General features: G+C 45.5%; 9 protein-coding genes and 1 pseudogene across 9 annotated transcripts; 3 read left to right on the top strand and 7 right to left on the bottom strand.

Annotated features, from left to right (window-relative positions):
• Positions 1–4,727: 4,727 nt before the first annotated feature.
• On the top strand, positions 4,728–14,343 carry LOC118836382 (sialic acid-binding Ig-like lectin 13). The gene is made up of 7 exons (XM_036743693.1): positions 4,728–4,797; positions 5,646–6,017; positions 6,553–6,837; positions 7,541–7,831; positions 8,740–8,842; positions 10,299–10,392; positions 14,155–14,343. The coding sequence occupies exons 1-7, from the start codon at positions 4,728–4,730 to the stop codon at positions 14,341–14,343; spliced, it is 1,404 nt and encodes a 467-aa protein (XP_036599588.1).
• A 5,264-nt stretch (positions 14,344–19,607) lies between these two features.
• LOC118838281 lies at positions 19,608–20,321 on the bottom strand (annotated as a pseudogene).
• Positions 20,322–43,794: 23,473 nt separating this feature from the next.
• On the top strand, positions 43,795–50,252 carry LOC118838280 (myeloid cell surface antigen CD33-like). The gene is made up of 6 exons (XM_036745531.1): positions 43,795–43,840; positions 43,986–44,357; positions 44,804–45,088; positions 45,816–45,921; positions 46,654–46,741; positions 49,864–50,252. Exons 1-6 carry the CDS (start codon positions 43,795–43,797, stop codon positions 50,050–50,052), a joined length of 1,086 nt encoding a protein of 361 aa, XP_036601426.1. The 3' UTR covers positions 50,053–50,252.
• Positions 50,253–53,553: 3,301 nt separating this feature from the next.
• IGLON5 (IgLON family member 5) lies at positions 53,554–74,482 on the top strand. Its single transcript, XM_036743692.1, has 10 exons — positions 53,554–53,623; positions 58,431–58,489; positions 58,759–59,005; positions 66,393–66,471; positions 66,678–66,910; positions 68,217–68,336; positions 72,368–72,502; positions 72,752–72,872; positions 73,289–73,443; positions 74,095–74,482. Exons 1-10 carry the CDS (start codon positions 53,554–53,556, stop codon positions 74,184–74,186), a joined length of 1,311 nt encoding a protein of 436 aa, XP_036599587.1. The 3' UTR covers positions 74,187–74,482.
• A 1,136-nt stretch (positions 74,483–75,618) lies between these two features.
• On the bottom strand, positions 75,619–82,467 carry VSIG10L (V-set and immunoglobulin domain containing 10 like). Its single transcript, XM_036743491.1, has 10 exons — positions 82,416–82,467; positions 81,311–81,889; positions 80,493–80,786; positions 79,942–80,226; positions 79,459–79,713; positions 78,512–78,790; positions 78,018–78,317; positions 77,777–77,890; positions 76,878–77,020; positions 75,619–76,206 (listed from the first exon to the last, which is right to left on the bottom strand). The coding sequence occupies exons 1-10, from the start codon at positions 82,465–82,467 to the stop codon at positions 76,129–76,131; spliced, it is 2,379 nt and encodes a 792-aa protein (XP_036599386.1). The 3' UTR covers positions 75,619–76,128.
• Positions 82,468–82,985: 518 nt separating this feature from the next.
• On the bottom strand, positions 82,986–86,838 carry ETFB (electron transfer flavoprotein subunit beta). The gene is made up of 6 exons (XM_036743489.1): positions 86,554–86,838; positions 85,764–85,922; positions 85,514–85,672; positions 85,008–85,070; positions 84,470–84,628; positions 82,986–83,205 (listed from the first exon to the last, which is right to left on the bottom strand). Exons 1-6 carry the CDS (start codon positions 86,608–86,610, stop codon positions 83,035–83,037), a joined length of 768 nt encoding a protein of 255 aa, XP_036599384.1. The 5' UTR covers positions 86,611–86,838; the 3' UTR covers positions 82,986–83,034.
• A 91-nt stretch (positions 86,839–86,929) lies between these two features.
• On the bottom strand, positions 86,930–89,306 carry CLDND2 (claudin domain containing 2). The gene is made up of 4 exons (XM_036743490.1): positions 89,138–89,306; positions 88,630–88,782; positions 87,948–88,067; positions 86,930–87,481 (listed from the first exon to the last, which is right to left on the bottom strand). The coding sequence occupies exons 1-4, from the start codon at positions 89,304–89,306 to the stop codon at positions 87,408–87,410; spliced, it is 516 nt and encodes a 171-aa protein (XP_036599385.1). The 3' UTR covers positions 86,930–87,407.
• A 1,186-nt stretch (positions 89,307–90,492) lies between these two features.
• On the bottom strand, positions 90,493–97,119 carry NKG7 (natural killer cell granule protein 7). The gene is made up of 6 exons (XM_036743488.1): positions 96,965–97,119; positions 96,589–96,726; positions 91,263–95,539; positions 91,040–91,186; positions 90,814–90,948; positions 90,493–90,567 (listed from the first exon to the last, which is right to left on the bottom strand). The coding sequence occupies exons 3-6, from the start codon at positions 91,414–91,416 to the stop codon at positions 90,503–90,505; spliced, it is 501 nt and encodes a 166-aa protein (XP_036599383.1). The 5' UTR covers positions 91,417–95,539; positions 96,589–96,726; positions 96,965–97,119; the 3' UTR covers positions 90,493–90,502.
• A 12,223-nt stretch (positions 97,120–109,342) lies between these two features.
• LIM2 (lens intrinsic membrane protein 2) lies at positions 109,343–116,422 on the bottom strand. Its single transcript, XM_036742614.1, has 4 exons — positions 116,248–116,422; positions 110,218–110,367; positions 109,533–109,667; positions 109,343–109,404 (listed from the first exon to the last, which is right to left on the bottom strand). The coding sequence occupies exons 1-4, from the start codon at positions 116,420–116,422 to the stop codon at positions 109,343–109,345; spliced, it is 522 nt and encodes a 173-aa protein (XP_036598509.1).
• A 1,862-nt stretch (positions 116,423–118,284) lies between these two features.
• C2H19orf84 (chromosome 2 C19orf84 homolog) lies at positions 118,285–119,740 on the bottom strand. The gene is made up of 2 exons (XM_036743402.1): positions 119,706–119,740; positions 118,285–119,119 (listed from the first exon to the last, which is right to left on the bottom strand). Exons 1-2 carry the CDS (start codon positions 119,738–119,740, stop codon positions 118,285–118,287), a joined length of 870 nt encoding a protein of 289 aa, XP_036599297.1.
• Between the last annotated feature and the right edge of the window lie 20,365 nt (positions 119,741–140,105).

Raw genomic sequence — 140,105 nt, 5'->3', positions numbered from 1 at the left:
AGCTAAGTCAGCCTGTTCAGTTCTAACTATCATGATGGGGGCCATTAGCAGCCATTAGCAGCTGTAACTGCTCTCTCTCTCTCTCTCTCTCTCTCTCTCTCTCTCTCTCTCTCTGCATTTTCGATGACATAACTTCCTTTTCTTGTCACGAAGCTCCTCCCACCACATGTGACTTAGGCTTCCTGTGCTGTTAGCAGGTCACATGGCCTATGAACGGGTGGGAAAGATCTTCAAACCCAAATTGCTACTACTTTGGCCCCAAGATCTTTCATATATATTATATAGGGTAAGGGAAATTCTGGGATAACTGGTGTCAACAGAACTTTATCCAGCAATATAACAAGGATAACACAAGATAAGCACATAAAACAATGTCATCATTCCCCCCTCAAATGAATGGGGCTGAAAATCTTGGGGTAAGGGGTGAAGGTTTCATTCTCCAAAGCCTCTGCCTGCTAAAATTGGACATAGAGCTCTCCCTGTCCCGAGAGATAAAGAGTCTTATTCAAGAGGTCAATTCTTTAGCAAGCTGGCATCTGGAACTCAGTTTACACCAGGCCCAGGGATGACCCATCACAGTTGTAGACAGGTCCAGAGGTGATATCCGAACACATCAGAGGGTGACATCTGGCTTAAGCAATCAGGCATCAGCAGATGTATGGTACTAAGACTGCAAGAAACAAGTCTCACAAAGAAATTTAATAGACAAAAATCCAAAATGAAACAGAGACTATCATAGCCTCATTCATGATAGAAAATATGAGACAAAGATACAGTTTCATAACAATTTTCTCCTGGGTAGACCACTGTTACAGTACTGTCTTTCCCATGTGCTATGATTTCTGCAGCCTTTGGAACATCATCCTCACAGTCCAATACTCAATATTTTGGATCTTATGTGTTTGCTGTTTTCTAATTTTCAGATCTGGGGTCATCATTCTGACTAGATGTGTACTTCCTCCTAGGGGTCTGTTATTCAAATCATGCAAAGCAGTGAACAAATTATCCTTCCAATGTTGATATGAATCATTAGAACTTAACTTTCTTTTTTATTAATTAAGATTTTCATTTTTAGTTTACAACACTCAGTTCTGCATGCTTTTGAGTTCCAGATTTTCTTCCCCCCTGCCCCCACTCCCTCCCCACACTACCTCCCCCAGATGGCATGGAATCCGATATATCTTCTACATACAACTTCGCATGGGAGAACATACTGTTACTTTCCCTCATGATACCAGACAGAGGTAAGCAGCCCAGGGCCTGGGGTCAGAGGGACAGAGCAGGGGTGTTCACGGACACGTCCCTCATTATTTATATTTCCCTCCCTTTAGAACAGAAACTCCTTGAAGGCAGAAGTCCTTATTTGGCTTTTTCTTTCATTTTTTTCTTTCTTCTCATCCTTAATATTTAGCACAGACCCGGCACTGAGAAGACACTCAGTAAGTATTTGGTGACTTACTGACTGAATGAAGTAGCCTTATTGGACCCTTACAACAACACGCAGCTAAAAGCTGGGTACGAAGGCCTGGTCTGCTATGAAAATGGACCCGGGAGTCAGTTCCATTGTCCAGCCAGCTTCAGATGTGGCTTCACCAAGAGTCTCAGGGGTTCCCTTCAGTCCATGCCCCTTTCTGGGGTAATTACCATACTGCCTCCTGGTTCCAGCATCAGGGTGACATTCTGCATTCTCATCTCCAAATACATCACATCTCAAACTTCACCTTTGCAGTCAGCTCGGTGGTGTAGGGGGCCTGGAGTCAGGAACACCTGAGTTCAAATGCAGCTTCAGATACTTCTTAGATCTGTGAGCCTGGGAAAGTGCTTTAACCACTTCTGCCTCAGTTTCTTCATCTGTCAAAGAGGAATAATAATAATAATAATACCTACCACCTAGGGTTGTTATGAGCATCAGGATTTGTAAAGGACACAGCACAATTCCTGGCACACAGTAGGTTCTATAAAAATACCTTTTCACACCCCCCCACTTTCACCTTCACTCTTCAACCCAAGGACCCCTCCTATTCCAAGCTCACAGAAATGGGGGAAGCTAGGTGGCATAGTGAGTACAGCTCCAGCCCTGGAGTCAGGAGGACCTGAATTCAAATCTGGCCTCAGACACTGGGCATACACTTTTGGGGGGGGGGTCTTTTTTGGAGGGGGGAAGGCAGGGCAATTGGGATTAAGTGACTTGCCTAAGGTCACACAGCTAGTAAGTGTATCAAGGCAGACTAGATGTCTGCAACCTGGCTGCAGCCAGGCTTGAGCAGAATTACCTGAGAGACCATCCAGTCTCCTCTTGAAGACCTCCAGAAATGGGAAAGACAGAAGTGAGGAAGGATGAGCTGGAGGGGGCCTTAAAACTGAGAACACAATATGTCCCACCCAGAGGTACTTTTAGATCATAGAATAAAGACTGAGCATCAGCAGGGATGTAGCAAAGGGAATGGGAATGTTGAAATCCTTATGAAAACCCTGAGCACTTGCTGCTGGAACAGAATGAAATCCTAGAGCACAGAGTACCCAAGCTCAGGGGTAAAAATCTCTGAGTCTCTGTAGACACTCTTCACCTCAAAGACCCCAGGGAAGCAAGGTCCCTGGGGGCACCCTCCTTCACCTGTGCTGGGCTCTTGCTCAGAGAAAGGGGAGGACCAGGTACAATCTGCCTCCATCTCTTTCCATCCAAGAAGCCCCAACAGATTCCCAAACCAGAAGATACCCACACTGAGTATTCAGTGCTCAAATTCAAATATAGATACTGGAGTTAGGAGGGTGGGGACCACTTGGGATTAGGGAGAATCTGGAGTGCTGCTTTGAGAAAGAAGATACTGTCAGGATGAATGTATCAGCAGAAATGTATTGATCTTAGTCACTGTGCTGGGGAGTGGGGGGGTGGGCAGTGAGAAAGAGAGAGAGGACATTGCCAGGAGCTTCCATGGTGATTAGAAATACAAAATGAACTAGAGAATACACAGCATAGAAGTCAAAGGTGGAAGGCTCTGGGATCTGGTTCAGATACATACTGAACTCTCTCTCTCTCTCTCTCTCTCTCTCTCTCTCTCTCTCTCTCTCTTCGTGTGTGTGTGTGTGTGTGTGTGTGTGTGTGTCTGTGTCTGTGTCTGTGTCTGTGTGTTTTCTCTCCCTCCCTCTTTCTCTGTCTCTATCTGTCCCTGTCTATCTCCCCCCCCCAACTCTATCTTTCTCCTCTCTCTCTCTCTCTCTCTCTCTCTCCCTCTCTCTCTCTCTGTATGTGTGTCTTCTCTCCCTCCCTCTTTCTCTCTTTGTCTCTCTCTGTCTCTATCTCTCCCTATCTCTCTCTCTCTCTCTCCCTCTCTCTCTCTCTCCCTCTCTCTCTCTCCCTCTCTCTCTCCCTCCCCCCCCCCCTCTCTCTCCCCTCCCTTTCAGATGCCCATAGCACATTCTGTTCTCAATATTGTGGGTTTGTTCTTTGGTCTTTTGTTTTCAGAGAGGACCGATGACATCACGGCTGGTATCTTGACTTGCCTGTGAATTGGATTTAGGTATAACAGGGCAGGACAAAATCATCATCCTCACTCTCTCCTCCAGAGTCATCACAATCCAGTGACAGGACAAGAGTCAGAATGGCTGACGGTGGCCCGAGACACAGTGGATGACCTTGGCATCTTAGATGTCTGACCAAGCTCTAAGATCCACAGCACCTGCTTCAGCTGCCATCATGGCCCTTGGAACAAATTGTTTTCATCTGCCCATTCTGTGAGGAAAAGTCTTCACACAGAGACAACTGTCCATCCCCCTCACTCACTGAAACATTTGCAGCCTGTCAGTTACCTTCAAACTGATTTAGCCCATCTGCTGAGACAGTTTGGCAAGGTATGGGCACTGTGCAAGCTACAGTTTCTTGGAGCCACAGGTGAGCATTGGGTGAAAGGTGGTCACCAAAGCAGCCCTGAGCAGGGATCAGCAAACCCTTCCCCCAGAGGTGCTGATCCTTCTGAAACACCCCAAACACTCTCTTCTCAATACACAATAACTCATTGGAAATGTAAGACCAGAGCTGAGGAAGAGAGGGCCTGGTAGCACATAAAGAACAGAGAATCATCGGCACAGACATAAATATCAAGTCTATGGGAACTGATGAGATTAGCCACTAAGCCCATGTGGAGAGACGACAAGGACCAAGGTCACAGGGACAGTTGCCAGATCCCCATGGTGAGTGAGCACAATCTGGATGAAAATCCAACAAAAGCAGCTGAGAAAGAACAGTCAGACACGTAGGAGGTAGGAGCAGAACCAGGAGAAAACAGTGTCTCAGTGAGAACCTGAAGGGAAAACTGCCCAGGAGTGAGAAAGAGAGAGAAAATGAAAGCTTTAAGGTGAAGGTGCATTCAGTAGTTGTGGAGCAGGCATTCCAGAGAGCCCAGCAGAAGCAGCAGGGAGATATGGAGCAGGATATTGTGGGAGGGAAAGAGGAGAGTTGAGGGCAATGGGAGTGAGAGAGCGGGCAGCTGGGGGTGGACAACACAGTTTGTATTTCAGCAGTGGAGATCAGCGTTATTGACATGGGCAGATAATGAGGGGGTGGGAATAAAGGAATTCCTGAAGAAAGAGTCAGGATAGAGCAGCAGTGGTTAGAGAGGTCTGTGGAGGGAGGCAGGTGTTTAGACTGGTCAAGATCCTCCTTGGAGGTCCAGCCTCATGACATTTGATAGTAGAGTGTCCTGGGAGGTCCAGGATGCCCATCTCCCAACATGCAGGAGCCAGTGGAGGTCTGTACAGGCCACGAGAGCACAGTGAGGAGGCAGCAGGAGGCAGCAGAAGGTGGTCCTGATCCCAAGGTCTAACCCTGAGTCCACCATCCCCAGGGCCTGAGCTTCACCCACATTAGAGGCCAAGAGGGAGCTGGTAATGGTGTAGTGTTAGGGGACAGGAAAGGTGCAGTGAGGTATTGGGTGAGGATGAGAGACGGGAATTATAGATAGGAATGGAGAGACCATGGAGTCACAAAGGGATCCTCTTTCCACTTTGTGGTTCCTCAGGCCCCAGCTCCTCTTGCGGAAGGAAGGCCTAGGTCAACAGGTCACTGAGAAGAAGCAGCCAGGGGAGGAGGAAGTGCTGTGGACTCTCCTCCCCTACTGCCATCCCACCCCCACCTCCATCGACCAGGTCATGTTCCTTTTCCCACATACCTGACTTCTCATCATCAGGCCAGGCATTCACAGCAAGGTTCAGGAGAAGGGAAGAGCTGAGGGGACCAGGCTCAGTCATCTGAGATTCTCCTGTCCATTCCACCCCATCTTTTTTTGCCCCTTTTTCCCACTTCACAGTCTCCTTCCTCCCAGGAGGCTGTGTTATCAAGGCTGAATTGACTTGGAAAGGGTTGTGGTCTCTCATCAGCCCTGGATCTCACCATGGACCTCCTCTTTCTGCTCCTGCCCTTGTTCTGGGGTGGTAAGTGGGGTCAGAACCAGAGCTGGGGGTGCCTGGAGGAGGTAGAAAGGGTGTGGACAAGGGTGTGGGATTTAGTCCTAGAAGGGCTGGAGAACAGGATTCAAAACATGGGAAGACATTGGGTTGAGTCTCTCTCTCTCTCTCTCTCTCTCTCTCTCTCTTTCTCTCTCTCTCTCTCTTTTCTCTTCTCTCTGTCTGTCTCTCTCTCTCCCCTACAGAGTCCCTTTCTCAACAGCATCCAGAGTTTGAGATTCATATCCAAGAGACAGTGACTGTGCAGCAGGGCCTATGTGTCTCCATCCCCTGCTCTTTCCATTACCCCCCAAAATACACTAATAACAACACAACCTATGGATACTGGTTCTACGGGACAGACAATACAACACCAGTGGCCACCAACAACCCCCAGAGGAAAGTCCATCCCTCGGCCCAGGGCCGATTCCACCTCGTTGGCAACCTACAGAAGGACAACTGCTCCCTGATCATTACTGGGGTACAGAAGCTGGATCACAGGAAGTACTGGTTCCGGGTGGAGAAGGGAAATCTGAAATACAGTTACTCCCATAAAAAGGTGTCTGTCCAGGTGGAAGGTGAGGAAGGTGTCCCAGGTAGTGTCTGGGAGTGATGGGAAGCCCAGGGGAGGAATGAGAGTCAGGGCAGGATATGGTGGTGATACGTGAGGGATAGTCACAAGGCTCTTGGCAGGAAGGATACACTCTAGACCTTTCTCTAAAGAAACAAGACCCCAGACAGGGGAGCACTTCAGGGCCTCTTGATGACAGCAGATGCCCGGGGAGAAGGGACAGGGCTGCAAATATTCATGGCAGGCATCATTAGTGAGGGATAGCCACATTGGTGAGGTAGGAGGGAGGGCCCTGAGGCTTTCAGCTGAGAGGACACACAGTGAGGTCCTCTGCTGGAGGAATCAGGAACCCTAGGTGAGGCGAGAGACCCAGGCCCTGGGGATAGAGGGGGATTCCAGAAGATGGAGAGTCAGGGCATAGGAGGGGACACCCAGGAAAGACTTGTGTCATCAAAGGCAAAATCTCAAGGCCATCACCTGAGGGTACACATTATGGGGACCCCTCCCTTTGCCACCTGGTTCATTCAACTCTTCTCTCCCAGATCTGACACAGAAGCCAGAGATCTCCATTCCAGACATTCTGGTGTCTGGGTGCCAAGTGACCCTGAACTGTATAGCTCCGGGAAGCTGTAGAGAGGGGATGCCCCCCAACTTCCTCTGGACTGGCTCTGCTCTCTCCTCCCAGGGATTTGTTTCCAAGGATCTTAACTCCTCCAAACTCCTCTTCACCCCCAAAGCACAGGACCATGGCACTAACCTCACTTGTCAGGTGACCTTCCCAGAGACCAAAGTGACCACAGAGACAACTGTCCAGCTCAGGGTTGCCTGTGAGTATGTGGAGGGAGTGAGCCCAATGCTCCAGTGTCCCAGAGGAAGGAGGGGTACAGGAGAAATGTCATGTCCAGGGATATGTCCTTGGCTCCTGAGACAATGGGGACAGGTAGAAGCTACGGAGGCCAATCCTTGCATCTCCCCTGTTTCTGTCCTGGGTTGAATCTGCCAATGTCATCCCATCTCTGAGGATGGAGTTTGGAACTACAGCCTAGAGCCAAGCACATCCTTCCTTAGAACAGGAACCTCAGAGTTTCCCAGAGACATGGGACAGAGAAGTTTGCAGGAGGTAGGTATAGATAGAAGGGGGTTCTGGAATAAAGAAGAGACAGGACCATCAGTCCTATTTTCTGTTCTTCCTCCAAGCCCAGAATTCAGGGAAAACTTCTCATCCCTCCTACTCCTAGAAGATAAGTCCTTCCACTCAGGCCATGGGATGAATAGCAGCCCCTGGTCACACAGGAGCAAGACCTGAACTCCCTCAACCATTGGGTACTGAGACCCTGGGCCTAGAACTGCCCTCCTGTGGGGGGAGGCCATTGCAGAACCCACCTCCCAAACATAGCACTCAATAATCCTCGAATGTCACTCTGAACCTCCTGGTGTCCTATTAGTGGGAACAGGTGGGACACGGCCCCTGGGGCCCTGCAGGTGGCAGAGAGGACACTGCTCTGATTCACCTTCGCTCCCTTCCTGCAGACCACCCAAGGATGCTTGGCCCCTCTTGCTCATGGGCAGAGGAGAGGTCACTCTGTACTTGCTCTGTCCAGGGAGACCTGGCTCCACCCTCCTTGCACTGGTGGGTGGGAGAGAGTATTGTGCATGAGAACGACAGTGACAACAAGCTCCTTGTGGTCCAAAACACCTCCAGGACCTGGACCAACAGCAGTCTGATCCTGGCCAAGAGGCTGGACCCTGGCCTTGGCATTCGCTGTGAAGGGAGGAGCCCCCATGGGACCCACAGTGTCAGTGTCCTGCTCCTGGTACCAGGTGAAGGCAGTGGGGCCCCTGGATGGAAGGGAAGAGAATTGTGAGGGGCTGAGTACAGGGGAAGCCAGAGGAGAGAAAGAGGAGGAGGACAGAAGGTCTTAAAGACACAAGATATGGCACCCAGTCACACGTAGTATTTGTGAGATTCTGGGTAGGCTGCTAACCCCATCTTTACTCAGCTGCTTCATCTGCAGAGAAAATCCAAGGGAGGAAAGAGGGAAGGGAGGAAGGAGTGAAGGGAGGGAGGTAGGAAGGAAGGAAGGAAGGAATTAAGGGAGGGAGGAGGGAGGATGAAAAGAGCATCTAAATAATGCAGTGGATAAAATATGGGCCTGGAATCAGGATGTCCTGATTTCAAGTGAGCAGATCATTAACTTCTGCCTGTCTCAGTTTCCTCGACTGTAAAATGGGAATAATGCTAGCCACCCTGCCCCCAGAGTTGCTGTTTGTATTAAATGAGATATCTGTGAGGCACCTGACAAGGTACCTGGAACACAGCAGGTGTTTAACAAATGCTTATTTGCTTCTTCCCTTTCCAACTGACCTCACTTGTCAAGGCTGCTGGGTCTAGAGATCCCATTCATCCCCAAATACAAAGTTTCACAAAGGAGACAAGTCAACATCACTGTGCAGCATTCTTATCAGTTCCCACTCACAGTCCAGGCCCAGCTCCAAATGATTAGCAAAGGATAGAACTGAAGTTAAAATTCTGTATTTTACTAATTGTCTGGGGGAAAGTCAGGCTTATACAGCCCACCTTGCTGTATTATTCTGGGGAGCCCTTGGGAAAGCAGGAATCACCTACAGGGGAGACCCTTGTTCCTGGGATCCCAAGAGCAAGGGGAGGGGAGGAAAGCGGAGAAGGATGGAGGAGAAAATGGCTCCTCTCAGGCTGCATCTCTCCTCAGGTAAAGCCTCTTCCAGTCCCTGGAAGTTCTTGGAATGGATTACGGGAGCCTTGTGTGGAAGCATCATTACTGCCCTGCTCTTCCCATGCCTGGCAGTCTGCTTGTGAGTTTCCAGATTAGAGCCATGAACGCAGGACCCTGGAAGATGGAATGTGGAGTAGAGCCCAAAATATTATAAGCAGAGTGGGTAGGAGGAGCACCTTAGAATACAGAATGCTAGCAATGGGAAGGGTCATAGGGTCATAGAATGTTAGAGCTAGAAGGTACTTTTGAAAAAGGAATGTCAGAGCTGGGAGATTCTTCAGAATATGGAATGTCAGAGCTGGAAGGGTCTTTAGAACATGGAATGTCAGAGCTCGGAGGGTCTTTAGAACATGGAATGTCAGAGCTGGGAGGGCCTTTAGAAGATCCAAGATTAGATATAAAACATAATCAGGGTGCTAGGGGCCCCTTCCGCCCGACTCCAAGTTTGGTTGTTCCACGCTGCTCAGGCTGGGCTCTGCTCCACTCCATTCCCAGCTCCCAGCTCCGTGTGGGATAGACCTCACCCAGAGACCATCCAGGCTGTCCTGGGCTGGAGCCCTGCTTCCCTCTGCTGTTCTGTGGGTTCTGCCGTTCTAGAATTGGTTCAGAGCCATTTTTTATAGGTTTTTGGAGGGACTCGATACGGAGCTCACACTAGTCCCTGCTTACCAGCTGCCATCTTGGCTCCGCCCCCCCGCCATCTTGGCTCCGCCCCCCAAGATTAGATATAAAACATGCAGTATTAGAGCCAGGAGAGAATTTAGAATATGGAATATCAGAGTTGAAATGCTACTTGGACCAGGGGATCCTAAATATCTTAGATGTTGTGGTCATGAACTAGAGAAGCAGCTGAGATTCCCCTGGGGAACTGTGGGAAAGCATCTGTAGACAGAATAAGAAAGGAACAACAGAAGCCTTACAGGTGGGAGAAATTTAGATAGACTGGAGGCTTAGGATGATGTGTCTAGCAACAGAAAGGTAGAATTGGATGTTTTACCTAAAGGAGATGCTTTGCCCATAGGCAGTGCCTTTACATGAACAAATAACTCTTAAGACTTCACTGTAACAGGGCTGGTTATTCTCAAGATTACCGGGATATGAAGGTGGCCAGAGGTCAAAACTTGTAGGCAACTAGGTAGAAAAGAGGGAAGAACACTGGAGTTGGAAACAGGAGAAGTCATCTTCATCAGGAAAATTCATCTTTGTGGTTCAAAACTGGTCTCAGACACTTCCTAGCTGTGTGAACCTGGGCAAGTCACTTCACCCTGTTTGCCTCGGTTTCCTCATTTGTAAAATAAGCCGGAGAAGGAAATGGCAAACCACAACAGAGGTCATAACACACCAAATGTGTAATGTTACCTAGAAGGGAGATGAGAAAATAATGAATAAAGTTTAAAAATTAAAGAAAATAGTGAATAAAAAGCCGAAGTGGGATGATAATTTAAAACATGAAAGATATAATGTGGTAGTTGAAAAAGACTTTAAAACTCATTCACGGCAGGACTCATAACCAAGCATGGCTTTCCTTGTTTCAGAATAAAGATGTTTAAGAGAAAGCTTTCAAAGAGGGACTTGGAGGCAGCAGCCTCTGGGACAAGAGCTGCACATGTCTCCACTGTCAACCCACTGGTGAGTCACTGAGTTATCCTGACCCACATCCCTCAGTGTCTATCACTTTCCTGGAAGCTATTGAGATATAGCATATTAGGGTGATACAACTCTTCTTCACTCTTATTCCTACAGAGAGTTTCTAGGAAAACTGAGAACATAAAATCTCTGAACTTGGGATCTAGTTGGGGATAAGACACCCCAACATCAGCTCAACGATGTAAGAATGCATATAATATTAGATGTATTGAGGATGAGTGGGATATAAAACCAACCCTATCTCATCCCTGGAGAGTTTATATGCAGAGACTGATGGCCACATGTGTATATCACAGTCCAGTTTTGAAAGAGGGAATAGATGTGGATTGATGGAAAAGGAATAGCTGGTCAAAGATGTGAAGGTGGGTCCTAAGTGGATGGATTTGTCTGAGGCAAGTTCTTTCCATCCTATTCAATTCACTAAACATTTATTGAGCACCATTACATACCTGGCAAGTGGTCCTCCAGCTCCTAAGTAAAGACCCCTACTAAGGGTGAACTGACTGCCTCCCAGGGCACCACCTTCCACATTGGACAGCACCTTCCACATTGTACAGCACCTTCCACATTGGACAGCTCTAACGGTCAGGAAGGACTCCACGAAATCCAGGCTGTATTGACCCCTATGTCTTTCCCCTCATTACTCTTGATTCTGAGCTCCAGAGTCCCCTCCAAAACTAGTCTACACCCTTCCCCACATGACAGTCCTTGAACATCATTATCGTGTCTCAATCCCACAGCAGCCTTCTCTCACTCTAAGCTAAACATGCCCAGTTCCCTCACCGAGTCTTCATAGGAAATCACCCCAAGGCCCAGTCCCCACCATGCCCTCCAGCTTAGCAATGTACTAAGTAAAACTAAACTGGACACAATAGCAGATATGTGGTCTGACCAGGGCCATGTGAGGAGAGACGATCACTTCACTTTGTCTGAAAGGGAGGCTTCTATTAATGCAGTCCAAGATACATCAGCTTTGTGGCTGCTGCATTCTTGCTGCTGATTCATGTTGCAATTGCAGCCTTCCAAGATGCCCTGTCTTTTATAAGACACACTGCTTACCATGGAAAAGTTAGGATTCAAGAACAAGTTCTCTGACTCCAAGTCCATCATTCTTCCCATTACAGCAGCCCAGGGAGCAAGAAAAGTGGTCTAGTGTGAAATGTGGCCAGAAAGGTACTATAGAATCAGATTGTGAAGAACCTTGAATGCCAATAGAATGAATTTATTCCAGGGTGGGGGTGGAGATTACATGAGCAGACAATGGAGAGCTAGAGGGAACCTAGAAATCTTCTAGTCCATGCCAATCGCTTTACAGATGAGGAAAATCAGACCCAAATAAGAAAAGCTATTTGCCCAAGGTAGTAAGTGTCAGAGCTTAGATGGGAACCCAGGTCTTCAGATTAAAAAGATGGTGTTGTTTGCTCTGTACCACCCTGCATGGGAGATTGAAAGAGCCAGTCATAGAGTCAGTAAATCATGAGATTCAAAGGTGAAACCCACCTTAAAGACCACCAAGACCAGGGGCTCTTCCCCTTTCTCTTATGTCACAGACCCATTGGGCAGTCAGTCTGGTAAAGCCTATGGGCCCCTTCTCAGAAGAACATTTTTAAATGCATAAAATATGTAGGAGTACAAAACACACCAATTATATTGAAAACCAGTTGTCCGTATGTTAAAAAAATTATAGACTCAACATTAAGAAACCTCAGTCTAGGCCAGCTTTTTCCATTTGCAGATGAGGAAACCAAGTTCAGAATAGTAAAATACAATAAGTCTAAAGTCACGCCTGGTGTCAGTAAGCCCAGCTGGAGTTTGGAGCCATAACATCTGACTCCAAGTCCGCTATACTCATTGACTGAGGAAGTGGGCCAGTTATTTACTCATTTATTCAACTAGCCTTTATTCAGTGTCCAACGTATGCCCAATACACTGCCAAGAAGACAATTCCCTACCCCAAGAAGCAACAAAGTCCAAAATCATAAAAATGAGCAAGCAATGAGGCATAGGTTTGACTCCGATGAAGCTAGACTCTTGGGTAATCCCACGCAGCAGTGTGGGGCCAGCTCCTGGGAACCGGTGGGCAAATTTGAAGTGGGACCATTTATACCTCAGAAATCGGCAAGTATGACAAATTGGAATTTGATTTATGATTGTGTTAATTGTCTGGACTTAAGATAGTAATAGAGGGGCAGCTAGGTGGCATACTGAGTAGAGCACTGGCCCTGGAGTCAGGAGGACCTGAGTTCAAATCCAACCTCAGACACTTGACACACTTACTAACTGCGTGACCTTGGGTGAGTCACTTAATGCCAATTGACCTGCCTTCCCTCCTCCAAAAACAAGATAGTAATGCAGAAATTTTAATAATGCAGATTAGAATTTAGAGTCTACCCTCCCTCTGCCTCTCCTCTTTCCCTGAAGAGCTGGTTGTTAAACATTTACCAGCACCTCCCTTTCTCCATTGTCTACCCAGCCTTAGGTTTTGTCTCATCAGAGGTCTTGAGAGTTACCTTTGGTCTCTAATCCTCCCTGAGGAAATGGCTGTGTTATCATAGTGCTAGTGGCTCAGTGGATAGGGCACTGGGCCTGGAGTCAGGAAGCCCTGAATTCAAATCCAGCCTCAGATACTTACTAGCTGTGTGACCCTGGGAAAGTAAATTAACCCTGCATGCCTCAGTTTCCTCAAATATAAAATTGGACATAATGATAGCACTGACCTCATGGTGTATGGCATGTAAACGCTTACTCACAGGGCAGCTAGGTGATCCAGTTGATAGAGCTCTGGCCCTGGAGTCAGAAGCACCTGAGTTCATATCCAGGCATGAGTATTTATTAGCTGTGTGATCCTGGGTAAGTCACTTATGGAAGGAAGGAAGGAAGGAAGGAAGGAAGGAAGGAAGGAAGGAAGGAAGGAAGGAAGGAAGGAAGCTTGTTCCCTTTCTTCCTAGCTTCCTTCCTAGCTTATTCCCTTTCTTCCTCTTCACTTCCCCTACTGCCTGGTTCCTGATTAAGAGTCAGACTCCAACCTTGAGCTTTGCCATATGCAAACAAGCCACATCTTAGCCTTCACTTCTTCCAACCCAAGAAATCTCCCTATGGGAGGCTCATAGAAACTCATATGTAAGAGATCTCAGAGGGAACTCGGTTCCAACCAGGCCTGAGCAGAATTCCCCCAAAGCAAAATCTTCCAGTCTCCTCTCAAAGACCTCCTGTAATGAGAAAGATAGAAGTAAGGAAGGCAGACCTAGAATGGACCTTAAAACCTAGAACTGAAGGTTTTGCCTCTAGAAGGACACTTAGAACATAGAATGTCTTAGAACATAGAATGTAGAATATCAGAGAAGGAGGTCCCATACAACATAGAATGTGGCACATTAGCATTGAAATACATCTTAGAATGTTGAACACATAATGTCAAAACTTCAAGGACTCTTAGAAAATAGAACACAGATATTAGAGCCGAAATGGACCTTAGGACGGAGGACTTAGAGTGCCCCCAAAAAGATGAAATCTCGGAACACAGAGGACCTGGTGTCAGAACTAAGGAGTCATGTAGAAGATAGAATGGGGAATGGAAGAACTGGAAAGGTCCTTGAAACCTAGACTGTCAGTGGAGAAAGGTAACAAAAATAGAGAATGGCAGAATTGGGAAGGCCCTTAGAGACCACTTTGTTTTTTCCCCTTCTGAATTCCTGTAGATACTCTCCACCTCAAAGACCCCATAGATCTTTTTATGTCTGATAGGCTGAACCTGAGAATTCTGGGAAGCAAGGCCCCTCAGAGCACCCTCCCTCACCTGTGCTGGGCTCTTGCTCACAGGAAGAAGAGGACCAAGTACAATATGCCTCCATCTCTTTCCAAGCCCAGAAGCCCCAAGAGATTCCCAAGCCTGAAGACACTCACACTGAGTATTCGGAGCTCAAGTTCCAATAAGAGACGAGAGCAAGGAGGGTGGGGACTACTTGGGATTAGGGAGAATCTGGAGCACTGCTTGGAGAGAGAAGATTCTGTCAGGATGAATCCATCAACAGAAATATATTGATCTTAGTCACTGTGGGGGAAACAGAAATGGGATGGGGCATTGTCTGGTGAAAGCTTATATGGTGATTAGATGAACAAGATTTAATGAGAGACCCAAAGCATAGAAGTCAGAGCCAGAAGTCTCTGGCTATAGGTCACACACACAGCCAACCCTATACTCTCTTCTGAATTCCAGTCCCACATGATCAACTTCCTGATGGGCATCTCCACTTGAATGCCCCTCAAGACTTCCAATTCAGCTTGTTGAATCAGAACTCATTATATTCCCCCTTCTCCTAAACTTCCCTAGTTCTCTTAAGGGCAGCACCAACTAGGTCCCAAACCTTAGCATTATCAATGACTCCGCTTTTCTCTCCCCTCGCCCGCATCCAATAAGGTGCTAAGTCTGGCTATCTACCCTACTCGACTCAAGTCTGGCCCCTTCTCTCCATTCACACGCAGCCTCTAGCCTCATTCAGTCTCTCATCCATTGATACTTGGACTATATAGCACCCTACTTGGTCTCTACCCTCCCTCTGCCTCTCTTCCAACCCACCACTACCAAATTGCGTCTGAAAAAAATGGATCTGCTTTGTCACTCCACTACCCAAAACTCTTCAGTGACTCCCTATCACTACTAGAAAAAAAATCTTCACTCTGATTTTGAATGTCTGCCAATCTGGTCTCCCCTAAACTTTCCAGTCTTGTTTCATGTCATCCTAATTCATGCCCTTCTCATTCCAGACAAATGGGCCTGATGGCTCTTCTCCTACCTCTTTGCTTTTGTATAAGTGGTCCCATCTATCAGGAACACCATCCTGCTTCACTTTCATCACAAAGAATCAAGCTTCCTTCAGAGCACAGCTCAGGGGACATATCCTACATGAGACACTTCCTGAGGCCCCTCATCCCAGTTATTGGCATTTTCTGCCTCCAGTAATTATTTTGTGTTGTTTTGTACACATCTTTTGCTTACTTGCATTGTGATATCTACCAAATAAAATATAACCTCTCTGAGGGCAGGGACTCCCTCATTGTTGTGTTTATTGCCTCAACACATAGGACATGCTTAGTACACATTTGTAGAATTAAATTCTATTGAATAGCATTTAGAGCTGGAGAAATCCTTAAAGATCACCTAAGATACTTTAGAGGAACAAGGATAAAGGGCCACAGACCCCTTCCCACCAAGGCTTCCATGGATGGACTTCAAAGGGTTCATGAATTTGAGTGGGAAAAATTATATATTTCCATAAAATCAGTTTCCTTAGTAATCATACATCTTGTATTTTAATTCTGAAGAGTCCATAGACTTCCCCAGACTGCCTGCCAAAGGAATTCATCACACATAAAAACACATACAAAGGTGAAGAACTCCTGATCTAGTCCAATTCTTTCATTTTATTGATGAAGAAACTAAGGCCCAGAGAGATCAAGTCATTTTCATGGAGTCACACAGCTACTGAGTGGCAGAGCTAGGAGTCAGATCCCATTATGCTGACTCCAAACCCACTGCTTTTGTCAAGTACCATGCTACCATTCACAAATGTCTGTAACCCTTCCACGTTGGCTTTCAGGCAACAGACCATGGTAACTTAGAGGTCTCTGTGGACAAATGTTTTAAATGGGACAGATTTAGAGCATAGAATGCCAGAGTAGAAATAGAATTTAGCACCTTGAACTGAGGAAAGCAGAGATGGGGAGGTCCAGAGCTGGAGCAGAATACCAGAAGTGTCCCTGGGAAAAGGCTGCAGCCTGTGGGCTTCATGAGAACTTTTATCCACAGAGAAGAGAAAAAGGATGAGATCTTTGATGAAAGAAGAGGTATTTCCTCTGGGGAACGTGGCCAAATGAGTAAAGTGAGCTTTTACAACCTGCTGGGTTGGTTGATCTCAGTAGTACCAAGCAGGTATCATCATAGCCAAAACATGGAACAACTGAGCTAGGAGGGGCCTTAGAACAGGGAATGTCAGAGAGGGGAGGGCCCTTAGAAAAGGGAATGTCAGAGCTGAGAGGGCCCTTAGAACAGACAATGTCAGAGATGGGAAGGAAATTTGCAATACTGGCCATAAAATGCAATAGTAAAAAGAAATTTTAAAAATAATCTGTAACTAGAACTCAAAAAAGGGCTTTCCTTGTGTTAGAATGAAGATTCCTGGGAGGCTATTGAGCTGACCATCCAACAATCCATATCAATGTGTTGGAAACCATAGAAATATAGATAATTGAAAAGACAGAACTCTTCTCATCTATGCTCCTTTGTGGACCTTTTAAGCTGATGGGAGAAAAATTAATTCCTGATCTTAGAAAGTCTTTGGTCTACACCAAGATAAGTTCCAAATGGATAAATGATCTAAGCACAGAAGGTCACACCATAAGCAAATTAAAGGAACAAGGTGGAAATTATCCTCTGGATCTATACATAAGAACTCTCATTCCTATGGTCTCACAAAAATAAAGTAGAAAATCTTGATTATATAAAAATTTTAAAGTTTCATATAAACAAAATTAATTTAGTAAAAAATCAGAATGGAAACAGGTAACTGGGGAAAATCTTTGCAATAAGTTACTCTGATAAAGGTCTCATATCCAGGATATATAAAGAGCTAATTCAAAGTTTTTTAATTTTTTTAATTTGGATTTCCAAATTCTCTCTCTCCCTCTAGCCCCTCACCCACCTATTGAGAAGGCAAGCAATATGATACCCATTATACATGTGAAATCATGCAAAATATATTTCCATATTTGCTATGTGGGGGGGGAAAGCAAGAAAAATAAAGAAAGTGGGGGAAAATATGCTTCAATCTGCACTCAGACTTCATCAGTTCTCTCCTTGTAGGTGGATGGCATTTTTTCATTCGGAATTGTCATGGAACACTGTTGCTCAGAGTATCTAAGTCTTTCATAGTTTATCATCACTATAATATTTCTGTTACTGTGTACGATGGTCTCCTGGTTCTGTTCATTTCATTTTGCATCAGTTCATATAAGTCTTCCCAGTTTTTTCTCCAACCATCCTTCTTATCATTTCTTAAAGCACAATAATATTTCTTCCCAATCGTATACCATAGCTTGTTCAGCCATTCCCCAATTGATGGGCATCCCCTTGATTTGCAATTCTTTGCCACCACAAAAAGAGCTGCTAGAAATAGTTTGGGGTGCTAGGTGGGTGCAAGGAATAGAGTACCAGGCCTGGAGTCAGGAAAACCTGAGTTCAAATCCAGCCTCAGAAAACTACTAGCTGTGTGACCCTTGGGAAGTCATTTATCCTATTTACCTCAGTTTCCTCATCTGTAAAGTGAGCCAGAGAAGGAAATGGCAAAGCATTACAGTATCTTTGCCAAGAAAACCCCAACTGGGGTTGTGAAGAATCAGACATGACTGAAAAATGACTGAACAAATAAATAGTTTTGTATATATGGGTCCTTTTCCTTTTTCTTCGATTTCTTTGGGATAGAGACACACTGGTAACATTGCTGGGTCAAAGGGTATAAACAGTTTTATAGCCTTTTTTTGGGCATGGTTCCAAATTGTTCTCCAGAACAATTTGACCAGCTCACAGTTCCACCAACAGTACATTAGTATACCTATTTTCCACATTCTCTCTAGCATTTGAAATTTTCCTTTTCTGTCATGTTAGTCAATCTGATAGGTGTGAGGTAGTACCTTAGGGTTCTTTTAATTTGCATTTCTCTACTGATGTAGAGCATTTTCATATGATCATTGGTAGCTTTTATTCCTCTGAAAACTGCCTGTTCATATCCTTTGGCAATTTGTCAGTTGGGGAATGGATCTCATTTTTATAAATTTGATTCAGTTCCTTATATATTTGAGAAATGAGGCCTTCATCAGAGAAACTTGCTGTAAACATTTTTTCCAGTTTTGTAGTTTTCTTATAATTTTTGCTGCATTTGTTTTGCTTATTAATTTTTTTAATTTTGTGTAACCATTACCTGTCGGCGGCCGAACGGGATGTGCCCCACTTTGGCACCCCGTGCTCCCCGACTACCGCCTACCACTCACCCTGCCCTCGGGTCTTCGGATGTCTCCGGCTCCTCTCGGGGGATGCGAGAGGAGAAATCACCAGGCAGTACACCGGACTCGGACAAGCAGCTTTATTGCAGTGGCGTACCAGAAGTCCCACAAATCCCACTGACCCTCTCTGGGGAGCGCCTTATATTGGGTGTTTCGGGTTGGCTCCTCCCCAGTTCCTCCCCGAGGGTGGAGCTCCTCCAGTAAGAGCCGCCCCGGTACTGACGTGGTGGAAGCCACACAGGCACCGCCCCGTCAGCAGGTCCAGACTCCCTGGCATCTCACTACCCTCTGGGGGGGGCCCAGGTCCAGAGCGCCCCCAACAATTACCCATTTTACCTTCTATGATCCCTTCTATCTCTCATTTCACTATAAATTTTTCTCTTATCAATAAATCTGACAAAGTTTTCCATGCTCCCTCAATTTGCTTATGATATTACTCATTTTTTCCATATTTCACTTTTATATTAGCTTCTTTTGGGCAGGTAGTACACTTGGAAATAATATTGCACCAGGCATAAAAAGTAAGACTTCTGCCATGGGACATTTTGTGTTCAAAATACAACATAAATATTTCTAGTCTGACATTTCCATGGCTACAGATATTTGGTTGCTTGATTTATATGCATAGAAAAAACCGTTGCCCTAGCTAGAAAAAGCAGGACTTAGCAAGTACTTTAAACTGATTGGAGCAGGGCTTCCTTTCATACCCCAACACTGTTTATTGGCCTGGAAACTAGGTCCCTCATCAAGTTTTGATTTTCTCAAAGGTGTCAGAAGAACCTGCTCATTCTTCGGTTTCCAGTATTTTTAGCCTTGTAGTTGCATTAGCAACCATTTGAACAGTAATAATTTTAGCATTGTAATAGAAGTTCTGTTAACAGGCAGATTGTAGACCATAATGATTTTTAGAATTCTTTTTATTAAAAAAATATCTTGAGAAATTTGAACAGGCACATGCATACTCAGTGTGAATGGGACAAAAGAGGAGGAGGGGAGAGGGGAGAAGTTTTGATAAGCACAAATTTCTTTTCCAGTCCTCACATCCTTTAAATAAATACAGATTTTTTAAGCCCACTGGGGTGTTTTTTTTTTAACCTTTCGTCTGTGAGCCAGTGTCCACCAGTTTCTCCTGAGGTCATGTGTCAGTCATCTGTCTTGCGGGCCAAGCGACAAAAAGTCCAGTTGTGCTCCACTGTGTTCTCGTTGGCCCGCTTGCTCATGTGATGCAATGTTGTGGATCATGAAGCCTTGCTTTGTAATGTACTCCATGAAATGGATGGGCAGAGAGACTTCTTGGTGGTCATCGCAAGGACGAAACGTGAAGGACACTTGGCAGTCCCTGTTGTACATCATGTGCATGTTCCACTTGGTGAAGTAGTTGGAGATGCCCTCCAGCACAGGGTAGACCTTGGTGGTGATGGTCAGCTGCGTGATGGTGATGATCGCGCCACAGGGTTGGAATACTTGGGAGCTTCGGAGTGCTGGACAGCTCGACGACCTCTGCAAAAGTATATATGGGATACAGGGCCTTCGGGTCGTTGAGCCACTGAATCAAGGGCTCAATCTGGTACAAGTCAGCTTCTTTCCGAATCAGATCAAACTCCTTAAAGTCCAAAGGCAAAGTCAGTTCTGAAGTCTTTAAGAAGTTAAGGACGTATCGGAAAAGGGGTTGGTCTCGACCAATGAAAAAGTTGCCCTGAGAGGCTCTGCTGTGGGGAAGCCCCCCGCCCAAACGTGGCTCACAGCATGGAGTCGGGGCACCTCGGCGGCGTGGTTAGGGAGGTCGTGTACAAGGGACCCCCGACATTTAGTGGGACTGAATCAGTCATCATATAGGCCCAGTCTCCATTATCCATCTTCTCTGATACTTGGTCTCTGCACTTCCAAGTTTCACTGAGGGGTCAGTAATAATATCACTAGCGCAGTCGGAGCCGGACCGGGCCGCGGCGTGAGGGGGACCGGGCCGGGCCGGGCCGGGAACACAGCGCCGCCGCTCCCAGAGCTGCTGCAGAGCGAGCGCCATGGTATCACTCTTTATGTCTAAAACATGCACCCATTTTGAGCTTATCTTGCTATACGGTCTGAGATATGGTCTATATACTTATATATAGTTGGTCTATACCTAGTTTCTATCAGACCGTTATCCAGTTTTTCCAGCAATTTTTGCTGAATAATGAGTTCTTGTCCCCAAAGCTTGGATCTTTGGGTTAATCAAACATTGGGTTACTGGGGTAATTCACTTCTGCAAATTGTGTACTTTGTCTATTCCACTGGGCCATCATTCTACTTCTTAGCTAGTCCTAGGTTGTTTTGAAGATTACTGCTTTGTAATATAGTTTGAAATTTGTTACTGTTAGGCCTCCTTCCTTCACTTTTTTATTTCATTGACTCCCTCGATATTCTTGACATTTTGCTCTCCCAGATGAATTATGTTTTTATTTTTTCTAGCTCTCTAAAATGATTTTTGGTCGTTTGATTTGTACCGCATTGAGTAAGCAATTTAGGTAGAATTGTAATTTTTGTTTTATTAGCCCAGCTTATTCATGAGCAATTGATATCGCTTCAATTGTTTAGATCCATCTTTATTTGGAGAAAAGTGTTTTGTAATTGTGTTCATATTGTTTCTATGTATTTCTTGGCAAGTTGACTCCCAAATATTTACTGTCTACAGTTATTTTAAGTGGAATTTCTCTTTCTATCTCTTCCTGCTGGGTTTTGTTGGTAATATATGGAAATGCTGATGATTTATGTGGGTTTATTTTATAGACTGCAACTTTGCTGAAGTTATTGTTTCAACTAGCTTTTTAGTTTACATTCCCAGGTTCTTTAAATATATCTTTTTATCATGTGCAAAAAGTGGTGCTTTTGCTTTCTTGTTGCATATGCTTAATCTTTCAATTTATTGTTCTTTTCTTATTGCTGTAGCTAGCATTTCTAGTACAATACTGAATAATAGTGTTCATAGTTGACATCTTTCCAAATAGTGTATGTAATATTGAATTAGTTTTTCTTCAAGTGTTTGGTAGTATTTGCTTCTACATCCATCACATCCTGGGGACCTTTTCTTAAGGAGCTCATAAAAAACTTATGGCTTGTTGAATTTCTTTTTCTAAGACAGCCATTTAAGTGTTCTATTTCCATTTTTATTAATCTGGGTAATTTATGTTTTGTATCTATTCATCCATCTTATTTAGATTGTCTATTTTATTGGTATAAAGTTGGGCAAAATAGCTCCTAATATTTGCTTTAATTTCACCTTCATTGATAGCACATTTACTCTTTTCATTTTTGAGACTGGTAATTTGATTTTCTTCTTTTTTAACCAAGTTAGCCAATGATTTATCTATTGTACTAGGTTTTTTTTTCATAAAACTAACTCCTAGCTTTATTAATAAGTTTCAATGGTTTTTTTACTTTCACTTTATTAATCTCTCCTTTGATTTTCAGGATTTCTAATTTGACACTTACTTAAGAATTTTAAATATTTTTCTAGATTTTTAAAAAAATGTGTGTGTCAAACTTGTTGGTCTGTTCTTTCTTTTGTTGATATAAGCATTTAAACATATAAATTTTCCCCTAACTGCTGCTTTGGCTACATCTCATTTTAGTATATTGTCTCATTATTGTCATTATCCTTAAGAAATTAGTGATTGTTCCTATGATTTATTCTTTGACCCACTCATTCTTTAGGATTAGATTATTTTGTTTCCAATTAATTTTTTATCTTAGCTTCCAAGGCCCTTTAATTCAATGTAATTTCTATTGCATTATGGTCCAAAAAGGATGATTTAATATTTTTTGCTTTTCTGCATTTGTTTGTGAGTTTTTTATGCCCTAATACATGGTTAATTTTTGTGAAGTTACCATGTACAGCTGATAAAAAGGTATGTTCCTTTCTATCTCCATTCAGTTTTACCCAGAGGTCTATCATGCCTAATTTTCCTAAAATTCTATTCATCTTCTGAGCTTCTTTCTTTTTCATTTTATGGTTAGATTTATCTAGATCTTTTTGTCTGTCTTTTTTATTAAAATTGCATTCTTTTTTAATTTTTTAGATTTTTTTTTATTTTTGGTTTACAAGACTCAGCTCCACAAGATTTACCTAGGTCTTAAAGGAGGTAAATTGAGGTTCCCTCACTAGTATAAGTTTATTATCTATTCTCTCCTGTAATTCATTTAACTTTTCCTTTAAGAATTTAGATGCTATGTCATTTGGTACATATGTATTTAGTATTTATATTACTTCATTGTCTATAGTACCATTTAGCAAGGTATGGTTTCCCTGATTATCTCTTTTAATTGGCTCTACTTTTACTTTTGCTTTGTCTGAGATCAGGATTGCTACCCCTGACTTTTTTACTTCAGTGGAAGCATAATAGATTTTGCCCCAGACCCTTATTTTAACTTTGTGTATGTCTTTCTATTTCAAGTGTGTTTCTTCTAAACAATATATTGTTATTGTTGGATTTGGGTTTCTAACCCATTCTACTATCCACTTCCATTTTATGAGTGAGTTCATCCCATTCCCATTCACAGTTATGATATATTTCCCACTATCCTATTTTCTTCTGTTTATCCCTTCTCTCTCGCCTCCTCTTTTTACCCTGTTCCTCCTCAAAAGTCTGTTTTTTCTTCTGACCACTGCCTTTCTTAATCTGCCCTTTCTCTTATCACCCCACCCCAACCCTGTCTTAGCTTCTTCCCCTTCTACTTTTCTGTTGGGTAAGATGGGGATTACTACACCCAACTAAGTGTGTGTGTGTGTATATATACATTTTACTTCTCTGAACCAATTCAGATGAAATTGAGGTTCTAGTATTGCCTGATTCCTCCCTCCAATTTTTCCCTCCATTGTAAAAGCTCTTACTTGTATTTCTCTTTTATGTGAGATAATTTGCCCCATTCTTCCTCTCCCTCTCCCCTTCTCCCACTACATTCCTCTTTCTCATCTTTCCATTTTTATTTTAAGATCACATCAACAAGAAAAGCTTACACTCATACCCTTTGTTTAAGTAGACTCCTTCTAACAGACCTAATGATAATGAAGTTCTTCAGGTTTACATGTATTACCTTCCCATTTGGGAATATAAACTGTTTCACTTTATTAAGTTCCTCATGATTTCTCAGTCACATTTGTGTTTTTACCTCTGTCTTGATTCTTGTGTTTAAATGTCAAAATTTCTGTTCAGTTCTGGTCTTTTTATTAGGAAGTTCTTCAGGGTTACATGTATCATCTTCCCATTTGGGAATATAAACTGTTTAACCTTATTAAGTTCTTCATGATTTCTCAGTCACATTTGTGTTTTTATCCCTCTCCTGAATCTTGTGTTTAAATGTCAAAGTTTCTATTCAGCTCTGGTCTTTTCATCAGGAAGGCTTTCAAGTCCTCTATTTAATTAAATATATATTTTCCCCTGAAGGTTGACACTTGACTTTTCTGTAATCCTAGTTTTTGCCTTCCATTATATATTCCAAGCACTCTTCTCCTTTGTTGTAGTAACTGCTAGATCTTGAGTGATCTTGGCTTTAGCTCCACAGTATTAGAATGGTTTCTTTCTGTTTGATTTCAGCATTTGCTTCTCCACTTGGGAACTCTGAAATTTGGTTATGATATTCCTAGAAGTTTTCATTTTGGAAGTCTCTTTCAAAAAGAGTTAGGTGGATTGTTTTAGTATCTGTTTTGCCTTCTGATTCTAAGATCTCTGGGTAGTTTTCCTTTATAATTTCTTGAAATATAATTTCAGATAGTCTGATAATTCTTAAAGTATCTCTCCTCAATCTAATTTCCAGGTTAGATTTTTTCTGATGAGATATTGCACATATTCTTCTGTTTTTTATCCTTTTACTTTATTGTAGTGTTCTTGATGTCTTTATGAAGTCATTAACTTCCACCTGACCAATTTTAATTTTTAAGGAATTATTTTCTTCAATGAGGTTTTGTACTCCTTTTACCATTTGGAAAATTCTGTTTTTAAGGGCTTATTTTCTTCAGTGTTTTTATGCTTATGTTTTAGCAATCTACTAATTCTCTTTTCATAGTTTTCTTTCATTGCTCTCACTTTTCCCCAATTTTTCCTCCACCACTCTTATTTGATTTTTAAATTTATTTGTGGCTCTTTTTTAGTTGTTCTAGAGAGTCTTCTTAGTCTTGTAACCAACCTGCATTTTTTTTTCTTTGAGTCGTTGCTTGTAGATATTTTCACATAGTTGTCTTCTTCTGAGTTATGTCTGTGAGGCTCTGCTCACCTCTGGAGGAAGAGGGGTCACTGATCTAAGCTTCAGGGTTTTTTTCTTCCTTGCTGTTTCATAGATAGTTCTGGAGGTCTGTAAATTTTCAATGCTTCCAAGATGATATGGTATGGAGATGAACACTTGTGGTGGAGAAGGAACAGGGGCCCTAGTTTCTTGTCACAATTTTAGAGTGAGAGGAGTGCTATCACTTGTGGTCACAAGGGAGCTGGAGCCTTTCCTAGGTAGGGACTACAACACAGACTAGGAAAGTAGTCACCACAAGCATTCATCTCCACCCTGCAACAGAAACCCAGAACTAGGCAACAGAAAATAGAGTTTCCAAACAGCATCCATTCCTGCCTTCAGTGTACATATGGGGGTCCTCTGAAATCTCATTCTGACCAGAAGTGCTATCCCTCTGCCATCTCTGAGTGGTGAGACCTCTCCATATTGCTGCTGCTATTGCTGTCACAGCAGCATTAATGAAGACCCACAGTTGGTGGGCCTCCACACTCCCAGCCAGTCAATTTCACAGACCTCTCCTTCCACCCTCCAAAGTTGTCTTGGGTTGGAAAAATATCTCACCCTGACCTTTTTATGGGTTATTCCACCCCAGGATTCCATCTGAGATAGTATTTTAAAGTTGTTTGGAGGGAAATGTTGAGATAGTTCTGCTGGGACTTTCCTTGTACTCCACCATCTTGGCTCCCAACCATGAATTCAAAATTTTAAGAATATTAACCATGCCCCCAACAGATGAAGGGCCAGATTATTATGGACAGTCAGCTTTTAAAGGAAGAAATTCAAACCATCACTAACTATATAAAAAGGTTCTCTAAAGCATTAATAATTAGAGAAATTGAAATTAATGCAACTTGGAGATTCTACTTCACACCCATTGGACTGGCAATGAGGACAAAAGAGGAAAATGACAAATGTTGGAGGAGGTATGGTAAAAAAAAGTTTCACTAGAGGAGTCTTGGTGGCTCTGTAAATTCTGAAAAGCAATTTAGAATTCTACCCAGAAAGTAACCAACTCCCCTGGGCCTTTGACCCAGCTATACCACTATGAATCCTATATTCCAAAGAAATAAAAAAAAAACATAAAAAGTGAGCTATATATATGAAAATATTCACAGCAAATCTTTTCCTAGTAGCCAAAACTGAAAAGTAAGGGTGTAATCTCCTGATAGGGAATGGCTAAACAAATTGTGATAAACAAATATAACAGAATATTGTTGTCATAAGAAATTATGAAATGATGACAAATTCAGGTAGAACTGGAAAGACCTTTTTGAAATCATCAAAAGAAAGTGTGTAGAATTAGAACAATTAGTACAGTGGTAACAACAGAGATAATGAAATAGAGGGGGAGAGAGAGAGAGAGAGAGATGGAACATGGGCACCATGGGGATTTGTTTTGCCAGATTATACAGCTATATGTTGAGATATTAAGTTTTCAAGTTTTCTTTTTAAATTTAATTTAATTTCCTTTTAATTTCCTCAGTGTGGAAAGGGGTAGTTGGAAAGATAGATTAATAAAAACAAAAACAAAAGATATTTGTGTTAATATGCATGCAAGTCTCTCTTTGCCCACGATAGGATGTAAGGACTCAGATCCTACCAATTATTCCAATTGTAAGGATGCAAGATCTGTTCTGCCCTGATTATGTCAATTGTAGGGTGGCAGACCCCCCAAGACAAATGCAAAGATAGCAAAGAAAGAAGGGCAGTCCAGACCAGTGTGAGAACATATGTAAATTTATTAGGATTTACTGGGCTAGTTGGGAGAATTTCCTCACAAGACTAGTCCTTTTTGCCAGGAGGACTGATCCTTGCCTCTCCATATGAGCCTTAGGCCAGGTCAGATATTACATAGAAATGGAACAAAGAAAGTGTAGTGCCAAGGATAGCCCAGGGTCACATCCAAGTTCTTCTGTTGCTGTTTACATTCATTCAAGGTAGTTTATATTAACAGTGGAGTCATAGGTCATGTTCTCACACTCTGGCTCCCACATAAATAGGAAAGGAATTCCCTTCCATCTGGCCACAGGCATTGGACCCAAGAGTTCTGTTCCCAGACATGGCCAGAGGCTCATGGATCTATGAGACATGATAGGAATGGAATTCTCTGTCACTGAAGCACAGGGTTTGAACTCTCAGCCTTTGGTCCCCTTGGTGAAGGCAGGAAGTCCAACCTTTGAAGATGTACCAACCTTGGTCAGCTATTTATAAATTTCAGAAGGTAGGATTCCTCTATCGCTGAAGCATGAGGTTCAAGCCTTTGCTTTCTTCAGGAAAAACAGAGGGGGCTTGTGAGGCTGCCTATCCTGTGCAGAAAACAATGTTACCTTTAGTCATTATGAGGTAAGGGGAGATACTGGTGGCTTAGCTCAGCTCTTTCCCTTTCCAGCTGGTTCAGTTAGATTCTAACAGGAAATGAAGACTCTAAGGGCATTACCGTAGGCTTTATTAGCAGTTCATTGATACTTACCACTACCAGAGGTCAATGGTGGATATAAATAAGGTCTACAGGTTCACAGAATTAGCAGAAAAACCCATAAGAAGGAATATGGAAGGGGAGAGAGAGAGAATAGTGGGGGAGGGGGAGTGTTTCATTCAAGGAATTAGGTAATACCTGTGGGAAGGAAGAGCTGATCTCCAGGCATCAACTGAAGGTAGGAAACCACCATGCCATCAAGGGACTGGCATTGATTGTGCCATTGACTAGAGATTTGAGTGAATTTTTTATAGAGCCATTCAAGGATACTCTCTCCCTCTCTGCACAGTGGTTTAGTCAGGCAATATCTCCCAGTGCAGGATAAGCAGAAGCCCTTCCAATGTTCTGACCTTCATCATCTTAGGTGGAGAGTCTCTCTCCCAGTACAGCTCTTCCAATGTACTGATCCTGGGCATCTCAGACAAGGGGCCTGTCTGCCAGTGCAGGGAAAGTGAAGGCTTGCCCAATATTTTGACTTTGGCTGTTTCAAGTGGTGGGGCCTATCTCCCAGGTGAAGGGTAAGTGAAATCCAACCCAGTGTTCTAAACTTGGTCATCTTAGTCTCTTGGCCTTATGCCAAGAAACAGGGCAGGAGAAGATCTTTTATCAAGCTACTTAGTCAAGGAGGGGCAAGCATGAGGTGTAGGGGGTAGAGTATTCAGCAAACCAGCCAGTAAGTTTCCATAGAAAATTAAAACTATTTCACATATCAGTTACAGAATTCACCTCATGTCACAAAACACCTATTTCCACTACAATATTTATGTGCCACATGATAGACTATATTTATTTCAATAAAAAATGTATTGTTGTGCATTGGTGTTGAGGTACTAAACCACACTGCCAAAGAGGGATGGTGAAAATACCCTGTACCATCTTGTCACTTAATGGACTGCCTTGATTAGCTAGTGCTGCTATTGGGAAGGAATGAGGAGTATTAATTTTTCAATTGTGTGAAGAGCACAGGATTTAAAGTAGACACCATTTTAATTTTTAAATAATTGTATTATTAAGACACATGCTGAGCAAGAAAAGGGAAAAAAGAATGGAATGGAAGGGAAGGGAAGGGAAGGGAAGGGAAGGGAAGGGAAGGGAAGGGAAGGGAAGGGAAGGGAAGGGAAGGGAAGGGAAGGGAAGGGAAGGGAAGGGAAGGGAAGGGAAGGGAAGGGAAGGGCAGAGGAGGAGAGGGGAGGGGAGGAGAGGGGAAGGGAGGGGAGGGAAGGGAAGGGAAGGGCAGAGGAGGAGAGGGGAGGGGAGGAGAGGGGAAGGGAGGGGAGGGAAGGGGAGGGGAGGAGAGGGGAAGGGAGGGGAGGGGAGGGGAGGGGAGGGAAAGGGAAGGGAAGGTTTCTAAAAGCTACTTAAGACTGACTCTATTTTGAATTGATAATCTAGGGGCAAAGCACACTGGTAATGGCTCGAGTTGATGGCACTAGAAAATCACCGCTAACTCCTTAGTTGTATGCTCAGAACCCTGAGGGAAAGACATGGCCAAAATCTGAGGATCTGACTCATCAGAAGGAAAGGAAGTTGGGATCAGGATCTTCCATACTTGCATAGACTATACCTACAAGGCATGAACATGTTTTGAAGATATCAAAATGCTACACAAATGTGAGTTGCAGCCATTATCATAAAGGGAAGAGGGCAAAGCTTTGAGAGGAGGATTGAGAACCTCATGGATGGACATGAACTGACTAAGAGCATCATTGGTGAAGTAGTGGACAATAAGGATGTGTCAGAAAGCAAAGATGGTAGATCAGATCAAGTTAGAGGAGGGCTGGGGCAATGAGAGCTCATGGAGTCAACGAAGGAGGAAGTGCTGGTCGCTTTTGCATGTCATCCCTCAGCCCAGCTTCCTTCAGCCGCATGCCTGACTTCTTCACCTTGGGTTAGTTTTTTCTCTGCAGTGCACGGGAAGGGAAAGGTTAGTGGGACCAAGATTGCTGGAAAACCCTCTCTCAGCTCCTTCCCACACCTTTTGTTTCTATTGGTCTCTTCTCCTCTGCATGGGTTCCTTCCTCCCAGGCAGCTGTATGACCAGGTCTGAGGCAAACCCACGAGACAGCTCTCTCATGACCCCTGGATTTCACAATGAACTTATGATTGCTACTGTTGTCTCTGCTCTGGAAGGGGAAGGGGGCCAGAGCCAAAGCTAAGGGTGCCCCCCTCTCTCCCCCCTCTCTCTTATCTCTTTCTCTCCCTCTATTTTCTGTCTCTATTTTCTTCTGTGTCTCTGTTTGTCTCTGTCTGTCTCCATCTCTCTCCCCCACCCTTTTCCATAGGGTCTCTTCTTCAAAATGCAGAGTATGTGATTCGCGTCCAGGGGACAGTGACCAGATTGGGGGGGCATCTGTCTCTATTCCATGCTCCTTCTGCTACCCCCAACAAAACAGATATAGCACACATCCTGAGATAAACTGGTGGCTACCAGTAATCCCCAAAGGAATATCCAATCCTGGGCCCAGATAGGTCCTCCTCATTGGGGATCTGCAGATGCATACCTGCTCCCTGAGTAATGTTGGTGGCCAGAAATAAGATGATGGGAATTATGGATTTAGTGTGGAAAAGGAAATCTAAAATACAGTTACTCTTATAAAATGTTATCTGTCCATGCGGAAAGTGAGAGTTCTGCTCCAGGGAAATGTTTGGAAGTGATGGGAAGCCTTTGGTAAGGGCCAGGATGAGAGCCAGAGAAGGGGATGCTGGGGAATTTTGAAGGACAGTCTCAGAGTTCTTGTCTGGGAAGATTCATTTTAGTCTTTTCTGTAAAGAAACATGACTTTAAGCAAGGATGAGAACCTCAGAGACCTTAAACAGCAGTGGATATCAGAGCTAGGAGTGTTCATGAGAGACATCAAGGGACAGTGAGGTAGGAGGGAGAGCCCTGAGACTATCAGCTGAGTAAACACACTGTGGGTCCTCTGCTCGAGGAAACAGGGCCCTTAGGTGGGATGAGAGACCCAGGCCCTGGGAATGGCTGGGGATTCCAAAGGATAAAGAGTTAGGGGATGGGAGGGGATGCCAAGGAAAAGACTTCTTGTGACTTCCAAAGAAAAGCCCCAAGGCCATCAGCTGAGGGTGCACACTGTTGGGACCCCTCCCCTTGCTACTTGGTTCATTCAACTTTTCTCTGACACAGAAACCAGAGATCCCTATTCCAGACGTTCTGGAATCTGGGTGCCAAATGACCCTGACCTGTATAGCTCCTGGAGCCTGTAGAGAAGGGATGCCCCTCAACTTCCTCTGGACTGGCTCTGCTCTCTCCTCCCAGGGATTTGTCTCCCAAGATCTTAAATCCTCACATATCCTGCTCACCCCCAATGTGCATAACCATGGCACTAATCTCACCTGTCAGGCGACATTCCCAGAGTCCAGAGTGGTCCAGAGATAACTGTCCAGCTCAGGGCTGCCTGTAAGTGTGGGGAGGGAGTGAGCATGATGCCCAGGTGTCCCAGAGGGAGGAAGGCTGGAGAGAAAGAGCCCAGATGAGACACGCCAAGTGTCTGACTCTTGAAATAGGGAGGGAGAGATGGGGCCCTATGGGGAGATGATTATTGGACTCCCCGTTTTCTTAGAGACAGATAGGTAGCACAGTGAATAAAGTGGTGGACCTGGAGGCAGAGAGATCTGAATTCAGATCTGACCTCAGAGAGTCCTAGCTGTGCTTACCCTAAGCAAAGTCCCTTCACCCCTGTTCCAGTTTTCTCAAATGCAACATAAGGATAATAATAACACGGATCTCTGAGGGCTTTGTGAGGGTTAAATGAGGTATTTGTAAAGCACTTAGCAGAGTACCTGGCACATAGCAGGAACTTAATAAATGCTCACACTCTTCATTCCCTATCTTGGCTTCTGAAACTGAGAGGCCTAATCTCATCTGATCCTTGAGGATGGCACCAAAGACCCAGCCTAGAGTCAGCCATGTTTTTCCATTGAGGTGCTCCTCAGAGGATGAGCATCCATTTTACCCAAAGAAATGGGAGAAGTCATTTGGCAGAAGTCAGGTGTTGGGAGAGGGGGAGAAATTACAGGGTTCTGTGGTGAAAGACAGACAAGGTCATCGCCACTATCTTCTCTCTATATGTCTCTATCTCTCTGTCTCTCTGAGTCTGTCTCTGTCTCTCTGAATTTGTCTTGGCCTGCCTCTGGCTCTCTCTGGCTCTGTCTGTCTGTCTCTGTATCTGTCTCTCTCTGTCTCTATCTCTGTCTCTCTCTCTCTCTGTGTGTCTCTCTCTGTCTCTATCTCTGTCTCTCTCTCTCTCTGTGTCTCTCTCTGTCTCTGTCTCTCTGTCTCTCTCTCTCTGTCTCTCTCTCTCTCTCTGTCTCCTCCATATCTAATCTATTTCCAAGACCTGTCCATTTTACCTTGCTAACATCTCTCACACACACCCCCTTTTCTCCTCTGATTCTTCCCCCACCCTGTAGCACCCCCTACTCACCTCACATCTGGACTGTTTCAATAGCCTGTTCGTGGGTCTCCGTGCCTCTAATCTTTCCCCATTGCAGCTCATCCTCCACTCAGCTATCAAAGCTATTCTCCTAAAGCACAGTTCTGACCATATCACCTCCTACTCAGTAAACTCCAGTTCCTCCCTGTCATCTCCAGGATCAAATACAAACTCCTCTGGTGTTCAAAGCCCTTCATTACCTTCTCCCACCTCTTCCCCTATTCTACCCCCCACACCATTCCCACCATCTTATACCTTAGAGCACCCCAAGATCTACCCCCACACATGCACGTCCATACTATGTGATACAATGAAACCAGACTCTTTGTAGCTCCTCACAGATGGCATTCCATCCCCCAACCAGGGGCATAGTCATTGCCAATGCCTGGAATGCTCTCTCTCTCCTCCTCTCCACCTCCTGGTTTCTCTGGCTTCCTTCTAGCTCCAGCTGAAAGGTTTCTACAGGAAACCTTCCCAACCCTTCTAAAATCCAGTTCCTTTCCTCTGCTGATTAGTACCCACTTATCTTGTCTGTAGCTTGTACATAGATGTTGAGATGTTGTCTGCTCTCAGACTGGGATCTCCTTGAGGGTAGGCATTGTCATTTGCCTTTCTTTGTATCCCCAGTGCTTAGTCCACTACCTGGCACAGAGTAGGAGCTTAATAAATGCTCTTTGACTGGTTAACCAAAATTGCACTAAGACTATTGGGACATACTATGTAGGGTAACTGAAAAAACATCATGGAAAAATCAACCTGAGCCAAGTCATTAAAAATGATGGTTGTTTAATTTCCAAGGTAAAGCAAGGCTTCAGAGGAATAATGAGAGAAAAACATCTTCCCCTACTCTTCTGAAGGCAGAAGTGACCCACAGCTGTGAAACAGTGACTATATCGCCAGGTTTTCTCAATGAATTGATTGATTTTAAAGATATTTTTTGCTCTACCACATCTTTTTTCTGCATGCCCACCCCACCAAAAAATCCATTGTTCTAAGGAATCATTCTGGGAGGAGAAGTGATACAAGGGAAATTGAACCAAGATAAAAACAAAAGATATCAATAAAATGTATTTTTCAAAGAAATGTGATTTACTGTCATCATCATAAAGATATAAGACTTGGGGCTCTAGGAATGCCAAGCAGAGCCAAGAAGGAAGATTGAGGTTCTCACCAAAGGACAGGAATTGATTAGTGGGGACACATGAGCAAGAGGGAGTAACAGGCACATATCAAGGGGAGAAAGATGGTGCAGTTGGCTATTAAGGGAATCAGGGCTGAGGAATGGAGAGTTCATGGGAGTCAGAGAAGGACCCTCTTGTCTAGTGTTGAGACCCTCAAGCTCCAATTTCCCCCAGGGAAGGAGTCCCTAGGTCAATGGTCATTGAGCACAAGGAACTAGACAAGGAGGAAGTGCTGATCACTTCCTTCTCTGACTTCTGTCCTCCATGCTGTCTTCTATTTCTACATCTGACTTCCTTCCTATTAGGCTGGGAAGTTCTCTTTGGGGCCCCTACTCTGAGGCCTATCAGAAAGGAAGAATAGATACAATCAGGTTGGCTGATTTTCTGAGAATCCTTATCTCTTTTATTTCCTCACCTTCCTGCTCCTGTATCTCTCTTCTGTTCTCAATAGGCTCCTTTCTCACTGAGGGCCATGTGGATTGCCCTGTGGTCACCCCAAGGACAGTTCTGCTCTCCCCTGATCCCACTGATCTTACCATGGGCCTGAAGCTATGGTTCCTGCTGCTGTTTCTGCTTTGGGGTGGAGGGGAGGGTAAGTAGGGCCAGAGCCAGAGCTGTGGATGACTGGAGAGGAGTAGCATGGTCCGGGTCATAAATTGGCCATGGAAGGTCTAGAGGCTAAGAACAGAGAGGCATGGAGTATCTAGGGGCATCTGGGAAGAAGGAATTAGGGCAGATGGCTTCTAGAAACCCGAACAGCTCTAAATCTTTGATCTTATGAACTTATGACCCCTCTCTAAAACTAGGTTCTTCCACACTATCAATTCTAGTATTATTGTTATCACATTCATTTCTGCCAAAGTTGATTCTTCACAGGGTTCACTTATGCTTCTTAAGGACAACCAGGGGCATAGCTAGTCCTCCTGCCAGTCAATGGCTAGCCACTCTACACATCCATCAATTTGAGGAAATCCCTAAAAGGAACAAAGTTGGATAAACACTTCTTTTACACTGACCCAACCAAGTCCAAATGGATGAAGCCTTTTCATTTTTTTTTCCTTTTTTCCTTTTTCCTTTTTTTACCTTTCATAATCAGCAACAATGATGTCACTTTGTATACAAGCAGCTCAAGGTTTCATGCATTTTACCAATGATGAATGCCACCACTCAGAGACTGTAAGGAACCATACTTGAACACCTTGTCATCTTTATTTCCTGCCCCTTACATTCTGTAATCTCATTCAGGGCTTGGGAGGACCCCATTGACCACAGTATTCTTTACTTAAATCCCAACTACATGCTTACTGCTTCCTTTCAGGATAACTATGTCATAGTCCAATTGGATGACTATTTCTGGATTCTCAAAGGAGAAAGACAGCTCTTCAGTAGCCACTGTGGGGATCATAATAGAGAGTGAAATATGCCAAGGTTTTAAAATATTGTTGTGCGGTAACATCCCTCTGGAGTTAGGGGAAATGAATCCATAGCAGACACGAAAGGAGGGTCTGTGCTGAGCCATGAAGGAAATTAAGGATTCTAAAAGACGGGTCTGAGGAAAGCATGCATTCTAGACTTGGGAGACAACTACTTCAAAAGCATAGGGATGGAGACAGAGAGCTCTTTATGACGAAGAGCCACAAGGCCAGTTGAGCTTGTTGGCAAAGTGAGCAGAGGGCAGTAAGGTGCAATAGGACTAGAAAGGTTGGCTGGGGCTAGGTTGTGTTGTTGTTCATTAGTTTCAGTCAAATCTGACTCTTTATGACCCCATTTGGGGTTTTCTTGGCAGAGATATGGGAGGGATTTGCCATTTCTCTCTCCAGCTCATTTTACAGATGAGGAAACTGAAGCAAACAGAGTTAAGTGACTTGCCCAGGGTCATATGGCTAGTAAGTGTCTGAGACTGGATTTGAACTCAAGAAGATGTCTTTCTGCCTCCAGGTCCAATGTTCTATCCACTGCATCTCCTAGATATCCCAGATTGCTCAAGGCTTTAAATGTCAAACAAAGGAATTTGTATTTGATTCTTGAGGTAATAGGCAGCATCTAGAGTCTAGTTAGTGGGGAAGGGACACTCTCCTACTAAGTTAGACCAGTAATTAAAGGAAAACTATTTTTTTTTCACTCAGCAGCACCCCCAGGGGGTTTATTTCTCCCTGTAACAGACGCCCATGGGTGGCAGCCCCAGCTTGGAGCATGCTGTGCAGTTAAGAGATCTCTAAGCACCTTAGAGGATGGAGATTGGGGAAGGGGGATGGGGGGGGACGCCAAAAAGGCAAAAGGAAAACTATTTAAGGAGCTTTGTGGAGGATGGATTACCAATGATCTCATGGGCTTTTTCTCAGTCCTCATCCTCTCTGACTACTCTGCAGCATCTGATCCCATTAATCACCTTCTCCTTCTGGAGACGCTCTCCTCTCTGGGTGTTGTGAGCCTGGTCTTTCCTGTTTCTCCTCCAATCTTTCTGGCCAGATCTCCCTTAATCTCCTCTGAAACTCAATATGTCCAAAACAGAACTCTTGATTTTCCTCCACAAATCCTCCATGTTCTGAACCTCCCGGCTGCTGCCAAGGGCACCACCATTCTCCAGTCACACAGGTTCTCCACCGTAATGTCATCCTCCATTCCTCAATTTCACTCACCCCACATGACCAATCAGTTGCCAAATTTATACTTTCTCTGCAATAATCTCTCCCAAACAAATTTTCACTCATCTCCATTCACAGCTACTGATCTAATTCAAGCCTTTATCCCTTTCACCTGGATCATTGCAAAGCCTTATCCTTGGTCTTCCTGACTCAAGTCCCTTTGCCCTCCAATCTAGCTTTCCCATAGTTGCCGGTGATTTTCCTAAGGGGCAGTTTTGACCATGTCACCTCCTCTACTCAATAAACTCTAATGATTCCCTATTATCTCCAAACAAAATCCTTTGTTTGACAGTTAAAAGATTTCCCAACTTGGCTCCTTTTTCTTCTCCAGTCTTTCATATTCTACTCCCCTCCACGCACTCTATGATTTAGACACACTGGCCTCCTTGCTGACCCTCAGAGCAGGACAATCCATTTCCCATTTTCATGCTCTTCACTAGCTGCCCCCTTTCCTGCCAAGCTCTCCCTCCTCTATTCTGACTGTTGGAATCTCTGGCTTCCTTCAGACTCCTCTCAAATTCCACATTCTATAGGGTGGATGCCTTTGCCAATCTCTACAGCTGCCAGAGCCTAACCCATTAATTACTTTATGTCTACTCTGTATATAACTTCTACAGACCTAGTTACATGTTGTCTCCCCTAGTAGAATGTAAGGTCCCTGAGGGTAGGGGCTCTCTTTTTCCTTTGTATCCTAGATGCTTATCAAGAAGTAAGCCCTGAATAAGTGCTTGTTGCTTGATTGGTTAAGTGTAGGGAGACCGGTTAGTAGGCTATTACAAAAGTCTAGGGTAAAGTGATGAGACCTTGGGCTGGGATGGTGGTTGTGTGATCTTATCTTTTCCTGGAATAAAAAGGCAATAAACTTGCAGAGACAGGCAGCCAGGATGGAGAAGAGCCTCCAGTCTATTCCATAAAAGGACTACTGAGACTAGAAAAAAGATTGGTTATGGGGGATAGGATTAGGGGAGGAAATTTGATGGCTGTCTCCAAAGATTTGCAAGACTATTATGTAGAAGAGGGTTTACATTTCTAAGATAAGACTGAGTCTGTTTGGCCTCATAAGACAGACCTACAGCAAGAGGGTAGAAGGTTGAGGGTGGAGGAAAGAAAAGAGAATTGCAAAGAAGGAAATTTGGGTAAGGGAAAAACATGTTTTTTCCAGGGCAATCAGGGTCAAGTGACTTGCCCAGGGTCACACAGCTAGTAAGTGTCTGAGGCTAGATTCAAACTCAGGTTCTCCTGACTTCAGGGCCAGTGTTCTATCTATTGAGCCACCTAGCTGCCCCTGAAAAAAACTTCTAATGAATAGATCTGTCCCAAAGTGGAATGGGTTGCCTTTGGATGACACAGGTTCTCTCCCTCAATGGAGGTCTTTAAAAAGACACATGGCCCCATCTCTGGTATGTTGTTGTGGGGGGATCCTTATCAAGAATGGATTGGCCAACTCATTTCTCAAATATATAGGGGACTGTGACAAATTTGTAAAAAAAAAATATGAGCCATTCCCCAATTAATAAATTGTCAAAGGATATGAACAGGCAGTTTTCAGAAGAAGAGATCAAAGCTATCAAGAAAAAATTATCAAAATCACTATCAAGCAGAGAAATATAAATTAAAACAACTCTGAGGTACCACCTCACACCTATGAGATTGGCTAATATGACTAAAAGGAACAATAACAAATGTTGGAGAAGATGTGGAAAAATTGGGACATGAATATACTCTGCGAACTACTCTAACCTTTCTGAAGAACAATTGGGAACTGTGCCCAAAAGACTATAAAACTATTCATACCCTTTAACCAAGCAATATCACAACTAAGTCTGTATCTCAAAGAGATCAGAGGAAAGGGAAAAGGACCTATTCGTACAAAAATATTTATAGCTGTTCTTTTTGTTGTGACTAAGAAATCAAAGGCATGCTCATCAGTTGGGGGATGGCTAAGCAAATTGCAGTATATGATTATGATGAAGTACTACTGAAATGAGGAGCAGGATAGTTTCAGGGGAAAAAAAAAAGGAAGACTCATATCAACTGATGTAAAGTGAAATGAGCAGAACCAGAACATTGTACATAATAACAACAATAAGGATGATCAACTGTGAATGACTTACCTTCTCTGATTAAGACAATGATTCAAGATAATTCCAAAGGACCATGATGAAAAATGCTATCCCCCTCCAGAAAGAGAACTGATGAACTCTGATGCAGATTGAAGACATTTCTAAACTTTAATTTTCCTTAGTTTTGTGTGTTTGTGTGGCTAGTATTTTGCATTACTTCACATGTATAATCAGTATCATATTGCTTGTTTTCTCAAAAGATGAGAGAGGGGAGGGAGGGGAAAATTTCCAACTCAATTTTTTAAAAATTTTTTTAAATGTTAGAAAAAAATTATATGTAATTGGGAAATAGTTAATGAAATAAACAAAAATATATTTTTAAAAAATGGGTTGACCAAGATGGTTGCTGAGGTTTCTTCCAACTTCAACATTCTATGATTCTGTAAGACAATCTAGTCTTGTGGTTGCCAACCTGTTTGGCCCAGGACTTCCCATGGCTGGGTTTGTAAATTACAACTGACTCATCTTGGGGCAGCTAGGTGGTGCAGTGGATAGTGTTCCAGAACTAGAGTAAGGAACTCATTTTTGTAGTTCAAACCTGGTCTCGGATGAAATAATAGCTGTATGACCCTGGGCAAGCCACTTAACCCTATTTGCCTCAGTTTTCTCATCTGTAAAATGAGCTGAAAAAGGAAATGGCAAACCACTTCCATATTTTTGCCAAGAAAACTCCGAATAGGATCAGAAGAGTCTGACGTGACTGAAAGACAACTAAACAACAGCATCTGGTTAAATCCCTGGCTATGATAAATAAACAAAACAACTGTTAAACTGAATAAAAAGGCCAGCTCACATACATGTCTTACTATGTTTCCACATACATGCATACTTTCTTCACTAATCAAGTCAAACTCATTTAAAGACATTTCTGGACCAATGTCCCTTATTGCCATCTTATCTTTTCTCAATGGGCAACAATTATGTGAGTCTCTGTGGGGAAAAAATTGAAAATTTAAATGGGGTAGAAACTTTAATCTGTTCCTGATGCCTTGTTTTCCAGAAAACAAAACAGAATACCATAAAGAAAAGTCAAGAAGCATTTATTAAGCACCTACTCTTTGCCAGGCAGTATGCTCGTGGCTGGGGAGACCAAAAAAAAAAAATAAGAAGGGGGAAAAGGAAAAAAATCCCTGTTTTCAAGTAGCTCAAAACCTAATGGTGAAGATAATATGTGATCAACAAGGCAGATACAGGTTAAACTGGAGATAATATCAGAAAGAAGGCCCTGGATTTAAGGAGGACTGAGACTTTTTTCCATTGGTGAGACTGAGGCTTATCTGCACTGATTTCCCACTCACAGACATTCTAGCACCAGTGGGGTCTGGGCTACATGGTGCCTACACTGGGCACAAATGGAAGGACAAGAGGGATCAAAAGCCAACTGAAAGAGTTTCTAAAATCATTGAGCTCATCATTTCTTATAGCACAGTAGTCCATCACAATCATATACCACAACTTGTTCAGCCATTCCCCAATTCATGGGCATCCCTGCAATTTCCAGTTCTATGCCACTCACAAAGAGAGCTGCTATAAACATTTTAGAACATACAGGTAATTTTCCTTTTTTCCCCAATTATCTTTGGAAATAGAACAAGTAGTAGTATTGATGGGTCAAAAGTTATAGATAGTTTAATGTCTTTGGGCATAATTCCAGAGTGCTCTCCAAAATGGTTGGATCAGCTCGTAATTCCACCAACAATGAATTAGTGTCCTATTTTTTCCACATCCCCTCCAACATTTGTCACTTTCCCTTCTATCATTTTAGCCAATTTGGTTGTGTAAAATGATATCTCAAGGTTGTCTTAATTTGCATTTCTCTAATCAATAATGATTTAGAGCATTTTTTCATATGATTACAAATTGTTTTGATTTCTTCATTGGAAAGCTACCTGTTCATATTCTTTGACCATTTACCATTTGGGGAATGACTTGTATTCTTACAGATTTGACAAAGTTCTTTATATATATTAAATATGAGACCTTTATCTGATAAAAGATTTTAAAAATTTTCCCCAATTTTCCATTTTCCTTCTGATCTTGGCTACATTGTTTTATTTGTACAAAAACCTTTTAATTTAATGTAATCAAAATTATCCATTTGACATCTAATTTTGCTCTTATTTATTCATAAATTCTTCACCTCTTCATAAATCTCAAGTGTTCTTCTAATTTTCTTGTAAAATCTCTTCTTATATCTTATATCATGACCTAGAGGCCATGTATCAATTTTGACCTTCTCTTGGTAAATGGTATAATGGCTTGGTAAATTAGTTTGGGTAAAATTATCATTTTTATTATAATTGCCTTGCCTACCCATGAACAATTAATATTTCTCCAATTATTTAAATCTGATTTTATTTGTATAAAAATTTTCTTTAAACAATTTTGTTTATGTAGTTCCTGGATTTGTTTTAGCAGGCATACTCTCAGGAATTTTATACTGCCTAGAATTATTTTAAATAGGGTGTTTTTATTATTTCTTCTTGCAGAGTTTTGTTGTGACATATGATGATTTATGTGGATTTACTTTATATCCTGCTACTTTGCTAAAATTATTGTTTCAATTAACTTTTAGTTGACTCTTTGGGATTTTCCAAGATATCACCATATCTTTTTTTATTGATTTTACCAAAAAAATTGATCCTTTCCCTTCTTTGCTTTTTTCAGGAAAATAATCCTTTGTGTTTTTTTTAAATTAATTTATTTATTTTTAGTTTTCAACATTTACTTACATAAAATTTGAGTTCCAAAATTTCTCCCCATCCCTCCCCTACTCCACCTCAAGATGGCATGTAAATTGATACAAGCTCAACATATATATTCATATTAAACCTATTTTCACATTAATCAGAACTAAAAGAATTAGAAACAATGGGAGAAACCATGAGAAAGAAGAAAGAGGGGAAGAGAGAGAGCGAACAATATGCTTTGATCTGCATTCAGACTCCACAATTCTTCCTCTGGATGTGGACAGAATTTTCCATCATCAGTCTTTTGGGGTTGTCTTAGCTCATTGCATTGCTAAGAAGAAATAAATCTATCAAAGTTAGCCATCGCATAATGTGGCTGTTAGTATATACAACGTGCTCCTGGTTCTACTCGCTTCACTCAGCTTCAGTTCATATAAGTCTTTCCAGGTTTTTCTGAAGTCTGCCTGCTCATCATTTCTTTTTTTATATAAGTTAATTTATTTATTTTTAGTTTTCAACATTCACTTTCATAAGTTTTAAATTTTCTCCCCCTCCTTCCTCTCCCCCCTCCCCAAGATGGCATGCAATCTGATATAAGCTCTACATATACATTCCTATTAAACACATTTTCACATTAGTCATGTTGTAAAGAAGAATTAGAATGAATGGAAGGAACCATAAGAAGAAAACAAAACAAAACAAAACAAAACAAAAAAGAAGAAGAAGATGTCTGCTTTGTTCTGCATTTAGACTCCATAGTTCTTTCTTTGGTTGTGGATAGCATTTTCCATCATGAGTCTTTTGGAATTGTTTTAGGTCCTTGCTTTGCTGAGAAGGGTTAAGTTTGTCAAAGTCAGTCATCGAACACTGTGGCTGTTACTCTGTACGAAGTTCTCCTGGTTCTGCTCATTTCACTCTGCATCAGTTCATATAAGTCTTTCCAGGTTTTTCTGAAGTCTACCTGTTCATCATTTTTTTTATAGCACAATAGTATTCCATTACATTCATATACCACAACTCATTCAGCCATTCCCCAATGGATGGGCATCAATTTCCAGTTCTTGGCCACCACAAAAAGAGCTGCTATAAATATTTTTGTACATGTGGATCCTTTTCCCATTTGTATGATCTCTTTGGGATATAGCCTTAGAAGTGGTATTGCTGGGTCAAAGGGGATGCGAATTTTTATAGCCTTTTGGGCATAGTTCCAAATTGCTCTCCAGAATGGTTGGATCAGTTCACAACTCTACCAACAATGCATTACTGTTCCAATTTCCCCAAATCTTCTCCAACATTTGTCATTTTCCTGTTTTGTCATGCTAGCCAATCTGATAGGTGTGATGTGGTACCTCAGAGTTGTTTTGATTTGCATTTCTCTAATCAATAGTGATTCAGAGCATTTTTTCATATGACTATAGATAGCTTTAATTTCTTCCTCTGAAAACTGCCTGTTCATATCCTTTCACCATTTATCAGTTGGGGAATGATTGGTATTCCTAGATATTTGATTCAGTTCTCTATGTATTTTAGAAATGAGGCCTTTATCAGAGACACTGGTTGCAGAAAATTTTTTCCTAGTTTTCTGCTTCCCTCCTAATCTTGGTTGGCTATGTTTATGCAAAAACTTTTCAATTTTATATAATCAAAATTGTCCATTTTCCATTTCATAATGTTCTCTATCTCTTGTTTGGTCACAAATTCCTCCATTCTCCATAAATCTGACAGATAAACTATTCCTTGCTTCCCTAATTTGCTTATGGTATCTGCCTTTATATCTAAATCATGTACCCATTTGGATTTTATTTTGGTATACGGTGTCAGATGTTGGTCTGTGCCCAGTTTCTGCCATACTATTTCCCAGCAGCTTTTGTCAAATAGTGAGTTCTTATCCCAGAAGGTGGGATAAGCAGATTACTATAGTCATTGACTACTGTGTCTTGTGTACCTAACCTATTCCCCTGATTTACCCCTCTTAGCCAGTACAAATTAGTTTTGCTAATTGTTGCTTTATAATACAATTTAAGTTCTGGTATGGCTCGGACATCTTCCCTAGCACTTTCTTTTCATTAAGTCCCTTGATATTCTGGATCTTTTGTTCTTCCAGATGAATTTTGTTATTATTGTTTCTAGCTCTATAAAATATTTTTTGGTAGTTTGATTGGTATGGTTGCTCATCACTTCTTACAGCAAAATAGTATTCCATTACACTTATATACCACAACTTGTTCAGCCATTCCCCAACTGATGGACATCCCCTCAATTTCTAATTCATAGCCACCACAAAAGGAACTGCTTTCCCATTTGTATGATCTCTTTGGGGTACAGACGTAGAAGTGGTTACTGCTGCATCAAAGGCTATGCACAGTTTTATAGCCCTTTGGGCATAGTTCCAAATTATTCTCCAGAATGGTTAGATCAGTTCACAATTTCACCAACAATGCATTAGTGTTCCAATTTTCCCACATCTTCTCCAGCATTTATCATTTTCCTGTTTTGTCATGTTAGCCAATCTGATAGGTGTGATGGGGTACCTCAGAGTAGTTTTGATTTGCAACAATCCCTTGTTCTAAGAGGTGGCTCTGGAAAGGGAAAGAAGAGGGATACAGAAGGAAATTGAGCTAATATAAAAATAAAAGCTACCCAATATAATTTTTAAAGAAATGGGAATTACTGTCATGATCATAAAAAGACAATAATGAGGTTTTAGGGACATAGAGGAGGGCCCAAGAAGGACTGAGACCCTCACTGAAAGAGATTGAGTAGTGGGAACATGCCAGAGGAAAGGGAGTCAGCAAAAAAGACATATGGGGAGGAATCAGGATGGTGCAGTTAGGTATCAAAGAGCAGCTAGGTGGTACATGATAGAATGCTGGGTGTGGAGTCAGGAGGACCTGAATTCAAATCCAGCCTCAGACATTTACTAACTGTGTGACCCTGGGCAAGTCACCTAACCCTGTTTACCTCAGTTTCCTGATCTGTACAGTGAGATGAAGAAGGAAATAGTAAACCACTCCAGCATCTTTACCAAGAAAACTCCAAATGGGGTCATGGAGAGTCAGACATGACTGAAAAAATAACTGAACAAGTTAGGTAACAGGACTGGAGCAATGTAGAACCCATGGGGGTAGTGAGGGGCCTCTTGTCCTTTGATGAGAAACGAGTCTTTTGACCTATCATCCATCCGCTGAGCACAAGGAACCAGAGAAGGAGGAAGTGCTGGTCACTGCCCTCCCCCACCTCCATCCCTCAGGCCAAGTTCCATTTCCACAGATCTGACTTCCCTCCTAGTAGGCTGGTCGTTTCCTCTGGGGCCCCTGCTCTGAGGATGAGCAGAAGGGAAAAGCTGGTAGAACTAAACTCCCTGATGTTCTCAGAAGCCCCTTCTCCTTTCCTCTGGTTCTAATGTGCCTCTTCCCCTCCTCTTGGCATTCGTCCTCCCAGAAGGCTGTATGAATTGGTCTGAGGCTGCCCCCTAGGTAGCTCTGGTCTCCCCTGATCCCCTCATCTCACCATGGAACTCCTCCTCCTGCTGCTGCTGCTGCTCCAGTTCGGGGAAGGTAAGTGGGAACAGAACCAAAATGGAGGGTTCCTGGAGAGAGGTGAGAGAGTCTGGGGGATAAATTGGCTGTGGAAGGTCTAGAGGTGAGATTGGATCAAGAAAACAAAGGAGGCCTTGGGCTGGGTCTTCCTCTTTTCCCACAGGGTCCTTTTCTCAACAGAAGCAAGAGTTTGGGATTCATATCCAGAAGAGAGTGACCGTGCAGGAGTGGCTGTGTGTCTCCATCCCCTGTTCTTTCTACTATCCTCCAAAATACAAGAATAATGACACAGGCCATGGATACTGGTACCACAGAGAATTCTTAAACACACCCGTGGCCACCAATGACCCCCAAAAGGCTGTCGAGTCCTGGGCGAAGGGCCGGTTCTACTTTATTGGGAACCCCCAAATGGATGACTGCTCCCTGAGAATTACCGGGGCCAAGAAACGTGATCAGGGGGTTTATGAGTTCCGTATAGAAAAGGGAAACCTGACCTACAGTTACACAAATGACAGAGTGTTCATCCAGGTAGAAAGTGAGTCCCTGTCCCAGGGAATTGTTTGGGGGTGATGAAAAGACCAGGACAGGAAACAGCTGGGAAGCCAGGGAAGGACATGCTGGTGATACATGAGGGATGATCTCAAGGACATTAGCTGGAAGGACACACAGAAACATGACCCTAGGCAAGGATGAGCACTTCAGAATCTGGGCATCAAGGACAGAGGTAGGGAGGGGGTCTTCATAGGTGTATCAAAGGGACAGACACACTAGTGAGGGGGCCTCTCCTTGAAGTACTAAAACACTAGGCTGAGTATGATATGCAGTCACTGGGGATGGAGAGCTAAGAGTCAGGGAATAAAAGGAAAAAGTCAGGGAAAGGACATGCTAGTGACAAAATCGATCACCCCAAGCCATAACCCGGTTATACACTTTGGGGTGACCCCTCTTCCTTCCATCTAATGCACTACCTCTCTCCTGTAGATCTGACCCAGAAGCCAGAGATCCACATGCCAGAGATCTTGGAACCCAGCCAAATGGTGACCTTGACCTGTGTGGCTCCTGGAGCCTGTAGAAATGAGACACCCATCACTTTCTTCTGGAATGGGACTGCTCTCTCTTCCCAGAGACTGGCCTCACCAAATACCAGTTTCTCCAAACTCCTGTTCACCCCCCAGCCACAGGATGATGGCACTAATCTTACCTGTTGGGTGACATTCCCAAAAGCCACAGTGAGCACAGGGAGAACTGTCCAGCTCAGGGTTGCTGGTGAGTTTGTAGAGAGGGGCTGACTACATGCTTGGCTTGCTCAGGGGAAGGAAAGTTAAAAGGGAAGGCTAGAATCAGTGACACTGGGTTTTTGGGTCCTGAGACTATGGAGAGCTGAACCTCTGAGAAGGTCATTCCTTAGAGATCCCCCATTTGTGTTCCGGGTGCTGATATTGAAGGTCCCAGTCTCATTCAACCGCTGGACTGCAGCACTAATCTCACCTGTCAGGTCGAGTCAATTTGTAGTTGTTAAGGGCCTACTTTGTGCAAATGAGATACAAAAACAAGCAAAAAAAGTCCCTGTCTTCAAGGAGCTGACAGTATGAAGGGAGAGACAACATTCTAACCACTATGTATAAACAAGATATATATTGGATAAATGGGAGATAATCAATTAGGTAAAAGTGAAAACATTGAGAAGGCCTGAGAAAGGCTTCCTGTAGAAGAGGGGATTTTTACTGGGACTTGAAGGAAGCCAGGGAAATCAGTGGGTGGAAATGAGGAGGAAGTGAGTTCCAAACACGGCAGACACCCATTGAAAATGCCCAGAGTGGAGAGATGGGATGTCTGGTTCAGGGAACAGCAATCACTGAATCGAGTGCTTGGTGGAGAGTAAGGTGCAAGAAGACACTCTAGATGAAGTATCATTATTCCTGGGGCCATGGGACAGGGGGAGGGGGAGCAGGACAAGAGAGTCTAACTCCTTCTAGACTGTGTATATCCTCAGATAGAGGCCCACCAAGTTCCAGTCTCTTTTTGGAAACAGTGATGCAAGGAGCCCTGGTTGTATTCATCTTGGTTGCTGTGCTCTTCATTTGCCTGGTGATTTGCCTGTGAGTTTTCAGCTTAGAAACCTGAGTGAGATATCTGAGAATATGGAATATAGAGTATCAGAGGGTGGGATTTAGAATGGGGAAGGTCAGAGTTGGGAGGGCCCTCAGAACAGGGAATGTCAGAGCTGGGAGGGGCCTTGGAGTAGGCAATGTCAGAGTTGGGAGGGACCTTGGAGTAGGGAATGTCAGAATTGGGAGGTGTCTAAGAACAGGAATATCATAGCTAATAGTAACCTTAGGACACAGAATATAAGAGCTAGGAAAGTCCTTAGAATGGAAAAATATTAAAGCTGGGAGAGACTTAAGGACATGGACTGTTTGAGCTTAGAAGAAAGGAAGAAAAAAGAATTTATTAGGTGCTTACTATGTGACAGGCACTGCACTAAGTGCTTTACAAATATTATCTCATCTGATCCTTCTAACAATGGCAATGGGGGAGTAGGTGCTATTACTATTATCCCATTTTACAATTGAGGAAACTAAGGCAGGCAGAAGTTACATGACTCATATAGGGAACACAGTGAGGAAGTATCTGAAGTTGGATTTGGACTCAGGTCTTTCTGACTCCAAGCCTTGTGTTCTGTCCTCTGTAGCCCTGAGTGGCCTCATATGGAGCAGTGAACATAGATGATAGAAAGTCAGATGTGTAAAGAAACTTAGAAGGTCACAGCTGTAAGGGATGTTAAATGTCATGTAAAATGTTCACAAGCAAACATGGCTGTCCTTTCTCAGTGTGAAAATGATGAGGAGAAAACAGCCAGAGGGAGACGCGGGGGCCTCAGTGTCCAGCACCAACCAGCTCTCTAATGGAATCCCACTGGTGAGTTACCTGAGACTCTTGACTCCCATCCCTCAATCAACATCACCTTACAGAACACTGGACAAATAGAAAGGATTGGGAAGAAGGAATTCTCATCCCCATCCACACCAACATGGTGGGCTTCCAGGATGGTGGGGATTATAAACTTCCCAACATTGAATAGTTTAGTCAGGCTGACAAGATAGCACACTCCAACCATTGCCCAGCAATGTACAAATGGTCATGATGCAGACATATTGATGATTAGCTCCACTAAGCTGACCCTAACTCATCCCTGGAGTTTTTATATGCAGGGGAAATTCCTCCTATGTGGACTCAGGTTGGAAAGGACACAGAGCATCTGGCTTGGTAGAGAAGCTATAGTTTGTGAAAGATGGGAAATGGATCCTGAGTGATTGACTTTGCCTGGGGCAAAGACTCATTTTCATTCATCAAATATTTATTAACAAATGGGCAAAGCTCTTTGGCCCAGTGCTAGAAGCGATGCAAAGTTTAGATAAACCTTGATACCTGCGCTCATGATGCTTACAGTCTAATGGGGTGGGGAGGGAGAAGTAATATAACTATGTATATCAAATACTACTTTGAAACATATGGACATGGGGCTCTGTGAGATGGGAGGGTAAAGATGAAAAAGGCACACCAACCAGTGTGCTTATGAAAGATTCCCAGAGAATTGGCATTAGAGTGAGCTTAAAAATGGAATAGAAATTCATCAGATGGAGGCCAGGATGAGGAGAATGGAGGAAGTGAGGAGAAGAGAGACAAAGAACAATCTGGGAACAAGCTGAAGAGGCAAAGAGGATGGGCTACGTACTAGGGATAGCAAGTCATGAAGTCTGGCTGGAGTTTAGAGTACTTTGAGGAGAATAGTGGGATTTGGAGCTGGAAAGATAGGATGGTGCTAGACTGTAGATGACTGGAACTCCAGACTAACAAATCTGAACTTCACTGGAAAGACAATAAGGAGCTACTGAAGATTTTCCTCAGCAAGGGAGTGACATGCTCAAGTCTATGTATAAGGGAAGATTATCATGGTAACCTGGGTTGGAGGGAGGAGAGAGAGCCCAGGCTAAAAAAATCTGTTAGACATAAGCAATAGTTAACAGAATTATAAACCCTGAGGTATAACAGAGACTTCAGTGGCCATATAGTTCAACTGGAGTCTTCAGTATAAGGCATCCTAAAATTCTTGGTGCATTTCCAAGCTGTTAAAGCTAACTTTGTATAACACACCCTACAAGTGGTCTTCCGTCCTTTGCTCGAACACACCAGTGAGGGGACACCCACTTCCTGAAGGAGTCCATTGAACTTTTAGATAGCTTTAATTGTTAGGATGAATTTCCCAACATTGGGTTTCAATTGGCATCTTTGCAACCTCTATTCATTCCTCCTGGTTCTGCCCTCTAGGGATAATCTGTCTTTCTATATGACAGTTTTTTCTAAAACCTGAACACAGCTCTCATGCCCAAGTTACCCAGTGTTTCCAATCCTTTTCCACAAGCTAAGCATACCCTCTTCCTTCAACCCATCCTCACATGACAGGACTGTCAAGAACTGTCACCAAAGTGGTTGTCTTTCATCCAGCAATGCTCTATTCCTTGTCGATGTGTTTCCTAAACTGCAGTGCCCAGAAGTAAACATGAGGTATAGTCAAACCCAATCACTGTAACAAGGAACTATTACATGCCTACTATGGAAACCATGGTTCTCTTAGTGCAGCCTAAAATATGATAGCTTTCTTGCCTACTATAGCATGTTGCCGACTCAAAGTGAGTTTGCAATCCATTCAGACACCAGGTCTTTTTCAGGAAAAGTCATTGTCATAGAATGCAGAGCTCATTTCATCTGATCCCCTCATTTGACAGAGAAGGAAACTGAGGTCCCAAGGGGCAAAGTGACTTTATCACCACTGTCAAAACCAGAATTAAAACAAGGATTTCTGACTTGAAATTAAATGTTATTTATATTATAACAAAGTAGCTCAGAGACGAAGGGACGAGAATGGTCTGAGATTCATCCAGAAAGGTAGTTTGCAGATAGATTATGGAGGGCCTCAAAAGCCAAGACAGAGAGTCCACCCTAAAAAAAGTAGGATCACAGGATTTAGAGCTAGAAGAAGCCTTGGATATATTCTATCCAGTCATGTCATTTGACAGCTGAAGTAACTGAGGTTCAGAGAATGAAATTAATTTACCCAAAGTCAAACAGCTAATAAGTCACACAGCATTTGAACACAGATTGTAAATTGTTCTTTCCAATACACTGTGATGAATGGAAATTGAATCAAGTGAGAGTTTTGTAAGGATGAGAAAATAAAGGAGTGTTTGTAGGCAGCAGGAAAACAGACAAGTAGACAAGGAGAAATTGAAGATTAATGAGGGAAGAGGAGTATAGAGGGGGCAATCTACTGGAGAAGACAAGATGGAATGAGATCTCTTGTGAATATGGAAGGAGTTTGCTGTGGCAAGGTGAAGGAGGAGAGTGGGAAGAAAGAATCTGAATGATGTGAAATGAAGAGGGAAGGGGAGGGAGATCTTGGTAATTGTCATCAATTTCTTCAGTGAAAAATGAGACAAGATCATCAGCCAACATGGTGGAGGCAGGTTTCATAGGAGACTTGAGGAGAGAGGGGAAAGGCCTGTGACTTTTCACTGTGGTGATGAGGGGAATGATGACTTGATCAGAGAAGAATAATAGGATTGCCTTGCTATAGTGAGGACCCAGTTGAAATTATGTAACACAAATTTGCAGTGGAGCCAGTCAGCTTGGTGCTTTGATTTCCTCCAGCTCTCTTCAGCAGCTCATGAGTAGAACTGAAGGAGGCAGGTGATGGAACTTGGCAAGCATGATTGGTGATAAAATAAACAGCTGAAAGATTTTAGGTTGGAGGATAGTATTAAACTAGTTCACCCATGGGTTAAGACTAGGGAAAGGAAGAGAAAGTAACCACTAGAAGGCCCAGTAGAACATATGGCATGGAAAGAATATTAGAACATGAAACCCAGAATGTCAGGGCAGAAAGGTAATGGAGAACAGGGACAGGCAGAGATGAGACCTTTGATACCTTCTAGGGATGCCATCCCTTCCACTAACTCCCTTAACCTTTCTCTGTCTCACAGGATCAACATGAGAATTCTGTACAGCACACCAGCTCAGAGATCCCTCCCCAAGTTGTGCTGACCCCCTGCTCACAGGATAAGGAGGACCAGGTACAATATGCCTCTATCTCCTTCCAAGCCCAGAAGCCCCAAAAGATCTGCAAATCAGAAGGCACAAACACTGAGTACTCAGACCTCAAGTTCCAATGAGGAAGCTAGAAGAAGGGGTGAGGGGAATGATGAAAAGTGTCTGGGATCAGAGATCATCCATAAAAAAAGGTGACTAATAATGCTGCCAGATGATATTTATTGACTCCATCAACAGACATTTATCCATATTAGGCGCTGTGATGGGAATGCAAGAGAAGGACAAGGCATGGTCCCCCATGATCTTCTAAGATGAATAGGCAGAAAACAAAATAATGAGAGAACACAGAATATAGAATGTCAAAGCTGGAAGGCTCCAGGCCATGGGCCACATATATATATTTAATCCTGATCTTTCCACTTGTTTCAGTCCCACATGACCAACTTCCTATTAGACACCTCCACCACGTATTGCTTAGACATCTCACAGAATGAATAAAACAAACATTATCTATTTCCTCCCCCCCCAACCCATCTTTCCTTCAACCTTGCCTAATTTGGTAGATCACATAAGTTCACAATTTTGGACTCACCACTGACCCTTTCCTCCCCTTCTTCCTCCCCAATCCCCACTAAAATCCAATCAGTTGTCAAGTCTTATCCATTCTATTCCCACATCTTTTGCATCTGTTTCCTGCTCTTCCCTCATGTGACCTCCACCTTAATTCAGGCACCAGCTCCTCTTGCCCAGATGGATGTAATAGCCCCCTAACTAGTACCTGCCTTTGAGTTTCTTCCCCACTCTGGTCCATTTACACACACACAAACACACACACACACACACACACACACACACACACACCCCACTGCCAGTTTGATATTCCTAATACACAGAACTGACTGTTACCCTACTATACAAGAATCTTCTCTAGCTCTTTCTTCCCTCTAATACAGAATATAGACTTCTTAACCTTGTATTTCAAGTCCTCCAATCTGTCTCTCACCCTTCTCTTATCTCATATTACTTTCTTTGAAACACTGTCCATTTATTTCAAATTGGCTTGCAATCAATTCTTCCATCACTCTCCCTTTGTACAAGCATTCCCTTACATCAGAAATGAAATCTTTTCTCACTCTTATCTCAGAGAATCCCTAACTTCTCTGAAGCAGAGATCAAGAAACATCATCTAAGGAAGACATTTCCTGAGCTGCCCAGTTATTAGCTTTTTCTGTGTCTTGAAATTACTTTTTATTTGTATATTATTTTATATTTGTATATTGCATATATTATATTTTATTATATATGTATATTATATATAATGTATTATATTTTATTATATATATTATATTCTATATCTGTATATTATATTCTATATCCATTTGTGCTTACTTATTTGAGTGTCCTTACCACGCCACAAGACAGAACTTCCTTGAGGGCAGGAACTCTTGTTTTTGTCTTTGTATCACTAGCACCTAGCACATAGTAGGTCTTTAATAAATATTTACTGAATTAAACTGGATTGAATGGTACTTATAGGTGGAAGAGAACATGGAGATTATCTAGTTTAATACTTTATTTTGTAGAAAAAGAGACTAAAGCTCAAAGAGGCAAAATCACTTCCATAAGGACACACTTAATGTTAAACCCAGGCACTCTGACACCAAATCCACAATTCTCTCCAAATACCATGAAGTTTCTCATTGCTGGTTAGTTACCTCTTCATTTTGCTCTTTCATTATTAGATCATAGCAAACTGCCAGGCCTTCTCCACTTAGCCCTATTCTAGTTGGGTTTCCTAAGAATAGAGTACTAGACCTGAAGTGAGGTAGACCTGAACTCCAGTCCCACCCTGGACACTTGCTAGATGCAAGATGCATCATTTCTCTGAGCATCAGTTCCCTTATCTGTAAAATATGGATAACATCTTCAATAATTACCTCCAAAGAATATCATGTACATGACACATTATTTTAATATCTTTTTTTCTTTATTTTATTTTCCTTTTTTCTGTTGACTCTAGTGAGAGTAGGGGAGAAGCATTAAAAATAACTATATTCAAGTACCTGAGGATCAGTTGTTCTATTGATTATTCAGTACCAAGGACAGCATTTTAGTTTCCCTTGTACCAATTAGTAATGTTCTCGAGTAAGAGAAACGGGGATGGTCATTTTCCTCAGTCAATTAAGAGTCCTTGAATATAAGTAAGCAGACCTAGGTTTTATCAGTGCAGATCATGCATTGATACGTCGGAAATTACAACACATCATTTCAGGTTGCAAAAGAAGGACAAGCTCAGGTGGCTAGATTTATATACCAAAGACTAGCTATCCTTGAGAAACATTTGTGAATGTTGTTCAGTCATTTCAGTCATGTCTGACTCTTTATGACCCCAATTTGGGGTTTTCTTGGCAAAGATACTGGAATGGTTTGCCATTGGCTTCTCCAGTTCATTTTATAGATGAGGACACTGAGGCAAACAGGGTAAAGTGACTTCCCCAGGATCACACCTGATGACATACTACAATTACAAGTCTCAACACATCCTTGAAAATTCAACAACTAAAATGTGTAGCAAGTGGAGCAGTATTACTAACTGAATTGTTGACTGTAGCCAGTCAACTATAACATGGATCCATCCAGATCTAAGGACAATGTTTTAATTAGATGTTTCCCTACTCATGTTCTCCAAAATACATAAAATGAAGAGCTTTCAAAATATAGTGAACTAGAAAGGCAGGATAAGACAGATATAATCCCCATCTTCCTGATTTAAGTCTACAGAAAATGGGCTTACATTTCAGTACTCAATTACAAAAAGCAGGATTTTTATTTACTTGTGAAATAGTCTTCAGAACATATAAAAAACAATAACAGCAAGACAGAGACATTCTCAGGGTTCTTCCTATCTGATTGCCATGAAAAAGTTGAAAAGAATGAAATGTGACAACAATAATAACAATAAGTTCAATAATAATAAATGTAATTATAAGCATAACATTTCTAATTCATGCCAGAGAAAGATGGAGACTGAAGGCTTCAAGACTGAAACTGAGGCCCCATTAAACTAATGAACAATGGCAACATCTACTCATATCTTGGTCTCTTTCAGTCAAGACACTGAGCATAAAGATGTCAAGAAGAAAGTTATGGTTCAATGTGTTAAGAGACTTACCGGCATCCTGAAATCAAAGTTGAATGGCAATATGGGTATGGAATATTACATGTACCATTAAACATAATTGAAAGAAAAGACAGAGTATGAAGAATTAACACCTATAAAATATCAGCCATCATATATACTTTAGAAACTGGTAAATGAAGATTTTGAAAGTATCCTAATAAAAACTTATACAATATTGATGAAACAGAGTCCAGCATCCCTAGACAACTGCAGAAAAAGTAATATTCTGTGTCCTCAAATGGGAAAGAGGATGGATAATTATTCTTAATGCACAGGAAAATAGGATAAAAAATTACAGAAATACTTTTGGAACAAACAGACATCACTTCCCCAAACAAAAGAAGGAATAAAAGTTGCATACCACTAGAATTGTTAAATGTAGCCCAAGTGCTTTCCTTATGAATAGAGATCATGATGGCTAGAATCCAAGAATGGAGTCAAAATGTTCTCCATTGCTAATAACCACATGAATTCAGTCAACAACATGGAGACCAAAAGGTGTCAAAAAACAGGTGAGTTCTATGGGGGTGGGGGTGGTGTTGGTGTGTGTGTGTATGTGTGTGTCAGAGAGAGAGAGACAGACAGACAGAGAGACAGACAGAGACAGAGACAGAGACAGAGACAGAGAGGAAATGTAAAGGTTTATGATGACAATTCAGGAATAGGTCATTGCCACCACAAATTTTAAAAGTATTACCCTTAAGCAGCCTTGTCTTAGTGATCACTGTAAATTATATAAAGTGGTAGACACTATGCAACACATCACCACAGGTTATACAACTTTAATGCCTACTGAACCCCTAGCAATATATGACCAGCTGGCAAGAATTATGCATCAAAAGCTTACTATTTTTCATGGACTGATAGACATCAAGTTCCCATACTACAAATTCATACCTCAGAATATCATTAAGAACTCTAGTACTGAACCAGACCATTATCCCAAATATAACATTGATCCATAAACACTTAAGAACCACATTTTAAACAGGTAGTGCCATACCAAGTACTCATAACCACGAAGCTTTCTGGAACCAAAAAGCCTTTAAAATATAGACTTAGCAAAAGAAATCAAAATCATGTGGGAGCAGGATAAGGTCCATATTATACTTCCCATCATACCTGTAACTGGGGTTTCACAGAGAATGCTTTTAGTGAGTCTGCAGAAAATGAGTTTATTTCTTCATCCATTTATTCTACTACAAAACAGGTTGGTTTGTTTGTTTTATCCATTAGGTATAAAAGTGTAATACCGAGATGGTGACTTTCCCTAGGATTGTTTCTATGTAAGATCAATTTCAAATAATGACGATGTTATTAACAAAGGTAACAAAAACATTCAGCACCACACCCTCAAAGCTCATTTTCCATGTCACAAGGAAGGTAGCAATGGACAAGTAGGTGGATGCTAGCCTGGATGATATCCATTAAGGGTTTTGTGTGCCTAGCAGGGATGCTTTTTCAAAGAGGCAAATTACACTCTGGCAACAAAACTGATATATTATCATGTGGGTCAGAGGGATGCAAATGCTCCTAAGAGACACAGAAATATGTTGGTTCTACTCAGACCTGTCATACCAATCATCTTAATGTAGACAGTAGAGAAATGAGTGATGCCCCTTCATCTTCTGGTACCACAAGAAGATAAGAACCCTGGGAAAAGGTGGTACAGTAGATAGAGTGCTAGTTCTGTAGTCAGGAAGAGCTGAGTTCAAATCCAGCCTCAGGTACTTACTAGCTACATGACCTTGGGCAAGTTATTGTGTCTGCCTCAGTTTCCATAACTGTCAAATGGGGATAATAATAGCATCTCTCTCCTAGGACTATTGTGAGGATCAAATGAAATATTGTAAACCACTTTGCACAGTCCTTGGCATATAGTAGGTGCTGTAGGCAGTTATTATTATTATCAATGAATATTATTATATACCTGTTGGATCATTAGAACAGGCAAACCATAAGGGACTCCATGCACTCTTTTTTTTTTTGCAGGGGGGAGGGCAGGGCAATTGGGGTTAAGTGACTTGCCTAAGGTCACACAGCTAGTAAATGTGTCAAGTGTTTGAGGCCGTATTTGAACTCAGGTCCTCCTGACTCCAGGGCCGGTGCTCTACTCACTGCACCACCTAGCTGCCCCTCCACAAAGTCTTCATTGGCTGATACACAAATGTTTTAGTATGTGCCAATACAAATTCATAACACAACTAGATGCTGATCTTACCAGCTGTAGGCAAGGGATTCATACTGCTTTTTCTCGATACTACCTTGAGCCCTGAGTTAGACAACAGCCAGTGAAGGTCAATCACATTAGAAAAGTTAGGAAAAAGACACTACTTCATTCCTAGACAAAATTAGAGATTAAAATCAAGCAGCTACAAAAATCAGGAGAAGGAGAAGCTAAAGAACTCCAAGTCCCTGAAAATCTTGACTCGAGACGAACTCCAGAAATTCTACCTGATTATGAAACACAAAACAAAAACATCTTTCAAAAGATTTTGAAAGGGGGATAGGCATACTTAGATTCAAATTCCAAAAAGCCTTTCTTGAGTTTGATGAAACACTGCAGATCAATCATATGAAAACAGTGATTAATTTTTTAACAAGCTGACACCTGCTATGACCCTCATGAATCATCCCAGCCTTCTGTAAGCATTTGGCCATTTAACAGAAACATATAAGACCATTCCAAGAGATGCTCATAGCTGAAAATTTCAGCCATTGCTGAAATAAGTACCACAAGAATGAGGGGAAGCTAGGTGGTGCAATGGATAGAAGTCCGGCCCTCAAATCAGGCAGATTTGAGTTCAAATCTGGCCTCTGACACTTACTTGCTATGTGACCTTGGGTAAGTCACTTAACTCTGATTGTCTAAAAAAAAAGAACCACAGGAGGAAAGTTTTAGCCACCCAAAAATTCAGCAAAGGAGGGAATCAGTATAATAGTGATAGTAACAATAATAGTATTTCCATAACACTTTAAAGTTTACAAAGCATTTCTTTACAGTGTCTTTATTGAGGTAACTTTACAGATAAGAAAACTAAGCATTAGAAAGGTGATGTGGTTTGTCCAGGATCACAAAGCTGGCAAGGCAGGACTTGGAACTGTCAGAATCCAAGGTGGGGGTAGGAGGGGAAAAGGACATAGACACAGATTCAGAGAGAGACTGAGACAGAGATGATAAGGGGAGGGAAAAGAAAGCAGAAAAAGGGAGGGAGAGAGAGAGGAAAGGAAAAAGAAGAGAGGAGAGGGGAGGGGGAGGGGGAGGGGAGGAAGAGATGTAGATAAAGATATATATATAATATATACATACATATATATATGTATGTATGTATATATAATATATACATACATATGTATGTATGTATATATATATAATATATACATACATATGTATGTATATATATATATATACACATATATATACATGGGCAGCTAGGTGGCGCAGTGAGTAGAGCACTGGCCCTGGAGTCAGGAGGACCTGAGTTCAAATCCAGTCTCAGACACTTGACACATGTACTAGTTGTGTGACCTTGGGCAAGTCACTTAACCCCAATTGCCTGCCTTCCCCCCTCAAAAAAAAAGATATATATATATAAAGAGAGAGAGAGAGATAAAGGTATAGATTTAGCTATCAAGAGAGACAGAGCTAGAACTAGAGAAAGAGATAGAGTAACCTCTATCTAGAGACGTCTTATTGGGTCCGGATCCTGAGACTTCATCTGTATAACAAGCTTCTGGGTTAAGAAAATTCCTCTATCAATGCAGATCAGCAATTGTGTTAAATTTCAAATCTTAAAAAGTTAGTGGGGGCACTGAAAGGGGCAGCTAGGTGGCGTAGTGGATAGAGCCCCTGGGCCTGCGGTCAGAAAGACTTGAGTTTGGATCCAGCCTCAGAGATGAGCTAGCTGTGTAACGTTGGGCAAGTCACTTAACTTCAGTTTCCCTGACTATAAAGTACAGATAATAATAGCACCTACCTCTCAGGGTTATTATGAGGATCAAATGAGATAATATTTGTAAAAAACAGATAAGCAATTAGTACAGCACCTGACCCATAGTAAACGCTACATCAATGTTAACTACAGCTGTTATTATTACTGGTCTATGGTCTCACAGCCAGTAAGTTTCAGAGGTGTCACCTTCCTGACTCCAGTAGAGAGAGAGAGAGAAAGAGAGAGAGAGAGAGAGAGAGAGAGAGAGAGAGAGAGAGAGAGAGAGAGAGGGAGAGAGAGAGAGATGTCATATAACAGATAATTTTGATTTTCATTGGTAGAAGGGGATTCTGTGTCAGGAGCTCTTTAGAATTAGAGATGCTTTTTGTGTGCATATGTGTTTCTATATCAAGAAGCATTTCTCAGACCCCTACTATGTACCAGGGACTGTGCAAAGCAGAAAGGTTGCTCAGTGGTTAAAATTCTGGGCCTCAGAATCAGGAAGACCTGAGTTCCATTCTGACCTGAGACGCTTACCAGATGTGAAACCCTAGGTAAGTCACTTGACTGCTGTCTGCCTCAGTTTGCTCATCTGTAAAACGGAGTTAATAATAGCATCTACCTGGCAAAATACTCTATCAATGGTAGAGCTATTATATATGCATGTATGTAGGTAGCTGTTTACAGAGTCCTGTACCAGAGACAGTCCAGCAGCTAGTATCAGTTTCTAGTTGGAAGGTCATCATGCCCAATTGTACCATGGGAAGCTCCTAAATGAACCTTTTATTCCCCAAAGACTTCAGGGTAGGGTGTCACTTCACCATTCACAGAATCCTAAAATTTTAGAGAATTCTAGATCAGAACCTTTGCTGAAACAACATAATAATAAGTAAAATGACCTCAAGGCTCTGCTTAGGCTGTGTTGAAGGCATAGATGGCCATACTGACAGCCCTACCAGTAGTTGGCTGCCTTGCCAATGGGTCCAAGGGTCCTGGGTGGAGAGTTCAGGTTGTCTGGGTCCCCAAGTGAGATGATGGGTTCAGTATGCCTGGATCCCTTCCAGGCAGGTTGGGGGAGTATCAGGACTCCTGTGGAAGAACGCAGTGTGGGCTGAGGGATCAAGACCCCTGGGTCACTGGGTGAAGGGTCACACCTGGGTGCTTTAGGGGAAGGATTCCTGCCTGAATTCTTGCATGGTTAAGCCTAGGGGTCATGTGGGAGGGACAAGACCAGGGTTTCTGTGGGGACTGGGGTGGGGCGGGGCAGGGGCAGGGAGAGGGTCAGGATGCATGGGTTCTTGGGAGGGGTGTTGGGGGAGTTCGAGTTTGGATCCTTGCCAAAGCGGGGTCTAGGACACCTGACCCCTTGCCAGTGTGGGGCTTGCAGGTCAGGACTCCTGGGTCCTTGCCAGTGCGGAGCCTGAGGGTCAGGACACCTGCGTCCTTGTTGGAAGAAGAGAGGGGCAGGATGCTTGGGTCCCTGCGTTGTAGGCTCTAGGGGACGGGATGTTTGCCTTCTGATGCGGGCGGGGGCGGCTGGTGGGCAAGATGCCTGGGTCCCGACGGGGGCGGGGGTGAGGGAACTAGGGATTCCGAAGGGGGGTGGGCAGAACCGCAGTAACAAAGGCCTCTCCATCCGTCAGACAGCGCCCCCCCCTCTGCCCCGCCCCGCGGCCCCCCGCATCCCCTGATTGGCCGGTCCCCCTGCCCGTCAGCGCCGCCCCCTCCCCGGGTCTGCAGCAGGGCTCTCGCCGGCTCCTCGCGCCCCCCCCCCGCCCGGTGCCGCAGGCGGGGAGCCCCCCTCCCCCTCCCCCTTCCCCCCCGGGCCCCGCGCGCCCCGGACCGGCCCCCCCTTTCCCCCTCCCGCCCCCTGCGCGCCGCCATGCCCCCCCCCCGCCCCCCGGGCCCGGCTCCGGCTCCTCGCCGCCGCCGCCCTGGCCGGGCTGGCCGTCATCAGCCGAGGTACTGCAGCGCTGGGGCCGGGGGGCGGGGAGGCTAGAAGCTTGGGTCCCTGCGGGGGGCGAGGAATCAGGACGCCTGGGTCCTTGGCATCTAAGAGGTTATCGTTGGGTTCTAGAGTTGGAAGTGACCTTAATGATGTGTCTGGGAGGAAGGGAGGGATGGATGCCTGGGTCTGTGGTGGGGGGCGGGGAGGGGCGCCGGGGGATCAAGAAGCTGGGGTCCCCCTGGGGGCAGAGGCTGGACGCTGGAATAGGTGAGCGGAGGGCGCGGGGAGAAGCACTGCTGAGTTTCTAGGGGGTCCCAGAGATTTGACAGGCGGTGACAGTCCCCAGGGGTCCTGGGGCCTCGGCCACCTGCCTGGATCCCAGCCGGCTGAGAGCAGAGGAGGGGACTGGCGGGAGTGGGGTAGGGAGTAGGGATGGGGGGGGGGGGGCAGAAACCTGAGTCCTGAAGCTGGCTGGACAGGAGAGAAAGGGATGGGAGCAGAAGACTGAAGAAAACGGCTTCATCGGCCGGGGGCTGAGGGCGGGGGGTGGTTGTCAAATAAGTGGAAGAGTGTAGAGGATTGGGGTGGAATAGGGGAGAAGGTGAAGAAGGTCATTTAGGGTTATTTCAGCAGGACAGTGGGGCTTGGAGGCCAGACCACCGCGCGGGCGGGGCGGGGCGGGTGTGGGGTCTATGGGGGTGTGGGGGGAAGAGCTGTGCTGGAGATGCCTGTGTCCCTGAGGAGGGTGGGAGCTGAAGGATGGGACCGTCCGGGTCATGGGGGCGGGGTGCCTGTGGATAGGGAACAGGGACAGGACAGTGGATCATCCAGGAGTCTGAAGGATTGGGGTAGCTATGGGGAAGGGGGGGGGGCGATGAGAAGGAGGGCCAGCGCTGGCAGCGATTTCTCCGGCTCCTGCCGGAAAGGTTAATGGGCTGAAGAGATTCTGGACTAATTAAGTTTCCCTGGCCCAGGCCTACCTCGGGCTGAGGTTTCTCCCAGCAATAAATGGGTTAAGGGGGCCTAGGCCACTTCCGACCTCTGGCTCCCGGAGGAGCTTCTCCCGTAGTCAGGGATTCGGCCATCTCCTCCAGCCAAGCTGGGGTGGGGCAGGGGGAGGGCAGGTGAAGGTGGGGGCTGGAAAGGGCCAAAGCTTTGCCCTGCTCTGTCTGCCTGACTGAACCTGGTTCTCTAACTTCCCCTTCTGTAATGTCTCTCAGCTTTGTCTCTGACCCTTTCTGTGTCTCTGTTTCTCAGTTTCATCCCACTGTCTCTGTTTCTCTTTGAATCTTCTCTCTTTCATATAACTATCTCTCTTCTTTTCTTCCTTTTCCATTTGTCTTTCTCTTTTGTTCATTTATTCTCTACTTACTGTGTCTATATCTTATTCTCTCTCATCTCTTGATGGTCTCTCTGTATCTCTTCATGTCATCCTATTCTTTCTGTATGTTTCTGTCTGATGTCTTCTCTTTACCTGTCTCCACATCTCTCTGTCTCTCTCTGGGGTCTGTCTGTTTTTGTCTCTCTGTTTCTAACTTTGTCTCTCTCTCTCTCTCTCTCTCTCTCTCTCTCTCTCTGTGTGTGTGTGTGTGTGTGTCTCTCTCTCTCTGTCTGTCTCTGTGTGTGTCTCCTCTCTCTCTCTCTCTCTCTCTCTCTCTCTCTCTCTCTCTCTCTCTCTCTCTCTGTCTCTCTCTCTGTCTCTTTCTGTCTCTGTCTCTTTCTGTCTCTCTCTCTCTCTGTCTCTCTCTCTCTGTCTCTCTCTCTCTCTGTCTCTCTCTCTCTCTCTCTCTCTCTCTTTCCTTAATGTAATTTTGATCTCTGTTTTTCTGTTTCTCTGTGAGTGTATTTCTACTCCTGTTTCCCTCAGCATCTTTCCCTCCTCTGCCCATCACTTCCAAATCTAAGACCCTGCCTGTGTATTTTCCTCCTCAAGTATCCATCGCTTTCTCTTTCTAAACTCTGTTTCTACCTTGTCTCCGAGTCTCTGAATCTTTCTCTTTTTGTTATTCTTTCTGTGTCTGGGTCTCTTTTATTTGTTTCTGTTTCAGTATTTTTCCATGCCTGTCTCCTGATCTGCTTCCCTTATTTCTCTTGGTCTCTATTCTTGCTTCCCTACTGTTTAGTCAATTAACCAGGATAATGAAAATCTCTTAGCAAATGGACTAGGAATTATTGACTTAGGTTTTGGTCCCAGCTCTCTCACTAATTCTGTGTGACCTTGGGAAAGTCATTTTCCTGCTTTAAGTCTCTTTTCCAACTGTCCAATAAGAGGGTTAGACTAGGTGGTTTCTAATCTCTCTCCCAGTACTGATGTTCTTTTTTCTAGGTTTTCAAGTTCATCCAGCTCTAATATTCTACATTCTATGTTCTAAGATCCCCTTTGCCCTTAACATTCTCTGTTTTAGGCTCGAAAGTTACTTCTGAGTCTGACATTCTATACTCTTTCCTTCCAGGAAAAGGAACATATCACTTTCTGCTCTGAGTTCTCGGGGTGCTAAGAAACTTCCTAATTCTGATATTTAGGGTTCCTCCTAGCTCTGACAATCTCCATCCTGTTTTCTTAGATCAGTTCTATCCTAATAGTCTCTGTTTTAGGTTCAAAAGTTCCTTCTGTTTATGACATTCTCCATCCTGTTTCCTTAGATCAGTTCTACCCTAACATTCTCTGTTCTAGGTTCAAAAGTTCCTTTCGATTCGGACATTCTCCATTCACAAAGTATGTTCTAACTTTGATATTCTCAAGTTCCTTCCAATTCTAACCTTTCACTGTTATAAAGAACTTTTAATGTTTTAAGGCCTCTTCCATTTTTTGTTTGGTTATCACCTCTTCCTTTCATATTCTCTATTCTAGATTCCAAAGTGTCTTCCAACTCTGCCCTTCTCCATTCAGAAAGTCCCTTTCTACTCTAACATTGCCTGTTCTAAGTTCTGGGGACCTTCTCAGCTCTGATGTTCTATCCGAAGGTCCCTCTCAGTTCTGACATTCTCTGTTTTTAGGCTGATTCCTCCTTTCACATTGTTCTTGAAGAAGATGTGAAGGACATGGCATTCGTGTTGCCACTGAGGTGAGGGCCACCTCAGGCACTTTATGTTCTCTATCTTAAGAACCTTTCCAGATCTGATTGAGATGTTCTCGGTTCCAATGGCTTTTGCAGTTCTCTGCCTCTGTGATTCTCTGATCTTTCCTGATCCTTTCCCACATCCTGAGCCTATCTGGGCAGCAGCTGCCTCAGCAGCAAGAAGCCCCTTCTGCTCCCACTCCTCCCACCCCCTCTAGCAGAACTCATCTTTCCCTGGGGAGACCAGAGCCAGCCAGGGCTGAGGTCTGAAAACAGATAATCTGACTCATGTCTCTTGGCAGACACCACTGAGGTGATAAGTTTTGTGCTTCTTTCTTTCTTGCCTGTTTGGGGGCTTCAGGTAGCAACGAAAAGACTGAGCTTCCTTCTGAAAGATACTTGGCCTGAGAAGACATCTGGGCTGCTGGGGCTGTGGGAGTCAGCCCTATGGCATGCACTTGAAGCAAGGGACACTGTATACTTGATGAAGAGAGATGAATAGGCTCCAGCTAAACAAGTCCCAGGTCCACATTGAGGTGATAGATAACTTCTGAACCTGACACCCTGAATAATCATTTTCTCCACTCAGGCTAAAAAACTCAATATCTCGTTCCCTTTCTCCCATGTAATAACCTGCTTCTCCTATCTCCTTTAAAATAATTTCCATTGTCACGTAATAATTCCAGCCAATAATTAATCCATGAGTATGACTTTGGGGAGTCTGCACAATTGGGTTCCTACAGGTACTTCTAGATCAGAAGAGCTGAATCCTTGAAAGGGGTATTCTGGGGATCCTTGAGAGGCAGGAGTGTGTGTGTATGTGTGTGTGTATGCCCATACCCCACACTCTTCTCCCATTTTCTTGTGTGTGTGTGCTCACACCGCATTCTCTTTTGTGTGTGTCCATACACCATGCTCTTCTCCCATTCACTTGTGTGTGTGTGTGTGTCCATACCCCACACTCTTCTCCCATTCTCTTCTGTGTGTGTGTCCATACCCCACACTCTTCTTCCATTCTTTTGTGTGTGTGTCCATACCCCACACTCTTCTCCCATTCTCTTGTGTGTATGTGTGTGTGCTCACACCCCATTCTCTTGTGTGTGTGTGTCCATACCCCACACTCTTTTCTCATTCTCTTGTGTGTGTGTATGCTCACACCCCACACTCTTCTCCCATTCTCTTTTGTGTGTATCCGTACCTCACACCCTTCTCCCATTCTCTTGTGTGTGTGTGTCCATACCCCACACTCTTCTCCCATTCTCTTCTGTGTGTGTGTCCATACCCCACGCTCTTTTCTCATTCTCTTGTGTGTGTATGCTTACACCCCACACTCTTCTCCCATTCTTTTTTGTGTGTGTCCATACCTCACACCCTTCTCCCGTTCTCTTGTGTGAGTGTGTCCATACCCCATGCTCTTCTCCCATTCTCTTGTGTGTGTGTCCATACCCCATGCTCTTCTCCCATTCTCTTGTGTGTGTGTGTCTATATCCCACACTCTTCTCCCATTCTCTTGTGTGTGTGTGTCCATACCCCACACTCTTCTCCCATTCTCTTCTGTGTGTGTCCATACCCCATGTTCTTCTCCCATTAACTTGTGTGTGTGTGTCCATACCCCATGCTCTTCTCCCATTCACTTGTGTGTATGTGTGCTCACACCCCACACTCTTCTCCCATTCTCTTTTGTGTGTGTGTCCATACCCCACACTCTTCTCCCATTCTCTTCTGTGTGTGTGTCCATACCCCACGCTCTTCTCCCATTCTCTTCTGTGTGTGTGTCCATACCCCATGCTCTTCTCCCATTCTCCTGTGTGTGTGTCCATACCCCATGCTCTTCTCCCATTCTCTTCTGTGTGTGTGTCCATACCCCACGCTCTTCTCCCATTCACTTGTGTGTGTGTCCATACCCCATGCTCTTCTCCCGTTCTCTTGTGTGTGTGTGTCCATACCCCACGCTCTTCTCCCATTCTATTGTGTGTGTGTCCATACCCCACCCTCTTCTCCCATTCTCTTATGTGTGTGTCCATACCCCATGCTCTTCTCCCATTCTCTTTTGTATGTGTCACAAAAATAGGGCTTAAATGACTTGCCCAAGGTCACACAGTTAGTATGTGTCTCGGGCCACATTTGAACTCAGTTCATGGTTAGTAAGACTGAGAGCTGGAGCTTAGAATGGCAGAGTTAGGAGGAATATTAGACCTCATTAGTCCAAGCTCCCTCCCCTCCCTTACCCCTTGAAGCTTTTTTCTGTGGTTCTCTCCAAACATCTTCTTGCCTGAGGGATTGCAAGTAGGAAGGGACAGTCCTTCATTTCTTCATCTCAGTTACTTCACTTTGTGGTAGTCCTACCTGTTGGCTTGCTTCCATCCCTCCCATTGTATTGTATTGTAGTACCCTTCCCCAATGGAGGGCATTTAATGATTATGCCTGGTGACAGAAGTGAGACTTTAAATCAGATGTGTGTGCATATGTGAAAGAGAGAGACAGGCAGACAAACAGACAGACAGAGACAGAAAGAGAGGGAGAGAGACAGAGAGAGGGAGGGAGAGACAAAGACAGAAAGACAGAGAAAGACAGAAACAGTGAGACACAGAGAGACAGATACAGAGAGAGCCAGAGAGATGTGGGGAGAGAGAGGCAGAGACAGGGGGAGGGAGGGAGGGAGGGAGAGACAGACAAAGACAAACAGACAGACATAAGCAGAGACAGAGAGAGACAGGAGAGAGGGTGAGAGAGACACTGTGAGAGAGAGAGAGAGAGAGAGAGAGAGAGAGAGAGACACTCTGGAAGGAAAATTCATTTCAAATAGTTTGTGATTACCAACTCACATGTATATGTATCTAAAGATCTGTGTGTCTTTGTGACTTTGTGTCTATGTCTATTATTTGTGTGTGTCTGTTCTTGTTTCTTTGTGTTTTATATGACACTGTACATCTTTGTGACTGTGTCTCTTTAGATAGCTGTGTATTTGTGGAGCTCTTTCTTTCTTATTTGTCTGTCTGCTTATTGGTATGTTTGTGTGCATGTCTGTGTCTATATCCATGTGTCTCTGATTCTGTGGGTTTTTTTTTCCTTCCTGGAAGTATGTGAGTTTGTATCTTTGTATTTATGTGTGTGTGTGTGTGTGTGTGTGTGTGTGTCTGCCTGTCGGTCTGTCTGTCCTTGGGACTATGTATCTGCCTGTTTGTATATCAGTGTGTCTGAGACTTTTGTCCTTGTAACTGTGTCTAGATGCCTGTTTGTTCAGTGTGTGTCTCTGTGCTTCCTTCTGATGTGTGTGAGACTATGTGTCCTTGGGAGTGCCCCTGCCTGGGTATCTCCATCTGTTTCCCTTTCTGTGTATGAGTGAGTGAGTGAGTGTCAGCATATTGAAATCAAAGCTTTGTAGCATCTAAACTGGGAGGGGGGCAGGGGCAGGGATCATTGCTCCAGGGTCTGGGGGGCAGGGCAAAGAGTTGGAGCTTAAGGTGGAGAGGTGTCCCTGTGCCTTCCATGGCACTGACTTATGACTGTGTCTCAAAGTTACACAGATCTTCAGGGGGTCTTGCTCTCTGGATAGAGTACTTTGAACAGTGGAGAAAGTCATAAGGAGGGCAGGAAGGAGGTGGGTAAAAGTTGCCTGTCCTGGTGGGTAGGTGTGTGCTTGTTTTACTTATTTATTTATTTTGTGCTTGTTTGCTTCTCTGTGCCTCAGTGTATCATAGGGATGGTAATTTCACTAAATTTCTTTCCCTGGTGTTCCTTAAATACAGGAAAGACTTGGAGGGGGAAGCAGGGGTGCCCAGAGACAGGGGAATAAATATGATCTCAGATAAACTCTAGGATGGGGTACCTGTTCCCCATTCATCCACTACACACACATACACATATACCCGGAGTCTAGGGATGGAAGACTCTAAGGGGACTTGGAGTTGCCTGGTAGCAATTGTCCCAGGATAAAAAGTGATCTGGATTAATTAGCCTCTCTCCCTCTCTCACTTCCTGGTGTTGCCTGCTGGCTGATTTGACCAGGATCTTTTCTCACTTCCTCCCATCAGTAGTTCCAGGGTATTTTGTAATCCATTTTAGGCAATTTGTCTTAACATTTTTGTCTCTTAATGTCATTGTGTCTATGTCTCTATTACTGTCTCTCTCCACCCCCTTGTCTCTGAATCTCTCTGTGCTGGGAGAGTTTGCCAGCCATAACCCACTAGAAAAAGGGATGACAAGGGCTAGCTTGTGCTTGTGTTTACAATGTCACGGGGTGGCACAGCTTGTATAGATGACCTACCAGCCCTACTCCAGGTTTTGTGCTTGTGGGGGATGGGATGGAGATCATGCGCCCCACCCCTCCGCCTCTCCGCAGGGCTGCTGTCCCAGAGCCTGGAGTTCAGTTCTCTGGCAGACAACTACACCGTATGCGAGGGAGACAACGCCACACTCAGGTACAGCCAAGACCCCGCCCTATGCAACACCCCACCCCCATCCCTCTCCCTGCTGGTCCCCTCCCCCCAAGGTGCTCCTTCTCTCACTCAAGGTAGGTGCCCCATTCCCTCCCCCAGGGAGCTCCCTCCCCCAGGGTCCCCAGCCCCCTCCCCCTGGGGCCCGGTGCCCAGGCTGGTGCCAGCCAGAGCCTCCCCCGTGGCCGCAGCTGCTCCATCGACGAGCATGTGACCCGCGTGGCCTGGCTGAACCGCTCCAACATCCTGTATGCGGGCAATGACCGCTGGACCAGTGACCCACGGGTGCGGCTGCTCACCAATTCTCCCGCCGAGTTCTCCATCCTCATCACCCGAGTGGGCCTGGGCGACGAGGGTCTCTACACCTGCTCCTTCCAGACCCGGCAGCAGCCGCACACGGCCCAGGTCTACCTCATCGTGCACGGTAAGAAGCACGGGCTGGCTGTCCCAGCGAGAGGTCCCAGCACCGGGTACAGATCTGGGACCCGGGAAAACGCCGAGGTAGAGACCCGGGAGAGATGGGGGAGGATAGGCACGGAAGGGTGGAGACAGAAACAGAGACCCAGGCAGAAGCACCCAAAAAAGCGGGGACCTCGAGAGGGACAGAAACTCCCGCACAGGGAGAGAGGAAAGGAGAAGACAGGAGAGAGAGACAGAAGAAAGGAGGAGGAAAAGAGGAAGGGAGGAGAGAAAGGGGGAGAGAGAGAGAGAGAGAGAGAGAGAGGAGAGGAGGGAGGGGAGAAATGAAAGAGATAAAAGAGAAGGGGGGAGAGAGGGGAGGGAGGGGGGCGGAAAAGACGCTGAGAGAGAGGGGGGCAAAGTTAAGTGGGAGGGGGAGATGGAGACCAAAACAGAGAAAAAGGAACAGAGCCCCAGAGAAAGAGAGAAACAAGGACACAGCCACAGCAATCAAGGAGCGATTGGCATGGCTCCAGAGACCCAGAGACAAACCTAGGGATGAAGAGGCTCAGTGCTGTCCTGCTCCTGAAGGCTGCTGTGCCACCAAAATCCCCCAAGGGAGGGAGAAACATAGACTAGACAGAAATAGAGACAGGGGAGAATATATCAAGGGAGAGACAGAAAAAGGGCATAAGAGTCAGAACCATCCAAAGGGAAAGGCAGAGGAAGACAGACAGAGACAGAATCAGATGGGGATAGAAAAGAAGAGAGGCAGAGACTGTCAAAGATATAGAGATGCCCAAAATGCTGAGGCAGGCTTTTGTGCCCCAGCCCTGCCTTCTCAGGGCCCAGTAGCTGCTAATATAATGGACTATTGCACCTTTATCGTCCACCCCCATCCTAGGAGGCAGGAATCAGAAGGACCTAATGCCTGGGTCCCTGAGAGGGATAAGGCTAGGGAGGAGGACACCTAGGAATCTAGGGGGCAGGAATTGAAAACTGGAATATTGGGGTTCTTGAGGAGAATGAGGCAGGAGAATCAGGGCACTTAGCCTACTTTAGTAGGCAAGGCTAGAATATTAGGTGCCTGGATTACTGAAGGAAGAAGAGACTGGAAGATCAAAATTTCTGGGGTCCCTGGTGGGGGTTTGGGGGTAGGAGTCCAAGATTCTCAGAATCCTCGGGGGGGGGGAGGGTGCTAGGGGATCAAGCTGTCCAAAGGAAGTCAGAGATGTGGGATCAGAAAACCTGGAATCCTCAGAGAAGAAGAGCTGGAGGATCCTGACCTCTTGGTCACCTTCTGCACTGCCCCCCCTCCCATCTCTCTTCAGTCCCTGCCCGAATCGTGAATATCTCCTCTGCTGTGACAGTGAATGAGGGTGGGAACGTGAACCTGCTATGCCTGGCTGTGGGGAGGCCAGAGCCCACAGTCACCTGGAGACAGCTCCGAGGTGAGGGCCCCCACTACAGCCTGCCTGATGCCCCACCCTGGGCCCTCTGTTCCCATCTCAACCCTCAACCTCTCTTCCCAGACCCTGCACTGCTGGACTTGCTATATTCCAGACACTCCCCAAATTCTTTAAATCCTAAGTCTCAGACCATGAAAGATTCCTATGGTTCCAAATCATGCATGTGTGGGAAACTCATCTTTTACCCCAAGACCATAGTCATGGAGCTTAAACCCCCAGAATTAGAATTCACTGAGCCTCGGGAGGCATCCAGTCATCCAACCATTGCCTGTGCAGGAATCCAGCATGTCTTGGAACACTTCCAGTGATGGGGAGCCTCGCTGCCTTTCTGCCCTCAATAGCAGAATCTTAGAGATAGAGGGATTCTAGAGCCCACTTTAGGGGCAGCTGGTGGCCCTAGATAGAGCACTGGACTTGGGTCAGGAAGATCAGAATTCAAATTTGACCTCAGATACTTCCTAGCTGTGTGACCATGGGCAAGTCACATAACCTCTATTGTCCTCAGTTTCCTCAACTATAAAACAGGGATAATAACAGAACCTACCTCAAACAGTGGCTGTGAGAATCAAATGAGATAATATCTTTAAGAGCACTTAGCAGAGTACCTGGCACATTGTAGGCACTATATAAGTATTCATTCTGTTCTCTCCCTTCCCCTCTAATCCAACCCACATCTGAATGGGAATCCTCTATCCAACATCCCCAGCAAGTGGCCATCCTGCCATTGCTTGGAGATTTCAAATGTTTGGGAACTCATTACAGTACTGTCCCAAATATTCATTCATTGTTTTAACAGTCTTGGAAGTCAGAGATGGGAGAGACCATGAAATATGTAATGTTGGAACTGGGAGAGACCTTACAACATAAAATGTCAAAGCTAGAAGAGAGTTCAAATCCCATCTCTGACACTGACCTTACGATCTTGGTCAGTCACTTGACTTCCCTTAGCCTTAAAATGAAGGGACTGGACTCAGTGGCTTCTGAGGCCCCTTTGAGCTCTAGATCCATGAGCTTTTGAATGTACCCTCTGTTAGATACTGGTATTAGGTAAGAACATGGGCCCTGCCCTCCAAAAACTGGTAGTTCAATAGGGGAGAGAGGTGTGCATATCACATCACCTAAGTGATACGAAGGAGAATGAAATGAGGGTAAAGGGACAGATCCAAAGAATGTTGTAAGAAATTTGAGAGAAGTACATTTCACTGTGGGGAGAGGGGTGTTAAGAAAAAAGGTTTCATGGAGGAGATGCTATCTGACCTAGAACTTTAAGGAAGGAAGAGACTTCAACAGATATCTGAATAGGGAACTGAGAGAAGACCTTCCAGGCATGAGGATGTACATGGAGGGAGTGGGATGAGATAAGTCAGGCAAGGTGTGGTTGCAACCACCTGTTGAATGCCAATGTTGAGACTACTCAACAGGCAATAGGAATCCCTGAAGGTTTTTGAGTAGGGGAGCAGCAGGATTACAACCGGAATTAGGAAGATGAGTCAGCAGCAGTGTGGAGGACTGATTGGAGGGAGGGGGGAAGGAGACTGGATACAGGAAGATGAATTTGCATGCTATCACAGAAGTCCAAACAAGAGACAAAAAGGGCCTTCACCCTCTAGGGCAGTGACCAGGTAAGTGGAGACAAGGGGACAAATGTAAGTGATGTCATTTTGGAAGCATGGGCAATCCTTGACAACTGATTGGATTTGGGAAGTCAAGGAAGAAGAAGGTACCTAGGATGACTATAAAGTTTTCAACTTGGAGAATAGGAGAATGGAATGCCCTGAAGAAAAAAGTATCACAGATACCTAGAGTTGGAGAGGACCTCAAAAGGGCATTTAATCCAAAACATACTTAAAAAGGGATTGCTTCTGCAATATCCCTGAAATGTGGTCCACAGGGTAATTCCCACCCCTCCCCATGGATCTCAAGTTCATTACCTAAGGGCCTTCCCAGATTCAATAGTCTGTGATTCTAGGGAAAGCTAACTATAGTCTTCTCTAGCCTGTCAGTAAGGCATTAAACATTTACTGGATAGGATCATGGAATAACGGAACCTTTGAGCTACTAGGAACCTCAGAAGCCATCAAATCCCTCCTGTACCTGAGCACAAATCCCTCTTTCCACATCCAGCCAGTGCCTAGCAAAAAGCCTGGCAAGGTACTCTGAACCTAGATAGACACTTAATACATTTTTATTGAATTGGAGATCCTAGGATAATGGTGGCTATCCACTCTTCATTCGAAGCCCTCCAATGATGATGGGGAACTCACTGCACCAGGCATCCCATTCTCTTTGAGAGAGCTCTGATCATTAGGAAATGTATCCTTATGCCAAGCCAAAATTTGATCTCTGATCTCTAGACCTTCCACCTGTGGTGGGAGAGGCCCCAGGGACCCAACCCATTGGGTTCAATTCAACAAAATTTGATTAAGCAGAGACTATCCTATGTGATCTATACTGGAAGAGAAAAGAGAGCTTCAATATAAACTATTCCCTCAAATAGCTTATAATCGAATAGCTGCATGGTAATTGTCAGGACTCACTTCTTTGGACCTTAAAACAGAGAATGCTAGAGCCTTAGAATGTGGTTCCATATTCCTGAGGTAGAAAGAACCACAGAACTTAAAATGTCAGGCCTGCGAGTAATCATAGAACATGGGAAAAAAACTGGAAGGGTCCTTAGAACTTGGAATATCAGACCATAGAGGAAATCTTAGTGGGAAGAAAAGAGAATAAAATCCCATCAATAACTGTAATAACAGCGGAACCCACCAAGGACCTATGACTTCACTTTGCTGGCTAGGACTATCAGCCATAATGATAGCTAGCATTTATATTGCCCTTTTAAGGTTTTTGAAGCACTTTATAAACAGGATCCTGACAGCAACTCTGATAGGCTGTCGCTGCTAGTATTAAGCCCATTTGACAGATGAGGAAACTGAGGCAGGCATCGTGAAGTGACTTGCCCAGTGTCACACAGCTAAGAAGTATCTGGGGCTAGATTTGAATTCAGCTCTTCCTGACTCCAAGTCCAGCACTCTATCCATGTGCCACCCAGGTGCCTCAAAGGTTGAGTGACTTCTGTATGGTCACACTGCTAGTCTGGGTCTGAGGCAAGACTTAAACCTAGGTCTTTCTGACTGAGGAGCTGGCTGTCTCTATTCACTGTGATGTACTGCATCTCACATAAGGTTTGTAAGATACTGTGCAAGCTTTTTCCCATCTGGTTCTTAGAACAGAGAATGTCAGAGGGAGTTTAGGACAGAGAATGTAAGAGGGAGTTTAGGACAGAGAATGTCAGGGAGCTTAGGACAGAGAATGTCAGGGAGTTTGGGACAGAGAATGTCAGAGGGAGTTTAGAGCAGAGAATGTCAGATCTAGAAAGCTCCTTAGAATATAGAATGTCAGAACTAAGAGGGTCCATAGAACACCGAATATCAGAAGCAGGAGGGACCCTACAATATGAAATGTCACAGCTGGAAAAGTTCTTAGAAAAGACTGTGAGATCTGGGAAAGAGCTTAGAACAGAATCTGGCAGATCTGGGTAGGTTCTTTGAACGTGGAATGTCAGAGCTGGGTGGGTTCTTAGAACACAGTCCACAGAATGCACGAGCTGGGAGGACAGATCAGTGTTCAAAGAGCACACAGCTCCAAAAAGTCTGAGTCATCTCTGGCTCTGATACCTGGTTACTAGGCCCAGAGCCTCTTGAAATCTCTCTAAGATTTGCGATCCCCGCAGCCCTCTTCCCGGTCACCGTATTCTCCAGATCCCCAGGCATACCTTCCCTGGCTCTTCAGACCCGGTGTCTCCTCCACCTAGGTGATTCACGAAATCTCTGACCCCGGTACCCCAATTCGTAGACGATGCCCTCTCCCACTCAATGATCCCCGGACCCCAGGGTCCCCAGCCCCTGTTTGCCCCCTCCCCGAGCTGTGCCCCAGCTGATGTGTGTCCGTGTTGTGCCCGTGTCGTCCCGTGTTTAAGTGTGTTTGTGTCCGCCCTGCCCCTCCTCCCTCAGACGGCTTCACATCCGAGGGTGAGATCCTGGAAATCTCGGACATCAGGCGAAGTCAGGCGGGGGACTACGAGTGTGTGACTCACAATGGCGTGGCGTCGGCCCCCGACAGCCGCCGCGTGCCAGTCACTGTCAACTGTGAGCCCCTTGTCTCCCTGGTCCCCGAAGAGGAAGGGCTAGGGGGAAGGCAAGGCGCCCGAGTCCCCAAAGGGAGGGGGCTGACGTCCGAACTCCCGGGTCCCCGAGGGCGTGGGCTTGAAGGAAGGACGCCTGGGTCCCTGAACTGACAGGTCCAGACCCCAGGGGTGTGGAGAACAGCTAGGCTGGGAGCCGGGAGGGTGCGAAATCAGAACGGCATATCCAGCCCCGTCGCCTACTCTGCCTTAGACCCTCCAACCATCACGGATGTGACGAGCGCCCGGACAGCAGTGGGGCGCACTGCGTTGCTCCGCTGTGAAGCTATGGCCGTGCCCCCCGCAGACTTCCAGTGGTTCAAAGATGACAAACAGTAAGGAAGGACGGAATGGGGAGAGGCCTTCTAGAGGGCGGGTCCCCAAGTGACGAAGGGAGGGGTGGGCAGGTGAGGAGAGTGGACTGAGGATTACTGAGAGCTGGGCCTGCATCTTGGGTAAGGATGCGTGGGGTGTGGGCTTTCCTAGGGTTCAAAGGGAGGAATGGGGGCGGGGGCCAAGCCAGGGCAGGAAGGAATGCTCCTGGTGGGCACGGTGGGCAGAGGTGGGCTGTGAACTGCCAGGCTGGGGGAGATTAAGGATATGTGTGCCGGGCCCTCCACCCCACTCCAACAGAGGGTGTATAGAGGTGGTGGGGTCCCCACTACACACACACACACACACACACACACACACACACAAGTCTGGGGAGGCACCAAAGGAGGGAGGGAGGGACTGACGACCTTGCCCACAGGCTGGGGGGCGGCGCGGCCGAGGGCCTGAAGGTGCAGACTGAGAGGACCCGCTCCATGCTGCTATTCGCCAACGTCAGCGGCCGCCACTACGGGAACTACACGTGCCGAGCCGCTAACCGGCTTGGGGCCGCCAGCGCCTCCATGCGCCTTCTGCGTGAGTGCGCCCAGGCTAGAGCTGGGGACAGGGGCCGGAATCGGGGCCAGAGGGCCCCAGAACTAGGAGCAAAGAGGAGAGGCACGGGACTTGGGGGTGGGGCGGGCACGGACAATGGGAGACCGAGGCAAGGAGCAAAAGTATGGAGGGCTGAGGGCAGAATGAGAAATACAGGGTGAGATGCAGAGACAGAGACCAGGAGCCACGCGTAAAGAAAAGAAACTTGAGGGAGGAGAGAGAGAGAAAAACAGGGAGAGATTCCGACAAAGACAGGGAAAGATGAAAGAAATGGCAAGAGATGAAGAGACCGCACAAGTGGAGACAAAGGTCAAGAATCAAGGGCTGGAGAGGCCCCAGCTTGGAAAAAAGACAAGTAGAGGGCCAGAGGGCAGAGGGCCAGACAAAAGCAGGAAATAGGGACAAAAAGGGGGGGGGGAATAGGAGGACACAGATGTGGAGAATCACATCTGGAGAGGAGGGAAGATTGAAGGTCTGTGATTGCAAACAGAGACAGCGAGAATGGGTGGGGGGGGGGGGCAGGACACACAGCATCCAATGTCCAGGGAGCCAAGGAAATGGGGGGGGGGGGGCGGGGCTGAAATGCCTTCATGCCTCCTGACCTTGTTTTTCCTCCTCCCCTTCTGCCTTCAGGCCCAGGCTCCCTGGAGAATGCAGCCTCTCGGCCCCCTGGGCCCCTGGCCCTACTCTCTGCCCTGGGCTGGCTGTGGTGGGGAGGCATGTAGGGGCCAAGGCTGACAGAGACAGAACCCTAGCAAAGGAGTGAGCCAGCAGCCTGGAGAGAGTGAGAGCCAGCGAGGAAGGCCCAGAGTCCCGGGCAGAGGAGGAGGAAGAGGAGAGATCCTTAGAGAACCCATCACTGTGAGGGATAAACGCAAAATTATGCATCGTTTCTACAGCCATTGTCGTCACCCGTTCACGTGTCTGACTGTACCCTAGTTGCCCCTGACCCCCTCAGCCCCGGCCTCGACCCACTCTGGGTACCCCCGTTACCCCTGCCAGCCACAGGCTGCCTTTCACCTCTGCATGCCAGCTTTAGGTGGTTGAATTGGCTGCAGGGGTCCCTGGCCCCCACCTCCAGGCTTAGCTTTAGCTTTCTCACCTGTTGGGAGTGGCCCATCCCCTTTTGTGTTGGATTTTGGCCCCAGTGAAGGGGAAGGTTGGGAGAGGCACTGTGACATCTCTGGGCCTCTCCCAAAAACCAAGGCTGCCTGTCACACTTCTGGGTGTCCCCTGCCCTCCCTCCCCCACTTTCTGGCCTTCCCCCCAGGCCGACTGGTGCTTCCATCCTACTGTCAGGCTGGTGGCTGTGGCCTCCCCCGCTTCAGCTGTCTGCCTCAGTGCTATGTCCCCCACCCCTCTTCCACCCTTAGCTGCTTGCCTGTGTCCCTGGCCCTGTCTACTGGCTGCTGGCTGTCTTAGCTCTCACCACTCCGGTCTTGGCTTGAAGCCCAGTCAGTGACTGTACCTCACCCACACGTACCTGCACCCACCAGCGACTGTGATCAGCAATAGTCCCCCCTATCCCCATCCCCAGCTTTAACTATCTTCTGCTCTGGGTTTGGCTCCCCCAGGCCCAACCAGAGTTTCCACCCCAGAGGTGGTGGTTTTGCAAAGGGACAGAGAGGATCTAACAGAAGGCCTGCTGCTATCTAGTCCACTAGAGACCCCCAAACCCACCACTCAGGCTGAGAGAGGGTGAATCCTGGGCCCAGTCTTAAAGATACTGGTTAACACTGTCCACTACATCAACACTTCCTCAATGTCCATACCACTCAGAGCTGGCCAGGGCTAAGGAGGGTCTGGGGGGTGGGCTGGATCAGGGAGGGACAGGGACTGTACCTCAGAGGGGGGCATGGGCCCCATCCACATTGTCTTCCATTCCCAGGGTCCTGAGGGGGGTGGGGAAGGGAGGGGAGATAGGGTGGGGGTGGGGGGAAGGACCCTGGGACCCAGTGTGTCCCAAACCATGGGGAGTGTTGAAACCGCCACACCAATAAACACCTTTTTCCAAAACCCTGTCTGTGGCATCCCTGTCCCAGATAACTAGGCTCCAATCACTCTCTTTGAGAGACCTTGGCATCTGGTCTCCAACCTCCTGTCTTGGTTGGGGATCCCCATATCCTTATCCCCAACTTCTCCCAAAGTACCCAGAGGTCCGTAAACCAGTTTTATTCCTCACTGCTGTCCACCAAAGGTACATTCATACACACCCAGCCCAATTCAACCTCCAGAAAACTTCCACCAACTTATAAGCAGTCACATGGGAAGTCCTGCCCCTCCACCGTGCCAAACTAGGAAGTCTCACCCCACCACGGGCAATTGGTCTTTCATTTGCATGAGAAAGGCCACTTTCTGCTCTGGTCTTGAGCAAGAAGAAGTCTTGCCCCTTCAGATCCCTAAGCCTGGTTCTTCAAGGAGGAAAAGGCAGGAAGCTCCACCCCCTCAGCTGTGCCAGGATAAGAAGTCTCCCCTCTTGGGGGACTGGGTGGGATGGTGAGACTTGAGATCCTTGACTTTTCCGCTGTGCAAATCAGAGAGTTCCAATCTTAGTTGTACAAAGTTAAGACCCTTTATCCTCTGCTGTGATCAAAGAGAAATTCCTGAGCCACAAGAAGTCTGGGCAGTTTAATGTCCTCAGGGAGGGCCCACATTGGCTGCTGCTGTTCACACCTGTGTAGCTGATCGAACTGTTCGGTGGACTCCCTTGGGACTGGCAGCAGTGACCTGGCTGGGGACCACAACCTGGAAGGAAAGAAGTAAGAGGGGTGGGAAGCTGAACTCCAGGGTCTAGGGCAGGAAGGACGAAGAGGTGATTTTACAGTCCATCAACCACCAGTCTACATCTCCATACCTCACCTCTCCCCAAGTGTGTACTGGCAGAGAGGGAGAGGAGGGACCAAAGTTCCAGCCCCAAGTAGGTGAACACAAATAGGAATTCTCCCTAACATCTTGTGAAAAAAAGAAGAAACAGGAAGTCCAACCCCAACCTGGCGGGAAAAAGGAAGTCCTTCCTCTATCTTGTTAAAGTAGAACTTGTCTCACTTTATGGAAAAAAAAATATGACTTGAATTAAAAAGGAAGTCCTTCCCTATCATGGGAAGAAACAGCAAATCTCACGTTATGCTGCTGGTGTTTTTAAGGGAGCCTTAGAATCACATGGGTTCATCAGTTCAACCCTCAAAGCCTAGGGGAAGTAACTGGACCAAGGTCACACAGGTAGCAGAGTGGCCATTTGAATTCAGGCCCCATAACTGCAAATAACACCACCCCCCTTTTTTTATGTCAGACACCTCCCACCCTTAATATACTTTTATGGTGGAGAGGCTTACCCTTCCACCTTGTGGAAGGGAAACCAATCCATCTCACTGCCCCCGTCTGAACAGTCAAGTACTTCTCACTCTATATCTACTCACAGGACAAGCCCAGGTTGGACTGGGTTCTGTGACAAAACCATTGGGGGAAGGTTGTGGAGACCCCAGAGAGGTTACACTCTCTGTCTTCTTCTCTGGGGTGAAGACTGCAGGGGGAAAGATCAGGGGCTTCTTCATGCTGTTTCCTACATAGAAAAAGGGAAAGGAGAAAGTGTGTTACTGGCCAGCTGGACCTCCCACATCATCCCCTCTCTGTCCATGGGTAAGTCTGGCCTCTCACTGGCCAATGGAGGTAAGGAAATGGGGGGGAGGGGGTGCCAGAATGAGCTTTCTTCAATGTGTCTCTTTTAGGTCCAACTGGCTTCTGCTTCCCAGGCATCCATTCCCTCTCTTCCTATTGGCTGAGAATTTCAGGTCCCTTTTATCTTCCAAATTCTGCTCTATCCCTACTGTCCAAAAGTGAGTCCCAGGGGTGGGGAACCTGCTGCCTCAAAGACATGTGTGGCTTTCTAGGTCCCTGGGTGCGGCCTTTTGACTGAGTCCAAGTTTTACAGAACAAATCCTTTAATTAAGGGGACTTGTTCTGCGAAGTTTGGATTCAGCCAAAGAGCAGCCCTTGAGGATGTAGAGGGCCACATGTGGCCTTCAGGCCAAGGTTCCCCACTCCTGATCTAATCCAACCCCAGTGGGCCTGGTTCTGCTCTGCCCCTTCCCCAATGGTCATCCTTCTCGTTAACCAAAGTTGTCATCTTCTCCTCTGCCCCTGGTCAAGGTTTTTGTCTGTTCAGTCCCCAGTGGCCATGGCTCTGCTCCCTCTTCACTGACCAAGCTCCTTATCACTTTCTCACTCTGGGCAGTGTTCTTATCTGCTCCCTCCCCACTGGCCACTGCCTCCTCATGGCCTCACTGGTCACTGTGACTTGTTACCATCCCTTGCTCACCCCATAACCGACAGGCACAGCATCCAAGCAGGACCAGCAGAGCTGTAAGGAGAGCCAAAGCCAGCAAGGAGCCAAGCACAATGCCCGCAATGGCCCCGGGGCCCAGGATGGGACCTGGTTTAGAGAGGGAGACAGGACTAAGGATAGTACCCAGAGCTCAGATATTCCAACCTGCCTCAGGTATCCAACTGTGTTGTCCCCAGTCCCTCACAGACACAGGCATGTAGACCCCCAACCTCACCAGCCCGGTAGCTCCGGCTGGAAGAAGGAGTCCCAGGCTGACCACCCAGAGTGGGCAGCACACGAAGCTTCCAAGGCCCTGGGGGCTGGGAGGGCAGGAGAACTACAGCTGAGCGTTCCTGGGGCCCCAGGAGTAGCAAGGATGTCCAGGCCCCTCCACTCAGGCCTGTGGCCCCCGCTTCTGGTTTCTCTGTCCGTGCCTGCACTTCAAAGCCACTGACCACACAGCCACGTTCCACATCCCATGTCAAGACAGCCGCCCCATCGGCAGGCTGTAGCCTCCAAGAGGAGATAGAAGGCCCTATGTGAGAAGGAAAGGAGAAAGAATGGATTCAGCTCCTTAGATCCCTAAGCAGGCAGGAACTGAGGGTCCCTGGTGGATCAGGTCACCTGTATTGTTGAGAGGGCAGGGATGGGGACAAGGACCCATGGGTCAGTGATGGGGCAGAGAGGGAGAGCTCTAATTCAGGACTCTGGGATCCCTCTGGAACTGACCAATGAGGGTGATCCGGTTCCCACCAGCCCCAAGAGCCCCGCTGCACAGCACAGAGTAGTTCCCCACGTCATGCTCCAAGCTGAAGTTGCCAAGGAGAAGCTTATGGCCATCGGGGCTTAACTTCAGGCGGCCCCCACCCCCTGGAGCCAGGGGCCGTCCCTCTCGAGCCCAGGCCACCCTGGCTGGTGGAGGGCAACCACTGGCCTCCAGGGTCACCAGGGCCTCCCCAGATGCAGACTTCTCAGTCTCCAGCCTCAGCAGCACTTCCTGAGGGGCCTCTGAAGAGGAAAAGCAGAGTCAAGAAAACTGCTCCCGTAAAAGCTAATAGCGGGCATTTCTATAGGTTTAAGGGATCAGCCCCCTTTGGAGGGGACTGAAGTGAACAGGGTTAAGTGAGTCGCCCAGTGTCACACAGCTGGGAAGTGTCTAAGGATGAATTGGAACTCGGGGTCTCCTGACTTGGAGCCCACAGCTCTATCCAGGGGCCACCCCGCGCCGCGGAGAAAGGAAGTCCCGCCCTCCCTAGTGGATTCATAAAAAAAGGAAGTCCCACCCTTTCTCCTATGGTAGAAAGAAAAGTACGCCTTAGTTCTCAAATTAGAGGAAAAAAGGGGTCAAATTTAACTCCTTGTCGATGGGGAAAGGAGCGTTCTACCCCAGAGCCTAGAGCTTTTCTTAGCCATAAGAGGAAGTTCCACCTCTTTTCCGGAGATAGAGGAAGAAGTCCCACCCCCACCACGCGGTAAATGGGCAAGTCTCTAAGAATTAAGAGGAAATCCTCCTCCGAGACAAAAGACTTTTGCCTTGCACTTGGGACAAGGCCCGTTCAGCTCTGTCCCGGAACCCGGGCTTCTCTAGGTAGAGGCGAAATCCCGCCCCTGCCTCCCAAAAGCGGAAGTCCCGCCCCGCCCCGGGTTCCAAGCGACAGAAGTCCCGCCCCGCTCACTGGGCGTGACGCTACAGCTTCTCGTGGCCGCGAGGTGGCGCCCGAGGCATGTGAAGGTGACTCCGCTGAGCTGCGGCCGCGCAGGGACCGAGACGAATAGCGAGGAGGACGCGGGGCTCGCGGGGACGTCTGGGGGCAGCCCCATCCACTGCACCGAGGCTCCAGGGATGCCCCCGGGCCACGTGCAGCCCAGGAGCAGGTTGCGGTCACCCGGGGAGCCTTGCAGGGAGCAGCGCGGGGAACCGGGAGGCGGGGCTGCGGGAGGAGGAGCGTCAGAGAGCCCCGCCCCTCCAGTACTCTCCTCCAAGCCCCCTCCCTCCAGCACTCTCAGCTGCGCCCCCGTGTAGGCCACGCCCCCTTCCTCTTAGCCCCTCCCCAGCCGGGTTCTCCCTTGAGCCCCGAACCTCCCTACTTTCGCCCTTCCCCTCCTGCTCTGAGAACCCCGCTCCCTGTGCCAGCCTCCCCTCAGACCCGGGCCCGCACCGGCAACGGTGAGGTTGAGCAGCCCGCGGCGCCGGAGTCCTGTGCGTGGATTAGCCGCGAGGCAGGCGTAGGCCCCCGCGTGGGCTGGCCCCACGCCAGGCAGGAGGAGTCGAGGTCCCGCGGGCACGGCGGCCTCTCGTGGGTCTGCCAGGCTCCAGGAGAGCTCGGCGGGCGGCCGGGAAGCGGCGTTGCAGCGCAGGGTCACATTGCTGCCCACCGAGACATAGTGGGCGGGGCTTGCGTCGCGGTCCGAGGAGACGGTGATGACTGGGGGATCTGGGCCGTCTGTGGACGGACGAGGCATCAGCGTCCTCTCCGAACCCGCAGCCCCGGACCTAGGCGTCAAGGACCCCCGACTCGGGAGCTCAGCCCCTTGAACTGCACCCCACCTCCAGAGACCCCGGGCACCTGCTCTTCTGTAGGTGTCCTCCACCCACTCCCCGCCGGGGATCCAGGCACTCCCTCCCGCTCAGCTCCCACCTCTCCTCCCCCTTCGCCTTCCATTCCTCGGGGATCCTGATGTCTGATCCCCAGCTGTGCCCCTCACTTACATAGGACGGTGACGGCCGCCGTCGCCTCACTGGCCCCGAAGGGGCTCTGCACGCGGCACGTGTAGTTGGCCTGATCTGTTCTCTGCGGACGCACGATGACCAGGTCGATTCCATCTGTCCTCAGCCGAGCGGAACCCTCACCATCTCCAGGCCCCGCTTCGAGGAGCCGCCCTCCCTGGCTCCAGTTCAGTTGGCCCTGACTCGCCCGGGCTCCCACGCAGCGCAGCCGCAGCTCTGGCGCCCCCTCCTCCGTCACTGGGTCCGCGGGTGCCATAGCTAATTGTGGCAGCGGCTCTGCGGAAGAGATTTGGCAGAGAGCGACCTGACTTAGGCGCCCCAGTGATCCTCCCCCTCTCCCCCCCACCCCAGGGAGTCCTAGTGTCTTCTCCTTCTCCCTACTTCAGATGAGCAGACCTCCGGGATAATCCTAGCACAGTGCCTGACACAGGGTAGGCACTTTATAAATGGTTGTTTTTGTCGTTGATAAGAGATTTGAACTCCTCTCCTGCTTTCCTGAGTGACTCTGGGCAAGCGACAAGCGCAGCCTGTTTCCTCATCTGTAAAATCCTGGTAAGCGGATCAAATGAAATAATGTGTCGGAAGAGCTTTGTAAACCAGAAAGCTCTATATAAATGCTGGCTATTATTAATCGGTAGAACTGGAATAGGCCTTTGACAGCGTCTAGTCCAGTGCTCCTTTTACAAATAAGTTATCTGAAACCCGGCGCCGGGAAGGGACGGAGGTCGGTTCCTCTTGGCCCAAACTATCCACCACAGCCCGCCAGTTCGTTGGATTTCTGGACTCCTCTTCCCCCTCACCATACACGTAGACTGCGACCTCCCGCAGCTCCCGTTCGCGCCCGGCGTGAATAAGCTCCGCAGTATAGTGCCCGCTGTCAGCCAGTTCTGCCTGCTCCAGATCCAGGCCACCCGTCTCCTGGTCAAAGTGGAGGCGGGTCCGGTAGTCGGGGGCTAGGCTCGGTGGGGCGGCTTCGCTCCCCAGGGTCCCAGCCGCCAGCACTGTGGTTCCCCGACGCCAAACCACGACCAGACTGGGTGGGTCCAGGGCTGGAGCCGGGGATAAACGTAGGGAGATGGGAGAACCCACGAGCACCGACAAGGGACCCTCAGCAACCCGAGGGCTGGACTGCCGAGAAGGGACTTGGAGAGGCGACTCTTTCAAATCCTGAACTGCAGGAGGCTGCGTTCTCTCTCTGGGGGCTCCAGGAGAGAAGTCGTTCCCACCCAGGGCCGTGGTGGGAGAGGCTTTTCCACTCAGAACTGTTGAGTTATCACTGCCACGAAAGCCGCTGGGAGAGGAGACTCTCACGCCAAGAGAGGGCACCGAAGGTGAAATTCTGCCAAGAGCTGCAGGGGATGACGTTCCCACGCCTGAAACTGGATATTTTATTTTCGAGAGAGAGGGGACAGTGGGAGAGATGGGTGGTAGAAAGCAAGTTCTTACACCACCGAGTGAAGGTACTTTGAGAATGATGCCTAGGGAGTGCGGAGAAAGCTCCCCCATAATTGCTAAGTCTGTAGAGAAGGGACCTTACAAAAAAAAAAAAAAGACCAGGGTAGGATCTCAAGGCTTCCCTCCTCCCTTTCCCAAAGAACCGGGAAAAAAGCCTAAGGTTATGGAACCCTTACAGAGAAGGCTCAACTTTTAGAAGCCCTCCAGATGAAACACTCCCAACTCTCCCACAGAGGTGCAGTGAGTCGACACAAAGTAGAGATGTCTCTTAGAGACTAGGGTCCTGGAGACAAACAATTCCCCCAACAGTGAGGTCTCCTGTGAGGACACCTCAAGAAAAATTCAAGTCTCCCATAATGAAGGGACAGAAAAGGTCACCCACAAGGGTCTAGGTAAAGGCTTCCCCATTTGCCATGGGACTTCAGGAGTTAGGTACGGAGGGGTGCTCACCCAGAAATAGTAGCAGCAGCTGCTGGAGAAGCTGAGGCCCCTGGGCGGCCATGTTGTCAAAGGCAAAAAGCCAGGGGTAGGTCTGCCCTCCCAACCCTCCTTAGAGTCAAGACGGGTCTGACAAGCCAAGCAGCTTCCTGGGTGGGGAGCCCGCACAGAAACAGGGGACACAGCCCATGGATTTATGAATACAACTGTGACAGGATTCCCTTCAACACCCTGCCCTCTCCACACTTCCTCCATCCCATCTGAAAGTTCTCATGAGCCTAAAGACATTGGCAATGGGAATAACCTTGGCCAAAGCAGAGGTCCAGGGTTTGAATGGGGAGCAGCCCTGGCTTCAGAGATTTCTCAGCTACTGAACAAAGCCCTAGTCCCAGGGAAACCCTAAAGCCCTCAGGAAGTTTTTAGTCTGAGAGAATGAGGGAAAAGGGAGCCACCCCTGTAGATGCCAGTGAATCAGTGGCAAGATGTGTGGAGAGGATGGAGTCAGGTTGAATTCCGGAAGACTTCCTGAACCAGGTGTTTCCAAGGGCACATCCAAAGGACAAGACAACAAGGACTCAGAGAGAAGGTAAAGGGGGGAAGGGTGCCACAAATTTATTGGAGGAGAGGGAGTTCAAACATGCCCCCCCTCTTTCAATTTGGCCACCAGGTCTTCAGTGGTTTCCACCTTCACCCCTGCTGTGCGCTGGGGCGGATCCTCCACACTGAGTACAGAAATGCGGGAGGCTGTGTCCACCCCCAGGTCCCCAGGCTTCACCACTTCTATCTTCTTCTTTTTGGCTTTCTGGAGGAAGATTAAGAAGGAAAGTCTAGACTCCACCATTCTGAGAGGGGCAGAATTGATGTTCCCACTCCCACCAAAGCATCAGAAGGGAAAAACCCCTCCCCAGGGGGCCACCCCCAAACCTAGACCTTTGGCCAAGACCCATTTAAGGACCCAAATGGCAGGAGAGCCCTGGTGCATCAATTGACAACCACTACAGGGGCTCCCAGAAAGTGTGACCAGAGACCCTGGGAAGCTGACTGGGCCACAGGAAGCCTTGAGCCAACAGACTGGGAACCAGTTTCATCAGTCTAAGGCGCAGATTTTACAGATGAATCAACAGGATGGCAGAGGACGAGAGGAAACACTTAAAGGACCTTGTGGCTTACGGGACAGCCAGGTCCGAGGCTCCAGTGCACATTTCCCGATGCCATCTTCAGGGCTGCTGAGCCAATCATTTTTCAATATCACATCACTCCTCAGAGTACAAACATCAATGGTGTATCCAGAAGAAATGGACCCACCCCACATTTGGCGGTGGTAGGAAGGGAAAATGGAGGAGAGCAGGGAGTGATGGCTGACTTTAAGCATATGATTTGGCAGAATGTGTAGAGTACCAAACCTGGAATCCCAGATTCAAGTTGTACCTTGGACATAAATGATAAATCAGCTGTGGGCCCCTACTGGGACTCAATTTGCTCATCTGTAAAATGGGAATACAAATAGCCCCTACGGTTGCTCTGAGACTCAAACAAGATAATGGGTCTAAAGTGCTTTGTAACCTTTGGTCTTTAGACCTACAAATATAAGCTATTGCTAAATGTCTGAAGAGCAGAGAGGGATGAGAACTGTTCCGTTTGGGGGAGGGCAGCAGAGGGTGACAGCTGAAAAGAGGAGTATTCAAAAGGATTCTTGGAGTTCAGGAAACATGTTCTAACCATCGGCACTTCAGTACAATGGTAAGTTTGAGGAAGCAAAAGACCCACAGATGGAAGCTGGGCTTCACACCCTCCCAAGTCCTTTCCAGCCTCTTAGTCTCCTCTCTCAGGAAGGTCATGGAAGGGATCATGAAAGTCTGAAAGGACTGAGAAGGGAGGGAAAGAGAGAGAGAGAGTGAGTATGTGTGTGTGTGTGTGTGTGTGTGTGTATGTAAATCTGAAAAGAGTGGTGGATGAGTGTAAATTTGAAAGGACTGAGAAGGGTGTGGTGTGGTGTGGTGTGGTGTGGGTATGATGGCTCAGACTAGCCCAGCCTGAGTGTCTGGGAGTTGCCTGCCCTTGCTTACCATGATATTGGGGAGAGTGGCATATCGGGGCTCATTCAGCCGGAGGTCAGCAGTCACCACAGCAGGCAGCTTGAGGCGAATTGTCTCAAGCCCACCATCAATCTCCCGCTCCACTGTCAGCTTGTCCCCATCTAGTGAGAGTTTTGAGGCAAATGTGCCCTAAAGTACAGGAGGCAACATATATTGAGACAGCTAACGTGTGAGTGTGTGTGTGTCTGGGAGGGTGGTTACTGCAAGTCTGGAGGGAGCTTGGAGGTGGGGGGGGGGGGGACTACAGGGAGTGGAAAGGGAGCTGGATGAGGCAGTCACAGGGAGTCTCAGGGGAGCTAGGGGGAAGGAAGTCACAGGGATCCAGGAGCTGTCTAGAGTCAGGAAGGGGACCAGGGTAGCAGAATGTACCCACAGTGTCCCAAAATCAGACAGGGCTTCAGGGTACCTGAAGTGGAGGGCACCACACAGAGGTATAAGGGATGTTCAAGGGAATTTCAGGGAATAGACTCACTCTCCCACATCTGGCATTGCATTCCCAGAGGCTCACCTGAGGCCAGTCAAGCATGGCTGCTGTCATCTGTCCAGTCTGATTACAGTCATCATCGATGGCCTATGAGGAGGGGAGATGTAGGAAATTGCCAGGGTACGACATAATGCTAGAATGTGGAACCTAAGAGCTGGAAGGGTCCTTAGAAGTCATCTTCTCCAACTTGCTTTTAAAAATAGGGAAACTGAGGCACCAAGCAGGGAAGGAATTTAGCCAAGCCTATGCTGCTCCTGTCCACCCAGGGGTGAGCTCCCTGGAATGCAAAGACTGAGGCTCCTCCTCCCAGTACCCATGTGAGGGTAGTGCAGCACAGGACAGGCCATCCCTCAGACAGTCGGACCTGGGACTTCTCGGTGATTCCTAACCCTGGAACACTTGGCCTTGAAAGGGGGAGGGAAGAAAAATATGGAGGAGTCAAAGGAAGAGAAAAGTGGGGCAAAGGGGACCAACAGCAGAAAGCAGGTGCAGGAAGGGGAGAAGGAAGAGGCTGGCTTGGGCTCTCCCACCTGTTTCCCCAGCAGCACCAGCCCAGCTTTCTCTTTCTGGGCCAAAGCAGTGAGCACTCGGGAAACCTGGAGGGGCCCCAGGCGCTCTGCCTCACTTTCCGACACCTCCACGTGAATGCCTCGGTCAGCACCCATGGCCAGAGCTGTGCGCAGGGTCTCCTGCAGGTGAAGAGATGGACGTGGTCACTGCCACCAGCTCTCCCTGCTCCACCTCCCCTCCCCCCCAGGCCCAGGGGTCAGAGACACTCACCTGGCACTGCTTGGGGCCACAGCTTACAGCAATCACCTCCTTCAGCAGCTTCTTCTCCTTCAACCGCACGGCCTCCTCCACCGCAATCTCACAGAAAGGATTCATGGAGTGTTTCACCCCATCTGTCACCACGCCAGTCTTGTCCGGCTTCACTCGGATCTGGGGGGAGCAGGGGAAGGGCAGTCCAAAAACCAGGTCAGAAGTGCAGCAGCCCCAGCTACGGCCCCCTCCCTCTGGCCCCTGCCTGGGGGGGGGGGGGGGAGACCAGCTCCCAAGCCCACTTCTCCTGGAAGCCTCCTAGAACACGCCTTGTCCATGAGTCCTCCTTGGCCGAGGTCATCGTCCTGTGCAAGGGGGTCCCTCCCCAAGTGATACCCTCTCCTGCACCCCAACCAGGGGGGTCCCTCCCCGGGTGACCCTCTGTCCTGAAAGTGCCTTTTCTGGGCCTCAGTTTCCTCCCCGGATCTCTAAGCACGCCCCCTTGCAGCCCTGCCCCTTCCCGGTCCGGGGCGGGGGGTGGGGGGGAGGCGTGCAGGGGGAGGGGCGCAGAATTTCTGGCCCGTGGCTCACCCACGCTGACCCTCGGCATTATAGCCAGTGAAAGGGGTGCAGCACCCCCTCCTCTTTCAAACCTGGAGACTGAGCCGGGAAGGGAGACATCGAAGTTAAAGGTCAGTCGCTCGACCTTTGCCCTCGCTTGGCCGTAAGGCCACCCTGCACGTTCGCGCTCTTGCGTCAGCCAGGTACGGTCCAAGAGAGGGGAGGGGGCGAGGTTAGAGGTCGCGCTCACCTTCACAGCATAGTCTATGACCCGTTTGACTCCCACCAGCGCGCGCAGCTCCGCCATCTTGATGCCGCCGCTGCTTCCCGGCCTGAGGCTGTGGCCGCTAGGCGGGTGCGTGCTGGGGAGCTCGAGCTCTGCGTCCTCACAGCGCTCCAACAATCAGAGACCTGAGCTGTCTCTAGACTCCGCCCCTTAACTCCGGCCTTCACCAATCAGGATCCACTAACTGCTCTACCTCTCTTCACTCCCCGCCTCCGAAACTGCGCCCACTTTTAGCCAATACTCCTCCCCACACTGCCCGCCGCCGCCCTCCACCAATCAGAAACTAGTCTTGATCTCGTTCCGCCCCCCTCGCATGCCTCTCTCCTCCAATCAGCCGCCGAATGCCTTGGAAGCTTGGGGAGGGGCGCGCAACCACGGGCCAATGAAGGGAGTAGGTGTGAGCTGGGGGTAAGGCTTGGACGCCAATGGCGGGCAAAGGGCACACAGCTGGTAGGGTAGACCTCCTCGTTCTAATCGAGGTCCAAGGGTTGGAGCCCCTCCCGTCTTTCCTCCCAACAGTGCGTTCATTGCGCATGTGCGGGAGGGAGCGAGTCTAGAAGGATGAGCGCGGGGGCGGGGCCAAAGGGAGGGCGGGGGTGGGACCTTGGAAAGAGAAGGCGGGGCCACGGAGAGAGGGCGGGGTTCAGTCTTTTCCCTTCCCCCTCCCCCCTTCCACACTGTAAGTCACTCCTTCCCCTCTGGCCCCTTCCCACCAGGGGTTTTCCCGGAAGGCTTCTGGGAGGAGGGAAATCCAGGAAGACTGGGGAGGGGGGGAAGCCCCTTTATTAGCCTAGATCCTCGGCCCAGCCGCGCTGGGCTCACAAGCACACGGGAAAGCCGCTGATGGCGTCTGTGCTCTGCAGGATCATGTCCGCGAAGAGGAAGCAGAAACCTAGGGGAGGGGGCTGGGTCACTCAGAGGGGGAGCTAAGGGTCCCGGGGAGGGGGCTGGGTGACTCAGAGCGGGATGGAGGGTCCCGGAGAGAGGCCTGAGTGACTTATTCAGGGAGAAGGAGACTGGGGGTCCCGGGGTGGGGAGGGGGCTGGGTGATTCAAGGAGAGAGGGACTGGAGGCCCCAGGGAGGGGAAGGGGTTGGGTGACTCAGAGAGAGGGGTACTGGGGTCCCATGTAGGGCATAGGGCTGAGTGACTTCGGAGGAGAGTGCTGGAGTCCCTAGGAAGGGGAGAAAGGGGAGGGGACTACGTGTCTTTGGAGAAGGGACCTGAGTGACTGGAGGGTAGGCCTGGGGGTCTCTGGTGGCCGAAGGGGGCGGGGGAGCTTGATGGAACCAGGAGAAGGAACTAAGGGTCCCTGGAATGGGTGGAAGGACGTGAAGATCTCCACCTGGGCCTTACTACCTGCGAGGATGGAGAAGGGCAGGGCTAGCCAGGCGGTGAAGTAGGACCAGGAGAAGAAGCTGTCTACCTTCCACGCGTCCCTCGCAGTGTAGCCCACCATGCCTGCCAGCAGCAGCAGCGCTGGCCCCACCAGACCCCCAGGGTTAGCAGAGATGGAGGGCCGAGGTATACCCCGACTTCCCCTCGAAAGCTGAGGTCCTGCCTGGCTCTCTAGGTGGTGTTTCACCCACCCCTCCCACCTCCGCCCACACCCAGATTGTTCTCCTCCCCTTCCAGACCCTCCTCCACTTTCCTGGGCCTGGCCCCCTTCTCTGGCTCCGCCTCACCCTTGAGCTGGAGCTCCGCCAGCCCCTCTCCCGACTCCTCCTTTTAGTCTAGCAGAGCCCCTGGCCCTCCCCTACTCCCAGGTAATGTCATACCTTAGGCTCCGCTCCAGGCCTACCCTCTGTGTTCCCCCTTTTCAGCCCTGGTTGGCTCAGACTAATCTGACTCTCTCCCCCTCTAGCCTTAGACTTGCTCCTTCTCAAAAGTGCAAAGATGCTTTCCGAGACTAGCTCCTGTCCCAACTTCTTCCAGAAAACCTCCCTGGCCACCCTTAGCCTGAGGCCCAATCTCTACCCCTCTGCTCCCGGGTCTGGTCCTAGCCTCGCCCCATGCCCGCTTCTGGCTCAGTCCCTCTCACCGCTCAGGAAGAAGACTAGACAGGCGTTCCGGCCCCGGGGTGGGATAAGGTTCCCGTCCCGGGATGCGTGCAGGACACGGACGCCCAGCACTGAGGCCACAAGTCCCGAGCCAGTAGCCAACACCACACAGGCCGCTGTCACCGCCAGCATGGCTGGGGAAAGGGTTGGGGGGGAAGGTGTCAGCAGAAACACCTCCTCCTCTCCGCCCTCCACGAGGCTCCAGCGTACCCCCTTGGTGATTAAAGGGGCGGGGGGCTGATATGATGTCTAGATGGAGGCTGTTAGATGTTAGTCAGGGCCAGTCCCCAGGCAAGGGGCTTCTTCCCTAAGAGGCCAGTATCTGGCCATTGTGGTGATGCGGTGAATCAGAGCGGTCAAAAGATTTAGTGCTGAAAGGAACCTCAGAGACCAGCCAGTGTTGCAGTTAAAGAAACTGAGGCCCGGGGCTAGGATGGCAGGACAAGGTAACCCCAGTGCTGTGCTGCCGCGAGGAGGGGCGGCACTCACTCTCACAGGAGGAGTAGGTGCAGTTGTTCTTTCGACACATCCGCCACAGTCCGTTGTGGCCATCAGAGAAGCGGCTCCAAAAGTCAGTGGCGGTAGCCAGCACTACGAGGATGTTGGCCAAGACACCCAGCGACAGGCCGGCACTCTGCAGGCTTCTTTTCACCCCCATCCAGGGGCTGCTACAGGCCAGGGCAGTGGGAGGGCTGGGACTCCAGGTATGGAGAGGGAGCCTTCCCACCCACTCCCTTCTTCCAGGGTCACGGTGAAACCCTTCCCTTTGAGGGGAACTCTCCCCACTTTTTGCCCCCCCCCACGGGCGTAGCTCATGCCCAGCTCAGCTAGCCTGCTGTTCCGGACGAGTCCCTCCATTTGAGGGGGTCCCCCCACCTGCCTGGCTCACACTCAGATCAGCTAGACTGTTCTTCAGGAAGAGTCCCTCCATTTGAGGGGAGCCCCCCACCTGCGTGGCTCACACCCAGCTCAGCCGTCCTGTTCCAGCACCTCCTGCCTGGGGTGGGGAGATGGAAGGTTAGTGGGGGATGGGGACTAGGGTCTCTATGAGGAAGGAGTTCCAGAACCCCCTTACACCTCATTAAAGGAACACACACACACACACACACACATACATACACACACATATCCCATTCCTTGAGGAGATGGAACCTGTTCCTCCTAGATCAGCAACAGGATAGATGGAGGTTGGACACAAGGACAAGAGAAGGAGGGGAACAACAGAGGGGGTTCTAGGAGCAGAGACAAGAGGAAGGAGAAATGGAATAGGGGGAAATTTGCAAACAGCCTGAGAAATTAGGAAGAGAGAGGGGGAGAATGGGAGGGTGAAGAGGAGAAACAGAAAGGAAAGACTGAGAGGAACAAAGAAAGGAGATGGTGTGTCCGGAACACTATGAGACGGGATGGGTGATGAGGGAGAAAAAAAGGGATTCGGGGAAGACTGGAAGGGTTGTGTTGGCATAGACCAACTCTATTCAGGGAAGACTAGAACATAGGAAGTACTGGGAAATTGGGAGAATGGAAAATTAGTAAACTGACTGGAAGTGGAGGCCAGGAGATGGAGAAAAGAGAGAAAAGGCCAAGCGGGAATGGAAGGTGGGTATTCGTGGGACCCTGGGTAGAAGTGTTCCCGAGAGACACTGGCACAGAGTCAAGGGAGAGTGGTAAAGGATGTGTGGTTGGGAGGAGTGTTACTGGGAAAGAGTGAGAGATCACAGGGGAAAGAAGACTGAGAAATGAAGGGTTCAGAAAGCCAAGCGGAGTGGGGACTCAGGGTTAGTATTGGGAGGAATGAGACACAAATCATTCCAATGGTCAACTTTTGATTTATTCAATGAATCTAGGGCTGATTTCTCAAGCTGAGAGGGTCTCATAGTTTGGACGGGGAACACCCCGGTGCACCACAATGCTCAGGACTCCTGTTGCGGTAGAGAGAGGGAGGCTTCAGAGGTGACTCATTTTGATCCCCTCCCCAGCAGCCCCCAAGCCTCACCATGTACCCCTCCCTCCCCCAGCCCACTCATGCCATGTTCTCCATCCTCCTGATCTGGGGCTTCTCTCTAGAGACCCAAGAAGTAATGGCCACTTTGGCCAGTCTCTCTCTTCCTGGGATGAGAGGCCTCTAGTCCTCCACACATTCCCCATATCTCACTTCCCCCACTCACCAGTGAAAAGGAAGAGGAAGACAGAAATCCAGCCCATGTAGAAGGACCAGGCAAAGGTGATCTGAATCTGAGAATGATCAGACTCCTTCCATCTCTCTCCAGTGTAGACAGCCATTCCCACAGTGCTACAGAGAACTGTGAGTGGGAGCTGTGAGGCCCTTCTCTCCTCCCCAACCTGACACTTCTCCCTCCTAGGCTTCTCTCCCTCCCCTGCCATGGGGCTCACCTGCAGCAAAGGCTGTGATACAAAAAGTCAAAGAGGCGAAGCTGGAGTCACAGAGAGACGGAGTGATGACGAGGATCAGACAGGAGACAGACAGCAGACCTGCCAGTGCCGCCAGGATTGTGAAGACTCGGGTGGCCTGGATGAAATCTGCAAAATGGGTGCTAGCAGCTCAGCCCAAACTGGATGTTCCAAGGTCAACAAATCCCAGGGGCTGCCTTCTTACCTTTCACAGAATCCCCATCTGGATGCCAGAGGCCAGAATGAGCCTGGTGGTTAGGGCCTACAGAGGCAATCCAGTTATCAGTACTCAATGCAACCAGCAGGAGGGCCAGAGCAAGGCTCCCGGAGAACAGAGCAAGCACCCGGAAGGGACGCATCCTTGACCCGGGTCCTCAGGAACTGGGGGTGCCTTATTCTCAGAAGTGGGCAGTAACAGGAAGGCTGGACACCTGGGGCCTTAGGCAGTGGAAACCAGAGAAGAACAGGGAGCTTGGATCTTGTAGGTGAGGTAGGAAGAATTTGGGGGGCAGCCTGAATTCCTGGGTGATAGAGGTGCCAGTAGCTGGGGCCTGAGAAGTTACAGAGGACTGGAGGCCAAATGCTTGGGTTTCAGGGGGCTGGGAGGGGACTGACATCTGGCCAAGACTGTAAAAGGTTGGGGGCTCCAAGTGTGGGTCCCGGAAAGGGAAGCGGTGGGGGATTTCACACCAGATCAATGACGCAGATCATCTTTATACTTCTCTCCTCAAACCCTAAATGTCACTGTCCTCTGCCTGGGGCTGATGGGGGCTGGGTGTGGGGAAAGGCAAGTAAGGCTGACATCCTACCAGGTAGTGAGGATGGGGTATTGGGGGAGAGGCCTCTCCCTCCTATTGCCTGAAAGGACACACACCCCAACACCCCCCCAGTGGCATTCACCAGGATGTGGGTAGGAGGGGATGTGGCTAGTAACAGCAGAGGTTTAGTAAAGCTGACTCACTAAGCCCCTTTTGGTTCTGTCCTGGGGAAGGGATGGTGTGACTAGATGCCTAGACCCCTGAAGTGAATAGAGGCTTGAGGCAGACACTTGGGTCCCCAAAAGGGTTTGGCACTGGGAAACCTAAGGCAATGTGGGACAGATACACAGTGGAGAACCAGGGAGAATTTGGGAACTAGTACTCCTAGGGCCACAGGCACTGTAGGATAGACACCTGGGCCCCAAGGGGCTTCAGAGCCTGAGATCCCCAAGATTTCATGGGCTTTGGGACCTGAAATGTCTAGGATGCCAACCAAAGGTTCCATTTATTTCCCAAAAATGCTGCTGGTCAGACTGTTTGTTTGTCCGTTTACTTGGTTATTGACTGTTTTTGTTAATACAAATGATTTCTTAGCTGGAAAACCAGGGTGGCTTAGAGACTGCTTCAGGACACTTCTCTCTCCTTCTTCCCCCACTATACACAGAGAGTAGAGCCCAGGGAATTCTTGGGAAGAGTGACAACAAAGAGGAAGGGGTCCTAGAAGCAAAGATATTAGAATGGAGGAAGGGGTCCCCAGAGGCAAACTCAGAGGCAGGACCTGAGAAGCTACACACACACACACACACACACACACACACACACACACACAGAGCTGCAAGAAGGTCCAGCCCAGGAAGAAGGGGCAGGGGCTGCCTTCAGCTGGAGGTTGACTTGACTTCTTGGATTGAGTCGACCATATGGTTGCTTCTTGACTTCTCCCTTTTCTTGTACCTCCTCACCAGTATGAGAGAGCCTTTGAGAGGGGAGGCCTCTTAGTTCCCATTCCCATCCCCTTCTCCAAAGCCACCTCCACCCCTACCCCATCCTCATTCCCATGTCCATCTCCATCCTCACCCTGTTTTCCCTTTCCAATCCTATCCCCATCTCCTGCCCATTTCCACTTCCATCCTCATTCCCATGCCCATCACCATTCTCATCCTTATCTTGTTCTCCCTTTTCAACATTATCCCTATCCCCAGCCCTTATCAGCCCCTATCACCACCTCACCACTCAGGAGGTACAATGTGCAAGTGCCCCAGCCTAGGTAGAAGACCCATTCGAAGATAAAGCGATTGATTCTACGGATAGAAGTTATGTGTATGCTGACCATGAAGATGCTCTGGCCAACAAGTCCCAGGAAGGCTGCAGGAAGAATTAGATGGTGTCATCACCCCAGAACAGTGAATGGCCAGCCTCCCATCACCTCTCAACCAAGCCCTGTAGGGACACCGGAGTCTAGGTGTCTTACCAGTGACAAAGCTACACAAGGCAGAGAAAAGGTAGAAGAATGTCCTATCATTCACTACATTGATCAGTATCAGGAAGATGTCCAAAAAAGCCAGGAAGCCTGTTACGATGGCTATGCCCATCACCACTTGGACTACCTTAATTGAGACTGGAGAAAGGCAGTGATAGCAATGGCTAATCACACACACACACACATACACGTCCCAGGGTAAGTCCCCTGTACCCACATACCCTCCCACAGGAAGAAACCTTCTTAGACTAATGGACACCAAGTTGCTTAAATCAGGTTCAGTAGACTTGGGGATCCCCCTTTCCCCTATCCTCTACCTTTATTCACACGGCCATCTTCACTCTCTACCCTCTATCTCTATTCTCCATATTTATGCCTATCCCCATCTATATTCACTACCTCCTTCCATATCCTCATTCCCACTTTCTGCCCTCCATTCTCCTCCCTATCCCCATGTACCTGACTTCAGAATATCCTCACATATTTTATCCCCACAGGGCTTCCATAGGCCCATGTGGAGATGGGTATGAGACACTTGAATCTTCAGCCAGTAGGGCAAGGACACAGTGAGAAGGAGAAGCATAAAGCAAAGGGTGTTTAGGGCCACTTTGAAGGGCACCAAGCCCTCAGTGTGGTTGAATGAATTCCAGTCCTGCTTCTTCATTTTCTCACGAAGGCTGAGAGGCTTTGGTACAAGGAAGGCAAAGCCTAGCCCAGGGTGGTTCTGGGAGCCTGGACTATCTCTCAGTCTGGCCTTGTCCTGCTTTGCTTCCTCTCTTTATCCAGTCCCTAATGTTTGGCTCCAGTTTCTCTTAATTTATGCCTGCCCCTCTGCTTTGCTTCAGATGTCTCACGGTCCTCCATAGTTATTTCCCATCTCTTCAGCTCTTGATCTCTTCTTATCCCATCAGGGCCTAATCTCTTCAGTTCATTCTTGGTCCCCTCAAGTCTCTCCTAGTCCCCTCAGATTTTCCCCTGGGTACAACAGTTGGGCTTCCCCCCAGGCTTATCTGATCTTCCTCACTCACTCAGGGGCCCCAACTGTCATAGAACCTTCCAAGACCCCCAAGACTGACATCATCACCCACCCCAGTTCATGGCAGAGGAAGGAGGATGAAGTGAAGCTTGGAATTAAGAATGGAGATAAAGATAGAGAATAAGTATGGATTTGGGGGTGGGGTGAGTTGGAGGTGGCTTGGGGAGGGTGGTGGAATTGAAGGTAGGCATGGGGGAAAGGATGTGAGGATGAGTTTAGATTTGGGGCTAAAATAAGTGGGTTTAGGGATGGAATTGGGATGGACATTAGTGTTCTTAGTGGGGTAGAGAGAGGGATGGTGGAGGAGAGGGACAGATAGGGAGTGGGGTTAGAGATGGGGATTACAGGGATCATCATGGAATCAAGTTTGTCATTGAGATGATGGTGGAACACTGAGTTGGGGAAGAAACCCGGGCTTTCTTTAATGATAACTTCATCTAGGAAATTCACATCGATCTCTTTTCATCCTTCTGTCTCAGTTGATCTTCCTTGCTCTCTGGCTTTCTGTTTCTGGCTTCACCACACTCAATATCCAGGTTTCTCTCTACACCCTCATTTTCTCCAAGGACCTCAAGAAGGTGGAGACAAATCTCACAAAGAGGCAAATCTTACTTTGCTGGGGGAAGGGAAGTTTTGCTGTGGGAAAGGAGGAAGTTTAGACACCTCCACCAGCATCAGGACCAGGGAAGTGCTCCTAAAAGTCTATCCAAGAGGAGAATTATGGCCATGGGGAAGGGGAATGGAGGTAGGTTTCTTTGAGATCTTGGGAGCAAAACTTTAGACATCTGTGGGTCTTGAAGTAGAACTCTGAGGATTGGTGTGGTCTTGCCTTGGGGGATCAATACAGAATGATTGAATTCTAAAGCCCAAGGGATATGAGGAGGTTTTAGGGTTTGGGGAGACCCAAGGCTGCTCAGAGATGAAGGATCTCTCAGACACCAGGGAAAAGGAAGTTTTAAAGTCCGCAGGCTTTAGGGTACTCTCAGAAGGCCTTGGAGGTACTGAAGCTCCCATGGGCTTTGGGATCCAGAAGACCTTAAGAACTTTTCGGGATGTAGATTTTTTGATCTTCAAGGGCTTAGGTTGCTTAGTAGCTTTGGAATCTGAAGAAATGATCTGTGAGACTACTGGCTGTGGGGAAGGTGACTGCTTCTCCAAGGACTGTATCAGAGATGTGGAGAGATGAAGATGATGATGGAAGATGAAGGACCCTGGGGAAATGAGAGGCACCAGCTGTACTCCCCAGGAGTGGGAGGCCAGCTCATTTCCTTTGTTTTCTTGCCTTGGCCTCCATGCTCCACCCCAATATCTATCCCACTCATAATGACCACTCCATATCCCTTCTCCTCCCGCATCACCATTGCATATCTGGTTCCTTCACCTCAGTCTATACTCCCAATACTCTTGCCTCAACATGCCCCTTCCCAATTTTCTGTCTCCCATCCGCCCTCCATGAAATGTATTGACATAGTGCTTTAAGGTTGGCAAAGCAATTTACAAAGATCTCATCTGATCCTCACAACAACCCTGGCAAGGAGGTGCTATTACTATCCCCACTTTACAGATGGGGAAACAGACTTAGAGAGGCAGTGACTTGTCCCAGGATCACACCGCTAGTAAGTGCCTGCCGTGACATTTGAACTCGGGTCTTCCTAGCTTTCAGTCTACTGCACCACCTAGCTGCCCCTCTGTGGTCCACACCTATTCCCCTCTCCCTTCTTCTCTACTTCCGCCCTCTCTGCTAATGCTTTCTCTTCTTACCCTTCCACAGCTCCTCTCCACCCACCACCCCCCCACCTTATATCGCATCTAGATACTCTTCCCTACCCCCAAGCAACAGCCTCGACCACGTTCCTCACATTTCTTCTCACCTCTCCTCCTTTCTCCATCCCTTCCCACTCCTCTAATTTCTCCTCAATCATCTCCCTTCCGTTCTCCACATCACCCCTTCCTCCCCCACCTGCCTCTCCCCACTTGCCATACAGCCCTTTCCTCGATGTCCCTTTCTTTTCCCCTCCATCTCTTTCTCCCCCTCTGCTCTCTCCCTGGAGTACCTTTCCTGCCCGCTGTAATCCCCTTCTCCATCTCTTCTCTCTCCCTCAACATCTTCGCATTCCCTCTGTCTCCTCCCTCTTGTCTAGCCCTCTGCTTCTCCTCTCCTTCCTCTCTTCTCCTGCCCCCCCCCCCCCCATTCCCTTCCCTTCCTCCTCCTGTCGCCCGCGCCCGCTCCCGGCTCCCGCCTCCAGCTCCAGGGCCTCACCAACCACGATGTAGACCACTGAAGAGAACAGGAGCACGTAGACCGGCCAGTTGAGCCACATAGAGAATTCCCTTAATAGGAACTTGAGCTGGGTCACCGTGAGGCGGAAGAATATGAAGGCGAGGAATTCAGTGCTACCTGCCGAGGGGCGGGAAGGAGAGTCAAGGCTTGGGGAGGCATTGGGCAATAATTAGAGCAGAGCGGGGACTTAGGGCCGAGAGCTGGGGACCTGGGCCGGGAGCATGGAAGTGGGAGGGGACCGAGGATCTGCAGAGGGTCAGTGGACAGGCACCGCCCACATCCCTAAAGGGCACGCAGAGCTAGGCCCTTGATCCGCTCCCCCCCCCCCTCCCAGGGGCCCGGGCTGGCTGCAAACCAATAATCAGGCAAATGAGGCTTGTGAAGAAGGGCATGAGCTGTGACAGGGAGGCAGACAAGATTCCGATGCACTGTGCCAGCAGACTCAGCCCCAGCGGCAAAGACAGCAGCAGCGACAGCAGCAATGCGGCGCGACAGGCTTCTGCTTGTCCTGAGCAGGAGGGGGAAGAGGGAGGAAGAGAACCTCATGAGGGTGTGGCTGGAGAGGAAGGGATGCGGGCTGGGGTCACAGAGGAGAGAGAGGAGTGGATGGGAGCAGAGAGGAAAGTATGCAGGCAGGGAGAAGAGGTGGGGCCACAGGGAAGGGAGGAGCCCCATTAGAGGGGGTGAAAACAGAAAGGAGGGAGTGGAAGACAATAAATTTCTGTTGGTGAGGCAAAAGAGGGAGAGAGACCAGAGAGAAGAGTTGATTAAAAAAAAAAAAGTTAAATGAATTACAGGAGAAAATAGTAAAACTCTGCTAGTGGGGGAACCTCAACTTTCTCCTCTCAGAACTAGATTAAACAAAAAAATGAGGTGAACAGAATTTCAGAAAAGTTATTTACAATAGATCTCTGGAGAAAATTGAATGGAAATAGAAAGGAATACACCTTTTCTCAGCAGAATATGGCACCTACACAAAAATTGACCACATATTAGGGCAGAAAACCAGGAATATTAAATGCATCCTTTTTAGATAATTCAATTACATTCAATAAGGGGTAAACCTTATTAGATAAACAGTTTGTTCATTTGATTTTAAATAACAAAGATCAAATTACCACTGTGAAAAATGAAAGGGTGAATTCACCACCAAAGGAGAGGAAACTTAAGTAATTACTAGGACCTATTTTGTTCAATTATGTGTCATTAAATATGACAATGTAAGCAAAATTGATGGATATTTACAAAATACAAATTGCAGATTAACAGGAGAGGAAATAGAATACCTAAATGACCCCAACTTAGACAAAGAAATCAAACAAGCCACCAATGAACTCCCTAAGAAAAAAACCCCCAGGGCCAAATAGATTCAGAAGCAAATTCTACCAAACATTTAAAGAAAAATTATTCTGATATTATATAAACCATTTGCAAAAAGAGTCAAATAACAAAAAAAGAAAATAAAAAGAAATCAAGGAGACTAATAGACTCATGTCATCTAGATATGATATTGGGAAAGACCTGAATGGGAATAGAAAAGAATATGCCTTTCTCTCAGTAGTACAGGATACCTTTACAAAAGCTGACCATGTATTAAGGCATACAAACCTTATCATTAAATGCAAAAAAGCAGAGCTATTAAATGCTTCCTTTTTAGATCATAATGCAACAAAATACTTAATAATAAGATAAATGAAATAATTTTAATACTTAAAAATTAATCAGAAACTAAACTAATCTGAAAGAATGAGTGGGTTAAAGAACAAGTAATAGAAACAAATAATTTTATTAAAGAAAGTGATACTAAGTAATGAGACAACATAGCAAAACCTATGGGATGCAGGAAAAGCAGTAATCAGAGGAAACTTCGTATCTCTAAATACTTGTATCAATAAAATGGAGAAAGAGCAGACCAACAAATTGGGTATGTAATTTTTAAAAAATAGAAAAAGAACAAATTAAAAATCCCCAGCTAAACACCAAATTGGAAATTGTAAAAAAAAAAAAAATCAAAGGTAAAAGTGAATATAAAAACTGAATAAATAAAGCCAGGAGTTGGTTTTATGAAAATAAAATAGATAAACCATTGGTTAATACGATAAAGAGAGAGAGAGAGAGAGAGAGAGAGAGAGAGAGAGAGAGGAAAAAAAAAAAACCAAATCACTAGTATCAAGAAAGAAAAGATGGACTATACCACTAATAAAGATGACATGAAAGTATGTATTAGGAGTTATTTTACCCATTTACATGCCCATAAATTTAACAATCTAAATGAAATGGAAGAATGCTTCCAAAAATATAAACCATCTAAATTAACATAAAAGGAGAGAGACTATATAAATAAACCTATTTTAGAAAAAGAAATTGAATAGATCATAAGTGAACTTCCAAGAAAAAAGCATCAGGACCAGATGAATTTACAAGTGAACTTCACCAACCATTTAATGATCAACTACTTCCAATATATTAAATAAATTATTTGGAATAATAGACAAAAGAGTCCTACAAAACAATTTTTATGAAACAAATATGGTGCTGACACCTAAAACAGAAAAAGAGTATTTTAGACCAATTTCATCAGGGAATATGTATGCAAAAGTCCTGAATAAAATACTAGTCAAGGGACTATAACAACATATCACAAAGATTATACATTGTGACCAAGTGGTATTTATCCCAGGAGCTCAGGAATGGTGTAATATAAGGAAAACTATTAACATAATTGATTATATCAGTAACAAAAGTAACAGAAATCATAAGATTATCTCAATACATGAAGAAAAAGCTTTTGACAAAATACAACAGTCATTGCTATTAAAAACTTCAAGGGATAGGAATAAATGGATTTTTCCTTAAGACAATAGGAAGCATCTACCTAAAACCATCAACAAGCATTAGTTGTAATGGGGATAAGCTAGAGGTGTTCTCAATAAGATCAGGTGAAACAATACAGCCCATTATCACCAATATTATTCAATATTGCATTAGAAATGCTAGCAACGGGGGTGGAGCCAAAATGGTGGCTGGAAAGCAGGGACTTGCTTCAGCTTGGCTCCAGGTCACTCCAAACACCTATAAAAATGGCTCTGAACAAATTCTAGAGCTGCAGAACCCACGAAATAGCAGAGGGAAGCAGAGCTCCAGCCCCGGGCAACCTGGATGGTCCCTGGGAAGGGTCTCTCCTGGAGCTGGGAGTGGAGCACAGCCCAGCGTGGGCTGCACCAGGACGAACCAGACTGGGAGCCAGGCAGAACAAGCCATAGGGCCCTGAATCATTGAGCTGTGGCAGTTGCCAGACTTCTCAACCCACAAACACCAAAGACAACCGAGAAGGTTAGTGGGAAAAGCTGCTGGGACATTGTGAAAGGAGTGTGCGGTCCGCCACCGACCCGGGAGTGCGGAAGTGGTGCAGCTCAGAGGCTGCTTCCAGAGCTACAGCTGCAGTTGCTTCTGGCCCCAGGCCCACCTGGTGGGATGAATTAAGTGGCAGATTAGAGAGGGAGTGCAAAGCCTGATTTGCCCTGCCTGGATCTGGGCCACAATCCTGGTTGAAAGTTCTTGGGGGAGAAGGACCACTGGTGTGGCAGAGCTTGCTGTGTAGAAGTAGCTCTGAAAACAGCAGCACAGCCCCTCAAGCTTGGGACAAAGTACTCTCTATTCCACAAGCAGTCATACCCCAACGAAAAGCTCAAGGGTCAAGTAGTTGGCTAGGAACATGAACAGGCAGTGCAAATGGACTCAGATTCAGACTAAGATTTTGGAATCTTTTTATGGTGACAAAGAAGGCCAAAACATACAGCCAGAAGAAGTAAACAAAGTCAAAAGCCTCCAAGAAAAATATGAATTGGTCTCAGGCCATGGAAGAGCTCAAAAAGGATTTGGAAAACCAAGAGAAGTAGAGGAAAAATTGGGAAGAGAAATGAGGGGGATGCAAGAAAATTATGAAAAACAAGTCAATGACTTGCTAAAGGACACCCAAAAAAATACTGAAGAAAATAACACCTTAAAAAAATAGACTAACTCAAATGGCAAAAGAGCTCCAAAAAGCCAATAAGGAGAAGAATGCCTTGAAAGGCAGAATTACCCAAATGGAAAAGGAGGTCCAAAAGACCACTGAAGAAAATACTACCTTCAAAATTAGATTGGAGCAAGTGGAAGCTAGTGACTTGATGAAAAATCAAGATATTATAAAACAGAGCCAAAGGAATGAAAAAAATAGAAGACAATGTGAAATATCTCATTGGAAAAACCACTGACCTGGAGAATGGGTCCAGGAGAGATAATTTAAAAATTATTGGACTACCTGGAAGCCACAATCAAAAAAAGAGCCTAGATATCATCTTTCAAGAAATTATCAAGGAGAACTGCCTTGATACTCTAGAGCCATAGGGTAAAATAGAAATTGAAAGAATTGACTGATCACCTCCTGAAAAAGATCCCAAAAAGAAAACTCCTAGGAATATTGTCACCAAATTCCAGAGTTCTCAGATCAAGGAGAAAATACTGCAAGCAGCCAGAAAGAAACAATTTGAGTATTGTGGAAACACAATCAGGATAATACAAGATCTAGCAGCTTCTACATTAAGGGACTGAAGGGCTTAGAATATAATATTCTTGAGGTCAATAGAACCAGGATTAAAACCAAGAATCCCCTACTCAGCAAAACTGAGTGTCATGCTCCAAGGCAAAATATGGATTTTCAATAAAATAGAGGATTTTCGAGCTTTCTCAATGAAAAGACCAGAGCTGAATAGAAAATTTGACTTTCAAACACAAGAATCAAGAGAAGAATGAAAAGGTAAACAAGAAAGAGAAATCATAAGGGACTTACTAAAGTTGAACTGTTTTGTTTACATTCCCACATGGAAAGATGATGTGTGTAATTCATAAGACCTCAGTATTAGGGTAGCTGAAGGGAATATACATGTATATATAAACAGATGGCACAGGGTGAGTTGAATATGAAGGTATGATATCTAAAAAAAATCAAATTAAGGGATGAGAGAGGAATGTATTGAGAGAGGGAGAAAGGGAGAGACAGAATGGGGTAAACTATCTTGCATAAAAGTGGCAAGAAAAAGCAGTTCTTTGGAAGGGAAGAAGGGATAGGTGAGGGGGAATGAGTGAATCTTGCTCTCATCGGATTTGACTTGAGGAAATAACATACACATTCAATTGGGTATCTTACCCCACAGGAAAGAAGGAGGAAGGGGATTTAAAAAGGGGGGACAATAGAAGGGAGGACAGATAGGGGAAGGAGGTCATCAAAAGCAAACACTTTCGAAAAGGGACAGGGTCAAGGGAGAAAATTGAATAAAGGCGGACAGGATAGGAGGGAACAAAATATAGTTAGTCTTTCACAACATGAGTATTCTGGAAGGGTTTTGCATAATGATACATGTGTTACCTATGTTGAATTGCTTACCTTCTTTGGGAGGGTGGGTGGGGAGGGAAGAGGGGAGAGAATTTGGAACTCAAAGTTTTAAAAGCAGATGTTCAAAAAAAAAGTTGTTTTTGCATGCAACTGGGAAATATGATATACAGGCAATGGGGCATAGAAATCTATCTTGCCCTACAAGAAAGTAAGGGAAAAGGGGATGGGGGGAGTGGGGTGACAGAAGGGAGGACTGACTGGGGAATGGGGCAATCAGAATATATACCATCTTGGAGTGGGGGGGAGGGTAGAAATGGGGAGAAAATTTGTAATTCAAAATCTTTTGGAAATCAATGCTGAAAACTAAAAATGTTAAATAAAAAAAGAAATGCTAGCAATAAGAAAAGAAAAGGAAATTGAAGGAATGAGAACAGCCAATGAAGTAACACAACTAATTCTTTTGCAGATGATACGATATACTTTGAAAATCCTAGAGATTTAACTAAAAAGCTAATTGAAACAATAATTTTATCAAAGTAGCAGGATATAAAATAAACCCATATAAATCACCAGCATTTCTATATATCATCAACAAAATCCTGCAAGAAGAGGTAGTAAGAGATACTCCATTTAAAATAACCATAGACATCATAAAATACTTGGGAGTATGCCTACCAAGATAAACCCTGGAACTACATGAATATACTTAGAAAATACTTTTCATACAAATAAAGTCAGATTTAAATACTTAGAGAAATATTGTTTGTGGGTGAGCAGGCCAATAAAATAAAAATGACAATTCTACCTAAACTAATCTACTTATTCAATGCTGCCCCAATTAAATTACTCCCCCACCCCCAAAATTATTTCATTGAGCTAGAAAAAAAAGAGAAATTCATTTGGAAGAACAAATGTTTGAGAATATCAAGGGAATTAATGAAAAAAAATATGTAAACGAAGGAAGTTTAGCAGTACCAGATCTTAAATTATAAAGCTGTAATTATCAAAACTATCTGGTACTGGCTAGGAAGTAGGAAAGTGGATAAGTGGAAAAGGAGACAATACATGGTAGTAAATGATGATAGTAACATTGTGTTTAACAAATGTAAAGATTTAAGCTCCTGGGATAAAAATTCACTATTTTGTAAAAGTTGTTGGGAAAACTGAAAAGCAGTCTGGCAGAAATTGGGCATAGACCAACATCTTACATTGTTTACTAAGGTCTAAGATAAGGTCAAAATGGATACATAACCTAGATAAAAGGGAAGATATCATAAGAAAATTAGAAGAACATGGAAAATAATACCTATCAGACTTATGGATAGGAGAAAAATTTATGAATAAATAAGAGCATTATGAAATGTAAAATGAATAAATTTGTTACATTAAAAAAAGGATTTGTACAAATAAAACCAATGTAACCAAGATTAGAAGGAAAGCAGAAAATTGGGCAAGGGGAGGGGAATATTTGTAGTTTCTTGGATAAAGGTTTCATATATCAAATATATAGAGAACTTTGCCAAATTTATAAGAATATAAGTCATTGCCCAATTGATAAATGGCCAAAGGATATGAACAAGCAGTTTTTCAATGAAGAAACCAAACCATATCTAATCATATGAAGAAATGCTAATGATAATCAATCATTATTGATTAGAGAAATGCAAACTAAAACAACTTTGAGATATCTCACAACTGCCAGATTGGCTAAAATGGTAGAAGGGGAAAATGAAAATTTTGGAGATGTGGAAAAATTAGGACATTAATTCACTCTTGATGGAACTGTGAACTGATCCAACCATTTTGGAGAACAAGCTGGAATTATGCCCAAAGAGTTATAAAACTGTATATTCTTTGACCAACAATACCATTTTAGCTCTCTTTCCCAAGGTGATCAGGGGAAAAAGGAAAAGAACCTATATATTCTAAAATATTTATAGTAGTTCTCTCTGTGGTGGCAAAGAACTGGAAATTGAGGGGATGCCCATTAATTTGGCAATGGCTAAACAAGTTGTATATGATGGTGATGGAATACTACTGTGCTATAGGAAATGATGAGCAGATTGGTTTTAGGAAAACATGGAAAGACTTGCATGAAATAATGAAGGGTGAAATGAGCAGAATCAAGAGAACATTGTATACAGTAACAGCAATATTGTTTGAGGAACATTTATGAATGACTAAGTTCTTCTGAGTATTTTAATACTCGAATTAACTACAAAGGGCATATGAAGGAAGATATTCTCAACCTCCAAAGAAAGAAGTGATAAATAGAAGTATGAGTAGTGTGGTTTCTAATGAGTCCTCTGAACAAGTTTTATACACAAAAATATCTTTCCCTAATGAATATTGATACAAAAGTTTTAAATAAAATACTAGCCAGAAGATTGCAGCAATATATCATAAGAATCATTTACTATGACCAGATAGGATTTATACCAGGAATGCAAGGTTGGTTCAATATTAGGAAAACGATCAGCATAATTGATTTGATCAATAACGAAACCAACAGAAATAATATGATTATCTCAATAACTGCATGAAAAGCTTTTGACAGAAATACAACACACATTCCTATTTTTAAAAAAAACACTAGAGAGCGTAGGAATGGAGCTTCCTTAAAATTATAAGTAGCATCTATCTAAAATCATTAGCAAGCTTAGATATAATGGGGGTAAGCTAGAAGCCTTCCAAATAAGATCAGAGGTGAAACAAGGATGCCCATTATCACCCCTATTATTTAATATTGTACTAGAGATGTAGCTATAAGCAATAAGAGAAAGAAATTGAAGGAATTAGAATGCACAATGAGAAAATAAACCTATCACTGTTTGCAGATGATATGATGGTATACTTAGAGAATCCTAGAGAATCAAAAAAGTTTCAAGATATAAAATAAATCCACATAAATTATCAGCATTTCTCTATACTACCAATGAAATCCATCGGCAAGAAATAGAAAAAAAAATCCATTTAAAACAAAAGTATGCAATATAAAATACTTGGGAGTCTACCTCCTAAGACAAACCCAGGGAATATGTAAACACCACTACAAAACACTTTTCACACAAATAGAGTCAGATCTAAACAACTGGGAAAAATTAATGGCTTATGGGTAGGCTGAGCCAATATAATAAAAATGACAATTCTACCCAAATGAATTTACTTATTCAGTGCCATGCCAATCAAACTACCAAAATTACTTCATAGAACTAGAAAAAATAATAACAAAATTCATCTGGAAGAACAAAAAGTGAAGAATATCAAGGGAATTAATTTTAGAAATATGAAGGAATGTGGCCTAGCTGTACCAGTTCTCAAATTGTATCATAAAGCAGTAATCATCAAAACAATCTAGTACAGGAAACAAGAGTGGTGGATCAGTGGAATAGATTAGGTACAGAATATGCAGTATTCAATGACCACAGTAATCTAGTATTTGATAAACAGAAAAATCCAAGCTTTGGGGACAAAAACTCACTATTTGACAAAAAAAGAGTAAAGTAGTAAAAAACTGCAGTTTGACAGAAACTAGATATAGATCAACATGCCACACCCTGTACCAAGATAGGGTCAAAATTGGTACATGACTCAGACATAAAGAGTGATAATATGGGCAAATAAGAGGAGTATGGAATAGTTTACTTGCCAGATCTATGGGTAAGGGAAGAATTTATGACTAAACAAGAGACAGAGAGCATTACAAGATGTAAAATGGGTAACTTTTACAATATTAAATTAAAAAGGGTTTTGCACAAACAAAACCAATGCAGCCAAGATTAGAAGGAAAGCAGAAATCTGGGGGGGACATTTTCATAGCAAGTGTCTCTGATAAAGGCCTCATTTCTCAAATACAAAGAGAACGGAGTCAAATGTACGAGAATACAAGTCATTTTTCAGCTGATAAATGGTTAAAGGATATGAACAGGTAGTTCTCAGAGGAAGAAATCAAAGCTGTCTATAATCATTAAAAAATTCTCCAAATCACTAATAATTAGAGAAATATAAATTAAAATAATGCTGAGTACCTCACTTCTATCACATTGACTAACATGACAGAAAAGGAAACTGATAAATGTTGGAGGGATATGAGAAAGTTGGGACACTAATACACTGTTAGTGGGGTTGTGAACTTATCCAACTATTCTGGAGAGTTGGAACTAGGCCCCAAAACTATAAAACTATGTATACTCTTTGACTCAGCAATACCACTACTAGGTCTGTATCCCAAAGACATTTTTTAAAAAGAGAAAATGATGAATTTATAGAAAAAAAATATTTATAGCAGCTTTCTTATGGTGACAAAGAATTGGAAATTGAGGGGATACCCATCAATTGGGGAATGACTGAAGGACTTTTGGTATATGAATATAATGGAATACTATTTTTTTAGTAAGAAAGGATGAGCAGGAATGCAATACTATTGTGCTATAAGATGAGCATATATATTATATATACATACATATGCATACACACATATGGGATGCTTTCAGAAAAAACTGAAAAGACTTACACAAACTGATGTAAAATGAAGTGAGCAGAACCAGGAGAACATTATATACAGTAACAGCAACATTGTGTGATGATCAACTATGATTGACTTAGCTCTTCTCGACAAAACAATGTTCCAAGACAATCCCAACAGACTCATGATGAAAAATGCCATATACATCCAGAGAAAGAACTAATGGAGTCTGAATGCAGATCAAAGCATACTATTTTTCACCTTACTTTTTTCATTTTTGGTCTGTGTTTTCTTTCACAAACATGACCAATATGGATATATCTTTTGCATAATTGCACATGTATAACTTATATTAAATTGTTTCTCATCTCAGGGAGGGGATGGGGAGGCAAGGAAGGGAGGGAGAGAATTTGGAACTCAAAATTATAAAAAATGTTAAAAATGTTTTACATGCAATTGGGAAAAATAAAATATTATCTAAAAATAAAATAAAAGAAAGAGCACTTAGTTTGGGGTCTGAAGTTCTGAGTTCAGATTCTAGCTTTGCTACTTGTTACCTTTGTGACCACAGGCATGCTACTTGATGATACTAGATAATCTCTTAATTCACTTCTAGCTCAAAATCCTATGTTCCTCTGCTCAGAAGCCTTCGGTGGCTTCCACTCACTTCTAGGATAAAATATTAACTGCTCAGCCCGGTCTTTAAGATGCTTTACAATCAAGCTCCCCCTTGCCTTATTTCATACCCTTTTCCTTCACACACTCCAAGCTCATCTTAACTGGACTCACCATTGTTCCTTGATGTTTTCCTGTGCTTGCTGCATCCATATAGTCCATCTCCTACAACAAAAATGTCTTCCCCCCCATCTGTAAGGTCCAGGCCTATAGTCACTCTGTAACCCCAACCCCCTATCTCCCCATCTCCCTTCAACCAGAAATGTCCTTTCCTTCCTCAAATTTACCCCAGAGCACTTAGTTTTAATATTTCCTTTGATCTTATTACTTTGGCCACCAGGATTGAGCACTGGATAGAGCATTGGACCTAGAGTGGGAAAGAGCTGAGTTCAGATTTGACCCAACACTCATTGGCTGTGTGACTTTGGGCTGACAAGTTACCTGACCTCTTTCAGCCTCAGTTTTCTGACTATAAAATGGGGGATCATAATAGCACTCCCCTTCAAGGTTGTGAGGATCAAATAAAATTATATCTGGAAAGCAATAAGCACAGTGCCTGGCACATAGTAGGTACTTAATAAATGCTTGCTTCCCTCTTTTATCTTTCTTTATGTGGACTTAAATCTGGTGATGACAAGGGGCCTCAAAAGGCTCTAGTGACAGAGTGAAAGCTCTCAGCTAGTGATTATAGTGGGTGGTCTTGGAGTCAGGAAGACCTGAGTTGGAAGCTTGCCTCAACATTCCTCATAAAGCATCAACCCACCTCACGAATCACCTTTAGTTTTTCCCAGTACAATTAACCTACATCTCATCCTCTAACCCCTAGCTTATCCTCATCAACCCACCTGGCCACCTCTCTGGGCAAAGAAGTGGACATGAGGTGGAGTTGATGACTAAGAGAGGGATGTCCCAGAGGCATCAGGTCCTGAGGAGGTAAGTGCTAAGGGGTGATCAGAAGTCATGAATCAGGGGCCATTTGGGTAAATTATTAGCAAGAAGTTATTGGACAGGCATTAGGCAACCAGAAGTCAGATATAAAAGGCAAAGGGTCAGTTTGGAAGGGCAGAGATTAGCACCTATCCCATGCCACCTGTGGCAGGTTGGGAGTCACCCATCATAGCTGAGATGTTGAAAGTTGAAAGACATACGTCACCAGTTAGAGTGCAAGACTAGAAATCACTTACACGTGAGGGGAAGGGGAAGGGAAGGAGTCCTAGACTGAAGGTAACAGCTTCAGAGGCAGTAGGAGAAGGTGACCATGGAGGTCTAGAAGGCCTTACCGATATTCTTGATAATCTTACACTGTCTCCTCACACATATGATCCACGGGCTGGCAAACACCAAGGACTCATGTTCGTGCTGGTAGAAGAGAGCCCAGTACGGGACAAAGCACATTATGGCCAGGAGGGCCATGCTCTTGAGGAAAAGGATACCAGGGATGCTGGGGAGCAAGTTGAGACTCATCTTGGATGGCCTGGCTCAGCACCACCTTGATGACGGTCATGACCCCATACCTCCCCAGACACCTCTCTCAACTGCCATGGAACTCTGTTCCCCAGCCCCCACCCTTTCAGCGACCTGAGCATCTCAGTTTCTCAGTCCAGCCCATCCCCATTCAGAGGTACAGAGATCTTGATCTTCAGCCCCTCTCTCAGAGCCCCAGGCATCCTGAAGCCCATGCCTGCCCTGTGGGGTATGCAGGTTTTCTGACTCCCAGTCACTAGCTCCCTTAGGGATTGGGGCAGCTTCATCTTCTCAACCTCACTCCCTCAGTGACACCAATAATTGCTGGTACAAATATTGACTCAGAGACCACAGGCGGGCTTCACAGTAGTTTTATTAGAGGTCAGAACAATCCTTTCCATTCTTCCCTCCCCCCTGCCTCAATCTAGCTCCCAGACATTCAGACTCCTGTCCCAAAATTCTTTGGGAGCCCAAGTATCCAGCTCCTGTGGCTGGTCCATGTGGGGCTCAGATGTCTGAGCCCCAGCTCTCACCCCTCCCCTAGATCCAGGTATCCTGACTCTGCTAGACCCAGCTCTACCCCCCTCAGAGACTCAAGCATCCAGACCACCCTATCCCCACCCTCTCAGGGACCCAGACTTCCTGTTCCTTCAGCCTTCATTGATGTCAGGTCCCAGTGTGAATGGGAGGGTGGGGGGCATATTGTTGGGGTCAGGGACAGGGAGTATCCAGGGCTTCATGGAGGATGCCAGGACTCAGCGAGGCCCAGACAGGCGGCGACATTCATGCATTCGGTAGGCACACATGTAAAATATTCCTACAAAGACAGAGGGTCTGAGGAAAGCCAGGCCAAGGATCCAGGCCCTCCTCATCCCCACCAATTCACCACAGTCTCTCCCACAAACCCTGACTGATAGCTCCCCTCTCAGCCTGGTCCATCATTACCTGCAAAGAAGGTCATGAGCAGAGACACCCAACCCAGAATGTAGGACCAGGAGAAACGCCAGTCACCAAAGCGCCGGCCCAGAAAGCTGACAGTGACTCCAGTGTAGATGGCCATGGCAAGAAGGACGAAGAGAGCTGGGACATAGACAGAGGCCCAAGGGAAGGATGGAGGTGGGGATGGGGTGCAAATGGGAAGTGTTAGAAATTGGGGTGTGGAAGAAGGATGAGGGTAAATATGGCAGTGGGTACTGGGGTAGATTTGGGGGTGCAGTTGGGTGTAAAGATGGGATAGGGTAGGAGTTGAAGATAGAGGATGGAGATGGGACTAGGGATGGGAATAGAGGATGAGGACATGGACCTGGGGTCACTGGCTCTATATCCATGAAGCTGGTGTTGGTGATAGAGAATATGATTAAAAATGGGGATGACAATGGGATTGGTGATGGGTTTGTGGGTAGTGATAAAGGATGAGGAGATGGGGCTAGGATCTCTGATTCTAGATCCAGGGATGAACTGGGGTGAGAGCCGAGGATGGGGATGGCACGTGAATAAGGACTTACATAGGGTCATTGTTATTCTTAGGGTTCCCATTGATTTGAGTGGGTCCAGGCCCAGTTGGGGGGCGACCTGAGTCCAGGCAAAAGCCAGATGGGAGAGGGGAGGAGGGAGGAGGTTGGTCACTTACTGGAAATAAAGAACATGATGCCTGCTGAGAAGGGACGTGTGAGGCGGTGGAAGGTGGGCAGCTGGGCAAAGGCCAGGATCCCAATGACGATACCCGCAAAGCAGCAGAGGGCAGCCAGGATCATGAAGGCCCGAGTCGCATTCCAATATGCTATTGAAGGGTTAACAACAGCTCACTTCTTCCGTTTTCGGGCTCCAGTCATGGCATGTTGGGGTCTTGCTGGGGTGGAGAATCCAGACACCCTACTCCCCCACTCCCACAACTCTATCTCCCACTTTTTGTCTTGCTATATTCCCCACGTCCCAACATACCCTATTGGGCCATTAAGTCATTGACTCCTTACTACCACAGCCCATTCATGACTTCTCTTAGCCCTCAGACTCTTTCTCCTTCCCCTAACATGGTCTCCCCACCCTCCTTCCCTACCTCAAAAAGAAACTTTAACTCACTGTCATCAGCAATCTGCTGCCATTCCCACCAGTCTCCTCCAACTGCCTTTTTTCATGGTTACCAATGACCTTCTCATTACTAAATCCAGTGGCTTTTCTTCAGCCCTCAGCCTCTGGTCCATTTGACAGGGCCTCTGTCCTCTCTCTTCTTTCTCCACACATTTGTCAAAGTAATCCTCCTGATCTTCCCTCCCCTGCTCATAAACCTCCAGTGATTCCCTATTACCTACAGGGTAAAACACTGACTCCAGCCCAGTGTTTAATTGACAATAAAAAGTTAAAATCCTACAGAGTCTGAAGGTTCACAAAGTACTCTCTGTACACAATGCCATTTGGTTTTTCCATCAGCAGCAACAGGCATAGGAATGGACCTCAGAAGCCTTCAGGCCCAACCCTCTCATTTAACAGATGAGGAAACTGAGGTCTTAAAGAGATTATGTGAATTGCTTGAGGTCTCATGCCATTAAATGGAAGGTCTGGAGTTCAAACCAAAGTCCTTTCGACTCTAGATTCTGTGTTCTTTCCACAAAGCCCCAAGTTTTACAGAGAGGTTATGTGATTTGTCTAGGGTCAGTCATGCAGCTGCTCTGTGGCTAAGCCATAATAGGAACCCAGGTCCAGCTGCTTCTTTACAGAGCCAGCCTGCAGGGCTGCCCTTTTCTGCCTTTTCCCCCAATGCCCCTCCCACACTTCTGGCTCCATTGGGTGGGGAGAGCTTTCTCAGCTTCCTCCAGATCATTGCAAACCCATTGGTCATCCCGCATGCCCTTGTTTGTGCCCTGCAGAATCCTTCTCTTCCTTCTAAGATTGGCATAAGCACAGCCTACGGGGAAACCCTTCCTGATCCTCCAGGATCAAAGTGTTCCCTCCCTCTTCTGGTTTTCCCGGAGAATGTGGCTCCTTCTGGCCAACCTTTTGGTGATGAGCTTCTCAACACTCCTCAAGGTTACTGCTGGGCTTGGGCTCGAGGCTTCCCCAGCTTGGCAGGATTGGTCAGATTTTTTTTGATCCCCTTTCATAGTCTCTGAAAAGCTAAGGTCTCAAATGACTTTTAATCTCTATTCTCATTCCTGGCTCTGACACTAACTGAATGTGTGGCCCTTGTGACGTCATATTTTTCTCAAAAATTCAGATTAAAGGCAAAGATGGTGTGTTAAATTTTCTGGGAAGGGATGACCATCACACAGCGTGACAGAGGCAGCATCCAAAAAGATATTGACCAACTAGACCAATGCGGCTGAATCTCCTCACATGAAATGAACGAAGGATAAATGTAAAGTTTTACACTTGGGTTCAAGAAGTCATCTTCACCAGTGGAAGATAGAAGAGGTTTGACTGAGTGAAAGTTTGTTTGAGAAGGATTCAGGTTGTTGGGGGTTTTTGTTTGTTTGTTTTTGTTCTTACTGGTCAGGGGAAACTTGCTGACATTGAAAGCTATCCCAAAGTGAAATGGGATGCCTTGGCAAGTAGTGAGTGCCCTGACCCCCAGAGGTAGTCAAGAAGAAGCCAGAGGACCCCTTATTGGGTATGTTTTGGGGAGAGATTCTTTTTCATGTACTGGTTGAAAAAGAAAGTCCCAGAACTCTCTTCCAGTTCTGTGATTCCATGATCTTAAGGGGTCCCATCCCTTCCCCAAGCTTCTATTTCTTCTGTAAAGTGACAATAATAATAGCTACTTTTGTATAGCACTTAAAGCTTGCAAAGCACTTTATATTTCACTTGATGCTCACAAAAGTCCTGGGACAATGGTGCATTATCTCCATCTTACAGATGAACAAACTGAGACTGAAACCAGTAAAATCAATTGTTACACAAGAGTCTAAGGCAGGATTTGAATTCAGGTCTTCCTGACTCTGAGCCTGACTACTGTTCCTCCCAGCTGCCTCATACTTGTTCTAACTCCCTCACAGGGCTGTTAGAAAATGTATAGAAATGTGATGTCATTAATAAAACAACAACCGTATCCAACATCACATTAACACCAAGCAACTGTGATAAGAATTCTCTTGGTAATAATGAGAATGAAAATAGCTGACATTTATGTGGCCCTTCTCATGTGCATTAATTATTACATTTGATTCTCCTAACACACATAGCCTTGTGCAAATATGACCTCCTTGCACCCCCACAAAAATCCCGTGAAGTTGGGCAGAAACTTGTAATTTCTCTTCTCCATTTGGAGACATTGCAGCGTCTCAGGTGAAGTAATTATCCAGGGTCACACAATGATTAAGCCTCAGGTATAGAGGTATAGAACCCTGGAGCCCCACAGCAGGGAGGGACCTTTGGGATCAAAGTTTTAGAGCAAATCCCTTGTTGCAGGTAGGGGAACTGAGGCACAGAGAAGCAAATGGAGCTGGAAGTAGAGGAGGAGAATGGGGTCTGGTTCTTCTCCCTTTGAGTTGGCCTGTGTGATCCAAGGTTTCTTTGAGCAGTAAAGACCAGTGTTCTAAGGTTATTTCCAGGTTGCACCCTCCTTCCTCATCACCACTTCCCAGGTTTTCTGCTTCGCTTCCAGTCTCAGCTGACATCCCATCTTCTGCAAGAAGCCTTTCCCATCTCCCTTCACACTAACACTAGAGCTTCTTCTGTGAGATCACCTTCAATTGACCTGTTGATGGCCTGTTGGCACCTTATTGTTGGTGCGTGTCTCCCTCATGAGATTTGGTGAGCTCAAGAGCAGGGACTGATTCTTGCCTTTCTTTGCACCCCCTGTATTGAGCACAGTGCCCGGCACAGAGTAGGAGCTTAATGTGCCACACCTTGACCTGGTCCCTCCAATGTACCCTGAGTGTCCTCTGCATTTATTGCCTTCCTGTCTTGTGAACTGTTTCACCTGGATTGATAGGACTGATTTCTGTTTCTAGCTCTCTCTGTTTCTCTCTGTTCATTTTCTATCTTTTTCTCTGTCTCCATCTCAGTTTCCCCAGGGTTTTTTTTTCCTGCCCTCCCCATCTCTGTCTTTATCTATCTCTGTCTCTTCCTCTCTTTTCCCTCCTTCCTCTCCTTCCTCACCCTCCCACCTCCCATTCTCTCTCTCTCCCTCCTTTCCTCCTTTCTTCTTCTCCTTCTCCTTCTCCTCCTCCTCCTCCTCCTTCTCCTCCTCCTCCTCCTCCTCCTCCTCCTCCTCCTCCTCCTCCTCCTCCTCCTCCTCCTCCTCCTCCTCCTCCTCCTCCTTCTTCTTCTTCTTCTTCTTCTTCTTCTTCTTCTCTCTCCCTCTCCTTCTCTCTTTCCCACTTTCTTCCCTCTCTTTTTCTGTCTCTGTGTCTGTCTCTCTGTGTTTCCCTATCTCTCTCTCTCTTTCTTTCTCTCTGTCTCTACCTCTCTGTTTCTCATTGTCTCTGTGTGTCTTTGTGTCTCTGTCTGTCTCTCTGTCTCTCTATGTCTGTGTGTGTGTGTGTGTGTGTGTGTGTGTGTCTCCCCATTGCTTGATTTCTCTGTTTGTATCTACAAACTGTTTTGGTTATTTCTGCCTCCCTATCTCTCTGTCTCTGTTTCTCTGAGTATCTGTCTGTCTCTCTATCTCCCCATCCTGCCTCCCTTCTGTCTGTTTCTATATCTCTTTGTTTCTCTATCTCTACCTTGATGTTCTAGTTTATGTTGCTATCTCTATCTTTTCCTTTTTGTTACCATTCTACCCCCATTTCTATTTCTCCTTGACTCTTACTCTTCCTATATATGTTTCTCATTCTTTATTTCTTCATCCTGGCTTTTATCTGCACCTCCATCTCTCAATCAATTCCAGGAATACTCATTAATTTAATGTACATGGATAAGCAGGCCTCGAAGGAGATTGTGATGGTGGTAGATGTATGGGCAGAGATATATGCCAAATGCTTCAGGAAAATTTGAGGATGGATTTAACTTGTTGGGAAGAAAGAAAGAAAAAAAGAAGGAAGAAAGGAAGGAAGGAAAGATGGAAGGAATGCTGGAAAGAAGGAAGAAGGGAGGAAGGGAGAAAGGAAGGAAGGAAGGCTGGAAAGAAGGAAGAAGGGAGGAAGGAAGGAAGGAAGGAAGGAAGGAAGGAAGGAAAGAAGGAAGGAAGGAAGGAAGGAAGGAAGGAAGGAAGGAAGGAAGGAAGGAAGGGAGAAAGGAAGGAAGGAAGGAAGGCTGGAAAGAAGGAAGAAGGGAAGAAGGAAGAAAGGAAGGATGAAGGGAGGAAGGACGGAAGGACGGAAGGAAGGAAGGGGAAGGGAGAGAGAAAGAGAAGGAAGAAAGGAAAGAAGGAAGGAAAGAAGGTCTCGCATTTTTAAAGAAGCCTTTCACATTTCTCTTAATACTAAGAAGGAAGGAAAGGAGGGAAGAGGAGGGAAACAAGAATTTATTAAGCACCTACTTACTATGTGCCCGGTACTATACTAAATGCTTTACAAATGTTATATCACTGCAACACTGTAGGTCACTATTATTATCTCCATTTTACAGATGAGGAAACTGAGGCAGACAGAAGTTAAGTCACTTGCCCAGGGTCACACAGCTAGGAAGTGTTCGTGTCCAGATTTGAGCTAGGTCTTCCTGACTGTAGGCCTGGTGCTCTTCCCACTGCACCACTATAGCCTAAGGTTGAGGGGAGGGGGATATGGGGAGAATCAGGAAGGGCTGCATGAGGAGCCTCCAGATAAGGAGGATGCGTGGTCAGGGCATTGGGGGTGGCTTGTGCTAGTCTGCAGGGATGAGGGATGGGATGTCCTGGATGGAGAGAGCCAGCGCTGCAGGTTGGCTGGAATGGCAAGCATGTGAGGAGTGGAATAATGCGAAATTACCTGGGAGAGGTGGGGTGGCTGCAGGTTGCAGAGGGTTTTAAGTGGCAAATGCAGGAATTCGCTCTCCCTTCTCTAGACAACAGGAAGCAGAGCAACTCTGTGAGCAGGGGAGCAGCGGGGCACAGTCAGACCTGTGTCTGAGGAGGGCTGGGTGGCAGCTAGGGGAGGCTCTACCCTATGCAAGGGTGTTGGGAGGGACAAGAAGGTTTACAGAGCTTTTGCCTCACAAGGTGGTGGGGGTAGGAGCGGTTTTACAGAGAAGGAAACTGAGGCCCAAAGGAATAAAGTGCTTTCGTGAGGTTGTGAAATCAGTGAACGTCTGAGCCAAGACTCAGCTTTCTTGGCTCCAGGCTCCCGTTCTGTTTGCTAAACCATCGCTTCAGGTGAAAAGACTGGACTGACCATCTCTGAGGCTTGTCTCAGTCTAGGCTTCATTGTCTGTTCTAAGGCCCCTCCCAGCTCTGACATTCCCTGCTCTAAAGACCTTCCCAGCTCTGACATCCCCTGTTCTAAGGTCCTTCCAGTTCTGGCATTCCCTGTTCTAAGGTTCCCCTCATTGCTGACATTTTCTTTTTTAAGGGTATTCCCAGCTTTGACATTCTGCTCCAGGATTTCTCCTAGCTTTGAGATTCTCTAAGAGCCCCCCAGCTCTAACAATCTGCAAATCACTGAATCTCCCGACTCTGTGCCTGTCCACCTGCTCTTCTCTTCTCTGGCCTGCTCTATCCAATTAGGGCCAAATGCCCAGTGCGCCAGCAGCCTTCTGCCCGGGGCCCCAGAGGTGGTCACCCCCACCTCACCAATCCCAGCCCACTTACCGATACTCTCAGTCTGCAGATAACATTTGTTGCTGAGGCAGTAACGCCACAGCCCCTGGTGAGCAAAGGCCCCAGACAGCCGGTACTGCATCCAATGGTCTGTAGCCGTGGCAACCACCAGGAGGATGTTCCCCACCCAGGCACAGAAGAGGCCCCCGCCCATAAAGCTGTACATGGTGTCCTATGAGAAGGGGTAGAGCAAGGGGAAGAGGAAGAAGAGAGGTGAGCTAGCTACAGAGATCAGGTGCTTGGCTGTGGGACTAGACTCTCAGCCTTGGAAGTACTGGGGACCTAAGGGCCCTGGATCTTAAAAGCACAAGATGCCCGGATCATCCAAAGGGCAGAGGTTGCATGCCTGGGGCTTTGAGGGCTGTTTAGAAGGCGGGAGCTGGGGATTTTATGTCCCAAGAATGCCAGGGTCTTTGTAGACCTGATTTTGAGAGGGGCTGGGGTCTGGGGATGGACTCTGTGTCTCTAACAGTTTAGTGGCAAAGGTGTGAGACGTCTGGGTCCTTTAGAGAGGTGAGAATGGAAGGGACAGGAAAGCACCTGGTTCACCAAAACTTGAATGTTCTGGACTGGGAGGAGGCATGGTTGGCCACCTGAGTGTCCTAGAAGGTATGAAGGTATCCTGGAGAGGGCCTAATTATCTAAATCCTTGAGGGGGTGGGAGTGATAGAACCATGTGTTTGGTTCCCCAGGGGAAGGGACAGGGCAGGGGCAGAGGTTGGTTTCTGAGGGAGAATGGGCTGGGTTCTAGGTCCCCTGGGGGGACTGAGCTAGATACCTTGGTGTCTCTGGGGGTCCAAAGATCTCCAAGGGGGGGGTGTGTTGGATACCTGCATCCTTTAGGTGGTTGGGGCTCAAGGGGTGCAGATCTCTGAGTGCCTAGGGTTGTAGTGTCAGCAGAATAGGTTATCTTGGCAGCCCCCAAGGGAGCTGGACAGACTAGATGCTCGGGTCCCCAAGGTGGTGGGATTGGGGATATGAGTCCCTGAAGGAGCAGGAGCTGGAAATACTGGGAATTCACGATCCTTGGGCCCTCAATGGGGTTTGGGATGGGGTTCTTAGTTATCTATGTCTCCCAGTATAGGAGCTGATGCCTGGCTCCATACCTTGGTCGCAGAGATGGTGCCGAACCCTCCGATGATCACGTCCCCCTGGTGCAGACTGAGTCCCAGCCCAGCCCCAGCCCTTCCTGAATGCCCTCCCCTGGGTGCCTCCAAATCCCTTAACCCATCGGGACAATAGGCCCAGGCACCAGTAGTTTCTAGTCCCTATAGTTGCTGAGTTGGCGAAGCAGGCCCTAAAAGGGAGTTGCTGAGACAAGTGATTTGGGGGGAAGGGTAGGCCCCCACCCCCAGCTCCTCAGGGCCTCCCCCTGCCTTCCTTTGATCTCCCTCAGCTGATCTGTGACCCCCATAGTTACCTGGCCCCTCCCAGCTCCAGAATATTCTCCTTTCTTGGTTAAGCCTCTGCTGCCAAGACTCAGATACCCAGGACACAAAAATGACTGAGCAGAACCTTTTTATTAATGGAATGGAAGACCAGGATGCTTGGATTCTTCAAGGCCAAGAACTAAGGGATTAGGGTACAAGGATCCCTGATGGGGTCAGTGGCGGGGATTAAAATGTCTAGGTCCTTTATTGGGGGCCAGGATAGGGATTAGAGTGCCTAAAGTCAGGTCCCCATTAAGCATAAATTGTGAGGAGAGATGGGGCAAAGAAGGGACCACCAGATGCTCAGACCTGCTGGACAAATGGGGAGGGAGACCCATTCTTTGGGGGTGGGGGTGGGCTGGGGACCTCTAGCCAGGGTCAGAGTCAGGGATGGGAGTGGGTGTGGGAAACAGAATGCAGGTAGGAATTGGGTTGTGGCTGTGTGGGTGGGAGTGTGATCAGAGAAGGGAATGGATTTAGGACTGGGGATGTCTAGGTCTGCTTTAGAGCTGGGTTTCTGGAGGAGAGCAACTCCACCTTTCATAGCCCACCTACAAAGCTAGGAAGGTACTCCAGATAATGGAGAGGAGGTGTCCCCTTAGGGTAGGGGGGCCTGAGCATCTGGGCTGCTCTCCTTATTCCCAGGGTCCAGGAGCACGTTCTCAGAGCAGACGAAGGTGGCATCTTGGGGGCCTGGCGTGGTGGGACTCTGGGCTCCCTGGTACTCACTCTCCCAGTCCTCAGCAGGTGGGGTGCTGGCAGGAGCAGGGGCCCTTTGATGGTGGTACCTGCCCTCACAGTCCTCCTTAGACTGTGGTGGAGGGGCAGGGGGCTTGCATTGATGATATTCTCTCTCCCACTCCTCTGGGGGTGGTGTGGCAGAGGCGGCAACAGCTTTTTGCTGGTGGTACTTGCTATCTCGCTCCTCCTTGGGCTTTGGCAGAGAAGCAGGGGTTCTTCGGCGCTGGTACTCACTCCCCTGGTCCTTGGTAGGAGGTCGCATGGGTGAAGGGCGCATCCTCCGGCTCTGCTTGGTGATGCCTGTAGGGGCTCCCAGCACTCTGCCACCTGGGGACCCCACCTCTCCTGGCCAAAGAGCTTCCCTCTGGCTCTGGCTTCTGTCCCACTGCTGTTTGGGTGGATCCTGGGCCACTGGCTGATCCGAGGATGGTGGCCGGGCACAGCAAGGGTTAGGGTGGCAAGGACAAAGGGCTGGGCTGGGCCTGAGGCTGTAAGCCCCAACCAGGGCACTGTGGAGAAGGTAGGAGAGGGCATCCAGTCTGATGGGGATGGTGAGAGCAGCCAGGCCCTCAGGGAGCTGAGGCAACACAGATCCTTGTGCCATCGCTGGCCCAGGCCCTGCCTGACTCAGGGCCAGGGTCTGGGGTACAGGGATGGAACCTGGTGACTTCTGGGGCTCAGAGAGGCCACTCCTGCAATAAGAGATGGCCTGAGGTCAAACTATCACCATAAGGAAGAGGAACAAGTCATTATGGACCCCTTCTGGGTGCTTCCCCAGCTAGGCCCATTCACCCTGTTATTATCTGAGTCTCCTATCTCTAGATCAGGTTTCTAGGTCAGAGCTGGGAGGGGCCTTAGAACAGGGAATGTCAGGGCTGGGAGGGGCTTTAGACAGCACTGAATTTAACCTGCAGCCTTCTCCCTACCTTCATTTTACAAATGGGCAAACTGAGGTCCAGAGACAAGGAACTGACCAACCTCTTGTCTGTAGGGATCCCCAGTATTAGGATCCCCAGCATCTGGGTCGGTGGCCGGCACACAGTAGGTGCTTAATAACTGTGCGTTGATTCTCTGAGTTAAGGTCCCTGAGGGAGTTGAGGGCAGAGGAGAACTAGAACCCAGGTCCCAGCACCCCAACCCAGGTCTCAGTGCTATATACCACACCCCTGCCCCCTACGAGCCTGACTCTCAGAGCCCCTCTTTGTCTCTATCAGTAGGATCTCTGGCCCTCATCTCTGACTCTGTCAGTCTCCAGGTCTTTGTTTTTCTCGGGCTTACCCTCCGGATTCTGCTCTCTCCCGCCACTGATCCATCTCATAAAACAGGTCTCTTCCCCAGCTGGTCTCCACCTCCAGCCCCCCACTGAAGAAAGGGCTAGAATTGAATCCCTCCGCGGGTCGGTTGTGTTCCTGACGCGAAGCAGGGGCAGGGGTGGGGCCTGTGGAAGATTTAGTTCCCCCCACCCCGCCTCCCAGATCCTCAGTCCGCCTCACTGAGGGACGCAGGCATGAATCGATCATCAACAAATGTTCTTAAGTGCCTTTTGTAATAGGACGGACAGGCAAAGTCGTATATGAAGGCTCCCCTCAAAAAGCTTCCATTCTGAGGAGGGACACACGTCCACATGTCAGTACAAGCAGTGGACTAGAAGCAATCAGAGCGCAGGGACTCTGTTTTTGTCTTCCTATGGATCTGCAGACTTTAGCCAGTTGGAGTTTAGCTCATAGTGGGAGTTTGATAAATGCTTACTGGCTGCCCTGAAAACACATACAAGGTAATGGAGTTGGGGTGGGGAGCACATCAGCAAAGGCCAAACGTAGGAAATGGCCCGTGATCTGAACTGTGAAGGAAGGTGGGGCTTCTGTAAGGTGAAAGTGAGGAAGGAGAGTAGGCCAGGCATGCGGGACAGCCCATACTAAGTCATGGAAGAAGAAGGGAGACAGAATTTCGGGGCCAAAGCACAGCGAGGAGTCCAGTTTGACCGCACTCCAGAATTTGAGCAGAGTAGCTTGTATTAATGAAGCCAGGAGGGGGCATAAATGCCAAACAGAAGATCAATTCAATGACATTTGTCGAGGCTGTGTCTCACGTGTAAGACACCATGTTGAGGTATTGAGTATACAAAGTCCCCGTCCACAGGGATCTTCACGTCTCTCAAGGGATTCAAGTAACATAAATCAATGGAAGATAATTTGACAAAGGATGAAGAAGTTAACACCCAGGTGGATCTGGGAAGCCTTCCCAGAGGAAGTGATGCCTGAGTTTGTGCTTTGAAAAAAGATTACCATGTTGAGAAGTGGAGATGAGCGGGGAAGGAATACCCCTTTCCCCGTGCATCCAACACACTCCCTACAAATTTATCAGTGTCCTGATTCTTCAGCTCCTCACTTCTCCCCATCAGGAGCTTGGGTTTCTGGGTTCCTGTACCTAGAATCCCTTCTACACGACCTCCTCTTCCCTGACTCAGACCCCAGAAGGTTGAGAGACTAGATGTTGGATGAACTTCCTGTTTTTTCCTGCTCCCCACACATGGAAACCTTTCCTGTCTCAGAGAATGAAATGGCTCTTCCATTATCTTTGCCCAACCAAAGCTCTCCAATTGTACCATCCCATTCACTTTACCCAGTTCTGAGACTCCAATCTATTCTCAGTCACTTCTGCTTTCCTCTCCCCTCTCTTCCTTTCTACTGACCCCTTACACAGGCTCAAAGTGCCAACGTGTTCATGTCTGTCCTAACCTTAAAAAGTTATCCCTTTGCCATTGTGGTGGGAATTTTCAGGGTTCTTAACTAGCCAGTACCCAAATAAGCAGCACAGGATACACTCAGGACAATTGCAGTTAACTCAAGAATGTGACACGTGCCATCAGCAGGTGATGAGCACATGTGTCACATCATTCCACAGATGACATATGTTTATATATTATACACAAATGTATTTATATAAATATGTGTATATGCTTTCCTCCTGAGCTACCTGACCCAGAGAGAGCAGCAAAAGAGATAGGTTCCTTACGAAGCAGTTTTGGTAAGAGCAGGTACAGCATGTAGGCAGGAAAAGATACTTATTAAAACAAATAAAAAAGATGTTCAAATTGTGACAGAGAGAATATGTCCTCATTATCTTAATCTTTTATACTAGATCAAAGGAAATAGGACCTTCTTTATCAGTCGGTCACTCAACATTGGTCTAGAGCCTTGCTTGTCAGATAGGAGGTAATTTATCAGAGAGGATAAAGAGAAGGGGCTTACTTTCTTGAACTATGGAAATCCTCTGAGTTATCTTTTGTAGTCTGGTGGAAGTGAGGTACTGAAGGAGATAGTATGTGCCAAAGAAGTATCACAGGGAAGGAAAAAGAAACAAAGCAAATACAGGACAAAATGGAGTCAGTTGTGTTCTCCCCAAAACCCACTTTCAAAACTCTTCAACCTCCTCAAGCTACCTTCCCATCTCTCATCTCCCCTTCACCATTGTGGCAATTGGGGGAAGCATCCTCGACTTATAGGTGGATTCCTCAGACAAAACTACATACACCAGGTTCAAGATGGCTTTTGATTCCTAATCCACTAAAAATCAGAACTCATGAGCCCCCACCCATGCATTTACCTTGCTAGTCAGACAGAGGACACAATCAATTCAAAGCAAAAGGATTTAATTAGTAGTATTAAAACATTTCCCTTAGAAAACTAGGGTCCACAGTCCCACAAATACATACATACATATGTATATGTATGTGTATATATATAATATATGTGTGTATATTTATATTTATATTTTTATATATATACACACACACCATCTGTGGAAAAGAGTGGACCCAGATAAGGAATATATGTATAGAGGTGCAGAGGTGCATATGTAGGAAGCATTTGAGACCCAGGCACAAGAATGGAGGGGACAACTCATGCCTCCAGTGCTTTGGGGCAGCCAATTTCTTCTTGTGAGATCATTTTGCTGCCCTTAATCTGTCTTAGGCAGACCTGTATCCTTGGAAGGCCCTTGATCCCTGTTGGCATCAAGTACCATGTGGTCTCTACCAAACATCTGGTCTAGGCTGAGCATTGCTCCCTGCTGGTCTTCCATGGCTCCTCCTCAGCAATACTTTGCTGACCCTGGAGTAATTTCTGGTCACTACTAGACAATACTTCACTGGGAATGAAACTGCAGAGCTGTTCTGGGCTTCCAGATTGTGGCTCAGTAGGAATCTTTGGCTGAGGTGCTAGGTCTTCCTCGTGGAAGGATGAGCAGGCTCAACCATCAATCTTGTAGCTTAACACTTAAAGCCTTCCCAACCTACTTGCCAATTTCCTCCATTCTTTTAGGAAGCTAAAGCCTCAAAGCACCCAAATATCAGAGTGAGTGGAGAGGGGACCCCAGCTCAATGCTTTTTCTTCCTTGAGGAGAGGTCAGTCTAGAGGAGAATAGGTGGTATGATGCATAGAATGCTGAACTTCTAGTTGGGAATTGCTGAGTTCCAAGCCTGCCTGACTTTTTGTTCTTACTGATGAATTTTATTATTTTTTTTCTAGCTATATAAAACAGTCCTTTGGTAGTTTGTTTGGTATGTCACTGATAAAATTAATTCAGGAAGTATTATAATTTTTATCATCTTGGAAATTAATATTTCTGTAGTTATTTAGATCTGAATTTGTGTAAGTTGGTGTTTGAAAACTGTGTTCAAATAGTTTCTCTGTGTGTCTCAGCAGTAGGCTCCCAAGTATTTTATATAGCCTGGAGTTATTTTAAATGGAATTTCTCCTACTATCTCTTCCTGCTGAGTTTTGCTGGTAATCTTCAGACGTCCTGATGGATTTATGCAAATTTATTTCATATTCTGCAGCTTTGCTGAAGTTACTCTCTGCATTCGTTTTTTTAGTTGACTCTCTAAGGTTCTCTAAGTATACCATCATATCATCTGCAAATAGTCTTAGTCTTGTTTCCTCATTACCTCTGCTTATTCCTCCAATTTCTTTTTTTTTTGTCTAATTGCTGTTGCCAGCATTTCTAGTACAATATTGAATAACAATAGTGATAAGGGACCTCTCTGTTTTAGTGCTAATCTTTTGGAAGGTTTTCTAGCTTACCTTCGTTACAGATAATGCTGGCTTTTGATTTTAAATACCTATAATTTTAAGGAAAGCTCCATTTATACCCATGCTTTCTAATGTTTTTAACAGGAATAGGTATTACATTTTGTCAAAAGCTTTTTTCCTACATCTATTGAAATAATCATATAATATTTTGTGGGTTTTGTTGCTAATATGGCCTTTGTTTTCATAATATTGTTTTCCTAATATTCTTGGGGGGCAGCATAAATAACCCACTTGACAGGGAGAACTGGAGGTGTGCCTCTTACTACAGAGGAACAGAGATGCAAAACTCAGAAGGAGTGGGCAAACTGGAAAGCAGCCAATGTGATGACATCACTGGAAAATATTAGTAGCTCTACAATGTAAAAATCATAAGTCACCTCTCCATGCTTGTCTATTGGCTACACATAATCTCCACATGTGTGCATGCCCCCCATAATTCTTATACATATCCACTCTTCTCATTGGTATATTTGTGGAAGGGAACGTATTTTGGGTTTGGGTGGCAGGCTGTGTGTGTTGGGAGGGGCAGTTCAAGACTTTCAACTGCAACTTTCTTACTACATTATTTCATTGAGTGTTTCTGCTTCAAATTAATCTCGACTTCTGGCAAACTAGGTTCATAAGCTGTGACTTCATTTGGCTGAGGACCCTTAGAATAACTTGAATCCTCCATAGCTTTTCTGGTGGGCCTTTGTGAGAGAGCATCCACATGTGTAATCTGTCTCTTGCCACTCTCCTGATACCTCTTTCTGAGGTCACCAGCATCCTCTTGATCACCAAAGGTGATCTGTTCCATCCTGTTTGCTTTAATTAATGAATTACCTCAGTAATAAATTTATCTTTAAGAGGTAAAGGAAGTAATGAGGAGACCTTCTGCTCTGGATCAGATACTTGTCAATAAGAAGGAAATGGTTGCTTATGTAGAAATGTAAGGGCAAGCAAAGTGGGACTTGTTGCTGTTTTTTTTCTTTTGGAGTTCTAGTTCTTCTCAGCACTAAGGCAGTCAAGTGCCTTTGAGTCTTGCCTTTGATTGAATCAAGAGTCTTTGATGATCTGCTTAAGTCACAAGAAAGCCTAAGTCACATGAGTTTGAGTCACATGAGCCTGGGTCACGAGGGTGGTGCTGCCCTCTGACCCCGAAGAAGTGTATATATACTCTGAGGTTAACATTTTGCTTTGGGGGCTCACTCATGGGAAGAGTGTTTGTGTGATGTAGCCAGATGAGACTCTGGGTAGCCATTAAGTAGCCCCCCCACCCCCAGCTTTGAAAAGCCAGATGTTGATGCTTCTCTCTATAGTAACTATGTGTATGTAATGGTCAGACAGCTAGAATCTCTGTCTGTTGATTTGTGTTGTTTTCTTTACTTGTAATTCCTGCATGTAGTTTCTGTTTGTATTTTCGCTGAAGTTCAGGCTTCTGACTTTTTTCCCTGAACTAACTGAATGATATATGTATGTTTAATTAAAGTAAGATTGTTAACCCCTTAAAGTTGCTTTCCTTTAGAAAAGCAGATCAAAGAGCCTGTGCTAGCAGCCTTCCTGTGTGCTGGTGTTATTGGCCTTACACCCCCACAGTAGCTGCTAGTAACATTGTTGTTACAAGAAATTATGGAAACTTGGCAAGAAGTGGGTATTTCCATTTAGAACTTATAATATTGGAGAGGAAAATGGGACATAGTGTGATATGCACGCAAAATATGTGGAAAGCAAATTCATAAGGTAGGTAGAAATTCATGACCTAAAATTCAAAAAGGGAAATCAGTCTAGGAAAGAGAAAGCTCCCAAAAATTAAGTTCCAAAGATATAGAGAGAAACAATTTTCATACGGTGGAAAAGGGAGAGTTGTCCAAAGTGGTGTAGATGGACAAAGGACTTATCATCCAACTAAGATTTTTAAATGACACAGATAGAGCTGGAAGCAAGGGCAGGTAGAGGGGAACGATGGTGATAAGTGATGTTTATTTATCAGCTCTGTAATTTTCCTAGAGCATCTCACATTTATTCTCTCATTTGAGCCTCACAACAAAGGTGGAAGGAAACATACATATTAATATCCTCATTCTACAGATGGGGAAGTTGAGGTTAAGTGGCTTGCCCTTGATCACACGGATTTGAACCCAGCCAGGACTTCTTGATTTCATTCAGGAAGCATTTATGAAGGCTTTTTTTTTGATTAAGGAAATTACAAACTAGAAAAGGAAATGGCAAACCACTCCAGTATCTTTGCCAAGAAAACCCCAAATGGGGTCACAAAGAGTTTACAAGACTGAAATGACTGAACAAGAAAATGTGCCAGGCCCCATGCTAAGGGCTGGGGGTACAAAGACAGGCTAAAACATGGCAAGCACTGTATTCTGTTGTATTCCACAAGGATCAATGCAAACGCACGGCATGGTCCTGTAAGGAATTCAAAGTGAGCATAAGCTAAAACCACTGAATTATGTTTATTACAGCAATAAATTGTTATTGTTGTTGTTTTTATCTGCTAATTACAACAATAAAGGCCAAATAAACCTATGCTGAGAATCGAAGAAGGGATGCGAGGATGGTGATAGAGAAATGAGAGAAGGGAAATCCACTCATTTCTTTAAGTCTGTTTTCTCTCTCCATGATGATGCTCTCTGGACTGGTAAAGACAGAATAGAAATAGAGGACAAAGCATCTGAGTAAAGCCTAGATGACCACTTGTTATACTGGGTGTCAAGGAGATTTTCAGATAGCCAATGACTAGACTGGGTGGCCTCTGTGGCCCCTTACGATACCAAAATTTTGGTGTTCAAACCCAGAAAAATGAGAAAATGATGAGAAAACCCCCACTTCCTTTGAGGATTTCAAGCCTAGGCCTAGAAAAACATCTTGGGGCAACTGAAAGAACTGGCCATTGTGGACTGGGAAACCAAAGTGCCGAATTGTATCTGCTCCTGATGCAGAGAATCCAAGGAAAGAATCACACAAAGCCCAAGTGGTGAATCCAATCTTTATTCGGGAATTGACTTATAGGAGCCCCTGTAACAGCACTTTGAGATGGACAGCAAGCATTGGCAGACATGTTTTTTGTTTTGCTTTGTTTTTGTTTTTTTTTACTAAAGCTACTTGGGTTGGGGTCAGGAGGGGGGATATGAGATGAGCTAAAGCATGTAGGATGTCACCAAGAAAGCAGAATTTGTGAAAGTTCAACTGAGATGGAACTGACTCATAGCCTGCCACACATCATTTTTGATCCAGCTAGGATATATATGAGTTTCTTGCCCCTAACAGCAACCATGATCCATTTAATCCATAATGCTCCTAACTGTGACCATCATCCACTTAACCCACAACCCACCCCTTCGTGGCTGGCCCCAATAATCCTCATGCTGACCTTTTCTGGAATGCCCCTAGGGTGAGGGAAGATGTAACAGGGGCCTAAGGGCTTTGGTTGCCATGCTATCTGTAAATCATAAGCATACAGCACACCTTATGCATGGTATATGGGGAAAATGTTAGTTAGAGCACATTGCATGGTCTTAGTTTCATTAACAAAAGTTTCTAGGTCACAAGAGTCATTGCCTGTCAGTGGTTCATCTCTCCAAGATACTCCTCCATGACCATGGACAGACATAGCCATGCAGATCCAGTCATAGCACTGTTCCTCATTGGCCACGTGGTGCAGCTAATCTATGGACTGGTTCTCACATTCCCAATGGGATCAGATGACAATAAACGTAAACTGAATATTAAATGAGCAAAAAGAGTGAGATTATGACCATTCTGTGCTTAAAGGGTTATTGGACTGAGGGCTCCCTTTCACTAACTAAGGGTGCCATTTAATTAGGGTCAGGGCTTGTGCCATACAGGAAGTGAGTTTTGGCAAGCAATTATCCATTCATCCCATCACTGGTGACCAGAACCCAAGGGGCCGATGTATCCTAGGTTAGGGGTGCTGCCACCGGGCCTGACCAGATCCCTCATTAGATGTAGCAAAATCTAATCCTTATGGGAGACTACAGTCTGCAGAACTATCTTGTGCCACCAATGCTTAAGCTTTAGTGAAGGCAGATTGTTGGTTATTGCCCTGTTCCCACTCTGTCTCTTTCCTAATAATGGCATACAGTGGCAATGAGCATCAGGCAAGATGGAGGATAGAACCCCTCCAATATCCCAACAATCCCCAATAGTAGGGGAATTTCCTTCAATAGCAGGAATAAGTCAAGCTGGAATTCTATTCATTACAGCCTTGGGGATAACCCATGTTTTACCTGACCACATCACACCAAGGAACTTCTCCTTGCTAGGGTTTACTGTCTGCCCCTTTTGAAGAGAATATTTTGAAGTCAGTCAAAACACTGCTATCATAAAGGCAAATCATCATATGTTAACATGATATGATTAAGCTGATGATGGCAGGACCTACAGAAACTGGTATGGCATCCAGCTTATGGGTGACCAGACCATAGCAAGGCCATGGTCCTTCCTGTGTGAACACAATCTGTTTTTGTGACTCCTCTGCTACATCCAGCACAACATTTCATTCCCCCACTTTTGTGGTCCATCTCTCTAAGATAGTAACTATGTCTGGGATAGTGGCATGTACTGGGGGAGGAACTTTGCATAATTCACCATAATCTACTGTCGTTCTCCAAGTACGGTTGGATTTTTTCCACAGGACTAGACTGTCAGAAGGGTTCTGGGTTTTCCATATGATATTTATTTTAGTCAATTCCAGGGGGGAGAGACAAGCAAAGGGACATTTGGCAAAACCCCAAAAGCCTGACCATTCCTACACATAACTGGAATTCCCCCACAGTCATTTGCAAGGCTGCCCCTAATTAGAAACATATTCTTCTAATGTTTTTAGCAATTGGTGAAATATGCACAAGATGTTCTTGGGGTGGAGAATGCCCCACTTATAACACAACCTTAGTGTTACACCATCAAAGTAACCATGGAACCAAGGAAACTATGTGGATTTCCATGAATAAGGATGCATTCAAACCCAGTATCTACTAGGATGAGTACTGTTTGTTATGCCAATGTCAGATTACTTCTACATATGACCTATGGGATCCCTCAATCCACCTTATTCTTGGGGAGGTTTTTGACCTCTACCCCCTTATAGATTTGGGTGACTTCCGGGCAGTGGGGGAGGGGTACAGGCTTTTGTCTCCATGTCTGGGGCTTCCTTTTCCTCAAGACGAGCTGATAGGATCTTTCAGTTATATTGCCTCCACCTCTTTACTACTGCTTCATTGTATAGCCTATCCATTTCTTCTCATGGCTAGTATCAAATCCAGCCATATTTGCTTCCCTCTTTGGCCCACTGATCGTGGGAGTCCTTCTGACTTCTCTTGCATGAGTCTTCTTCTGGTGGGCTTTAGATCCCAGATCTTGGTCAAATCAGATAATGCTTCCTCCTAATTATTGGCTGATGCGTCTTCCAGAGATGCTAAAACAGCTAACAGAGGTACCTTCCAACAAGCAGGAGCTAACTTTAAAAGTTTGTTCTTCATCCAGCTGTATACAGTTTGCATCAGGCCCATGTAACTCAGGGGCATAGACAACAGATTACATGACCATTTCTCTAATGGTGGCCTAGACTTCCTCCACACTCCTCCAGGGAGTCCATTCTACTGTCATGAGTAGGGTCCAGCCAAGCATCCCTACAGGTTCTAATAATCCATTCTAAAAGGAAACAATGATTCCCTTGAATTCATCTTGGGCCATGCAATCTCTGTCATAAGGCTGGGTGTGTGGTAATACCCCTCATCTTCTCAACCTTGGGCCCAAATAACTTCATTCCACCTGCTCCATGCTCCCATAACCAAACTATCCATCCAGGAACAGATTCCTTTCATTACTGGTACAATCTGGCTACCAAATCTATTGGCTCCCCTGGGATATAGTCTCTGAGGCTCAGGACAGATTGTGCTGGAAGTAAAGGGCCTTGGTCATTCCCAACACTCCTCTGCTTTACCTGGCTAATATCAGTCTAACATGATGTGATTGCAGAGAGTCCCCATTTTCTATCTCCCCCTCCAACTTCCCACCATCATCTGAATACATTTTCTCAAGGGACTCATGTCCCATGGTCTCAATTCTTAGCTGTTAAGAGAGCTCTTCCATTAACTCTTGGTAATTGATGGTCTCTAACCCTTGAAAAATGACACGCTAAAGTAGAGAGGTATTTTTCTCCTCTTTCACTCTATTGGAAGGTTGTGTTCTGCATATCTTTTGTTTTTCTAATTCACACACCTGAGCCTCAGTAGCTAACTGTCACTTAGTGATATAATGCAAAGCAATTAGCAATGACCATTATTCTCTTTAAATTGCTAGCCTAGCCTCTTTTCCAATCTCCAGCAATTTTATCTTGGTTAGCAGAGTACTCAACCCTTATGGGCATTCTCCCTCCCCGTATTCCCTAAGTGGCCCACGTAAATCAATCATTCATATGACTGGTGCCCACATTGCTGTAGATAGCCATTGGGCATCTTCTTGGAACATTTCTCCCTTCTCCAGTTCATTTCCTGGGAATCCTGCTAATTATACCAAATGTTGTGGACCAGAACACTGAAACACCCAATTACATCTGATTTGGGTACAGGTGTTCCAAGGGAAAAAGAAGGCAAAAGGTGGCAGGAGATTTGTTCATGCCATGGCTTTCTTCATACGGCTTTTTATATATTTTCAACTGAAACTGCTTAAGAGGTGGGATATGGCCAAAGGAGCAAGATAAAATTGGCTGCTGGCCTGCTGCATGCTGTTTTCAACCTAGTAAGAATATGGATATGTTTCCTGTCCCTGACTGCACCAAGAATCCATTTAACTCCTAATCTTCCCAAGGGTAATCATGATCCACTTAACCCCACATTGGTAAAACTGGTTACTGAGTCCTCATTAGTCATCTTTAGGATTTCCATCTTGAGAATGACACAAGCCATATCACCCTACTCTTGACTCAGCTCTCTGTCCCTCCACATTGGTGCTCTAATAGAGAAGACAGCAGACACCTGGAGACTAAATATTTGGCTGTGATAAAAGAAATGTTCATTATAGACCTATCACACCCTCTGGGATGGCTGTCCTGATTCTTCCTCACACTGATGAGCTGAGTCTTAAGAGCATGGTTTCTATATCCCTCCTAAAAGTTTCAGAGATAACTCTGAGGACTTGGGGGTGGGTTTTTTTTTTTTTTTAGTATTTTAAAACTTGGGTGCTCCACTGGTATGTGCTCTCTCCCTATGACTATAGGTTGATTGTCAATTAGTCAGACAGACTTAATCAGCTTTTAGAAAGGGATATTTACTAAGCTTGTATAGTAGGTACATTGGTGTAAAACATCATCCTTCAAACAAGGCACATTCTCTCACCCATACACACAGAATACTGGGGAAAGCGGATTCAGGTTTAGACAAGAAGTGTGGCAGAGGGTAACTCACAGCTTCTGGAAATTTGTCCTTGTTCCTCAAAGCCGATACTATTGTCGGGTGTTACAAGGACACCACTACTATTCAAAAAAGAAGATGAGGACTACTCAGGCCCTCCAATAGTGTGGAATGGAAGGTGATCTCCTCTGAGGGTGAAGGTGAGGTGCTCCCCTTCCCCTCCATCGTGGTTCCCTTCCCCTTCCCCACCTCTTTTCCATTCCATCACATCCCCTCTCACTCTCAATTCTCAGGCCTGAAGCTTTTATTTCACAGAAAACCTCTAGGGTTTGATTATGCTCCCTCAATCAATTGGAACACTCAGTGCAATATCACTTATTTGATCAAAGACTAATTTCAGATTTATCCTCAAGACTTTGACTGATTAGTTGTTGTCTTGAGACACGTTCTCCCCTCATTAACGCATGACTTTAAGTGTGTACGTATGTGATTGGATTCATTCATTCAATTGAGCTCCCATCTTTGCATAGCAATAATTTTTTTAAGAAAGGAAACTGAGACAATAAGCATCTGCAAAGAAAACACGAAATGCTTTCTATTTGAAGATAGAATGATTTATTTAGAAAACTTTAGAAAATCAATAAAACATCTAGTTGAGACAATTAATTTTTTTTAAAGTTGCAGGATATACAATATATTTCCAGCAGATTGTTTAGCAATGGCATTTCATCTCTGTGGGAGCTGAAATGGCTCAGAAATTTCCCTTAGAGGGAAACAAAATATGAGACTCTAGAATGTGATGAGAAACGTAAGAATGTGTGAAGAATTCAGGGCTCCTTATTCCCTCTTACTCTGCACTTGAGAGACATTTCTCATCAGCTCTTCAGGGAGTCAGAGTGAGACTCTGTGCTCACCATAGGGACGAGGTAGCAATAGACTGTGGAAGTCAGACAGCTGGGTTGTTGGCTCCTGTAACTTGGAACCTTATCTAAGGTGATAGCTCTGGAAGCTGGAGAGCTGATGGGAAGGGAATATAGGATCTTCTCTGTGCCAGGAGCAGTGCTAAGCACTTTTTCTAAATATTATTTTATTTGATCTGAGACTGATAATAGAATTAAGTCTAGGAGTGGAGGCCATAGAATAATCCTCTACTGACTGTGACCAATGTTATAGATGATTCAAGATTTAGAGCAGAAGCTGGGACCAAATATGAGGAGGGTCTAAGTACCATCACTGTCAGCTGCCTCGAAGAACAGTGGATCTGTAAGCAAGACATAGGGAAATAGCCTTCACTGTTTAAATTCTGAGATACAGAACTGGGGCCATGGACACCCCTTCCTCCCTCAACACACACACACACACACACACACACACACACACACGCACACACGCATGCATGCACGCACGTGAGCACGCACACATGCACATCTTATTTTCTCTCTGTGATCTCTAGGCAAGTGCATTTTGGAAATGACCTCCAGTCCCACTTGAGATAGGGAAAGGCAGCTGTAAGGAATCTAAGCAGAGAGTAACATGTGGTCATGCTTCAGTTTCTGTTTCTTTTCTTTTTGCTGTGTCTAATACACTTTGTGGCCATTATGTACTGATTACCTGAGTCTAGTATGTGTAGGTATTGTTTGGAAATAACAATATGGGAAGGAAGTGGAAATGGGATGGAGGCAGATGTGAGATGGAGGTAGAAATAGAAATCTCTAATCAATATAAATGTGAGATGGAGGTAGAAATAGGAATTTGTCATCAATATAAACCATACTTTAATCAAAATTCAGAACCTGAACAGCGTAAGTTTTAACTTTCCAAACCACTCAGAATTGTATTGTGTATCCCGCCCCCACCACCACCCCCCAGATCCCCCACAGCACACTGCCTGACGCATAGTAGGCACTTATTAAATCCTTATCTACGAACATCTGATGAAATCACTTGGGTGGTGGCTTGATCATAGTCCCATCTAGTGGACAGTTCAAATAATACACTTTCTTACTGAAAAATTCATTGGCAAACACATAACTTTTGTGAGTTTAAAGTCTTTATATTGTCCATAGTGTCCTAAATTCTAAAAATCGTCAACATTTCTTATGATTACTAACAAGAGGTGGGAAGAAAAAAAATAGAAATTCTATTGGGAGTAACTATGAAACACAAATAACATTTGGAATTTTACTTACCAAGACACCTACAGAATATGTAAAAATACAAAATGGTGTTCAAAGAATTGAAACAAAATCAGAATCATTATAGGGATATCCAATGTTTATGTCTGGACTGTTCCATATAATAAAAATTAGGACATTGTCCAAGTTATTGTGCCAGCTTCATGCTATCTCAACCCAATTACCAGGGGGTTACTAGACAAAATAATAACAATTCATTTGGAGGAACAAATCATAAGAACTAGAGAAAGGGGGAAATATGGAAGGCATGAAAGGAAGCCTAGAATCAGAAGATCGCAAATCACATTATAAAGTAGTAATGATCAAAAATATTTGGTGCTGGTTAAGCAGTTTACAAAAGGAGGACAATGGGGCAGACTCAATGTTCTGATCAAACCAGAGAAATACACAAGCATAGCAGAAAATGGTCAACCAACCCAAGAACAGAAACTAGAGGTGGGAGAAGAGACTCTTTCTTTGGCATTTTAGAAAACCAGACCTGCAATTTCATCCAGCGTAAGAAGCTTCCAGGGAGGAGCTTCCTCTACCAAGGCAAATTAGATAATTACTCCTGGGAAAACTGAGCAGCAGCTTAACAGAAATTAGGTAAAGACCACCTACTAAATGTCTGAGGGCAGATTCGAACTCAGGAAGATGAATCTTCCTGTCTCCATTATGTACAATGCCACCACCTAGCTGCCCATGGTTATCATGGTACGCACCTAAAACCAATGACTAGCAATGGATAAATACAAAAAAATTCCCAATAAAAACATGGGTAAAATAAGGGTGCTCCTTTTCCTGACTATTACTGGACATAATTCTAAAAAATACTAGCTATAGCAAAAAGAAAAGCAAAAAAAGAGTCAAGGCATTAACCTCAGAAAGTAAGACATGAAACAGTTCCTATATGCAGATGACATGATAGATGACTTAGAAAACTTTAGAGAAATAGCAAAAGATTTGTTGATGTGATTAACAGCCTCAGTGCAAGTATCAACATATAAAATGCATTGATAGAAGCCTTTAGCATTTCTCCATCACAATGCAAAAACACATAACAATGACAGAAAATAATCAATCAATAGACAGTTATTAAGAATCCATTACATACTAAGAACTGAGGATGCAAAGACAAAAATGAAACTGTGTCTCCAGAAGCATCTATTCTATTGGAGGAAATTACAAGTACACATATTAGTACATTGTAATGTGTATATATATTATATATATATGTAGATATGTCTGTGTATGCATACATATGTGTGAATGTGTGTATGTACACATACACACAAGTATATGTATGTACACATATATATATTATATGGATGAGGTTGAAACTTAGCTCTTATTTGACTCTTATTCTTTAACTAGGCACAAACCCTTTTTTGATTGAATCAACCAATCAGAACTTAAACCTCATGAAATTGATCAAATCCATTGTGTGAGAGGCTGGGTCATTCCCTCAGCACTTTGTATAAAGGGAGCTGCTATCACAGAACTGAGGAAGAAGAGATTCTAAGTACCCAGATTCCAGCGGTCAGAGCAGGATGGATCAAAGGGAGAACTGAGGGTGGCAGAGAAGTGAGAAGTCAAGGTAAGTGCTTGGCTGGATGAGCATGGAAGAAAGGAGGATGCAGGCTAAGGGAAGTCTCAAGAAAAGATTGGCTCTTTCCCTAATTTCCCCTGCAGATGCCTATTCGCAAACACTATAATACAATCTACTTTTTCTCTACTCAAATTTTTCCAGTAAGCTAAATTTTGCCTCAGCTACAAAGAGGTTATCTAATCTCTGCCTAGGTGTTAGGATTTTTTCCTAATGGGTGGGTCAGAACAATTGTGACTGAACTCAAAACTTTTCATCTAAAATAAACCCTCTAAAGCCAAAAAAGGAAAAGAAGCGGATCTTAGGGGCCACTATATTTCCCCTTAGACTTAAAATGGTCTAATTTTTTTTTCAGGGTGTTACATTTACAGAGAAAATACAAGGCAATTTCAGGGATAATAGACTGATGACTATGGGCATCAAAAAGGGAGAATGTTGTTCAATTTAGCATTGAAAAGAAGTTGAGGTAAAGAGAGTTCATTTCGGGCATGGGAGGTATTCCCCACCCTACAATATATTTCATACTTGGCTCTGCCCTATGGAATTCCTCTCTTTTTTCATTATAATAGCTCATATTTATATAGTGGTTTATTGCAAAGCACTTTACAAATATTATCTCATGTGATCCTCACAACAACCTGGGGAGATAGGTGTTATTATTATCCCAATTTTACAGGTGAGGGGAAGTGAGACAAAGAGAGATTGAGTGACTTGCCCAGGGTCATATGACTAGGTAAATGTCTGAGGCTCAGTACTTCTTAATTCCAAGTTCAGCTTTCTATCCACTGTACCACCACTACATTTTGTTGTTTTTCATCCTTTGTTTTAGAAGAGGACCAATGACATCACAGGTGATGTCTTGACTTGCACGCAAATTAGATTCAAGTGAAGCAGAGATGCACAAAGTCGTCAACCTCACTCTCTCTTCCAGAGTCATCACAGTCCAGCAGCAAGACAAAAGTGAAGATGACTGGCGATGGCCCAGGATGCAACGAGTGACCTTGGCATTATCAATGTCTGACTAAGTTCTAAGTGCTCCATAGCTCCTGTTTCAGCCACCTTCATGGCCATTGGAACAAATTGTTTCCATCCTCTCATTCCACTGGGAAAAGTCTTTACATGCTTGGGATAGATATATCCCTAACTGTCTGACAAGTTTAAGACCCTTCGGTTGCCCTCAACTTGGTTTAGCCTGTCTGCTGAAATGGTTTTACCAGGGTATTGTCACTGAAAAAGCTATGGCTTCTTGGAACCACAGGTGAGAATTGAGTAACAGGTGGACACCAAAGGTGGAAGAATAGCCCTCATACCAGAGTTGCCATTCCTCTTGAACACCCCATACAACCCACCTTGAAGTCATTTCTGATTCTCCAAACTACAAGGGCTCTCCCTTCATAATTACCTTGTTTTTATTGTCTTCTGTATATGCTCATTAACTTGTCTCCCTTGTGATATAAGCTTAGAGCAAGTAAGGATTATTTCATTCTTTGTATGGGAGTCCCATGGGAGCTGATAATACCTCCAAGATAGCAAGAGAAAGATAAATTGTATTCAAAGCGATTCCAACATGCATCAAATATCTGAGTCAATCTGACACGACACATTCAAGACATTATAAATAGAATTTTTTAAAAACGCTCTACAGAAATAAAGGAAGACAAGTAATTGGAGACATATCAATTATTTATGGTTAGAAGGAGGCAATTTAATGACAAATAATGATACTTCCTAAATTAATTTAAAGATTTATTGTTGTACTATCAACTACCAATGGCTTACTTTATAGAGAAGGACAACATATTAACAAAATTCAGTTAGAGGAACAATAGCTTCTAGAACCTCAAGGAAAATAATGTTTAAAAATAAGAATGAAAGGGCCTCAAAGTATGTTATAATACATTAACTATCAACACTATTTAGTATTGATGTTTAAAAATGGGAAAGTATATCAGTGCTCCAAAGCAATGATTTTCATTTGTGCCAGCACAAGGCAAATTCCACCTCCTGTTGCCACCCCAGTCTCCCCCTTGAGATGTAGAAAACCTCCAGCGCAAAGAGGAACAACCTTCCCATTGACTGCAAGTCTTCTGTCTCCTGCTGCACCTGTTCCTAGTGAGAAGAAGTAGAAAAAGAGGAAAACTGGAAGGGAAATGGGGACTTCTCTATTCTGCTATGTGGGTTTGATGTCCATTTCCTGTTATATCATTTTCTGCACCCTCTCAATCATAAGGGAAAGGAAATAGTGAAATAGGGCCTCCAAGCTCACCACCCAACCATGTGCCTCTCATTCTGGCTCCAGACTGAACTCCAGTCTCCTTTGGGAAGAGGAATGGCACCCTCCATACAATGATGAACATTGTCATCCCCGGTCGTATTCTTAACATCCTGATACCTCTTAATTCCTATAGATCATCATCGCAACTCCATTCCACACTGCCATTACTTGACTCCTCATTCGCATCCCCCCAACCTTTCCGCACCAAAGTTTCAACAAACACAACCCACCCTGCCACTGTGCCCTCTGGAATGCCCGTTCTGTTGGCAACAAACTTTCCTTCATCCTCAATCTTTTCCTCTCCCACTGCTTCCATCTACTAGCTATTTCTGAAACCTGGCTCCTCAGATGGCACAGTCTCCCTGGCCACCCTTTATAGGACTGGGCTACACCATGACTAATTCCTCTTGGCTCACTAGTCGAGGCAGGGAAGTTAGAATACTCCTTGCTTCTCTTTGCCACCTCCAAGTTTTTTTCCTTACCTTCATCATTCAGTAACCTCTCCTCCTTTGAGGTTCATGACAGCCAAATATACCACCCAATGAAAATCCTGGTAGCTATTATCTATAAGCCTCCAGGTCACTCCCCTTTCTTTCTCAATGAGTTCAAGATGTGAGTCACATTTTTTCTCTCTTCCTCAATTCCTGCTCTCATATGAGGGTACATATTCACAACCAATTCACTTCCCATGACCTACTTGTCCAATCCACTTCAGTCACACACTTAGCACAGTGTCAGGCATATGGTAGACCTTAATAAATCTTTATTTACTGACTATCTGACTAAATAAATAGTTGGTAAGACACAGTAAGTAAAAAGGTCTAAAAGTTAAGAAAAAACAAATTGGCAATAAAACAAGTTGGTAAAGTAAATTGATAAATGTATCAACAGTTTATAGTCCCAATACCCACATAACTCACTCGTTACCAAATTAATTCTCAACATCTCAAATTTGAAGGTAATCTAGGGCCATGCTTGAATATTTCTCTATTTTGAAAGCAAATTGCCATATCTTTCTCATTAATTAACCAGTTAGTTTTGAGCCCTCCTAAGTTTATTAAAAATTAACATCACCTTTTATTCTATAAAATATAGAAATATTTTAAAATTACCTATTTAAAAAAACTGTACACATCTCTTTTTCTTAAGCAGTTGCCCACGTTTCTCTGTATATCTATCATTTCTAGTAGCACAGTAATATTCCATTGTATTCCTATACCACAATTTATTTAGCCATTCTCCATTCAATGGGCATCTACTTTGTTTCCAGTTCTTTGCTGTCACAAATGTGTTGTTATTGATATTGTAGAGTATATGATGACTTTCTTCTTTTCAAGAATTCCTTGGGGTATATGCCTAGTAGTGGAACCTCTGGGTCAAAATGTACGGACATCTACATTTCAGTTCAATTCCATTCAATAAACATTTATTAAGCACCCACAATGTGCCAGGCACTGTGCTAAGCACTGGGGATACAAATAAGAGAAATAAGCTCCATTAAGGAGCTTACAATCTAATGGAGGGGGGGGAGAAGAACACACAAAAGGAAGGTGGGACCCTAAGGAATACTTGGAGGGGGAGATGGGATGGGGCGTATCTTGTTCTGAGGAGTTGAAACCAAGCAGAGTTGCAGATGGAAAGTAGAAGGAGCTGAAAGTCCAAATCCTGCCCTCTATAGAAGAAAGCTTTGGGAAGAGCTTATGCTCCATGCTCCAGCCCTCCAATCAGAGAGGAGCCGAGGCTGAAGGATGTAAGGTGTTGAGTATCCAAGGCTGAGTGAGCAGCAGGGTGATGAAACTTGAAGTGGTCAACTTGTTAAGTCACTTTATCTGCATAATTCCAAACAGTTTTCCAAAATGATTATACTGATTCACAGCTCCACCAACAATGCACTAGAATGACAATATTCTTACAACTTCACTAACATTAACTATCCCCATCTTTTATCTTTATCAGTTTTCTGGGTATGAGGTACAACCTTTGGGTTGTTTTGATTTGAATTTCTATTACTGTTTATCATTTGGAGCATTTTTAATATGTTTGATTGTGAACTGCTGGCAATTCTTCTTTTGAGAACTGTTTGCTCATAGCCTTTGACCCATTGAGGAATGGCTTTGGTTGTGTGTGTGTGTGGGTGGTCTAGATATCTTGGATACCATATCCTTGTCTGAGAAATTTCATTCAAAGATAATTTTTTTCATTCAATTTATCTCCCTTCTTGCTCTAGATGCATTAATTTTGTTTGTACAGAGCTTTTCACTCTCACAGAATCAAAACTATGTATTTTACCTTTTATACCTGACACTATCTATCCCTCATTTGGCTAAAAACATATCTCTCACCAATAACTATCTCATGAAAGGTATGTGATTTTTTTTTCTCTAAGATTTAAAAAAAATACAAAAAATAAAGTAAAAAACAGTATTCTTTGAGCTACATTCAGACTCCATCAGTTCTTTTTCTGGAGGTGATAGCATTTTTCAATTGCTGAGAATAGCTACGTCATTCACAGTTGCTGTTATTGTGAGAACCCGAAAAGACCTTAGCCTGAAAGGGCCAGGGTCTCCTAATGCATCCTGGGCCATCTCCAGTCATCCTGGTGAATATCAGGCCACTGGACCCAAATGGCTCTGGAGGACAAAGTGAGGCTGGTGACCTTTCACAGCCCTCCCTCACTCAAATCAAAGTCAACTGCAAGTCATGTCATCATTTCCCTGATGTCATGGTCCTCTGTGAGAATGAAGGACAAACACACATACACGCACATTCTGTTACTGTGTACAATGTTCGCCTGGTTCTGCTTACTTCACTCTGAATCAGCTCACATAAGTCTTTCCAGATTTTTCTGAAATAATTCTGCTCATCCTTTCTTAGAGCACAATAGTATTCCTTCACAATCATATACCACAATTTGTTCAGCCATTCCCCAATTGATGGACATCTACTCAATTTCCAATTCTTTGCCATCACAAAAAGAGCTGCTATAATGTGGGACCAAACAAGATATAGAGAGCATAAGGAAATGTAAAATGGATAATTATGATTACATAAAATTAAAAGTTTTTGCACAAACCAGTGCAACAAAAATTAGCAGGAAAGCAGAAAACTGGGGCGAGGCGGCAGCAGAATTTTACAGCCAGTGTCTCTGATAAAGGCCTCATTTCTCAAA

This window comes from Trichosurus vulpecula, chromosome 2 (assembly GCF_011100635.1).
Source record: "Trichosurus vulpecula isolate mTriVul1 chromosome 2, mTriVul1.pri, whole genome shotgun sequence".
Taxonomy (NCBI): Eukaryota; Metazoa; Chordata; class Mammalia; order Diprotodontia; family Phalangeridae; genus Trichosurus; species Trichosurus vulpecula.
The sequence above is the reverse complement of the archived record's forward strand: the minus strand, read 5'-3'. Positions and strand labels throughout refer to the sequence as shown.

What these genes read in the sequence shown, in the direction of transcription:
- LOC118836382 (XM_036743693.1), top strand. Translation starts at nt 4,728, where the DNA reads ATGCAGGAGCCAGTGGAGGTCTGTACAGGCCACGAGAGCACAGTGAGG. An exon ending in TGTCCTGCTCCTGGTACCAG is followed by an intron (nt 7,832 to 8,739) that starts GTGAAGGCAGTG and finishes ATCTCTCCTCAG; the next exon opens with GTAAAGCCTCTTCCAGTCCC. An exon ending in CCATGCCTGGCAGTCTGCTT is followed by an intron (nt 8,843 to 10,298) that starts GTGAGTTTCCAG and finishes TCCTTGTTTCAG; the next exon opens with AATAAAGATGTTTAAGAGAA.
- LOC118838280 (XM_036745531.1), top strand. Translation starts at nt 43,795, where the DNA reads ATGGAACTCCTCCTCCTGCTGCTGCTGCTGCTCCAGTTCGGGGAAG. An exon ending in GCTGCTCCAGTTCGGGGAAG is followed by an intron (nt 43,841 to 43,985) that starts GTAAGTGGGAAC and finishes CTTTTCCCACAG; the next exon opens with GGTCCTTTTCTCAACAGAAG. An exon ending in TGTCCAGCTCAGGGTTGCTG is followed by an intron (nt 45,089 to 45,815) that starts GTGAGTTTGTAG and finishes GTATATCCTCAG; the next exon opens with ATAGAGGCCCACCAAGTTCC.
- IGLON5 (XM_036743692.1), top strand. Translation starts at nt 53,554, where the DNA reads ATGTTCTCCATTGCTAATAACCACATGAATTCAGTCAACAACATGGAG. An exon ending in GTCAGGACACCTGCGTCCTT is followed by an intron (nt 58,490 to 58,758) that starts GTTGGAAGAAGA and finishes CCTGCCCGTCAG; the next exon opens with CGCCGCCCCCTCCCCGGGTC. An exon ending in TGGTTCAAAGATGACAAACA is followed by an intron (nt 72,873 to 73,288) that starts GTAAGGAAGGAC and finishes CCTTGCCCACAG; the next exon opens with GCTGGGGGGCGGCGCGGCCG.
- VSIG10L (XM_036743491.1), bottom strand. Translation starts at nt 82,467, where the DNA reads ATGGCCGCCCAGGGGCCTCAGCTTCTCCAGCAGCTGCTGCTACTATTT. An exon ending in GGTCGCAGTCTACGTGTATG is followed by an intron (nt 80,787 to 81,310) that starts GTGAGGGGGAAG and finishes TCTCTTCCGCAG; the next exon opens with AGCCGCTGCCACAATTAGCT. An exon ending in GCTCAACCTCACCGTTGCCG is followed by an intron (nt 79,714 to 79,941) that starts GTGCGGGCCCGG and finishes CTCCTCCCGCAG; the next exon opens with CCCCGCCTCCCGGTTCCCCG.
- ETFB (XM_036743489.1), bottom strand. Translation starts at nt 86,610, where the DNA reads ATGGCGGAGCTGCGCGCGCTGGTGGGAGTCAAACGGGTCATAGACTAT. An exon ending in GTGGCCCCAAGCAGTGCCAG is followed by an intron (nt 85,673 to 85,763) that starts GTGAGTGTCTCT and finishes CTTCACCTGCAG; the next exon opens with GAGACCCTGCGCACAGCTCT. An exon ending in TGGTGCTGCTGGGGAAACAG is followed by an intron (nt 85,071 to 85,513) that starts GTGGGAGAGCCC and finishes CCCTCCTCATAG; the next exon opens with GCCATCGATGATGACTGTAA.
- CLDND2 (XM_036743490.1), bottom strand. Translation starts at nt 89,306, where the DNA reads ATGGGGGTGAAAAGAAGCCTGCAGAGTGCCGGCCTGTCGCTGGGTGTC. An exon ending in CACCTACTCCTCCTGTGAGA is followed by an intron (nt 88,783 to 89,137) that starts GTGAGTGCCGCC and finishes CCCTTTCCCCAG; the next exon opens with CCATGCTGGCGGTGACAGCG. An exon ending in TCTAGTCTTCTTCCTGAGCG is followed by an intron (nt 88,068 to 88,629) that starts GTGAGAGGGACT and finishes TGGTGGGGCCAG; the next exon opens with CGCTGCTGCTGCTGGCAGGC.
- NKG7 (XM_036743488.1), bottom strand. Translation starts at nt 91,416, where the DNA reads ATGCGTCCCTTCCGGGTGCTTGCTCTGTTCTCCGGGAGCCTTGCTCTG. An exon ending in TATCACAGCCTTTGCTGCAG is followed by an intron (nt 90,949 to 91,039) that starts GTGAGCCCCATG and finishes TCCCACTCACAG; the next exon opens with TTCTCTGTAGCACTGTGGGA. An exon ending in CTTCCTCTTCCTTTTCACTG is followed by an intron (nt 90,568 to 90,813) that starts GTGAGTGGGGGA and finishes CTACCGCAACAG; the next exon opens with GAGTCCTGAGCATTGTGGTG.
- LIM2 (XM_036742614.1), bottom strand. Translation starts at nt 116,422, where the DNA reads ATGTACAGCTTTATGGGCGGGGGCCTCTTCTGTGCCTGGGTGGGGAAC. An exon ending in CATCATGTTCTTTATTTCCA is followed by an intron (nt 109,668 to 110,217) that starts GTAAGTGACCAA and finishes TCTATGTCCCAG; the next exon opens with CTCTCTTCGTCCTTCTTGCC. An exon ending in GCTCATGACCTTCTTTGCAG is followed by an intron (nt 109,405 to 109,532) that starts GTAATGATGGAC and finishes CTGTCTTTGTAG; the next exon opens with GAATATTTTACATGTGTGCC.
- C2H19orf84 (XM_036743402.1), bottom strand. Translation starts at nt 119,740, where the DNA reads ATGGATCAGTGGCGGGAGAGAGCAGAATCCGGAGG. An exon ending in GAGAGAGCAGAATCCGGAGG is followed by an intron (nt 119,120 to 119,705) that starts GTAAGCCCGAGA and finishes CTCTTATTGCAG; the next exon opens with GAGTGGCCTCTCTGAGCCCC.